The sequence below is a fragment of the Myxocyprinus asiaticus genome, chromosome 4 (genome assembly GCF_019703515.2).
Source record: "Myxocyprinus asiaticus isolate MX2 ecotype Aquarium Trade chromosome 4, UBuf_Myxa_2, whole genome shotgun sequence".
Taxonomy (NCBI): Eukaryota; Metazoa; Chordata; class Actinopteri; order Cypriniformes; family Catostomidae; genus Myxocyprinus; species Myxocyprinus asiaticus.
The window spans coordinates 33,348,496-33,475,591 of record NC_059347.1 but is presented as its reverse complement, the minus strand read 5'-3'; the positions used below and the strand labels follow the sequence as shown (position 1 = coordinate 33,475,591).

The 127,096-nt window shown below is 38.5% G+C and overlaps 6 protein-coding genes across 23 annotated transcripts; 5 read left to right on the top strand and 1 right to left on the bottom strand.

Annotated features, from left to right (window-relative positions):
* Positions 1–6,181: 6,181 nt before the first annotated feature.
* Positions 6,182–21,633, top strand: slc8a2a (solute carrier family 8 member 2a). Of its 8 annotated transcripts, none has more exons than XM_051682108.1 (12): positions 6,395–6,475; positions 6,972–7,109; positions 11,656–11,883; positions 12,467–12,727; positions 13,411–13,851; positions 14,835–15,184; positions 17,843–17,946; positions 18,471–18,488; positions 18,832–18,944; positions 19,638–19,737; positions 20,153–20,422; positions 20,516–21,633. In XM_051682108.1, exons 1-12 carry the CDS (start codon positions 6,410–6,412, stop codon positions 20,890–20,892), a joined length of 2,466 nt encoding a protein of 821 aa, XP_051538068.1. In that variant the 5' UTR covers positions 6,395–6,409; the 3' UTR covers positions 20,893–21,633. The 8 variants fall into 8 exon arrangements, with proteins under 8 accessions (XP_051538039.1, XP_051538068.1, XP_051538087.1 ...); XM_051682127.1 differs by lacking the exon at positions 18,471–18,488 and adding an exon at positions 18,301–18,316 and having other exon boundaries at positions 17,843–17,948; positions 18,847–18,944; XM_051682137.1 differs by lacking the exon at positions 18,471–18,488 and adding an exon at positions 18,301–18,316 and having other exon boundaries at positions 17,843–17,966; positions 18,847–18,944; positions 20,156–20,422.
* A 2,687-nt stretch (positions 21,634–24,320) lies between these two features.
* Positions 24,321–28,446, top strand: srsf7a (serine and arginine rich splicing factor 7a). Of its 8 annotated transcripts, none has more exons than XM_051682219.1 (8): positions 24,321–24,468; positions 26,272–26,501; positions 26,870–27,049; positions 27,163–27,231; positions 27,320–27,358; positions 27,536–27,649; positions 27,767–27,859; positions 27,943–28,445. In XM_051682219.1, the coding sequence occupies exons 2-8, from the start codon at positions 26,284–26,286 to the stop codon at positions 27,992–27,994; spliced, it is 765 nt and encodes a 254-aa protein (XP_051538179.1). In that variant the 5' UTR covers positions 24,321–24,468; positions 26,272–26,283; the 3' UTR covers positions 27,995–28,445. The 8 variants fall into 8 exon arrangements, with proteins under 8 accessions (XP_051538179.1, XP_051538158.1, XP_051538186.1 ...); XM_051682198.1 differs by having other exon boundaries at positions 24,327–24,468; positions 26,277–26,501; XM_051682226.1 differs by lacking the exon at positions 24,321–24,468 and adding an exon at positions 25,097–25,237 and having other exon boundaries at positions 26,277–26,501.
* Positions 28,447–33,591: 5,145 nt separating this feature from the next.
* LOC127431628 (heterogeneous nuclear ribonucleoprotein L-like) lies at positions 33,592–52,767 on the top strand. 4 transcript variants are annotated; one of them, XM_051682165.1, is made up of 14 exons: positions 33,592–33,722; positions 36,837–36,955; positions 38,461–38,698; positions 38,897–38,984; positions 39,232–39,326; positions 41,056–41,128; positions 49,029–49,064; positions 49,354–49,422; positions 49,862–50,133; positions 50,364–50,485; positions 51,615–51,816; positions 51,919–51,976; positions 52,145–52,240; positions 52,421–52,767. In XM_051682165.1, the coding sequence occupies exons 1-14, from the start codon at positions 33,639–33,641 to the stop codon at positions 52,477–52,479; spliced, it is 1,611 nt and encodes a 536-aa protein (XP_051538125.1). In that variant the 5' UTR covers positions 33,592–33,638; the 3' UTR covers positions 52,480–52,767. The 4 variants fall into 4 exon arrangements, with proteins under 4 accessions (XP_051538125.1, XP_051538117.1, XP_051538133.1 ...); XM_051682157.1 differs by having other exon boundaries at positions 51,919–51,979; positions 52,136–52,240; XM_051682173.1 differs by lacking the exon at positions 49,029–49,064.
* Positions 52,768–71,804: 19,037 nt separating this feature from the next.
* crx (cone-rod homeobox) lies at positions 71,805–76,957 on the top strand. The gene is made up of 3 exons (XM_051682236.1): positions 71,805–72,335; positions 72,701–72,852; positions 74,363–76,957. Exons 1-3 carry the CDS (start codon positions 72,239–72,241, stop codon positions 74,957–74,959), a joined length of 846 nt encoding a protein of 281 aa, XP_051538196.1. The 5' UTR covers positions 71,805–72,238; the 3' UTR covers positions 74,960–76,957.
* Positions 76,958–83,177: 6,220 nt separating this feature from the next.
* Positions 83,178–87,012, bottom strand: LOC127431728 (histone H3.3A). The gene is made up of 4 exons (XM_051682265.1): positions 86,883–87,012; positions 85,826–85,969; positions 84,813–84,966; positions 83,178–84,585 (listed from the first exon to the last, which is right to left on the bottom strand). Exons 2-4 carry the CDS (start codon positions 85,951–85,953, stop codon positions 84,457–84,459), a joined length of 411 nt encoding a protein of 136 aa, XP_051538225.1. The 5' UTR covers positions 85,954–85,969; positions 86,883–87,012; the 3' UTR covers positions 83,178–84,456.
* Positions 87,013–100,669: 13,657 nt separating this feature from the next.
* On the top strand, positions 100,670–122,226 carry LOC127431656 (gap junction delta-2 protein-like). Its single transcript, XM_051682190.1, has 2 exons — positions 100,670–101,605; positions 120,202–122,226. Exons 1-2 carry the CDS (start codon positions 101,535–101,537, stop codon positions 121,028–121,030), a joined length of 900 nt encoding a protein of 299 aa, XP_051538150.1. The 5' UTR covers positions 100,670–101,534; the 3' UTR covers positions 121,031–122,226.
* Positions 122,227–127,096: the final 4,870 nt, after the last annotated feature.

The following is a 127,096-nucleotide window of genomic DNA, read 5'->3' as shown; positions in this document are numbered from 1 at the left end:
AATCTCAGCTCTGTAGGTCCATACAATGTAAGTAAATGTGTGCCAAAATTTTTAAGTTCCAAAATCAACATAAGGGCAACATATAAGTACTCCAGACAACTCTGGTGGTTAAATCCATATCTTCTGAAGTGATATGATAGGTGTGGGTGAGAAACAGATCAATATTTAAGTCCTTTTTCCTTCACTTTCTCCTTCTGTTTTTGGTGATTCACATTCTTCATGCATATTGCCCCCTACTGGGCAGGGAGGAGAATTTATGATCAAATATTACTTAAATATTGATCTGTTTCTCACCCACACCTATCATATCATGTATGAGCACATGGGTTTAACAACTGGAGTCATATGGATTACTTTTATGCTCCCTTTATGTGGATTTAATCGAGATCCTACATCACAAGTTAAAGGAACTAAGTTCACAAAAAAATGAAAATTCTCTCATCATTCACTCACCCTCATGCCATCCCAGATGTGTATGACTTTCTTTCTTCAGCAGAACACAAACGAAGATTTTTAGAAGAATATTTCAGCTAGGTTGGTCCATACAATGCAAGTGAATGATTGCCAGAACTTTGAAGCTCCAATAAGCACATAAATGCAGCATAAAAGTAATCCATACGACTCCAGTGGTTTAATTCATATCTTCAGAAGCGATATGATAGATGTGGGTGAGAACCAGATAAATATTTAATTCCTTTTTTTACTATCAATCTCCACTTTCACTTCGTGTACATTCTTCATGTACATCACAACCTACAGGTCAAAGGTGGAGATTTATAATAAAAAAGGACTTAAATGTTGATCAGTTTCTCACCCACACCTATAATATTGCTTCTGAAGACATGGATGTAACCACTGGATTACTTGTATGCTGCCTTTATGTGCTTTTTTGGAGCTTTAAAATTTTGGTCACCATTCACTTGCATTGAATTGACCTACAGAGCTGACATATTCTTCTAAAAAGCATTGTTTGTGTTCAGCAGAAGAAAGAAAGTCATACATATCTGGGATGGCATGAAGGTGAGTAAATGATGAGAGAGTTTTAATTCCTGAGTGAAATACTGCTTTAAAATTCTTGAATCTGTGTTGAAAATCAGATATATTTGTCCTCATCATGTATCAAATTATTTACAGGCTTAATGTAAACTCATATTTATGTGCAATACACAGTTTAGTATATATACACTACCATTCAAAAGTTTGGGGTCACTTGCCTGAAATGTTTCTCATGATTTTAAAAACCTTTTGATCTGAAGGCGTATGCTTAAATGTTTGAAATTAGTTTTGCAATCAAAAATATAATTGTGCCACCATATGAATTTATTTAATTACAAAACTAAAATTTTATAAAAAAATAAAAAAAAGTTTTTGAAATGAATGACTTGGACCGAATAATTAAGAAAAGCAGCCACTAAGTGCCCAGCATAGATGAGAACTCCTTCAATACTGTTTAAAAAGCATCCCAGGGTGATACCTCAAGAAGTTGGTTGAGAAAATGTCAAGAGTAAATTTCTGCAAAATCTAGGCAAAGTGTAGCCACTTTGAAGATGCTAAAATATAACACAGTTTTGATTTATTTTGGATTTTTTACTTTTTTTTTTGTCACAGCATAATTCCCAAAGTTCCATTTATGTTATTCCATAGTTTTGATGACTTTACTATTATTCTAAAATGTGAAAAAAAATAAAAATAAAGAATGAGTAAGTGATCTTAAACTTTTGAATGGTAGTGTATATATTGTCTTATTGTGTATTCTATGTATACTTTATTTTCTATGCAGCTTTTATATTTATCCTATTTTTATTTTATTTTTTTAATTATATTTTATTATTATCTCTGTCTTGTTGTTGTATTGCACGGTCTGTGCACTGGAAGCTTCTGTCACCAAGACATGTGTAAGTCACCAAGACATGTGTAAGCATACTTTGCAATAAAGCTGATTCTGATTCTGATATTTTGAGTTACTGGTTTGTGTGGTATTAAATCTATATACTTACGTTAATGATTTAACCAGTTTACTAAAACTGTTCATGATACTTCTTTCACTTTTGCCTAACCATCCTCCCAGTACCCTCATTTTCTTCTCACACTCTCACATTTCCTTGAACGTAACCTCTCTCTCTATCTCTCTCTGTCTCCCTTTGTCACTTTCTCTCTCTGGTGGTGGTAATCTTAACCACTAAAAGGTGCTAACTCCTATTAAACTGTCAGAGCTCTGTGTGTAAGCCAATCCGGCCAATCACTTATCAGCAGCACTGACAGACTGAAACAGTGTCATCGTGGTAACCAGAGACATTTCAGCTTCAGCACACACGCAAATATACGCACACATATCTGCATGATATATGCACACATACTCACACAGACACATGCAAAGACAGGTACACACACAAAAAACACATATGCACATTTTAACAAACCTACACAGACACACATATTAAGATACACAACATCACCTAATGTTTACAAAGACGGACATGCACATTCATACACACACGTGTGTGTTGTAGGCCCAAGTTTGATGGGCAGGTTATTTTTGGACAGTGGTGTAGAGTAGCACAGTAAAGATGAAGTCCAGGTAACCATAGCACAGCTTAGAAAGTGAAATATGACCACACTGTTCAGTCCAGCATGTCACTCTCAATCTCTACTACACACACACACACACACACACACACACACTGATGACAAGAAAAGATGATCAAGGAAAATGAGAGAGAGAGAATTTAACATGAAAAATATGTAAATTTATTCTGTGAGAGCTTGTAGAAAATTAAGGGCATTTGGAATGTTTTTATTCATAAATCATTGGATTTAAAATGAAATCATGCTATGTATTTATGACTCTCTTTAATTTTCATGTGCTACCACTGCCAGTCAAAATGTAGTATTAGTCTCATGGATCCTTTAGTTTGGTCTCCCTGTGCCCAGTGCAGGCCAGTCATGATTAATGAATTACTGATTAGACCTGTGGTTTAGAGTGGGACTGAGATGATCACACATACACTCACTCATTGTTCCTCATGTATACATACCTGCATACTAGGGGTGTGAATCTTTAGGTTGAAAGCGAATCGATTCGATTCATGATTCACAGGTTTTTGATTCGATTCAAGAACAATTTTTGCAAATTCAAAACAATTCAATTAGATTCACAATGAAATTAGATTCGATTAACAATTCAATTCTGCATTTTAAAAAAATGCATAATAGTATTCTTTAAATACTTCCCCTAATGTGTCTTAAGCAAGAAAAAGAAAGGCAAACTACTTAAGATTGTTTATTCCACCAAAAGTAACTTGAAAGAAAACACATTAAATACATGTACTATACATACAAGCTACTTGGAATACAATAATAGTACAAGAGTACATTGTACCAATAAAATATTTCAGAGCTGAACATAGCTAGAAAAGTATTCCATATTCCATATTTAAATATAAAAAGTATTTTTATTAATTTGCATTACTTTTCCAGGCCTTGAAATCACATAAAAATAATTCCTTGATATTTCCAAGTTTTCTATGTCTGTGGGGACCCTGAATCAGTAAACTAATCCAAATTTTACATTATATTATATATTAACATCATCCAACTACATTCAGTTTCAAAGAAAAGAGAAAAGCAATCATATAGATGACTTCAATTTAAATGTTTTCTGCACACCAAGTCCCCAACAAAACAATGATATCAGTAAATGGCACTATTTTATCTTATAGAAAATAACGGCTTAATAAGTTTCCTCACAAATAAATCACTTTATTTCAGTAGTGACCCAGTGTCAGAAATTAACTTTTACATTTATGGTCAATATTTGCCCACTGTATTTGATTTTCAGGGGCATTTTTTACCTTTATGAGGGATTAACTTTTTCTAACAATTTAAAACATAAACTGTGTCTTATCTGTTTATGTCTAAATGTCAATTTAATCAATTCATTAATAGGCTACAAATTCTTAAGTCTGAGAATATATTACCTCTTACCCAAAAAAAGTTACATCAACATCAACTATATCAGAGGTTACGAATAAAAAACAGAAGATACGAGGGTATTTTTTGCTTCCACATTTTACATTATGGGAGCATTTTTATAATTTTTAATGCTTTTTTTGCTTCAAGCTCCCCTTAATTTGAGACCATGTAGTGGCCATGCTGCGAGGTGTGTTTGACTCGCTACAAGAGCACTATTGCGACCTGTCATTTGCTCATAGTGGCCATCCGGAGGAGATATCAGACATATGGTGTTTGAAATACTTGGAAATCTGCCTAGAAAAAGTTTCAGTGAGAGTTACGGATGGAACGGAGAACAGGCGCGATCCCGTGAAGGGTGATAGAAGAGTGCAGCGTGCATTTGTGGGGAGAGGAAGAGCTGTGAGGGTGTGCACTCCGGAATGCTCTAGATACTGAAGCTCCGCATGTCTCATTTAAATCGCACATGTAACTAGTTTAATATTTATATATTTTAAAATATTGCTTACTGATTTGCTGAATCACGAATCATTCAATTTTTAACAGTTTAAATTGATTATTTAACAATACTAACGATTCTCGATTCAAAAATCATATTTCAAGATCGATGCATATGAATCGGCAGGATTACTAATCGATGCATCGAGAAAACTAGTGAATCGTTACACCGCTCCTGCATACAGACACTGTAGCTAACAGTGCAACTGATTTAAATAATATCACAAGAGTAGGAGTGCTGTTGTACTGAATATCAGCACGACTGTGATTACCTGCAGCAATCTGCAGTCATGTGCCTATACAACTGCCAGTGTGATATTGCTTTATACAACAGTTCTATAGACAAGACATCAATATCAGTTAATATATATTTTAGACACATTATGACCAATTATTTAATCTACTTGCTCCGCTCACGAAAATAAAGTTCTGTGCAAAATTCTTTGGCACATTAGATGTTTCACAAAAATATTTGTCTTAAGACATTTATTTTTTTATCTTCTATTTAGTGTTTCAATTGGAAATATCAGTTTAGATTTCCAAACATTCCTTTAGCAAATAGAATAGAATAGAATAGAAGCAGTACAAGGAGTCCTACAACAGATGGTATGGCCCCCACAGAGCCCATATCTCAACATCAATAAGGCAGTCTGGGATTACATATAGAGACAGAAGCAATTGAGACAGCCTAAATAGATTGAAGAACTGTGGAAAATTCTCCAAGATGCTTGGAACAACCTATCTGCCTACAACCTTGAAAATATGTGCGCAAGTATACCTAGGAGAATTGCTGCTGTTTTAAAGGCATTGTGTGGTCACACCAAATAATGTTTTATATATATATATATATATATATATATATATATATATATATATATATATATATATATATATATACTGCACTTTGTATGTTAATGGTTAATTAAATAATTTTAACTAAATACAAATTATTCATGGCATTATTTTTGAAAACATCCTCACTATACAACATTCTTCACAACTGCATAAAACTTTTGTACAGTACTGTAGTTTCAAATCAATCCATAGTAGGTTCAAGCATTGTGTGTCATTGTATTAATGCCGAAACAGACTATATGCAAGTACGTGGATGCATACATCTCAGTTCATAACACAATATACTGTAAGTACATGTTGCATTATCAACGTTGCCACATGGATTGCTATAGCAGACATAAGTGTGAACTGTCTGCTTCTACGATGAGTTTTCATTTTCAAGTCAACTACTGTCATGACGGAACAACAGTTTGAAGAGAATATTGCTGGGCAAGTAAGGTAAAGTGAATATATTTACAACGACTTACCTAAATAATAACACATCCAGTTTAATACCACAGACTTTTGAAGGTAACTCTATCGACCCCTCAAGTGCTGAGGTTTGTTACCGTCACAGTAACACAAGAATGCACATTATCTACTGTATTTTCAACCGGACCGCGCTTTTGCAATGCGTTGGCCAAGCGCTTGCATCTGCACACGCATACTGTACTTACGCAAAGAAAGTTTCTGGCCTAACGCAAATACTGGCAGCCTGTCTGGAAATAATATACTCATTCATCACATGTAAATATAATGACAATATATAGATTTGATAAAAGTTTGTATGAAATAACTCCACCCTCTTTTTTTCTTTCTCTGTCAATCTCTGTCAATCACAGAAGGAGAGCCACTTTGTTCGCCATATCCCTTCCTGGTCATGGCTCCTCCTCCACTCCTCCAACTTCTCCTCCTCCTTTCTGCACAGGTGTGTGTGGGTGACAGTGTTCATAGGAACAGCAACAGTAGCGCAGATGAACCCAAGAGATTCTGTTTTGAGAAAGTCCAATGTCAACCGGGGATTCTACTTCCTGTCTGGCTGCCACATGACACCTCATTGGCGGTGCAGGCCATAAGAGCAGTGATTTACTTCTCATCTCTTCTCTACATGTTTCTGGGTGTGTCCATCATTGCCGACCGCTTCATGGCTGCCATCGAGGTCATCACCTCACAGGTGCGACGGCAACACTGAAAAATTTAATTGTGAATCCACTCCCACCTCTCTCTTGCACATTGCATAAATAATAAACTACCATTTGGTAACATGGTTAAAGCTCAATATATCCTGTACGTATGCATGCAGTAGTATAGAGCTTGGTGGTATGATGATATATACGATGTGTCATGGTAAAATTGTGTCAAGTGATAGAGATTTTGCTCTCTGCTTTATGTTATTTACACGTGAGTGCTGCGAAGTAACATGCAAAAATACAAAGTGGGTTATGTGCCAAAAACAAGTTAGGATGAGGAAGAACTTGTTATTAAGGGGTGAAACGCAGAGCGGTCACAGGACTGTGTATATCGAATAGTTTACAATGGCTTTATTGTGAAATATACCATTACATATAAATAAATATAAATATAAATTACTTATAGCACGATATATAATATAATATTTTGGTCATACTGCCCAACCAATATAATGGTATGTAAATATATGTGTCCTAAAGGAGAAAGAGGTGACTGTGACAGGTACAAATGGAGAGAAAACAGTAATGACAGTTAGAATCTGGAATGAGACTGTCTCCAACCTCACACTCATGGCCTTGGGTTCATCAGCCCCTGAGATTCTGCTGTCTGTAATAGAGGTACAAACACACACACAACATATCACAACAAATCATTACTGTCATATAACTCACATTGCTCAGAGGTTATCATGTGAGAACAGAGGTCAATGCCTAGTTTCATTTCACAAATAAAAAAATAATTTTTTCACAAACATTTAGAAAGAAAAGTTTTCTATTTCAGGTTAATTATTAAATGACTGGCACACACACAAACACACACTCTGATCATTTTACAGTATTGACTTCAACTCCAATTCATCCATGTAAAGACATCATTTAGCTCAATGATGTTTGTGGGAGCTAGTTCCCCTCTGGCTAAGCAACAAGAATATAATGGCAATATTAATTATTTATGGGCAGTGCAACTAAGTAAGTGTTAAGGGCCAGTGTTTCAACAAAGATTTTGTATGAGCTGTAAGATTAATGACTAATGTCTTTGAAGTCCATCCTGGATTAACTGCAGAAGTTCACATAGGTGATTTGTCCTTTGTTAGTTGGCCGATGAAGGCTTTTTTGTTGGCAAATAATTGAAAGTCTATTTATTCCATTTTAAGAGTGTAGTCCATCATTAGACCAAGGTGATGCAGGCAGAGATCAGTTAGGTGCATCGTAGTTCAACCAGCAGGTCATTTCGGTGAGGTCTATCATAAGTCCAATGTTCAGGCAGTGGCATATGAAGTATCCCATGTCTTGTCCATCATACTAGACTGAAGTGATGTCTGGCTGGCACCGACTGCGTTTAGTCATCATCACTCAGAGACACATAGCAGTGGAGTCCGACACCAAGAAGGAATGGAGCTGGATTTGGCCGGCTCTGGTAAGACAGGGAGACAAATAGAATAATATTAGTGTAGATGCCATTCAATTTTTTGCAGAGTTATAGAGCATGATAAATGTTTCTGGTTATTGTATACTGTTGTCACAGTATGCAATAGACTGGCATGTCTTAAGGTCAATATTAGGTCAAAAATGGCAAAAAAGAAACTAACTTTCTCTAGAAACTCGTCAGTCAATCATTGTTTTGAGGAATGAAGGCTATACAATGCATGAAATTGCCAAAAACAGAAGATTTCATACAAAGGTGTACACTAAAGTCTTCAAAGACAAAGGACAACTGGCTCTAACAAGGACAGAAAGAGATGTGGAAGGCCAGATGTACAAATAAACAAGAGGATAAGTACATCAGAGTCTCTAGTTTGAGAACTAGATGTCTCACATGTCCTCAGCTGACAGCTTCATTGAATTCTACCTGCTCAACACCAGTTTCATGTACAACAGTAAAGAGAAGACTCAGGGGTGCAGGACTTATGGGAAGAATTGCAAAGAAAAACAATTTTGAAACAGAAAAACAAAAAGAAAAGGTTAGAGGTGGCAAAGAAACACAGACATTGGACAACAGACAATTGGAAAAGAGTGTTATGGATCTTAACCCCACTGAACTTTTGTGGGATCAACTAGACTGTAAGATGCGTGAGAAGTGCCCGACAAGACAGCGACATCTATGGCAAATGTTACAGGAAGCATGGGGTGAAATGTCACCTGAGTATCTGGACAAACTGACAGCTAGAATGCCAAGGATCTGCAAAGCTGTCATTGCTGCATGTGGAGGATGTTTTGATGAGAACTCTTTGAAGTAGCTTAAGAAATTTCTTTCAAATTGTAATAGTAATTTTTCACGTTATTAATGTCCTGACTATACATTGTGATCAGTTGAATGCCACTTTGGTGAATAAAAGTACCAATTTCTTTCCATAAGAACAAAATCTGTGCATTATTCTAAACTTTTGGCAGCCAGAGTAGTTAAGAAAATTTTAAAATTAATACGAAATTTAACAGGTAGCCAATGTAACGATAAAATGGAGCTAATATGATCATATTTCTTGGTTCTAGTCAGCACTCTGGCTGCTGCATTTTGAACAAATTGAAGTTTATTTATTGAACTTGCTGGACATCCTCCCAGTAATGCATTTCAATAATCTAGTCTTAAGGTCATGAACGCATGAATTAATTTTTCTGCATCAGCAACAGAGAGCATGTGTCGCAACTTAGCAATATTTCTGAGGTGGAAGAATGCTGTTCTATAAACATTGGAAATTTGATATTTAAAGGACAGATTGGTATCAAATATAACACCTAAGACGATGTAACAGTACATCCATCGAGAGACAAATTATATTTTAGCTGCTTATTTCTAGATGTTTTTGGTCCAATAATTAGTACCTCTGTTTTGTCTTAATTGAATAGAAGGACATTTATGGCCATCCAATATTTGATTTCATTTATACACTCTGCTAATTAGGAGAATTGTGAAATTTCGTTGGGTTTTGAAGAAATATAAAGTTGGGTATTGTCGGCATAACAGTGGAAACTTATTCCATTATTCCAGATAATATCTCCCAGGGGAAGCATATATAAGGAGAAAAGCAGAGGCCCTAAAACTGATCCCTGTGGCACTCCATACTTAACTTTTGTTTGATTTGACAATTCCTCGTTTACACAGACAAAGTAGTAGCGGTCTGCTAAATAGGACCTAAACCATGCTAATGCAAGTCCACAAATGCCAGCATAATTCTCTAGCCTATTCAAGAGAATGTCATGATCTATGTTGTCGATGACAGCACTAAGATCTAAAAGCACTAGAAGAGAAATGCAGCTGCGATCAGATGATAAGATCAAGTCATTTGTAACTCTGATAAGTGCAGTCTCTGTACTATGATGGGGCTTAAAATTGTTCTTATATACTATTTCTCTGTAGAAAGGACATAGTTGGGAGGACACTAACTTTTCTAGTGTTTTCGACATACGGGAGATTTGAAATCGGTCTATAATCAGCCAATTTCCCAGGATCAAGCTGTGGCTTCTTAATAAGTGGTTTGATAACTGCCATTTTAAAGTTTCTTGTGACATGTCCTAAGGATAGCGAGGAGTTAATAACATTAAGAAGAGGTTCTGAGATTACAGGGAATATCTCTTTTAAGAGCTTAGTTGGTATTGGATCTAACATACATGTTGAGGCTTTTGATGTTTGGATAAGTTTTGTTAGCTCTTCATGACCTATGACAGCGAAGAATTGAAGTTGCTCGTGAGCAAAATTATGAGACACTGTTTTCTGTAGTACTGTGACAGATCATTGCATAATTCCAATTTTATTTAAATTTTATAAGTAAAGAAATTCATGAAGTCATTACTATTGTGCTGCGTCGGAATATCTGGTTCTTTATTCCTTTATTCCTAACCAATTTAGCCACAGTACTGAATAAACACCTAGGATTGTTGTGGTTATTTTTTATGAGTTTGCTAAAATATGCTGACCTGGCAGCTTTTAGTGCCTGTCTGTAGCTACAGACACTATCCTTCCATGCACCACGAAGTTTCCTTCATGTAGTGCATTTTTATTACGCTTTTGAAAGGAAATGGGTTTTATATTGATGTGTTTAAAAACAGCTGCTTTTAACAAATTTCTGTATTATTTTGTATTTGCTCTGTTGTTCATTAAAGGAATATTCCAAATTCAACAAATTAAGCTCAATCTACAGCATTTGTGGCATAATGTTGGTTACCACAAAAATCTTTATCTATAGTGAGGCACAAGTGAATGTAGCCAATTTTTAGAAGGTTTAAAGGCAGAAATGTGAAGCTTATAATTTTTTAAAAGCACTTACATTAATTCTTCTGTTAAAACTCATGTATTATTTGAGCTGTAAAGTTGTTTGAATCGTAATTTTTACAGTCATTTAGGGTTTTATGGTTTGTTGACATTACATTACCAAGTTGTTAAATTGTCTATAACTTTATACAGAAAAGGTGCCAAAATAATGTTTACACGCATATTGTTTATGTCTTATGGCTATACTATTTTTTACATTCAAAGTATTTTAACATTCAAAAATTGGCTCCCATTCACTCCCATTGTAAGTGCCCCACTGTAACCCAGATTTTTGCCTTTTTTAAAGAAAAGGAGGGGCAAGTCAAAATTAATTTTTGTGGTAATCAATATTATGCCACAAATGCTGTGGATTGAGCTTAACTTGTATTGAACCTGGAATATTCCTTTAAGAGCTTATCATGTAATAGAGCTGTTCAGTCATGACGTCAATTTGTGGGGGAACCAGGAAGGCTAATTTGCCATGGGTTCCCTCCAGAATTTCCTATGGGTTTTTATAATGGCAGGATTTATGAGTAAAATAAGGTCTGTACGTGGACTTTTTGTTCTACAACAAAAATTAAACACTTTCATTACACACTTTCACTTTCTCAAACGTGAATTCTGAAGCCACCATTTGTGTTTTTAAAAATGTATGCTGCTTTAATGCGGCTTTAAAATTCAAGTTCGGGGTATGACTGTTTAATTTATTTACGTATCTTCAAGTAAAGTTTACCACAGACCTTACTTTAGTCATAAATCCAAAACTGCCATTATAAAAACCCATAGGAAAATCCAGAGGGAACCCATTGCGGGTTCAGTGGGTTCAGCCTGAACAGCTCTTATTTGTCTCAAGTAATTACAAGTAATTAATGCTTAATATGTACACATACTAGTATTGTTCTCTGGCCTGTGTTGCAGGTGTGTGGACATGGTTTTGAGTCAGGAGAATTGGGCCCCGGCACTATAGTGGGCAGCGCTGCATTTAACATGTTTGTGATAATCGGAGTGTGTGTGTGGGTGATACCTGACGGAGAGGTGAGGAAGATCAAACACCTGAGGGTCTTCTTCGTTACTGCATTCTGGAGCATCTTTGCCTACATCTGGCTCTACCTCATCCTGGCAGTCATCAGCCCTGGCATCGTACAGGTATGTATGTAAGCACATGAGTTACTTAAAAAAAAAAAAAAAAATGTAATGTAACTCCACGAGAGCTATAAATTCATATACTTGAGCTGGAAAAAAATGGCAAAGTGTAGCATTACTATTTTTTTAATATATATATATATATATATATATATATATATATATATATATATATATATAATTATCAACCCATTCTAACTGATTGCTTTCATTCTTGCAATTTTGAAATCATCTTCTATGTTAACCAGCTAACATTATCAAATCAGCACAATTTGACAACAATTTTCTATACATCTAATATATATATATATATATATATATATATATATATATATATATATATATATATATATTGAATTTGCATGGCATAAAAACACATGTACATTGTCAATGAATGTAGTAAGACAAAGTTACAGTGCAGCACTGGCCTGTTAGGAGTGACAGTACTATGGTCAGTGGGCCATCCTTATTGTTGAGCTAAGGGTGTGTGTAACATGTGTGTTTCTGTTAATCTGTGTATGCAAATGTCTTGCCAGATTTAATTAACCTCTCTTTGTGTTTGGGTGTGTGTGTGCGTGCTAATTAGGTCTGGGAGGCTCTGGTCACTCTCTTCTTCTTCCCTGTGTGTGTACTCATGGCGTGGATTGCTGACCGCCGCCTGCTCTTTTACAAGTACTTGCACAGATGTTACCGTGCTGACAAACGTCATGGTATCATTGTGGAGATGGAGGGTGAGCTAGCACACAGAGGCATTGATACCATCATGGAGGAAAAGTATAAAAACAGCACAACTGGCACCGTTGTCAATATGGAGAAAAATAAAGAGCCTGAACAGGACCGAGAGGAGGTGAGGGGGAACAAGAGAGATAAAGAGAGACAGACAGACAGAGAGAGAGAGAGAGAGAGAGAGAGAGAGAGAGAGAGAGAGAGAGAGAGAGAGAGAAAAGTTATTGTGAATAACTTCATGCAAAGTTTCTTGGAGTGATGGAATAGTGAAAGATCTGGGCATTGCTCAAGGGTTACATTCAATCCTCTAATAAAATAAAATGTCCCTGTAATAAAAGACTTGCATAAAAGCATTCACTATATAACAAATACCCCAACCTAAATACACCGTACCATACAGCAACTACATATTTAGTCAAAAATTATGACTGAAATCGGATCTCTTACACTGTGAGACTCAACAATGTGCAGATGCAGAGATAATAGAGTGTGAAAATTGTAGAATTTATTTTATTTTATTTTTTTTCAGTTTCACTTTTGGCAAGATACTATGTTTTGTTCATGTGTTTCCGACAATGTGCAGCCACAAACTTTTTCTTTATGTTTGCTTTCTTTAAACTACTGTATGTGTCATTTTATTGTTTTATTATATTTCATTAAGTTTCATTTATTTTTTTTTTTTTTTTGAAGGTTAAGGCTTTAGTTCTTTGAAAAGCATTATTTTAACAGTATACATTTTGAATATTTGAAAACTGAACAGAACTTTTGATTTTTAAATGTTGCTAAGAGTCTCTGTGTTTGTAGGTGATCCGTATGCTGAAAGACCTCAGAGAGAAGCATCCGGACAAAGACCTGGACCAGCTGATTGAATTGGCAAACTATGCCACCATGCAGAAACAGCACAAGAGCCGGGCCTTTTACCGGGTGCAGGCAACACGCATGATGATCGGTGCTGGTAATGTACTGAAGAAACATGCTGCAGCCGAACAGGCAAAGAGGGCAGCCGCAGATTCAAGTGCTGATCTAGCCACCTGTGCTCACATCGCTTTTGAGCAGGCACAGTACCAGTGCAGAGAGAACTGCGGGAGTGTCAGTCTGTGGGTCTGCCTGCAGGGGGGAACAGGCACCAGAACCTTCCATGTCAATTACAGGACAGAGAACGGCTCAGCTAATGCTGGGGCAGATTATGATTATTGTGAGGGAACGATCGTGTTTCAGCCTGGAGAGACACGCAAAGAAATAAAGGTGAGAGTAGTGATGTATGATCCATCAGCAGAATGTTCTTTTGAATTGCACCTTTTCAATAAATAAGTCAAAGCAGTTCGTAGACTGAACTGATTCAAACTTTTGAATTGATGGCTGAATAAATCAATAGCTGACGCCAATGTCATTGTGTTTGGTCATATTTGACTCAAACTGACTTAAATTATTTTTTCATGAGGTGATCCCAAGAGCTGGCCTGGTGTTGTGAAGGTTTGAGGTCTAATAAGAAAAATATTTTTTGTACACAATAGATTTAACTCCTCAACCTTTGCCTCTGGGTTTAATCAAATTGAGTGTTTTGAGTCTTTCTAAGTAACAGATTTCAAAGATAAGGTTATCATTTTGGTTATTGTTTAGCATGTTGTTAGGCCAATTAAGTTGTAAAGTGGTATTGTGTTCCATTTACCTTTAACCTTTATTCATCTCAAACTGTGAAAACAAATAATTTTAGATTGTAGGATAATTAGTGTATACACTGTAGTTTTAATCTGATTGTCAGGAAATTAGCTAAATCAAGGCTACTGTAAATAATTTTCTCATGTTGCTAAAGATAAAGATCATGAATAACATTGTTGTGAAAGTTAAATACCTGTGTTTGCTCAACATTCTGTAATGAAAGCAGTATGTGGGAGCTCGTATTCATATTTTTATTGACTGAAACATTCCACACATTTCTGTATAAATAATTCCACAGAACACTACATGAATCAAAACATTTGCAATTAACACACAAATCGATAAAACATAATCCATTTTAAACCGTGATAAACAGAACACGTCACTTAAATAACTACTGAACTAAATAACATGACTGATGAACAATCATATTAAAAAAGAAATGATTTGGTAAAATGACTCATGAATGAACTTCCCAACACAAATACAAAGAGGAGCAAGTGAAAACACTCAAATGAGTGTTTGTGTTGAATTTGACAGTAGTTTTAAGATGCATGTGTGTTCTATAGGTGGGCATTATTGATGATGATGTGTTTGAGGAAGATGAACACTTCTTTGTGCGTCTCTCAAACCTGCGAGAGGGAGAGGCCGGGACTAACACTGATGGTGCCCGACTGGTTGAACCCTTCGTAACCACAGTAACCATTCTGGACGATGACCATGCGGGAATGTTCTCATTCGCTCAACGGGAGCTTTGCGTGGGTGAATGCTCAGGTGTGGTGGAGGTGCCGGTGAACCGGACCTCAGGTGTGCGCGGGACTGTCATGATTCCCTTTCACACGGAGGACGGTTCTGCACGACAGGGTGTTGACTATGAACATACACAAGGAGAGCTGGAGTTTACCAATGAGCAGACTAGGTAAAAGCCATCAAGGCCAATATTCAACTTTATTTTAATTTAACACACAAAATGCTTTCTGGAAAATCAAAGTTATGTAGGTACTGGGTGAATAGACAATGCAAATGCACACTCACATAAAAAAAAAAAACAAAACAAAAAAAAAAACATTAAACCAGAACTGTGTGTATATGCTCTTTAATGCAGGAGGTGGGTTTTATTGATTGTGGAGGATCTTGCTAAGTATCTCAATAAGCAGTCAGGTATTAGCACTTAAAACTCCTAATTATGGGCCATTACAGAGCATTACCAATCATTATAATACATTACCAACATATTTTTGCACTTATGGTGCATTATAAGGTTTTATAAATTTACATATATTTGCCATGCAATGCATCTACTATCTTAGATTAATGGCTGTTTTCCAAAAAGCACAGTAAGTAGTCTGAAATACATACTATATTGATCTGTAATTTTGTAATCATCATAATCAATTTAAACCCATAAAAGCCTACCTACAAACATCCATTGTCACCTCTATGCCCTCATTTTTAATTTGCACGACTAGAGGTCTCTCTCACCCCAGTACTAATTATTATTTGTTGCAGGTATCTCTAATTAGATGGGTATCAGTAATACTGTTTGGTCTGTCTAGTCTAGTTTTACCAGACCCTGAAAAGATAGGTATGTGTACCACAGTATTTCCGAGCAGTCCCTGTACTCTCATAAATGAGTCTGTTTAGCAACCATTTTGGTTCTATAGTTGTAACTTCAGAGAACCTTTGTAGGCAGAGTCCTATGGAGCAGGGATCAATAAAGTACTGATTTGTCATTTAGCTGACTGTTTAAACCAAAACTTCTCACAGTTCACTTGTTACAGAAGCACTCCTCCTGAAGCAAACTTAGATTAAGTCCTGCAATGGTAACAGTTTTTGGATCACCACTTGCTGGGTTTAAAGTATAGTCCATGACATTTTCACAACATAGTCACAATGTCCTGTATGAATATGTATAAGAGGAATGGATAATATCCAAAAGTTAGCATGGTAACATAAAGGCAGGTATTGTGAATCAAGCTGGAAAGCCGAATTAAATTTAAATGAATATTTCTAAAATATGAAAATGAACTAATTTAATAACTAATAATAAAAATACTTTTTCTTTGGCAGGCACACATTCACATAGATACACATAAATAATTTTATCAGAAATTGCCCAATTGTCTTTATGTTTTGTTTGACCAAAAAGATAGTATGGAAGCCCTGAACCACAAGGTGGGAAAAAAAAAATTACATTGAAAAAAAAAAAAAATTGTGTCTCAGTTCCTTCCTAAAGTACTGATTTGTCTTAAAAAAAATTCTCTCTTCAAAAAACTTTTTTTTCACTCTTAAAAAAAAATTGAATTGAATTGAATCAAAACATTATAGCAATCACAAGGAGGTTACCCCATGTGACTCTACCCTCCCTAGCAACTGGGCCAATTTGGTTGCTTAGGAGACCTGGCTGGAGTCACTCAGCACGCCCTGGGATTTGAACTAGCAAACTCCAGGGGTGGTAGCCAGCTTCGTAACCACTGAGCTACCCAGGCCCCCATAATCTTATGCTTTTAATGCTTTCTCTGTTGCTACATAGCTGAATAATACATTCATTATTTATTTAAGGGTTTACAAACCTTAATCAAGACAAAATCAGGTGACATTTGTTTGATATGGCATTCGTTGTCGTTCATCTGGAAGATGTACCCCTAACACTTCAAAAGGACAGACATAATAATAATTTCCCCATGTTTCCCGTTTTCCTCAATACATTCCTTCCCTTCCACCATGTAACACTGAGCAAACGGCATAGATGGTTTAAAAAGACCAACAATTTCAAGCAACTCCAGTTGTAACACGACAACGAATGCCATATCAAACATATGTAACCTGATTTTGTCTTGATTAAGGTTTGCAAACCCTTAAATAAATAATAAATGTATTATTCAGCTATATAGCAACAGAGAAAAAAATTTAAGACTTAGGCTCAGGAAGGAACTGAGAAACTATTTTTTTATTTGTTTTTTTCACCTTCATTTATTTTTTTCCACCTTGCGGTTCAGGGCTTCCGTAAAATAGAAAGCAATCTATTTCATCTGATTATCACTTGGGTTACAACTGGTTTGTGTTTAGATTACAGACTAATGCAAAAATAGAGCATTTAGCAGAGGATGTGATTTTTTTATTTTTTATTTAACAAATTCACATTACGATCTTTCATATTTTAATAACAATTAGAATCATTGTTTGACAGGATTTTATTCATTAAATTCAGTTAGCATGTGTTTGTAAAATCTAAAGAGGTTAGAATCTGTGCTGTCTAGTGCACAATGAACATTACACACAGCGGACAATAAGATGAATGACACACACAAACACTATACAAGCAACCAATTAGAGCAATCTTTAGTCTGCATTAGCTAATGGAGCATTGATCTGAAGAGGGGAGTATGTACACAACTGAAAACTCATATGTGATCATCTGTGTCTATGCTTGTGGGTTAATTATTTATGCATCGTGTGTTAAGTATTCATAAAGACCTAATCTGATGTGATTTAAATGCTGAGATCTCCTTTAATATTTCAGAGGTAAAACCAAGAGGAAATTATTATTTGTCATTTGCTCTGTGTGTGTCTGCAGTGAGACACTACAGGTGCGCATTATTAACATGCAAGAATATGAGAAGCGAGAACATTTCTACATTGTCCTTGAAGAACCCAAATGGCTCAAGAGAGGCATTTCAGGTGTGTGTGAGTGTGAGTGTGTGTGTGTGTGTGTGTGTGTGTGTGTGACAACCAGAGACAGAAAGAGATGTCTATTCTTATTCATCTCAAATGTTATTTTATTAATTTTAAATTCTGTGTGTGGGGGAGGTTTCTGTGAATACATTTGCTTGGGCTTTGAGAGCCTTCTCAGACACACATTTGTATGACCAGTGTCCAGTTTCAGATCAATAACAACAGTAAAACAGAGGGACAAACTAGACAAATGCGTCACTCACAGTAACAAAATCCACCTTTTGCACACACTTTAGCCTTACGTTTGTGTGTGTGTACGTAATATGAGCCCATGTGTGTGAACGAAAGTGAATGTTAAAGAGAGAATTAACACCAGGTTCATTAGTGAGATAATTAGCTACTCTGGGCCTTTTTCTAACAATTAACCAAGCACTGTTTTAGAATAATGCAGATAACACAGACACTGCTTGCTCTTATTGACAGTAACAAAACTGTGTTGACTGATTGTTGATTTTACTTGCATGCTGCAGATCTGCTGTTAAACCAAGGTAAGGTGATCTTGCAAATCAGATCGCATCTTCAATTTTATTTTATATTTATTCTGAATATTGCAATTGCACTTTTTACCATGCACACCAGTACACAACCTGTATATGTACTGTATTGTACTTTATTGTATATTTAATACGTAATGCTGTATGGATATATTGTAGATCGCACTATATGCAATGTTATAACATGAATAACTGATTGATATGGCATGTTAACAGTTTCTACGTTATTCTGCTGTGTATTTTGCTCTCTTTGTCTTTCTACACAACAATAAAGAATTGTCACACATCACATCTAAACATTCAATATGTATCCTTACTCACTCTCTCTTTTTCCTAGCCACCCCTGGTCCAGAAGTGGAGGAGGCCAGACATATAGCAGAGAAAGGAAAGCCCATTCTGGGAGAACACAGCAGGCTAGAAGTCATTATAGAGGAGAGTATAGCCTTCAAGGTACATACACTGATTAAATGTATTTATACCAAACAAACAAACACATGAAACGTAGTGCCCAATTTAATACATTACATACAGGCAGAAATGATTTTAGCTGTGATTCCTTCCCTCTCATGTAGGTCCGACAGGGAATGGCCTCTAATGGAGTGTTAGATGCGGTATAGTAGGCCCCTCGCCTCAGTGTGCAGTGTGTGTTGGGATTGCCCTAACCCTAAACTTTTAAACATACTCTGGATTATGTTTAATCGCATCTACAGTATTTGCATGAAGATTTATGATTTGATTTAATTAAAACTATTACTTATGGTAGTTTACCACTTATTACAGTCTTTGTTGTCATGTAAAATATAATGAACTATCATTCCTGTTATTTCCACATTTCTTTTAATCTGTTTGTTCTCTAATTGAATGCTTGAACACAGATTAACTCTAGCCCTATTTATACCTTATCATATGACTTTCCATTGAAACTCTAATGCTAGTTTCAATCTGGCTGCAAAAACATTCTTTTGTATGCACATTAATCAGGAATTCTATCAATATTACTGATCATGATTTTGATTTAAGCCTTTTTTTAATTTGTACTTTTTGTCTATAAAGAGCACTAAATATTTGATCGAGTCTGATTGATAAATGGATATGTTTATCCTATAAGAATCACTTGGCAACACTTTGGTATGCATATTTTAGAATACAGTAGACCGTCTGTTGAAGGATACGAATCTTGCTGAGGTAATTGGCACACACTCCTGGAGAGAGCAGTTCATCGAAGCAGTAACAGTCAGTGCAGGTAGAATGAAAACATTTGAGTTTATATGTGAATGTATACATTTTTCAGTATGTCTTAGTATTTGTTATGCCCCCCTTTTGCTTTAATGACAGCATGAAATTGAGCTGGAAAAATCTGACGATGCATGTCATCCCTGCATGATTTGCCTATTTGATTAGGGACCTAGAAATAATGCAGAATTGTAAATATTTATTATTAATATCATGTCATAACATTTCTTTGTTTTAAATGGTTCAAAATCCTAAAACTTTGTTTATTAAAATTAGATGCTGAATCCCTGATTATCAGTGTGAAATTAATTATGTTGTGTGTGTATGTGTATGTGTACATAATACATTTTTAAGTAAGAGATTCTCATAGATTATGGTGACAGTGTTTTATTGTTACCTTCCTGTCTTTCTCTCCTTCCTCTCAGGAGAAGGTGACGAGGGAGGTGGGGAGCCTCAGCGACCATCTTGCTGTGATTATTTCATGCATGTGCTTACAGTGTTCTGGAAGATTCTGTTTGCGTTTGTTCCACCCACGGAGTACTGGAATGGCTGGGCCTGCTTCGTTGTGTCCATTATGGTCATTGGGCTACTAACCGCCATCATTGGAGACTTGGCATCTCATTTTGGATGCACGGTGGGCCTCCGTGACACTGTCACTGCAGTAGTGTTTGTTGCCTTAGGAACTTCCATACCAGGTGAGTGTGTCATTGTTTGTGTATTATTATTATTATGTGTAACAAAGGCCTTTTACCAATCAAGCATCTCTCAACTCCCCTTCTTCCTTTCAGATACATTTGCAAGTAAGGTTGCTGCCGTACAGGATCAGTATGCAGATGCTTCAGTTGGAAACGTAACTGGTAGCAACGGCGTTAATGTCTTCCTGGGGATTGGCGTGGCCTGGTCCATTTCAGCCATCTACTGGGAGGTCAAAGGTCAGGTTTTTCATGTAGATCCTGGTTCACTTGCGTTCTCCGTCACACTCTTCACCATCTTCGCCTTCATCAACATTGGTGTGCTTATGCTACGGCGACGGCCATCGGTGGGCGGAGAGCTGGGTGGCCCCAAAATGATAAAGGTTCTGACTTCAATGTTGTTCATCGGTTTGTGGCTTCTCTACATCACATTCTCCAGCCTAGAGGCCTACTGTCACATCACCGGCTTCTGAGGACAGAGAAAGAGAGAAAGACTCAATAAACATAAACTGACACTAATGGCATACAGAAGATAATTTAAGGTTAAGTTATGTGAGAATGGAGCTGTCTAATTATGGTGGTATTGACTGTATTTTCCATGGTAATATGTCCAAAGACATGTGTGCACTTTCTGTATACACAAACATACCTAAAAAGAGAGAGTGAATGAGTGAGTGAGAAAAAGGGTGAGTGAAACTGAAAGATAGCAAGATTGTATGTTTCCAACATTTGAAAATAGCAATAATGACTGCAATTCTGTCAAGGGTGTCTCCAATTCTTGTTTGGCTTTGATTTCAAAGACATTCAAATTATGAATATGAACACTGATTTTTGACACTACCAGACCTTCACTGTCACGAAGGACGTGAACACATGGATCATATTTGTAGCACTTTTTCCAGAACTGTGAAATCATTTTATATCCTCACTCAATGACTGATAACTGATGTACTTGTGAAGTCATCTGAAGATGCTAGGCCTCTCTCTGAGAGAGAAGGCACTCTTGACTCTCCACAGGAGTGACCAAAGAACTCTTTTACAAATGAGACTGAACTAGTTTTGCTAGTTTCACTGAAGATTTTGAGACACAACACTGATTATAAGACATTATGGGACCTATCTTGCACAATTGATCAAAGCAATAATGTGTTAATTGATAATCATTATCATAATTCACATTAATAATATATTATTTATTCAAATGTGGTTATGCAGTATTAGTCACTTTATGAAATTCATTCAGATGTATGAGAAATATCTCAGTATTTAAATGTATTTAAAATCCTTAACAAGTGAAATTTTTTTGTAGTTCTTACAATGCTCTTGGTGTTCTGAGAGGAACTTTCTAAAATTCAAAATGGAATTAATGCACAGATTGTTTTGGTAAAAATCTTTAGTTAATCTAGAGTTATGGGGGACTCTAACAAAAGCCATCAAGAACATGGGTCATATTTTACCTGAAACTTTATTATATTTTATCCAGGGTCCTAGTTTCCAGGGGGGGATGCTGGAAACCCTAATACTAAAATAATACTCTTACAATCACAATCATTTATATCTTGTACAAAAAAATAATATGACATCATACAATTCAATTTTTATCAATGTTCCAAAGGTCCTAGAAAGAAAGTTATAGATATCAGTCCAAAAAATTTTCGAGTATACACACTGAAAGAAAAGGTGCATTACCGATTCCTTAGTCAAATTAAATCGTTCAAATAACTGCTTAACGGGGTAAATTCTGTGTAGTATTTTAAACTATACTTCTTTAACTTTGTTTATAAAGAATTTATTTGTTATTGTCCAGACTTTTTTCCAATTAATATTCTCAAATATAGATGACCAAAATACTGTTGAACACGGCACATAATTCCTTTTAAACACCTTCCTAATATATTTATTACTACACTTGTCTTTAACAACATTGATATCACCAATAAAGATTGTATCACTATGTATTGAGTTGTTGGTCTACATTAAAAGTAGAATATCCAGAATTCCATAACAATGATACAACTTTACTTGGGACTGCATCAAAGACGATGGCATACACTTTTGGGTTTACAGGAATCTTGAACTTTGAGGAATTCTGAATATTAATAATTATGAATTAAGGTATTCCATTTATTTATTTCAAGATACAGTCTTTAAGAGGGAAGAGTATAGACTTGTTCTTATTCATCTTTAACCCAGAAACCTCAGAAAACTCATTTATACACCTAATGGCTTTCTCCACTTTGCCAAACACTGAGACTCCTTAAAACATTGCTTGCTTAATATGAGTCGCTATTAGTTGTGTAACTAATCAAAAAAGAAAAGGCGATATCGGGCACCCTTGCCTTATCCCACGGTCCATGTCAAATCTCTGACAGGTACCATGTGACTATTGTACTGAACTATTACATCTGTTATAAAGTGTTTTAATAGCTTTCTGAAAAAAACTTCCAAAATAAAAAAAAAATCAATGACCTTAAAAATAAAAGAATGTTGGTATGGTATCCAACCATGGTATCAAATGCTTTATAAATATTTATCAATTATATTCACAATATATTAAGTATACTCATTACAGTTCAATAAATCACTATTACATTTCCAGTAACCTCTGTTGAACCTACTCGATTGACTACTTGAATTATTAATCTTAATTTTTATGCCTTTGAGGTCAGTTAAAACTGATGGTTCCATAATAACAGATTCAACATTATCTTTCTTATATTCTGAAATAAGCCAGAAATCAATACATGATTGCAGAGGTTTGTTCCCATTGCTCCATGTATACATAAATAATTGTGGGTTTTTATATCTCCAAATGTCTATAATGTCCAATCGTAAACATGCATTTCTTAGTTCACTTACACAATTTTCAGATTCAGGGGGGCATCTATCCCATTTTTCATCTAAAACCATGTTGAAGTAACCACCCCAAATTACTTTAGCAGAGGTAAATTTAGAATGTAATTGATTGATATTGTTTTCATTGTCTTGAAAAGGTATCCCACTGGTTCTTTTATTGTTGATGGCATATATATTTGAGGATGAATTTAACTTGATTTATCTCAATTAGAAGAATGATAGAACGACCTTGATTATCTGTTTTTTGACTTAATATCTGACCAGAAAACCTATCCCTTAAAACAGCGACACCTGCTTTTCTACTTGAAGCACCACAAGAAAACCAAATATCAGAACCCCATTGATTTTTCCAAAAAGGCACATCTTCTTTGCAGGCATGGGTTTCTTGAATAAAACAAAAATTGGCTTCTTTCCTTTTGCAGAATAAAAACAATGCTTTTCTCTTTATCATGTCCCGTAATTAACAGAAAAGATTTAAATTGACATTGAAACTCTTCACTGGAGTTTGAGTAACACAGCGCTTTACAAATGCGTTTAAGTCTCCATTCCTAATAAACAAAAACGTCACACTACAAGAGGCAGGAGAGAAACAAAACGTGTGTAAACACCCTCTGCAGCCAAAACCAACGTTTCATAATAAGCGCAGCAAGAAGACTTTATCTCATTAGGTGATCTCTATTTAACCTGAAAATCAAACCCCTTCTCAAGTAGAGTGAGTAGATTAAGTTTTGAGTTCTTTACCCTCTATAATTGCCTTGTTTCCAAAAAGAAATCTCTCTCTCTCTCTCTCTCTCTCTCTCTCTCTCTCTCTCTCTCTCTCTCTCTCTCTCTCTCTCTCTCTCTCTCTCTCTATGTATATGTATATGTATATGTATATATACATATATATATATATATTAGATATTAAAATTGTTGTACTTACATTTATACATGAACTCGAACTCTCCCGCCATCTAGCTTTAAAATGAAGTCGCGAGGACTCGCAACCCTGGGTCACGTGATCACAAACGGTAAAATTACTTCCTTGAAGTGAACATCACTTCGCTAATGGCCTTGTGGAAGGGCCCTTCGTGGAAGGCTTGAATTGCTCACTTTCGTTTGGAACACCTCTTCGTGTGGTGTCCCCTTCCCGCAGTGCCCTTCAAGGGCGCAAAAACGCCGTTTAGAATTCACCCAAGGTCGTCCTAAGACATGTAAGTTACTTGTTTCTATGGCAACACTTATAATGCCAAAACGGCGTTGTATTTGAGAGCAGGAAAATGCAAAATGAAAAAAAAAAAATGCTCCAGGCATCAGTGGCATAATAAAATGGCATATCAAACAGAAATATATGTTCACTGTCTTCAACTGTTGAAGCCGCTGCCTTGTTGGTTCTATTTACATGACGTCACGACCATCAAGTCGTAGCGTTTATTGAATTCCGAGTTTACAACTTGTACTTACCAATTCAACGAATACGTGAACGCTTTTAACAAGTCAGAAACTCGTAATTATGGACGTGGACGCATAATAACATATCCTCATATGGGTTTGCAACAACGTGAGGGTGATTAATTGAAAACAGAATTTTCAGTTTGTGTGACCTATCCCTTTAAACACATTCTGTAACGCAGCAGTGACAATGCAAAAAACGTAATGATCCTAAAATAGGCTTAATTTTCCTTGCGTAAAATGTATTTATGTATTATTTTTTAATTTATTATGGGAGTGACATATAATATAACCTGGACTTGTTTTCGTGAGATTCACCTCAACATTACTGCACACAGCACCAGCAGCATCCCATGTTTGGAACACCGGTAGAAAACGCGCCTTTAGTTGGAGTTACATCTGCAAGAGCCAATCATCTTCAGGAGTTAAAGCCCCCGCCCCTTCACGAAAGTGAGAGAAGAAAACGACGAGACCGCGCTCGCTCAACCGGTGACGCTTCCGGGACAAGAGACGCGTGAGAGAAGCGAGTTTGTAAGAGCTCTTTTTATAGTTGAATATATTCAGACGCAGCAAATAGAACTCAATTACTGCGGTTTTAGCGAATCTGATTTTGATTGTATATATGAGTTGTTTTCTCATGTCGGTCAAGATTTGAGTGAAGCGCCTTTAATCAACCGGAAGAAGAAGGCGTCCACGCGCCCTTGCACGGAACCGAGGACGTCGAGTCACATAGTCCGCGTGCAGGAGACGGTGTTGTTTATCTGATATTATTTATATGTTTTTGCTCTTCACATGTGTTCATAAGTCTTCTACGGGAGCTCGTGTTGTTAACGGTTGTACCAGCCGCCGGGTCTTCGTTTCGGTAGGTGAATCGTTTGAACCAAAAACGTGTTGAACAAAGAGCGGCCTTCTACTCTGGCGCACTTGGTAATGGCGCTAATCTTGTTTACTGGCTAACATACAAAACCCTTGCTACATATCACATGTATTATTGTTATTATAAGCCCTGTCTTCCGTGGATCTGACGGTTTGAGTCATACTCGTTCAATTATTGTTGATAAACATGATTGAGCAATCCATCATGGCCGTGGTTCAGTTGTTTCAGCGACTGATGTTACGGATAGGAAAACGAAACCACACAGCACACGTTTGGGGCAAATATTTAAGTTTACACCGACTAGTAATGTTGATTTAATAGTCTTACGTCCTTAGCTTTTACCTATTTGTATGTGTCCGCGTGATCGGGGGAAATCTGTTTTGCGCTGCTGCTTTTTTGGTTTGATTTTTGCGCATACAGGGCTGCATGACAAACTCCAAGACTAATTCAGTTACCGCAGTGGTGATTAATGAAGATGCAGTCTAGATACTGGAATAGTTAGATTTTGAGACCTTTTTTCTTAATCACACTTTTTTTTTAAGCTAAATAGATGCTGGGCAGTCAGGTTCTTGTAATGTGACTCAAAAGTAGCCATTTTTTAACTATAGTGGAGGCAATACATTGTACAAATGTGTAGCCTCTTGGAGAACACAACTAAAATCTATTGTTTCTGTACATTTTTCCACAGTACAGGTGCAAGATGTCATACTCATCCCGAAGTTCCTCTCGCGCCTCTGACTGTAAGGTCTATGTCGGAGATCTTGGCAACGGTGCAGCCAAAGGTGAACTTGAACGAGCCTTCAGTTACTACGGACCACTGAGGAGTGTATGGGTCGCCCGAAACCCACCAGGTTTCGCCTTCGTAGAGTATGAGGACGCCAGAGATGCAGAGGATGCCGTAAAGGGGATGGACGGAAAGTGAGTCAACTTGAGTTCTACCTGCGTACATTTCCCATGATGCTACTGCAGCACATTTAACCCCCTGACCTCTTCAGGGAGCAGGGGTGAGTGTTGGCGGTTTATCACTGATCTCTTTCCGCTCACAAAGGCCCCAACTTTATATGGCATTTTCCTGGATTCAGGTTAAATACGTCTGTTATTGAGCTCAGTTAGTGGTTTTTCTTTAGCTTAATCTTAACTTTGCCTGTGTCTAGGCAACTGGCCCTGAGAAATATCAGGACTAACATGAGCGGTCTTGGTTGCATTAACAGCTGGGTCACAATATGGGCACATCTCTTTGGTTTAATGGAGGGGAATCATTAAACTTGTGGTCTATAATATTCCAGGGTGCTTTGTGGAGCCCGCATCAGAGTTGAGCTGTCTACTGGTATGTCCAGAAAGTCCCGTTTTGGCCGTCCCAACCGCAGGCAGTTTGACCCCAATGACCGGTGTTACCAGTGCGGAGAGAATGGCCATTATGCCTATGACTGCTATCGCTTCAGCAAGAGGCGTAGCCGACGCAGCAGGTAAATGTCAATGTATCAACTTTTTTTTTCTTCTTCATCCTCTTGTGACTTGACCCCTGTGATGTATGGTTGGTTGTTTGTTTGATTTTGTGCTGTTTTTTATTTTTTTCCAGGTCAGCATCTCGCTCTCGGTCCAGATCTCGTGGCCGGCGTTACCGCTCTCGTAGCCGTAGCAATGAGAGGTAAGACCTTACACTGCTCCAGTTGTGTTTGAAAGGGTTTTACAGTGTACATGCACTGGTCTTGATTTCATGCTTTTCTCTTTAACAGGAAGTACCGTTCACCTTCATACTCAAAACGCAGAAGCAGGTAAGTTGTGCTATCAGCCCTGTTTACCTTCTCGAAGCAAATTTAAGTACTACATTGGTTTTACTCTGCACTTTTGCAGAAGCAATCTTTCTATTGGATGAGTCCCTGTGCCAGTTTTGTAAGTGGTCATTTTTTGTGGTCTCTGGGTAGCTGCTTAAACTAACAATTGTGTTCTAGGTCAGCCTCCCCAGCCCGCTCCAGAACTCCTGTGCGGCGCTCCCGTTCACCTGTACACAGGTCAAAAAGCCCAGTCCGAAGATCCAGATCCCGAACACCTGTCCGTAGAGACAGGTACAACACGTGAATTTTACCTATTCACTTTTATTACCAGGGCTTCACACAACTCATGAGTTTCTATTGTTTTAAATGCCATCTCATTTTTAATCTTATTCTGTGTTTCTTTCCAAGTCGATCTCGCTCCCGTTCACGCTCTGCTTCTAGACAACGGGAACGTAGTGCATCCAGATCTCGCTCTCGTTCAGTCAGTCACAAGAAAGACAGGTTAATGCCTGAAATTTGCTACTGTATGTTCATGTAGTTCTTGACAATGTATAGATGCTGACAGTCCTCTGTGTGTCTTTTAGTCATTCCAGGTCTGCCAGCCCAAGGAGAAGTCCAACACCAGATGCTGACTGATGTGAATACTGATGCTTCACTCCCATTCCCCACCTTTGCCTCAGGGCTAAAATTTATTTTATTTCCCCCATGATTTCAGTCCTTGTTCTACTGTAGCTTCCAAGCTCTTTTCTTTTTTTTTTTTTTTTTTTTTCTCCCCTCCATTTCATTGAGAGTTCCTGCATCACTATCATCTCAAGAAAGCTTGTTTATGATTTTCTTGTCACTTTTTTTTTTTTATTAATTATCAGACTCCTAAAACATTTTAAGCTCCATTGTTTTATTTCAGTGTTGAGCCAATGTCCTGTGGTCAGTGAATTGTAGGTAAGGTGGTGAATGAGCTGTGTTGTGATTAGTCAGTGTATTATATGAGCTGAAGTGTATGCTGTGATTTTGTTTGGTGTAGAATGGTTTTTTTTTTTTTTTTTTTTTTTTTTCATTGAAAATGGCAATGGTCTTTTTAATAAAGTTAAGCTTTACAGATTCAACTGTTTCATTGTGTGTTGTTGCTGACCTGAGGTTTCCTTGAATTAACTTTTTTTTCTGTTAGGAATGTCATGTGTAAATGTTGTCTATCCATTCAAATGTAAAACGGACAGCAAACTAGTTTACATCATGGATTAAGAGTTTTGTACAATTTTTAGTCAGTGAGCTGTGATTGCACTTCAGAGTAATGTCTCCCCTGCATAACATTTGTATAGGATATAATTCCCACACTGTAAAAAATTGTGATTTTAACGGTAAGACTACAAATGCCACAGAAAACAAAAACATTGATTTAATGAGTATAACAAAAATATACAGTAAAAAATATATTCAGACAATACAGTAGTTTTTACAATAAAAAGTTAATATTTTTTAGATGTGAAGTATGATTTTCTTATCTGTATAATGGTAAACATTTACATAGTTTAACAAAAGAGTACATGCACTTTACAGTAAATTATTAATTACAGTTAAACAATCTGACATTCCCACAATTCCCTGCTTGACCCATCATATTATATTTTATGGGAATAGTTATGTTTCCTATTTTTAATATCAGTTACATTAGGGTGTTCTGTGTAACCCACAGTATATTTGATGTAGTTTAATGTTTATTGCATTATTTTAATTCCACATGTTACCTTGATGGTGTTTGTGTGAGTGCAGCTGAGCACTCTATATGTTTATTGGTCTTTGCTCCTGGAAGAGCCACTATTGGTGAATTTCATGTCATCATGTGCTCTTCTGTAATTTTTACGGTGATTAACAACTTTTAAAGTAAAAACAGATTTTTACAGTTTCAGAAAGTTAATATCAAGTTGTTGTTTTTTTTTTTTTTACAGTGCCAGCGTGGTCATGTAAATCACAACAGTTTTAAACTAAAATGTACAGGTTCTGTAAAGTTGTTTACATTTTTACTGTATTTTTTACATAATTATTCTGGCAACCACAGCTGCCAGTTTTATTTATTTTTTTTTTTTTTTACAGTGTAGGCTTTCTTGTGCGTACAGCTACTTTCAGTGCTTCGTGAGGGTTATTAGTGATTTTGATTTGATCAAAGCCAAACGTATTTAATCCCATTCTGAAAAAAAGCCTGTTAACTAAGTCACCTTCCCATGCACAGAGAGATCTAGATAAATAGAAATTCTAAGATACATTTTCTGAAAATGTTCTAAAGAATGAAAACGAATCATTTTTTTTTTTTTTTTTTTTTTTTCACAACATAACAGAAAACAGGAAAGAAGTACATTTAAATTGTTCCGGAGTGAACATTTATTTTTAAATGTTGGAAACCTGTTAACTTCTTTCTGATGCATTTTTTTTTTTTTTTTCATGAAACCACGTCTAAATGGTTTATCCAGGGATAAAAGCTACTCCACTTTCAGCTGAATTCACCTTTTCTGAAGCCAATTTGTCCAAATTGTTTGGTGAAATTTTATACATTTTGCTTTTTAAAATCACTTGAAAGGGTTCATTTAAGATGAAACACTTAATAAAAGCCATAAATTTAACAAAAAGCTTTATACAACAAACAAAATCAACAGAAATTATACATTTGGAACACCTGCTATGACTTTCTTACCTTTTTCACCGCTCATGAGTTTGCATCCCTGTTTATCACAATGTTCAGAATTACACCACTTTCTGTTGCCCAATAAATGAGGCTTCTCACTTTTTAGTTGAACATGATAAGTGTGCTTTGATTCTGATGGAAACTGCTGCTTCACACATACACTATATTTCCAAAAGTATTCGCTCATCTGCCTTTAGACGCATATGAACTTAAGTGACATCCCATTCTTAATCCATAGGGTTTAATATGACGTCGGCCCACCCTTTGCAGCTATAACAGCTTCAACTCTTCTGGGAAGGCTTTCCACAAGGTTTAGGAGTGTGTTTATGGGAATTTTTCACCATTCTTCCAGAAGCGCATTTGTGAGGTCAGACACTGATGTTGGACGAGAAGGCCTGGCTCGCAGTCTTCGCTCTAATTCATCCCAAAGGTGCTCTATCGGGTTGAGGTCAGGACTCTATGCAGGCCAGTCAAGTTCTTCCACACCAAACTCGCTCATCCATGTCTTTATGGACCTTGCTTTGTGCGCTGGTGCGGTCATGTTGGAACAGGAAGGGGCCATCCCCAAACTGTTCCCACAAAGTTGGGAGCATGGAATTGTCCAAAATCTCTTGGTATGCTGAAGCATTCAGAGTTCCTTTTCACTGGAACTAAGGGGCCAAGCCCAGCTCCTGAAAAACAACCCCACACCATAATCCCCCCTCCACCAAACTTCACAGTTGGCACAATGCAGTCAGACAAGTACCGTTCTCCTGGCAACCGCCAAACCCAGACTCGTCCATCAGATTGCCAGATGGAGAAGCGTGATTCGTCACTCCAGAGAACGCGTCTCCACTGCTCTAGAGTCCAGTGGCGGCGTGCTTTACACCACTGCATCCGACGCTTTGCATTGCACTTGGTGATGTATGGCTTGGATGCAGCTGCTCGGCCATGGAAACCCATTCCATGAAGCTCTCTACGCACTGTTCTTGAGCTAATCTGAAGGCCACATGAACTTTGGAGGTCTGTAGCGACTGACTCTGCAGAAAGTTGGCGACCTCTGCGCACTATGCGCCTCAGCATCCGCTGACCCCGCTCTGTCATTTTACGTGGCCTACCACTTAGTGGCTGAGTTGCTGTCGTTCCAAATCGCTTCCACTTTGTTATAATACCACTGACAGTTGACTGTGGAATATTTAGTAGCGAGGAAATTTCACAACTGGACTTGTTGCACAGGTGGCATCCTATCACAGTACCACGCTGGAATTCACTGAGCTCCTGAGAGCGGCCCATTCTTTCACAAATGTTTGTAGAAGCAGTCTGCATGCCTAGGTGCTTCATTTTATACACCTGAATTCAATTATTTGGATGGGTGAGCGAATACTTTTGGCAATATAGTGTATCTTTGACTAACAGCATGTTGTGAATGTAGTTTTCTGTGAGATGCTGAAGACCTTTTTGACAAATATATATAATTACTACATCTACATGAAATTAACTTTACCTCAATATTTTCGTTCTGAGAATTTATTTATTTATTTATTTATTTTTGTTCTGGTTCAGAAGTTCTGCAGCCTACTTTCCAAAGGGTTACCGGTTAGAACAAAATAAAAGAACGGTTAATAACGTTCTTTTAAAAATGACAGTACTCTGCACTAAGGTGTGGGTGAAATACCAATTGCAGTGTTGCCAGATCTTGCAAGAGAAACAAGCAACCTGATCTGGAATAACAAGCACAAAATAAGCCACTTGCCTCAACAAAAATATGAAATTTATTTTTTTCCTGTGTGGTTGATTTATCAGCATAGAAAGCATAACAAACATTTGATTAACAGTAAAGTATTATTTTATTTACAGATCTGCTTCTGAGTCAAAACCTAGCAGCATCAAATCTGTATTAATACATCATATCAACAATAATTCAGTGCAGACTTGGAAACAACTGAGTACTAAGTACTTTTTTACCTCTAGTAATGTTTTCCTTGTACCTGGATTAGCTGTGCATGCATATGAAGTAATAACTATACATAGTTGTTAAAAAGGTCTAGCAATATTATTGCATAGCCTACATTTAAAATTACATTCGGGGCTACAGTCAAAACATTCGGGATTGAAGCCCTGGAAAAATGACCTGGTGACGCCGATGGTTAGTCCTAAACAAGCCCAAGCATTGTGTGCATGCATGCAGCAGAGAGAAATTTTGACTAGTAATTGATTTTAGATGGCCAGATGTATATTTGACATATTTTCTGGGATATATTTAATATTAAGAATATATTTGTTTTAAAAATACATTATTTTATTTAGGCTACTGTATACTTTGCTAGTTATATGATTTATGCTGATAATTCTCCCACATGGGAAAATTTGTAAATTATTTTTACTAATTCTGAGGCAAGTCCCATATTTTGAGCAAGTTTCTGTTTCTGTTCAGTTTCTGCTCTGAACGAACCAAAATGAAAACCATTTAGTTTTTAGTCCTTGGTAAACAGTATGATGCCCTGAAAGTATAGTGAAAATTAGTAAAAGGACAGTTCTAGAATAACCCTATGTGACATCACATTTTATTCCTTTATTTAGCCAAAGCCATAACTTTTTTATTGTCATGTATAGGGTCTACACAGTACAGTTCCAAGTACAATGAAATACTTACTTGGGTGCTTCTTGCAAAACTGAGACAACATTTATGTGCAAAGAAAGCAAGACAAACAGGGAATGACAGACAGCAAATTTACATAAGCTTACACAATAAAAATGCATAGAGAATGTGTAGTGCATATACATATAGTGGAGCAGGGCTAGCCAACCTCGCCCCTGGAGAATATGTAGTGTAATTTATATGTAAAATGAGTACACATAGTATATGCACCCATATATTAATGTGTAATGTAAATATGTATATAAGTGTGTAATAATAATCATAAATAGCAGCAGTATGTTGAGATAGCAGCAATGTTATTAAAAAACATGAAATTTAAATAGTTTTATCACATTTTGTTATTCAGAGTTTTGCTAAATATTTTGTTAAGTTGATGTTTACTGCATTGTTTTAATGTCATGTGATGTGTGTTACCCTGATGGTGTTTCATCTGTGTGTTGACTACGTAACACTGCACTGTCTACATCTGTTTATTGTTTATGTAAAGGTCTACTTATGTGAACTTCATGCCATCATATGGCCACTTTATTTCACCACCTGTATTATTATGGTGGACGCCTGTCTATTATAACCCCAAAACACAGACTTAAGTAGCTCAAGTAGGCTAGTATACTACAAAATATCAGTTAATGATAGTCTAAAATGTCATCCCGTAATGGCAGACACGCTGCCGCCGTATTTTTGCGATGAATTTCTGCCAACCACAGCTGCCAGTTTTGACCGTAAATTTAACCGGATTTTAACAGTGCAGGAATAATGAGATAGTTGTGTTTTGAAACAGGATTTTTGCCACCAGGTGCATTCGAATGCGACTATGATGCCCCAAAATACTTTCTAGGTAAGCAGCTCACCAAGTTTTGAGATACTGCCGTTCTCATGAAACATTCCTTTTCCTCTTGCCTTTCGCCCTCTTCCGGGTTGCCGTAGCTGTAGCGCGTTCCATTTTAGAATGTATCATTCGAGACAACATGGCTGCTGCGGCTGGTCATTATTACGGCGACGGAGGCAGAGCAACAAAAAGACAGAAAACAGATAGCGACGGAATGGCCACGGTAAGCTTATTACATTTATTTTATAGCATTTCGCATGCTTGTGGGGCTAGGTGTGTAAATCGTGTTTTACCGCTAAAGACGTGATGCTATCAGGCTAGCTTGTTAGCCAAAGCTCTACTCAGACTGTTCAGTTATGAGGAATAATTATTTGATTGTGGAGGATATGGTACTCTATTATGCAGTTATATTCGATGTTATATTGTAGTTATCTATAGGACGTCATATGTCCTTCGATAATCCGATACAGGCTGAAAGTTGTTCTCCGTATCCATTATAATCAATGGTCATTCATTGTTCAGTGAGTCAGATCAGGCTCTAAAGCATGCAGACTGTTTTTACAGACAAATAGTCTATTAATTTAGCAGAATGGCAAATGTTGTCTGATTAAAGAAAGAAAAGAAGAAGAAAAAAACGGGAGAAGTTCAAAACACGAGAATGTATTCAGCTTGCCCTTGATTGCAAAGGGTCTCATCCTTTGTCTACGCTGAATGCGATGTTGATTAGACCCATTACACCAGCAGTCTGATTGATCTCATATTTGCTACAGACTCCTGATTTTTCATAATAGTTTAGCAGATTGATAAATATTAGATGAGTTTCTGCTTTGTCATTTTACAGGGTCAGTGAAATACAGTTAGCATCTTACCAGAATGACTAATTATGATCAAGTGCAATTGGCATTAAGGTAGGATGTAAAATGGCTGAAAAATTAGGTAAGAATAGTTCAAAAAGGTACAAAATGGCAGAAAGGCAAAAAAAAAAAAAAAAAAAAAATGTATTTACACTGATACTCCACCTGGTCATCTAATGGTTAGACTGAGACCTGGAGAGGCCTTCAAGCCACTGTGTCTCGCACCCACTTTGAAATTTGGTGGAGGATTGGTGGTGATCTGGGGGTGCTTCAGCAAGGCTGGAATCGGGCAGATTCGTTTTTGTGAAGGATGCATGAATCAAGCCACGTACAAGGTTATCCTGGAAGAAAACTTGCTTCCTTCTCTGACAATGTTCCCCAAATCTGAGGAATGGTATTTCCAGCAGGACAATGCTCCATGCCACACAGCCAGTTCAAAAAAGGTGTGGATGTAGGAGCACTGGATCAAGTTCCTGTCAGGCCAGCCCAATCTGCAGACCTGAACCCCTTTGAAAACCTCTGAATTGTGATCAAGAGGAAGATGGATGGCCACAGGCCATCAAACAATGCCGAGCTGCTTGAATTTTTGTGCCAGGAGTGACAAAGTCACCCAACAGCAATGTGAAAGACTGGTAGAGAGCATGCCAAGATGCATTAAAGCTGTGATTGAAAATCAGGGTTATTCCACCAAATATTGATTTCTGAACTCATCCAAAGTTAAAACATTAGTATTGTGTTGTTTAAAAATGAACTTGTTTTATTTGCATTTTAGGGGTCTGAAAACACAGCATCTTTTTTGTTATTTTGACCAGTTGTCATTTTCTGCAAATAAATGCTCTAAATGACAATATTTTTATTTGGGAGAAATGTTGTCTGTACTTTATAGAATAAACAAAAATGTCCATTTTACTCAAACACATACCTATAAATAGTAAATCCAAAGAAACTGATAATTTTGCAGTGGTCTCTTAATTTTTTCCAGAGCTGTATGTGTGTGTGTGTGTGTGTGTGTGTATATATATATATATACATATATATATATATATATATTATTAGACACTGGCAGCCAAAAATGTGGAATAATGTACAGATTTTGCTGTTTCGGAAGGAAATTGGTACTTTAATTCACCAAAGTGGCATTCAACTGACCACAAAGTATAGTCAGGACATTACTGCTGTAAAAAACAGCACCATCACTATTTGAAAAAAGTCATTTTTGATCAAATCTAGACAGGCCCCATTTTCAGCAGCCATCACTCCAACACCTTATCTTATCCTTGAGTAATATTGCTAAATTGGTACTAGAAAATCATTTGCCATTATATCAAACACAGTTGAAAGCTATTTGGTTCGTTAAATGAAGCTTAACATTGTCTTTGTGTTTGTTTTTGAGTTGCCACAGTATGCAATAGACTGGCATGTCTTAAGGTCAATATTAGGTCAAAAATGTCAAAAAAAGAAACAGCTTTCTCTAGAAACTCATCAGTCAATCATTGTTTTGAGGAATGAAGGCTATACAGTGCATGAAATTGCCAAATTTCATACAAAGATGTACACTACAGTCTTCAAAGACAAAGGATAACTGGCTCTAACAAGGACAGAAAGAGATGTGGAAGGCCAGATGTACAAATAAACAAGAGGATAAGTACATCAGAGTCTCTAGTTTGAGAAATAGATGCCTCACATGTCCTCAGCTGACAGCTTCATTGAATTCTACCCGCTCAACATCAGTTTCATTTACAACAGTAAAGAGAAGACTCAGGGGTGCAGGCCTTATGGGAAGAATTACAAAGAAAAAGCCACTTTTGAAACAGAAAAAGAAAAGGTTAGAGTGGGCAAAGAAACTCAGACATTGGACAACAGATATTTGGGATAGAGTGTTACGGATCTTAACCGCATTGAGCTTTAGTGGGGTCAGCTAGACCGTAAGGTGCATGTGAAGTACCCGACAAGACAGCCACATCTATGGCCAGTGCTACAGGAAGTGTGGGGTGAAATGTCACCTGAGTATCTGGACAAACTGACAGCTAGAATGTCAAGGATCTGCAAAGCTGTCATTGCTGCATGTGGAGGATGACTCTTTGAAGCAGTTTAAGAAGTTCTGAACTTTTTTTTTTTTTTTTTCAAATTGTAATAGTAATTTTTCACGTTATTACTGTCCTGACTATGCATTGTGATCAGTTGAATGCCACTTTGGTGAATAAAAGTACCAATTTATTTCCATAAGAGCAAAATCCGTACATTATTCCGAACTTTTCACTGCCAGTGTATATATACACACACACATATATGTATGTATGTGCACTTAGTATTATTATAGTCGTACACACAATATGATAAAGACAAGTATGTAATAAATTGTTGATCTGGCACCATATGTGTTATTGTACTAATTGTATTGTCTTTGGCTTTAACATTCATGAGGAATCTTGTTTTATACCATGGGTTGACCTAAACTCTCACCCTTCCCTTTGAATATGCAGGAGGGTTACGATGACCCGCACAAGACCTTGCCCTCGCTTGTGGTGCATGTAAGGGGGCTCAGTGACGGCATTACCGAGGCTGACCTGGTGGAAGCACTACAGGAGTTTGGCACCATAAGGTAACGTCCACCCTGTGGATGAAAATAAATTTTAAAAGTTGTAAAAAAAAAAAAAAAAAAAAAGTGTATTCATTGAAATGTAATAAATTCATAGACATCATAGTTGTCTGACTGTCTGCTTTGAGTGGGAACATGAGGATCACTAATCTGCCAACTTGAATTGCATTCGTCTGGATTATCCTTTCTGACTTTCGCCCTGTGGTTTTAATTCAACAATATACGGCGGCGGAATTGTTCCGACTGCGTTTTCACCTCTGCGAGCCTTCCTTTGCTCTGCACTTGCATCAGGTCATCGCTTATCAACCACGACGCAAATGCATACATCGGGAGTCTAGATGAAGTTACAAAAATGATTTTTCAAGTGCAATATCGACCTGCTGGTCTTCCAATCGTTGTCCCTCAAAGAAATATTCACGGGCTGTGGACCACAGCGTGCTAGCCAGATTAGCCGGCACAAACACTGGTAAAAAATGATCTTACTTTTGGATTGTGGAACATTCGATCGCTGTCCAATAAAGGCCCTATTGTGTATGATTTGCTCTTGGACCGTAAGTTTGATCTTCTCTGTCTGACTGAGACTTGGCAACAAAGTAATGACTTCTCTCAACTTAATCATTATGCACCCCCAGGCTATGTGTACACCTGCAAGCCTCGGGCCGCGGTGGGGGTTTAGCAATGTTATTTAATGAGAAGTGGAAAGTTTTAGATTATTCTGGCACAGATATTACTTCATTCACAAATATTCACAGCGGTGTGCAATATTTGAGCGCTACTCACGAACAACATCTCAGATGTAGATGCTCAATAGTTTGGTTCACATTTATGCATTTAGAACGGCACCGGAGGTGCATTTTTACTAGAATTTGAATAAGAAGCGAATTAAACTACTGTGAACTTTCCTACAAACAGACACATACAGGACTTCCTGGAGAGTTCAGAATGTCCAAATAAAAGTGTGAGGGTTTTAAAAGTTAAAGGTGTCATGGAGAGACTCACAGAGGCAGAGATATGAACTCCGTAGCAGGGTTTATTGAACAGATGATGTAAACATTGTGAGTAAATCCAGTTGAGCAGAGTGGCAAACAGCAGGCGAGTAATATCCAGACAGGGTATAGACACGATGAACGGATAACTCACAACAGTCTTATGATGTTTAAGTTTCCAGTATGTATTTCACAAACTAGTTAACTTTCCGAGACACAGCTCAATTCCACCCTGTCTGCAGAGCCACCGTCAGCTCGGAGTGAGCTCTGTAAACAATGGAGTCAGAGCGCGCTCTGCTGGACAAACTATGATATTACACCAATTCTAAAGCATTGTTTTCTGCATTATATGTTCTGAAAAAGTTTTCATATCGGTAAAATATACGCGGATACCGATATATCGGTGAAAGGCTAATATCGGCCGACCGATATATCGGTCGGGCACTATTAATGGCTGTTATATTGCTGTACTTTGAGGTCTTACTGAGTGTGTGTGTGTGTGTGTTCCTTCCTGTCTTTCAGTTATGTTGTGTTGATGCCGAAGAAGCGGCAGGCACTGGTGGAGTTTGAGGACAGTAGTGGTTCCAGTAATGCAGTGACATATGCTAACAGTAATCAAATCTACATCTCTGGCCGGCCATCATACATCAATTATTCTACCAGTCAGAAAATCTCTCGGCCTAGCGACTCAGATGACACACGGAGCGTCAACAATGTACTGCTCCTCACCATCATGAACCCTATCTACTCCATTACCACGGTAATTTGTTCCAATATTGTTCACCATGGTGGTATATTGTGATGGCTCTATATGCCATTTTAATGAACCTCAGGAGTGTTGTCATGGTAATGCATGATTTCTTCTAATAGCTTGCTATTAGACATTTTATATGCATGGACCTTAAACAAGACAAAAGTACTGTGATGTTGTTGATACATTGTCATTTCTTGTCTGTAGGATGTTCTCTACACCATTTGTAACAACTGCGGCCCTGTTCAAAGGATTGTGATCTTTAGGAAAAATGGAGTTCAAGCCATGGTTGAATATCCTTTAGCAAAATTACTTCAATCTTCTCTTAATCTGGTTTTATGATTTCTACACCATGTTTGGGGCTTATCTGAATGGATTAAACCCAGTCAAAGTGTAGATTACATATGTTTGCATATTCTAATAAATAAAATTCCTCTTATTCTGAAATTGCATCTCTGATCTCTGTTAGTCAGCCTGTGTAGCGATAAAGACAAACCCCCATTGTATCTTAGAAATGTTGTTCTCCTTGACCAAAGTTACATTTGACTCAGTTCAGAGTGCACAGAGAGCCAAAGCCTCTCTCAACGGAGCGGATATCTACTCGGGCTGCTGCACCCTTAAAATCGAGTATGCCAAGGTTAGTGCCCCACGACATTACATATGTCACACTGCATTTACTGAACAGTGCCTTCATTAGGCTTGAAGTCAATATGGCAAACTTATGAAGATGTTCATTTGTCAATGATTGATGACCTCAGGAAATTTGATTTGTGAATGATTGTAATTCATCCCTTGAGTTTGCTGAATAGAAATGGAGCTGATGCAAATCACAGCCAAAAATGAAAATTCTGTCTTGTTTTACTCACCACGTCGGTCCAAACACGTATGACTTTCTTGCATAGAACACAAAAGGAGAATATTTAACAGAATGTCCAAGCTGCTCTGTCCCTGGTCACTATTCATTTTCATGATCATAATTTACCATACATCAATCAGCCACAACATTAAAACTACCTGCCTAATATCGTGCCGCCAAAACAGCTCTGACTTATCGAGGCATGGACTCCACAAGACCTCTGAAGGTGTCCTATGGTATCTGGCACCAAGATGTTTGCTGAAGATCCTTTAAGTCCTGTAAGTTGTGAGGTGGGGCCTCCATGGATTGGACTTGTTGGTCCAGCACATCCCATAAATGCTCAATCGGCTTGAGATCTGGGGAATTTGGAGGTCAAGTCAACACCTTGAACACTTTGTCATGTTCCTCAAACCATTCCTGAACAATTTTTGCGGTGTGGCAGAGCGCATTATCCTGCTGAAAGAGGACACTGCCATCAGGGAATACCGTTGCCATGAAGGGGTGTACATGGTCTGCAACAATTTAGGTAGGTGGTACTTGTCAAAGTAACATCCACATGAATGCCAGGACCCACGGTTTCCCAGCAGAACATTGCCCAGAGCATCACACTGCCTCCGTCGACCTGCTTTCTTCCCATGGTGCATCCTGCTGCCCTTTCTTCCCCAGGTAAACAAGCACACGCACCCGGCCGTCCATATGATCTAAAAGAAAACGTGCTTCATCAGACCAGGCCACCTTCTTCCATTGCTCCATGGTCCAGTTCTGACATTCACATGCCCATTGTAGGCACTTTTGGCAGTGGACAAGGGTCAGCATGGGCACTCTGACCGGTCTGCGGCTACGCAGCCCCATACGCAGCAAGCTGCGATGTACTATGTGTTCTGGCACCTTTCTATCATGGCCAGCATTAAGTTTTTCAGCAGTTTGTGCTACAGTAGCTCTTCTGTGGGATCTAACCAGACAGGCTAGCTTTTGCTCCCCACGCACATCAATGAGCCTTGGGTGCCCATGACCCTGTCGCCGTTTCACCGGTTGTCCTTTCTTGGGCCACTTTTGGTAGGTAGTAACCACTGCATACTGGAAACACCCCACAAGACCTGCCGTTTCGGAGATGCTCTGACCCAGTCGTCTAGCCATCACAATTTGGCCCTGGTCAAAGTTGCTCAGATCCTTACGCTTGCCATTTTTCCTGCTTCCAACACATGAAATTCAAGAACCAACTGTTCACTTGCTGCCTAATATATCCCACCCCTTGACAGGTGCCATTGTAACAAGAAAACAAATGTTATTCACTTCACTTGTCAGTGGTTTTATTGTTGCGGCTGATCAGTGTACAATAAAAGTGAATGATTGTTAGGGACAGAGCAGCTTGGGCATTCTTGAACTACATGAGGGTAAATTATTTCATTTTTGAGTGAACTATTAAAGTGGGATATTAAGTGTCTTTTGGGAGTACATATTAACCTCCTACAAACTGATTCCTAATGAAATCTTACTCTTTAATGTATAGCCAACCCGTCTCAACGTCTTCAAAAATGATCAGGATACTTGGGACTACACCAACCCCAATCTGAATGGACAAGGTACTGTAATTCTCATGCACTGTCTGCTCTCTATGATTTACGGGGATGGGGGTGTGGACAGGCCTCCTTTAGTGATGCCCTTGGGGAATTTTGAAGTAACCACAGTACCAGGTCATTTCCCAAGGAAGTCACTTCAGTGATGCTGCTTCATTCTTGCTTTCTTCTCTTTGGATAATAATACATATTTTCTAAGTTATAGTTGCAAATAGATACGTTCTAACATGAACGCATTAAAAAACAACAAAAAACGTGCGTCTTTAAAAAAACCTTACACATCCGTTTATTTAAAGCAAAGACATGCACCTGAGCAGGAATGATGATCAAACGCATGCGCACATGCACATAGTGACAAACATACACTGGTCTGTTGTGCATGTCACCTGTCTCATGGTAGAGCACAAGTAATTCTCTCATATTAACACTGAACCTGACAAGCAGGCACCCCTTTCACCTGTACTCTCATGAAACATGACACTGCATCCAGCATATACTTCATGATGGAGATTTTATTTTTGTTTTGCAGATGACCTTATTCAGAGTAGTTCTATCAGGAAGACTTGCAGACTTGAGTGAAATTCAAGATGACATTTATTTGATGAATATAAAACAGAAAATGTAATGTCTCTCTTTGGCGTAAGCCTCATCTGGCAGTCTGACGAAGTTGTACTCAGAACAGTCATATCCTGCCGGAGATGGGAGGCAGGGGCGAGGAGCCTACCCCCGTGCAGGACGGGACTCGACTGGTGGTGGTGGAGGTTGCCATGTTAGCACAACTGAAACAGCAGTGTGATAATGTGAGCAGACTTGTAAAGCAATGGCTTACGTGTGATTGGCTAGGAGTTACCTAGCTAATGGTGCGATGATGTACAGCTGCTAGTCTTCCCGCTAGAACTACGCTGCGCTTACATTTCCATATTAAATTTTTTACGGGAATGAAATGAGAATTTGAAGGATATACTTGTTCTACAATGGCATGTATTGTTTAAAGGTCCTAGATCACATCTAATTCTCACAACTCTTAATTTTCTGGAGTTCAGCTGAAATTTTTTGGGAAGATGTTTCCTTCAATGTTTTGCCAGCTAAACGATTAACATCAATTTAAACAACACAATGAATAGCCTGTAAGTTTACCCCTCACAGACTTGTTTTTATTCCTGTAAAAATTCTAACATGGCACTACTCTGAATAAGGTCTATAGGGCAAGTACATTAAAGCACAGTCTGGGACTCTCTGGGCTATTGAAGAAACAGGATCTCTCAGGAGGCAACTTGGGGTAGTTTTTACCCAGATTGTCACATTACAGTATGTGTACTGTTTGTAGATTTTGCCTTTAGAATGTTCGCCAGTGTTCTTGGTCCAATGGTTCATATAATTTTCCTCAAGGAAAATCAAGTTCTCTCAGGGTAAAAATGCTGATATTAGAAGAGCTAAATTTCTTTGTCCATACAAACATACTCGTTATGCCACAGATGGCATGCACTCATAGATCTGTATTTCTACTCTGAGATGTGATACATTTGAGTTCTTGCACTTTAACTAGCTGCTAAACACATTGTACATTCTCAGTATTCTCAGTACTGTGCAAGACACATTGCAGTTACTGTCCAATCACAGCACTTCAACAGGCCACGTGGAACAATGAAACGGAACAATAATGAACTCGCAACAACTTAAATGCTACAAAGATGACAATTTCACTTGTCATACGGATAGAAACATCTCGACACTCAAGATATCTTTCCACTCAGCTAAGATCTCCATTCTCTGCAAAGGTGGCTGCCATCTCACTGAATTAATGTCACATTTTGGGGGGTTGAGTCTAAGCATGTTGGATAATACATTACAGCCAATCACTGAAGATCTTCCCACATCAACACCAACCAATCAAGCAACAAACACATCATGAAGCAGTACAGATACACAGAATGAGAGAAGAATTGTACAGATATTTTCATCACATTCCCTGCCTAATGTCGTCATGTTTCTTGGGTGTTTGGGCTACTTTGCTTTGCTTTTCTCCTATTTCCTGAGAATGTCATGAGAACATGCCCAGCTGACATAACAATGACAACACACCAATCCAAGATTGCTACAACACAAGTGCCATGATCAGAGATCACCATGACAACATGCCAAGCTGACATTGCCCCGACAACACACCATGCCAAGATTTTTGCAACACACCAAATGTATCGTTTGATATTTAAGCAGAGATCGTCATGACAACATGGCATTACTATCACAACACAAGTCAAGATTGCTCCTACACAAAGTGGCCGATAACGCGTGCAATGAGTAGTGAATTTCATGACTTTATACCAGACAGATTTTAATACAACAACACAACAAGTTGAGATTGTCACTGCTCACCCATCCAAGATTGCCATGACGACACCAATCAGACACTGTCTATACATAATGAACAAAGATGACCTCGACTGCACATATCCAAAACCGCATGATCACAGGCCACATTGCTTTGATATCAACGAGAGTTTGTCGTGAACATATCCTGTGCTGCCTTGCTAACAATAGTGAAATGCACCCAACAAGACACTATGGGCGACATTACTGGCAATACACCGCCTTAACACATGGAAAGGACCACAACAGTAACCATGGGAACACACCCATTGATCACACAGTTCTCCCTCCCCAAGCCCTATCTCTTTGTGGACTGAAGTGCTTTCTCTCTTTCATTTCTCCATCCCTCCTTCTCCTCTTCCTCTCTGTTATGAATCTGTTTAATTCATTGAGCGCGGCTGACCGTGTTCTGATCCCTGTGTTACGCCCCCTGTGTGACGCAGGTGTGGATTAGTCTGACTGCTGGTGTGGCATCTCTCTCTCTACTAAACTCGACACGCCATCTGCTGTCTGCTATCCACCTTTGCTACGGTAAGCACCAGTGTGCCTGGAACACACCAAAACCCCATGTAGTGGACTGGGAGGAATATCCTAAAAAAACAGGAAAATGAATAAAATGGAATCTTCTGGGAAAAGGGCGTCTGGTAGAGAATATCTCACGGTTAAGCACTTCCACCCTGGTCCCCTAGTGCATTTTGTTTTGTGAAACCGACAGTTATGTGGAGATAGCGCATGGCTCATTCAAACTGCTCATCCAATAAAATTGTTTCATTCCTGACTGATTCAGCCAGCACATTGACGGTAAGGTATATTATGCCCTTTTGGCATGGAATGAAGAACATTGTCTTGTTGAAAATAACTCTGTTGTGGCCTTTTAAGGCTAAATGAAGAACCTTGTCTTTTTTAGTAGTGTAGTGGATGTACGTAGCTACCATTTATTTCCTTTCAGACTCTTTGAGGCTGGGTAATGTGACATAAGGAACAAATATTTTATGTTGTTTTAATGCATCATTAATTTTTTGATGACTGGTCAACACTGAATCTTTTTTTTAAATGTTTTTTATTTTTTAGAATATCTCTAGAAAGATGAAACACCTCATTAATTGTCAGCCTTGTTTATCTTCTGTTTGTTTAGCTTTTCTTCTTTAAAGCCAACACAAAATCAAAACCTTATTTGCTTTTTTTCTCCCCAATTTGGAATGCCCAATTCCCACTACTTAGTAAGTCCTCGTGGTGGCGCGGTTACTCACCTCAATTCGGGTGGTGGAGGACAAGTCTCCATTGCCTCTGCTTCTAAGACAGTCAATCCGTGCATCTTATCACATGGCTCGCTGTGCATGACACCGTGGACACTCGCAGCATGTGGAGGCTCATGCTACTCTCCGCGATCCATGCACAGATTTCCGCGCACCCCATTGAGAGTGAGAACCACTAATCACGAACACAATGAGGTTACCCCATGTGACTCTACCCTCCCTAGCAACCTGGCCAATTTGGTTGCTTAGGATACCTGGCTGGAGTCACTCAGCATGCCCTGGATTCGAACTCGTGACTCAAGGGGTGGTAGTCAGCGTCAATACTCGCTAAGCTACCCAGCGAGTATTTACCTTATTTAATTTTTTAATGCATGTTCCTGGCCTTATGCTGCATTCACATGCTAATAAAACTATCCTACTTCCCACTTCTGAAGTCATAATTATGAGCATGTCACTTTCAAGTGCTTTGTTCTTTTGAAATATTGAGGATGCCAGGTTTTCATTTTTTGACACCGTAATATATGCCATCAAGGTGGCTGCTGATGATGGATTTTTTGTCAAATATATGCAATTTTTTCTTCTGTGTATAAATGTACAATAAGCATCAAATAGTTACTCGTATACGTAAATGTATTTGACTGAAATGACCAGTGATAGGTAGCTGCATTTCTAAAGATAAATAAAACCCTCATTCACTATTGAAACTGTATTCTCCTCTATTTTAAATGTTGACGTCTTTTCACAACTCTGAAAATTGTCTCCAAGATCCCTAGTCGTAGTTATGTCTTGATGGGGCGTTCATGTACAACTTCCGAGTAGGAAACTCGTATTTTACGATAATTCCGATGGCACGTGAAGGTAGCGTTATTGTCCCTGATTCAACTGATCAAATTAATTTAAATAAATAGATAATGTTTTCTTAATCTTTTATCCGAAATGTAATAACTAGATCTGCTTCTGAAATTACTTTCCTTTTCGGCTGATTTCATGAATCACTCATACTTTTTCAACCCTATCCCTCTAACCACTTGGCTCCATTCTGATATGTATCCAGTCTATTACCGATTATTAAAACCAAGTCCACCCTACAGTTTTCCACATTAAATGTTGTGTTTCTCAGACAAATGTCAGATTACGAAAGTAAAATGGGTTGTGAACAGTGTTTTGTGTTGACTGACTTATCTCATTCCTATAATCTTCTTTCTATTTTTATTTTCTCCCCTTTTTCTCCCCAATTTGGAATGCCCAATTCCCAATACACTCTAGGTCCTCGTGGTGGCGTAGTGACTCGCCTCAATCCGGGTGGCGGAGGACGAATCTCAGTTGCCTCCGTGTCTGAGACCGTCAATCCGCGCATCTTATCACGTGGTTTGTTGAGCGCGTTACCGCGGAGACACAGCATGTGTGGAGGCTTCACACTATTCTCCGCGGCATCCACGCACAACTCGCCACACGCCCCACCGAGAGCAAACCACATTATAGTGACCATGTGGAGGTTACCCCATGTGACTCTACTCTCCCTAGCAACCGGGCCCAACAATTTGGTTGCTTAGGAAGTTGCTTATTCTATTTGAATAATGTTATTAGGAAATAAACTGGACAAAAAATATAATAGACTCATATAAATAGGTTCCTCAACTTTTTTTAAAAGGGGAGAAAAAATATTTTTGTTGTTTACATCAACACAATAATGTGCATGCCCTTCTAATTGAAAACCATGAACAAATTTATGCAAGATAAAACAAAATGTGACCAGGACACATTAAACACAGGAAATGTTTTTTAATATGGTAGGTTGCCACTTGATGTCCAATGTAAAATCTGGGTCCCGTAGCAAAACCATTTGAGAACCACTGGTCTAAACTATTCTCAGGATTATGTATTGTTATACATTACTGGTCATTCATGTTATGTTTAGATGCATTGAATTGAAAGTATTAAAAAATGGGGTTAGTTTCTGTAATAAGTGCTAAGTGCTAAAGCAAAAATTAAACCGCTGGTCATTCATCACTGCTGCAGTTCGAATCGAGCTACAGTAGGTTTGATTTGCATAATCGAGCTGCAACTTCGTTTTTGCATAATCGAATATTATAGGTAATACATCAGCTGAGGAAGTGTTAAATAAACACCACATGCGTCACCTCTGTCTGAGGCCTATTGTGGTTTTGTTAACATGTATAAACTTCACAAAACTCTGGTTTCTTTAGGACTGAAATATTTGCATTACATTTTAATCAGACAAATTGTTTTATTCTGAATTAAACCAAACTTGTAAAGTTCCTGTAAACGTACTGACTGATTCAATCATTCTGTGACACTGCAAAGGTGACTCGAAGTCTATTGTACAGGTGCATCTCAGTAAATTAGAATGTCGTGGAAAAGTTCATTTATTTCAGTAATTCAACTCAAATTGTGAAACTCGTGTATTAAATAAATTCAATGCACACAGACTGAAGTAGTTTAAGTCTTTGGTTCTTTTAATTGTGATGATTTTGGCTCACATTTAACAAAAACCCACCAATTCACTATTTCAAAAAATTAGAATATGGTGACATGCCAATCAGCTAATCAACTCAAAACACCTGCAAAGGTTTCCTGAGCCTTCAAAATGGTCTGTCAGTTTGGTTCACTAGGCTACACAATCATGGGGAAGACTGCTGATCTGACAGTTGTCCAGAAGACAATCATTGACACCCTTCACAAGCAGGGTAAGCCACAAACATTCATTGCCAAAGAAGCTGGCTGTTCACAGAGTGCTGTATCCAAGCATGTTAACAGAAAGTTGAGTGGAAGGAAAAAGTGTGGAAGAAAAAGATGCACAACCAACCGAGAGAACCGCAGCCTTATGAGGATTGTCAAGCAAAATCGATTCAAGAATTTGGGTGAACTTCACAAGGAATGGACTGAGGCTGGGGTCAAGGCATCAAGAGCCACCACACACAGACGTGTCAAGGAATTTGGCTACAGTTGTCGTATTCCTCTTGTTAAGCCACTCCTGAACCACAGACAACGTCAGAGGCGTCTTACCTGGGCTAAGGAGAAGAAGAACTGGACTGTTGCCCAATGTTCCAAAGTCCTCTTTTCAGATGAGAGCAAGTTTTGTATTTCATTTGGAAACCAAGGTCCTAGAGTCTGGAGGAAGGGTGGAGAAGTTCATAGCCCAAGTTGCTTGAAGTCCAGTGTTAAGTTTCCACAGTCTGTGATGATTTGGGGTGCAATGTCATCTGCTGGTGTTGGTCCATTGTGTTTTTTGAAAACCAAAGTCACTGCACCCGTTTACCAAGAAATTTTGGAGCACTTCATGCTTCCTTCTGCTGACCAGCTTTTTAAAGATGCTGATTTCATTTTCCAGCAGGATTTGGCACCTGCCCACACTGCCAAAAGCACCAAAAGTTGGTTAAATGACCATGGTGTTGGTGTGCTTGACTGGCCAACAAACTCACCAGACCTGAACCCCATAGAGAATCTATGGGGTATTGTCAAGAGGAAAATGAGAAACAAGAGACCAAAAAATGCAGATGAGCTGAAGGCCACTGTCAAAGAAACCTGGGCTTCCATACCACCTCAGCAGTGCCACAAACTGATCACCTCCATGCCACGCCGAATTGAGGCAGTAATTAAAGCAAAAGGAGCCCCTACCAAGTATTGAGTACATATACAGTAAATGAACATACTTTCCAGAAGGCCAACAATTCACTAAAAATGTTTTTTTTTATTGGTCTTATGATGTATTTTAATTTTCTGAGATAGTGAATTGGTGGGTTTTTGTTAAATGCGAGCCAAAATCATCACAATTAAAAGAACCAAAGACTTAAACTACTTCAGTCTGTGTGCATTGAATTTATTTAATACACGAGTTTCACAATTTGAGTTGAATTACTGAAATAAATGAACTTTTCCACGACATTCTAATTTATTGAGATGCACCTGTATATCCCAACTGCCCTGCATTTTTTTTGGTTCTGCGATGGTGGTTTGTATTATGACTGGGGTGATATGGGCATCATTTTATTGGAGAATGTATAAACCAGACAAAATTTGTATAAAATTCACCACTGAATGAATTGTCAAGTCAGGTTTTTTTTTTTTTTTTTTTTTAAAAGCAGCTTTAAAAATAAATAAATAGTGCTTTAATGCCCCCAGTGAGCAAGCCAAAGGCAAGAAAAACAAGCTCCCATGGATGTTTAGATGTAGAGGGGCAAAACCTTAGGAGGAAATTTATTAGCTTTTTCCTTGTTGCATATGTACATCTGATTTTGTGTGTATACCTGTCTGTGCAGATACCGATGCAGACGGCAATTGGAACAATTTACAAGGTGTGTGTTTGGTTGTGCGTGTGTGTTCGTTGTGTAGATATAAAGTCAGTGTGTATGAAAGACACTGACAATGGATAATGTATATGAAGCCGTTTCTTTTTGTTGGAATTTTGTCTGATATATCATTCGAATCTCCATTATTACTTACTGTAGGATTGCAGTCACTTAATGGTATTAACACCCAATGCCCACTGCATGCCAATCACAGAACTGCACAGCCCTCCCTCTGTGTTTGCGCTTGGTTTTCACTGCAGTTGTGTCACTGTATTGTTTGTTCTCTCTCTTTCAGACCCCAATGCTAACCCAAACAAGCGGCAGAGGCAGCCAGCACTGTTGGGTGATCATCCACCAGAATATGGTTAGTTTGATACATATGCAAAAAATATGGCCCAACTAGAACATTGAACGTTTTTACAGCTTATGATGGCTTCCAACATAAAAGAGCAGATCAGTTTGTCCTCTGAATGGTTTTCTGATGTGCAATTTTAAATATATATCATTTTTATTTTTTGGAATATTAAAACAACACTGCTGTGCAATCCTGAAACACTAACTACATATTTTGTCAAAACTTGAGTCATGACCAAAGTCGGGTTTCTTACACTATTGTCTGTCCTATGATAGAATATGGCTAAACTATGCTCAGATTAAATGAAAATGGAGTGTGAAAATGACATGAATTACACAATTTTGAATTAATTTTTTTTCTTCTGTTTCAGGTAGAGTTACTATGCTTTGTAATTGTTTGTGGTGTACAGTTGATTCTCAAACATTCATACCTATCTCTCTCTTCCTAGCTGGTCCGCAGGGTGGCTACAGTCACTATGATGACACCTATGGACCACCTCCTCCACCCCCACATTACGAGGGCAGGCGCATGGGGCCCCCAGTGGGGCGTGGCCGCGGCGCCCCTCGGTATAGTGGAGCGCAGTATGGACATGGACCTCCTCCACCAGACTATAACGCTCATGCTGACTCTCCTGTGGTCATGGTGTACGGTCTTGAGCCCACCAAGATCAATGCAGACAGAGTGTTTAACTTATTCTGTCTCTACGGCAATGTAGAAAGGGTGAGTGGGTGCTGGTGTTTTATAAGTTGTAAACCCCAAATGAAGAAACATTTAGGTCACACAGAGTTTTCAAAGCTTTCAACCATTAATCTATCAAGTGAACCATATATTTAGAAGGCTCACTCTGCACAAGTACAATCTTTTTGGATTAATGAATGATTTGTAGGTGACGCTTTTGTTTCATGTGTGTGGTTGTGTGGCTTATTTTGTTAATTTCGGTGTGTGTTCAGGTGAAGTTTATGAAGAGTAAACCCGGTGCTGCAATGGTAGAGATGGGAGACTGTTACGCCGTGGATCGAGCCATTTCACACCTCAACAACAACATGCTGTTTGGGCAAAAACTTAATGTTTGGTGTGTACAAAGGAGTATTTTTGAGCACGCAAGACAAAAGTTAAATCTCCATTCACTTAAAATTTGTCTATGCTAGTCCAAATATTTTTTTGCCTTTTTCAGATGTCATTTTGCATTTATTATTCATTAGTCAGTAAATAACGGGCCAGACCACAGAGTTGGCTTCTTCCCAGACCAGATTCCACACTATATGATTCTACTGTTAATTATTTCATTAAAACTCTTCTCAGTTCAGGGCAAGTAAAATTTATGGTGCTTTTACGTCATGTTGGAACCATAATTATGAGATGGATGTTCTACTCTGAATTGTTTACGTCCCCGAGAAGTTATTTGTTTCTATAGCAACACTCATATTGCCGAAAAAGCTTTGTTGTTGATAAAAGTAAAATATTTATCATTACATTAATTCACTTCTATATGCTCTTGCAAAGTGTTTAAGAACAAAAAAAGCTCTCCAGGAAACAATGGCATGAAAAAAAATGGCATATCAAACAGAAATTTGTTCACTCTTTCTGTTAACTGTTGAGGCCGCTACGGCTCAACAGAGCCCACACAAACGCTAGGGTATTGATACAGACTTCTCGATTCGATTCCAATTCAATATCTGTTCAAATGGCTATACTGCATATTCAGTTATTATTTCCATTTTGCTTGCATATGAAAGAAATTCTCTCCCAGCTAATGCTGTTAATTATTCAGGGGACCTTCTACCTAGGTATATTTCAAAAATATAAATTTTACTCACATATATTTTAGTCACATAGCGTGAAATTTGGGCTCATATGCAAGTGTTTTACTTGCGTTGTAGAGAGTTGTGCATAGAGTAAAACATCGATCTTGGGAGTTAAAGAGATTTAACATTTGAGATCGTTCAAATGAAGATTGAGATGCATTGGAAAATCAATATTTGTACCCAGTCCTAGAGGCTGCTGCCTCATTGTTTGTTTTACATGACATCACAACTGTCAAGTCAGAGCTTTCAAAGAATTCAAGGTTTACAAATTTGTTTTTACAATTCGGAATCTCGTAATTCCGACATGACATGAATGCTCCATTAATCTACATTATTCTGGCTATCCATGTGTATTACGACTGTTTATTGTCGGTTTGTCTGTCTGCTGGTCTGCAGTGTATCCAAGCAACAAGCCATAATGCCAGGCCAGTCATACCATTTGGAAGATGGCAGTTGTAGTTTTAAGGATTTCCATGGCAACCGAAACAACCGTTTCAGCACTGCTGAGCAGGCAGCCAAGAACCGCATCCAGCAACCCAGCAATGTACTTCACTTCTTCAACAGTCAACCAGACAGCTCTGTTGAAGCTTTCAGTCAGGTCAGATATCACTATTTGTCCTTATTTTCCATAGTCTTATTCTTTGATTGTCTGTGTGTGAACGCCAGATTTTAATGGTCTTTTCTGCTTCTTTATCTTCAGATTTGCGATGAATTGGGAATCAAGAGCCCAACCAGTGTCAAGCTGTTCACTGGCAAGAGTGAGTTACTAATGAGTTTAATCAATTTAGTCAATACTGTCAAATATATTGTGTGAATTACAGTAAAGTGTTGAGGTGGTTCATGTTTGATTGTGTAAATACATGTGTGTGTGTGTGTGTGTGTGTGTGTGTGTGTGCGCGCGTGCTCTTGTGTTGGTGGGACCACAGGTGAGAGAAGTGCATCTGGTCTGTTGGAGTGGGAAACCGTTAATGACACTATGGAGGCTCTTGCCTTGATGAACCACTACCAGATGAAGAATCCTAGTAAGTACTACCCACACAAACAGTGGACCTTACATGAGCTTTCTTCCATGAGGCTGGTACAAGAACAGCCAGGTTTAACACTACTTCACTATGATCCCAGTAATAAGTCTGATATTCTTATGAATCACTAAGTACAAGCTTATTTCAGAGCTAACTCGCTTTTTTCTTATTTTTCCTCAGGTGGGCCTTACCCATACACTCTTAAATTGTGTTTCTCAACTGCACAACATGCAAACTGAACCCATAACTACACATGACCACCAGACTTTGACTCTTGGTGACCTTTTTAACCCCATGTTGAAGCTCATTACCATAGCATTTCTTAATTCTTGACCCCAGAGGGAAATAAATAAAATGGTTAAGATTATCTTTATTTCCATAAGACATTTTGTACCATTGTTTCATTTTAAATGTAGGCTTTTTTTTAATTATTATTAATACTTTTTTGTATTTTCAGTTGTCTGTCTTGTATAACACAGTACATTTGTTGAAAAAAAAAAAAACATTAAACGAGACATTAATGTGAACTGTTCGTATCTTGTGCATGCATGTTGGCTCATTCACTTCTGCACTCTAACAACTGGATTACAGGCCTACCATTGAAACATTAGACTCTGCAACCAGAGAATTAATCAAAATTCAAACCAAACGTTAACACAATCCAGCAGATAAATACACTGATAAAACTAGGGTTATATCTTGACTGTCACTGTACAAGTGAAGAGCATTCAAATTTGTATTACCATGTGTGTGTCCACGGCATTTAAATTTGTGACTTGCAGTTATTAGGAGTTGTGGTGACATGCAATAAAATGCCACCAAACCAAGGATGCATGCCAGAGCCATCTGAAATTTAAAACAATCATCACGCTGGGATTGTATATATCTATGACTGATAAAAACAATTTGCTTTACATTAGGGTCTTTCCTAAATTTTTTATTTGAAGTACCCCTTGACATTTTAAGTAATGCTAACCTTTCAATAACATCTTCATGATATTTGGAAATAATTAAAAGAATATTGTGGGTTCAATACAAGTTAAGCTCAATCAACAGCATGTGTGGCATGACGTTGATTACCACAAAAATTCATTTTGATAAATAAAAGCAAAAATCTGTTTAACAGTGAGATACGATGGAAGTGAATGAGGGCCAATCTGTAAACTTAAATGATCACTGTTTCAAAAGTATAGCCACAAAACGTAAACAATATGTGTGCTAACTAGATTTTAGTGTGGTATAATCGTTTACTAACCTTATTAAATGCAATTTTACAACATCGTTGCCATGGCGAGTTAACACCGTAAACCCAAAACAACAGTAAATATGATGATTTAAACTACAGCTCAAATAATACACAAGTTTAAACAGAGGAATTAATATAAGTGCTTTTATAAAATAAGTTTCACATTTCTGCCTTAAAACCCTCCAAAAATGGCACCCATTTACTTACTCAATGTAACCTTATGAAATAAATGAACTATTTTCACTGAACATCTTGCCATTGCAGTTTCTAGGCAGAATCATGATTTCAAGCTCGAGTACACTTGCACTAGTACAGTGCTTGATGCATGCACAGAGTGTTAGATGGCGCTAGACAATGCAAATGAGTTTAAAATCAAGATTGCCAAGGAGACTGCTGAAGTCAAGATTTAGTGGAAATTGAGTTATACTGAATTTTGGTCTGTTCTCAACCAAAATCGATTAGATCGCTTCAGAAGAAATGGATTAAACCACTTGAGTCTTATGGATTACTTAATAGTCAAATACTCACAGAAGAAAATGTGGTCAGCAGTCCATGAAATATTTAAAAGTTTAATTAATGCAATAATAATATTTTTTTTACCTTAAGTATTTCAGAAGTGTGCTTTACTCTCTCAAAGGGATAGTTCACCCAAAATTTTTTACCAAGAAACAATTAAAAAAAGAACAATACAAAATGGAAAGTGAAACTAAACAGGCACCACATGTGACTTTCAGATGTAAAAGTGAAAGTGGAGATTTAAGAGTAAAAAAGGACAAGTTTTTTTTATCTGTTTCTCACTCACACCTATTATATATCTTCTGAAGATATGGATTTAAACACTGGAGTCTTATTGGTCACTTTTATGTTTCCTTTATGTGATTTTTGGACCTTGAAAAGCCTGATCATCCATTTACATTATAAGGCCCTACAGAGCTGAGATATTCTTCTAAATATCTTCATTTGTGTTCTGCTGAAGAAAGAAAGGCATACACATCAGGGATGGCATGGTCAAGTAAATGATGAGAGAATTTTAATTTTGGGGTGAACAATCCCTTTATGGTTGAGAGAACACCACAATAACACAGTCTAGATTGGTTTACAATAACATAGTATTAGATCTATTATGTTCAGTAATCTGAATTAAGGCAGACATAATGTGCGCAATAACAGCAGTGTATATGTGTAAACAGGTTGCAAGAATACTATATATAGACTAGATATATTATGAGCATGGATCAGAAGCAGCCCTGGAAGTGCACATTTTGCTGGTAAAATACCATGATGCATTGATCATGCAGCTGCAGTAGGTGGTTGAGAAGTCCCTGGTACACAGCTAATGACTATGTGGTGTGTAATCCAGAGGAGGGCATCACAAGTGGGGAGCTGGCCAGGTACCGCTGCAATCGGTTAAAGCGCTCCAGACGAGGCAGATCCTCAAAGTACTCCCAGTCAAAGAGATATGCAGACAGGAATGTAAAGTGATTGTATGACCTATGAAAGAGAGCGAGAGAGAGAGAGAGAGAGAGAGAGAAAGAACCACAACAAAACAAACACAAAAGACAGAATGTGCATGAATGCACATAAAACAAGCGTATATCTAACTGCAGGTGTTGAGCCTGGTGTGGTCTTTGAGCAAATGACTGTAGTAAAGAACCTCAGGCACTGGAAGCTTCCTCTTCACAATAGCACCTTTTCCCTCAAAGTCAACCGTGAACATCACCTAAACAGATATTGTAATTATAGCTTGTCTAATAATAACCTGCGCTTGTGTATTTTTAATAAAAAATTGTGTAGATCTAGCCTCCAGAATATACCCCTGGCTGTAGTGCTGGTGAGTATACAGTGCATTCAGAAAGTATTCAGACCCCTTCATTTAAAAAAAAACAAATTTATGTTGCAGCCTTATGCTAAAATGCTTTAAATATTTTTTTCCTACATCAGTCTACAATCCATACCCCATAATGACAAAGCAAAAACCAGATTTTTGATAACTTTTCAAATTTCATTAAAAAGAAAATACTGAAATATCACATTGACATAAGTATTCAGACCCTTACTCAGCACTTAGTTGAAGCACCTTTGGCAGCGATTACAGCCTCAAGTCTTTTTTGGGTATGATGCAACAAGCTTTGCACACCTGGATTTGGGGATTTTTAGCCATTCTTCTCTGCAGATCCTCTCAAGTTCTGTCAGGTTAGATGGGGACCGTTGGCGGACAGCCATTTTCAGGTCTCTCCAGAGATGTTGGATCGGGTTCAAATCTGGGCTCTGGCTGGGCCACTCAAGACACAGAGTTGTCCCTAAGCCACTCTTTGTGATTAAATTATTTATTTTTTTTTTTATTGATTCACACATCAAACAAAGAAAAGCAAAACATATATACACAAAATGAACATTTAACCACCACTACCTCCCCCTCCCAATCCCCAACCCCACCTCGACTCTCAACAAACACCCCTGTGGTCACACGAGCACATACACAAAATATATATATATAATAATCACTCACATTAATAACTACACCTCTTTCTCCACTGCCCCACCCGAGAGGAAATTTGCCCCATTTCCCAACAAACAAATCCAAATTCCCCAGTCTTTTAGATGACCCTTCTTCGAAAGCCGCCAGCCTCCCCATCTCCGAGCACCACTCCTGAAATGGGGACACTCCAGCCAACTTCCATCCCCTTAAATCAATTTGTCTGGCGATCATAACACTGGTTAGGAACCAATTTTTTTTATGTGTTTATTCCCTATATTGATGACAGCCCCATTGCCTAAAATACAGAGTCTGGGGCACAATGATATTGAGTGCCCAATAAGTCACACATAAAACTCTGAACCTTCAACCAAAACTCCTGGATCTTAACACACCACCAAAAAACATGGGTTGTGTCTCCATCTTCTGATTGACATTGCCAGCAGGTGGGTGTGTCTTTAAGACCAAGCCTAGACAATCTAGCGGGGGTCCAATAGAATCGATGGAAAATCTTGAATTGCATAAGGCGAACCCTTGCATCGCTAGATGCAGACTTGATGTTTTTTAGAATCCTAGCCCACACTCCCTCCTCCAATACCATGTTTAAATCTTTCTCCCATAATCTCTAGACAGAAGTTAAACTCCGTCCCCCAGACTCTGAATTAGCAGGGAGTAATACACTGATGCCTCATGACCTTTTCCAAAAGCAGTAATCACCACTCCCAGAGTATCTGCCGCTTTAGGGGGGTGTATGCTACTCCCAAAAATAGTACAAAGCAGATGGCGCAGCTGTAATTCCCAAAATGTTGAACCAAATTTTCAAATTGGTTCTCAACACTCCACTCTCATATAGGTCACTGAGTGTATTTTTATTTTTTTTCTCCCAATTTGGAATGCCCAGTTCCCAATGTGCTTTTAAGTCCTCGTGGTTGTGTAGTGATTCGCCTCAGTCTGGGTGGCAGAGGATGAATCCCAGCTGCATCTGCATCTGAGACCATTGTTGGGCCTCATGTATTCAGATAGAAGACAAAGGCAGGCCTAACACAAGTCGTAAAACCTAACTCAGCCCCCACATTCCATGTCGTAAATCTTACTGATAAAAATCGTGCCAAAATCAAACAAAGGGAGTCCAAAACAGACTACAAATCCATGAAGCCTTGCTCACTAAAGGATCGAACTCTCAACTCCTATTGGATGAGGCACACAACAGAACGTCCCTCAAACATGACATCATCAGGAGTTAAAATACCTCTGAAATGCTTCCAGAATTCGCTTCCAGTGACTTTGTTTGCAGCGTGTGGACGCAGCTCTTCGCTGATCTCCGGTGCAACCTCGTGGCACAAGGAAGTAACGTCCGACTTGAAACTGTGGCCTTACAATCTCCATCTCGCTGGACGAGTTGAGATTACTCTGTGTTCAACCGAACACTCTAACGGATCCAAAGGAGACCGCTGAGCAATCCGCATTTTCATCCGTTTGCCTACAGAAGTGAAGAGATTAAAGATTTCTCTTCCATCTTCAATCAAGTCGACATTTCTGAGTTCTCCACCAGCCCGCCGAGAATCAACAGCTGTGCCCGCCGACAGAGCGAGGAAATGACCTCCCGTCATCACCCGAGCCTCAAGGAACCGGGTCAGAGTTAAAGGACGGAGGAAAACACATTCTACCTGTGTCCTCATGCGATTCAAGTAAGAAGTTTACGTCTGGGCAGAGATAAAATATTATAGTGTGTTATTCTTGTGTTTCAAGGTTTTTTGCTTGTACAGTTTATGGACCGCCATGTCTGCTCATTATTAATACTCAGGGTATTAATTATCACATATTTGTTTTGCTGTATTGTGGTCCAACCAAACTGGATTGTTGTGCAATTTCACCATCGCGGGTGAGACAGCAACTGAGTTCATCCATTAAAGAGTCAAAAAACGCGGGACTGTTTACGAGCCGTCAACCGCATCTCTGAGTGATAAACTGAGAGCTGATTTCTCTCCCACTATCGCGGAATCGGCTTTAGGGCCGTCACTTAATCATCTCTCTCTCTCTCGTACTAACACCTCCCCACACACACACACACACCTTATGTGTTATAGGATTATATTTATTTCCATATCTAATCATATCACTGTTTAGTTGTAAGTCGGAAGTTTATTGACTGCATAGTATTCATTATTAATTGATATTACTGCATAAATAAACTTTGTTTATATTACAAAGAGAAGTGTTTTGGTTTGTTTTGCATACGCCTGTGTCATGCTGACGGGATGTCAGTGCTAGGATTCAAACCTTCATTCATTGTTTTTTTCCCGAAAATCGATATTCTTCGGATGTCGATTTTCCTAAGAAAACAATCTAATATTGAGACTGTTTTACTATCTGGTTATTAGTCCCTAATTCCAGGGTGGTGCCCCATCAATGTTAATCCTTATTAATATTCTATTGATTTTTGATAATTGATAATTATCTTTGATTGTTGAATCTGAATGATCAATAAGCTAGTGTTAATTTTAATTAATGTTTCATCGATGTTAACAATTAATGATTATCTTTGATAATTGTTGATTTAAAGGATTTAAAAAAGCTAACATTGGTTCTCATCAATGTTCTATTGATTTTAATAATTAATAATTATCTTTGATAATTATTAATTATTGCTAATAACCAAACTTGCTCCTAAACGTAGCACACTACATTTACTGGAGCCCCATATGAGGTTTTAATGAGTTAGATTCAATTGATTAATTAAAATATTAATTAATAACTATTAATTATTTCTGATAGTAACACTGATCTAAACAACCAGTAAAGCCCTACACCATCAACCCATGCATGTGTTGCCATGGAGACATGGCACATGTGGAGGCTTCATGCCATCCACCACAGCAACCATGCTCAACTCACCATGTGCCCCACCAACAACTAGCCACATTATAGCAACCATAAGGAGTTTACCCCATGTGACTCTACCCTAACTAGCAACCAGGCCAATTTGGATGCTTAGGAGACCTGGCTGGAGTCACTCAGCTTGCCCTGGGATTTGAACTAATGAGCTAGCAATCTCCAGGTGTGGTAGCCAGTGTATTTTACCACTGAGCTACCCAGGCCCCCTGGTCACTAAGTGTATTAACCTCCCTCACAATCCACTCTGACCAGCAGAAAGGGGACTTATTAATACATAATTTTGGGTTCAGCCATATGCTCGAGGCAACATTTAAATAAATGTAGGAATTAAACACTCTGGACACTTCTGTCCATACCGAGTGCAAATGCGAGATAACGGGGTGTAACTTAACTTCTCCAAGTAGTTTGATAGAAAGGCTTTGCAATGGTGAAATAGGGGCAAGAACTTCCTGTTCAATACAAAACCAGGGAGGCTCTCTCTCAGGTGGAAGTGACCAATGAGCCAAATGTCTGAGACCGACTGCATAATAATAAAACAAAATCTTGGGTAGGTCTAGCCCACCTTTGTCAATTGGCCTATGCAACTTACTGAAATGTAATCTGGGATGTTTACCATTCTAAATGAAGGACTTCACTATGCTATCAAATTGCTTGAAATAAGAGAGGTGGACATCTATAGGGAGAGACTGTAGCAGATAGTTGAATTTTGGAATACAATTCATTTTAATAACATTAACCTTCCCAATCATAAATAAATGTAATGAAGCCCATCTGCCCACATTGCTCGAAAACCTTTTTATTAAAGGGTCAAAATTAACTCTAACTAAATCACACAAATTTGCTGGGAATAAAATACCCAAATACTTAATGCCCTGTTTGGGCCACTGGGAGGCACCTGGCTGAAAAGCCGTTAGTGGGCAGTACTCTGTCAGAGACAAAGCTTCGGATTTAGACCAATTGATGGCAGCGACCGGAGTCTGATCATTCACCACTGACCACATGATATTGATGAAACGCCTAATGTTATCAGAAGAGCTATGGCCCGAATAAACCCCACCTGTTCTATATGTATAAGAGATGTCATAACTTAATCGGTTAGCCAAAATTTTTGACAATATTTTAACATCTAGCTGGATCAGGGAAATTGGAAGGTAACTCTTACACTCACTTGGATCTTTGTCCTTTTTAAGAATCAGACTGATCCAGGCTTGCGTCATGGTTGGCGGAAGCTTTCCATTCTTTAATGATTCTGTATAAACTTCTAGCAAAAGTGGAGCCAGTTCTGTAGCATAAGATCTAAAAAACTCAGCGGGAAAGCAGTCTGGCCCTGGAGCCTTGCCTGTAGGCAAGGCCTTAATTACCTCGCCAAACTCCTCCAAGGTTATCCGAGAATCAAGAGAATTTCCGGCTCAGCCGTCAGTTTAGGAAGTTCTAATGGTTCCACAAAGTTTCTAATATCCTCATTATTAGACAAAGACGTGGAACTATAGAGATCAAGATAGAATGATTTAAAAGCATTATTAATATCAATGGCTGAGGTAAATATTTCACCACCAGCAGATTTCACTGAGGGAATGGTAGAAAAAGACTCTCTCTTTTTTATATATCTAGCCAGAGTTTTCCTGCCTTGTCCCCCGACTCAAAGTATGACTGTCTTGCCCTGAATAGCCAAAACTCCACCTTCTGTGACAAAATAGTATTATATCTGTATTTCAACTGGGTCAATTCCCTGAGGCCATCAGACGACATTCGGCGCTTCAGCTCTGCCTCTGCCCTTCTAATATTCCCTTCCAACTCCATGAGTTCTCGTGCTTTGGATTTTTTGGTGAATGAGGCATACTGTATGATCCGGCCCCTAAGAACTGCCTTAAGTGCCTCCCAAGCCACACCCACAGAGGATACTGAGGACCAGTTGGTCTCCATATAAACATTGATTTCAGCCTTTAACATTTGTTGGAATTCAAGATTTTTCAAAAGGTATACATTAAAGCACCAACTATATGATTTCCTTTTCTCCATATGTGGCAACACCTCTAAACTCACCAGGACGTGATCTGAGACTAAAATGTTTCCAATTGAGCAATCAACAACAGATGAAATGAGGGACTTGGATATAAAAAAATAAAAAATCTATTCTATAATAAATCTTACGGACGGATGAAAAAAATGTATAGTCCTTAACAGATGGGTTCAAAAGTCTCCAAATATCTGTAAGACTTATCTGTAAGAAGATTTTTACACATCCTGTGAAGCGTCAGTGTTGCTCTAGGGGGCTTACACACTTTTGCTTTACTATGATCAAGGACTGAGTCCATCAAAAGATTAAAGTCTCCTCCCAATATTATATTATGAGGGGTGCCAGCGGCTTGCAACATCCCTTCAAGATCTATAAAAATGCCCTGATCATCAACATTAGGTGCGTAAATATTAGCCAAAATAAGACTTTGGCCCTGAATTTCAGCTAAAACAATAATGACTCTTCCTAATTTATCGTTAATCTGTTTGAGACATTTGAATTGTAGATGCTTACTTATCAGTGTAATGACTCCCCTGCTCTTACTTGAGAAAACATGTCCACCCCATATCTTCCCAAATTTTTCAGCTTCCTGCGGGGAAAGATGCGTTTCTTGAAGAAACACTATAGCATATTTCTTATGCTTAAGAAGAGAAATAACCTTCCTTCTTTTTATGGGGTACCCCAACCAATCCACTCATATTAACTACTTGAGCACTTAAGTGTCTTTTAATGTCTCCAGAGCCCGAGGATTTAGAATTCTTTGACATATTGTCCTCCTAGAACAGTTATGGAACAGAGTGTATCGAATCTCAACGGTTTATGACATTAATAGTGTTAAAACTAGCAAAGTGCGCAGAGCTCACCGTTCAAATGTCCGAACCTCGCATAGCGTCACGTGACCCCCTCCTAAGCCACTCTTGCATTGTCTTGGCTGTGTGCTTAGGGTCTTTGTCCTGTTGGAAGGTAAACCTTTGGCCCAGTCTGAGGTCCTGAGTGCTCTGAACCAGGTTTTCATTAAGGATATCTCTGTATTTTGCTGCATTCAGCTTTCCATCAAACCTGACCAGTACCCCAGTCCCTACTGCTGAAAAACACCCCCAGAGCATGATACTACCACCACCATGCTTCACCATTGGGATGGTATTGTGCAGGTGATGAGCAGTGCCTGGTTTCCTCCAGACATGATGTTTGGAATTGAGGCCAAACAGTTCAGTCTTCATTTCTTCAGACCAGAGAATCTTGTTTCTCATAGTCTGAGAGTCCTTTAGGTGCTTTTTTGCATGTCTTGCACTGAGGAGAGGCTTCCATCTGGTCACTCTGCCATAAAGCCCAGATTGGTGAAGTGTTGCAGTGATGGTTGTCCTTCTGCAAGTTTCTCCCATCTCCACACATGATCTCTGGAGCTCAGCTAGAGTGACCATCGGGTTCTTGGTCACCTTTCTTACCAAGGTCCTTCTCCCCCGATGACTCAGTTTGGCCAGGCGGCCAGCTGTACGAAGAGACCTGGTTGTTCCAAACTTCTTCCATTTAAGAATTATGGAGGCCACTGTGCTCTTGTGAACCTTAGGTATAGTGTCACCCATGTTAGGTAAAGTGTCACTCATGTGGAAATCACTGTCTGTAGAGAAACACAAGGACATTCCTGACTATGACAAAGAGATATCAGTAATACTATGGTTGCTTGTTAGCATGTTAAATGGTTTATCTCTGAGCCTTCAAGAACTTAATTATATCACTTGACTGGCTGAGTTTTGATAGAACAGAGGGCTGCCAACTCTCACATATTGAGCATGAGACTCACGCAATTGACACTGTTCTCAAGCTCTCACGCCACACATAGCTTTTCTCACGCAGCGATAACGTCACGGAGCAAAGAGGACACTGACAGCGCACGGACAGACAAGACAAAAGTTGGCAGCCCTGGGGAATGTAACTGTAAATGTGTAGTGACAATGTAGTTTCAGTAGATGGTACTGGTGTGGAGATGATAACACACATCCACATCAGTTGGCAGCCTCTGCTCTAACAGTTCAAATGTGTGCTATTACATGAGTTAATGTAAGGCTCTTTTGCTTTGAGTAGGACATTTGTTAGTGTTTAAAGTTTTTATATATGCCAAAGGATGTTTCAGTCTCTCCTTTCTCTGTAGTACGCATATAGCCATTCACATTTATGGTATGCTGCCCACAGGTTCACCATTACAGGAAAAGAGAAAGGCTATTATATGCAGATAATGATTTATGAAAACAAACTGACACTCACACCCACATATATTCTCACATACACTCACCTTTTCTCAGGTAGATCCTGAGTGCCAAATCCATTAGATTTAACCTTCAGCCTGTACACCACTGAACCACTGATGATGGGCACTGGGGCAAACCAGCCAAACTGACACATATCACTTCCACAGGGTACTACACACACAAGCAAACCCTTCAGCATCAATAAATGTGTTTATATTGACAAGCACTGAGCAGTCACTGAAACACATACACACCGCTGTCTGATAGTGGGGCAGTTTTGAGTTCCACTTCCAGTCTCATTGGTATGAGGCGAGTGGGGTGTGTGAACTCCTGGCCCATCAACAAACACTCCAGCATGGCTATCCCTGAAGACTCCTACAGACACACACACTGAGCAATGTGTGTACGGTGCACTCATTAGAAATAAATAATGTATGTATAGAAGTGGATTTTGCTACCTTAGAACCACACAGCAGGTCTAATCTGATGTAATACGGAAATCACATGAATTTCTGTGAAACATTACAAAAAAACTAGTTTATATCAAGATTCACGATTCAGTGTGTCTGGGCTCACATTTTTCTGTGCATCCACAGGCTGGTCGGTTAAAGTTTCCATTATGGCTTGTACACAGGGGTCCAGATCCTGCACCTCTGTGGCCTGTTATGCCATGATACTGGAACCCACAGACTGGTTATACTAATTTTACAAATTCTCTTTCAGTCAACCACCAGGAAACTTTGTTCAGTAAACTTCTACTCGCTGATGTAAACTTGCTGAGTTTGTGCTAAATCTTAACCTCTGATTAGCCGATACACTATTTAAACAGAAGAACAGTTAATAACGAGATATCCTTAAATAACAGTCACTGTCTCTATTTGATATATCCTTGAAACCTCTCATCAAGGCCAAGGGAAATACAGTGGCACAGGTTTTGTGTTTACATCCTCCAACCCGCCAAGAAGATTCCCCCACTTCACATGCACGTGCAAAATAATCTCTGGCTGTGATCTAATCTATATAAATATGGGGTACAATGGGGCTAAAGGCACCCCTTAAGGAAATGTGGCTTTTTTTCTGGTCACAAAATGTATCAAGGTCAAAAAATGTATTTATTTTTTATTGAATATTGATAGAGCAACATAATTTGTGTGAAAAGAAATAACACTGGAAGGTTGTTTTGATTAAAATTCAGTTAAAAAAAGAAAGAAAAAAAAGTGGTGAGAGAGCCTTTTACCCCACACCTGGGGTAAAAGGCCAACCGGGGGGTTTAAAGTGATATCGTGTAGATCCCGGGGCAATAGTTATAGTACAAAATTTGTCAACTAATGCAAATAATTTTGAGACACCAAGATGCTTTTTGAGTAACAAATTAAGATCTTACTCAAAATAACTTCACAAAAAGTCAACCATTTCCTGTTAATTTCAAACACATTTGGTATTTTTTTACATCTTAAGTATTCTATATACAAACTAATCTCTATTATGATTGGATGTGTCAATGTGAGCCCACTTTGAACATTTTTCATAACAAATCTATTCTCCCCAATTAAAAAAACAAAAAAACAATCTGTTTTATAGGGGCCTTTAGCCCCTGGAACAGGGGGGCTTTTTACCCTAAATACTCTCCTTACATTTATTGGACAGTTATTGAAAAATGTTTGAATGATCATAAACAAAACTGAAAATGATTAATAAGTATTTTGTCTCAAAATAAATGTGTTAATTTCTGGGATATTCATTAGCCTCATAAGTTTACAACATTTTAAATGTTTTTTAAAAATTAGATACAATTGGCCAAAAATCAACCTTTAGACTCCACACGCAAAGATCTCATGGAACAGGAAAATTGTCCAGTGTAGAGTGACAAACAGGTGTTTAGGAAATTCCTGTGGCAGTTTTTGTTGCTATTTAGTGTTTTGGGAGAAAATAAAATCAATGGAGCCTTTTACCCTGCGGAGCCTTTAGCCCCATTGTACCCTATGGTTTATTAGCAACTTCTGAGTTTTTCCAAAGCTGTCCAAAAAGTAAAGAAAAGAAAAAAAAAAAAAGGTTTAGTTATAATGAATCCAGTTAGAAAGCAGACAATAACATGTTTTCTCATGTCAATTCTGCTAAACACTTATATTTAATGATTAAATTTATTTAATATTTGCTGTAACACTCTGGAAAAAAAACATCTAACACTACTGTCTGTTATAATAGAAGTCATTTTAGCCGTCCATTGTGCAGAATTTGTTAAGGTTCACTACAAAATTCATTGCGCATTTTCACTCTGCTACTCTTTGAAAGGGTATCCAACAGATTTTGGGGTGGAGGTTTTATTATAGAGATACTGATGCTAAGAAACTACTACCACTCACACATTTCAAACCTGACCGCACAGCTTTTAAATGCACTGAACAATAGTGAATGTGGTGAAACTGGGTTGTGTAACGGAGGGCACCCTCTACTGGAATTAAGGCACAAACAGTATAACACGACTCCCCTAAAGAACTTTGAATTTGATAGGTTCAGTCAATACCTAATGACAGTAAAATTGGAGTTTGTAAAACAAACAAACACGTATTTAACGTTTACATCTTGCTTTTATTTTCCCAATTATTGGTGCACTCAGTCTTTTGTCCTCATTAAAAAAGTTGTACTCCTTAAGAAATGAATTGTAATTTTGAAACACACACACACACACACACACACACACACACACACACACACACACACACACATATATATATATATATATATATATATATATATATATATATATATAAATATAATTACCACTCACATGAGAGTCATATCAGTAACCTTATAAAAGCTGTTTAAATCTACATGGAGATGGTCCCCTCATGGGAGCTGCCATGCTGTGATCACATGACCAGCCGAATACTACTCGCTTAATCAGAGTAACCACCCTGCTATTGGACATTTTCACTCATAGAATAAATTAATTAGGCTGACTGTGAATAGTGAATTTCTACAATGGCATTGGGCACTGAAAACTTTTCAGTTTGAATGATGCTGCATCCTTGCCCCTAGGTGTCAGTGTAAGTCAAAGACGACATGCATAAAAAAATGACTTAATGCACCTTTAAATGCTCTCTATAATGAGAATGCCCTTTCCCTCAATAACACTTGCTACAGACAAGCAAAAGCAAGTATCACATCATGGTTATGCCAGGCTGTGATGTAAATTAAAAGCTTTTGGCCATTAAAAAAAAATAAAAAAATAAAGGACAAGCCCTTCTATATACAGTGTATCCTGCCCCAAGTTTTTGTTTCAATAGGAAATACGTCAGCACAGACAGAAAATTTGTCATACCATTTCATGGGGTTCATCTGGCAACATTATATATTTTTGCAACTTTGTTTAACGGAACAGTTTGGGATAGTAACCCAGTGTGTGTAGACACAGAGAAAGGCACATTGTGGAAGAAGAATCACCAGTAGGAGGTAAGATTAAAGGGGTAGTTCTCCCAAAAATTAAAATTTTCTCATGATGTACTCACCCTCCTGGCATCCCTGATGTGTATGACTTTCTTTCTTCTGCAAAACACAAATGAAGATTTTTAGAAGAATATCTCAGCTTTGTAGGTCCATACAATGCAAGTGAATGTGTGCCAAAATTTGAAGCTCCAAAATCCACTAAATGGGAGCATAAAAGTAACCCATACGACTCAAGTGATTCAATCCATGTGTTCAGACAGGATATGATGTGCATGAGAAACAGATCAATATTTAATAGATCAAATTCATTTTTTAACATAAATTCTTCTCCCTGCCCAGTAGGAGGTGATATGCACAAAGAATGTGAATCACCAAAAGTGAAAGTGAAGGAAAAGGGACTAAATATTTATCTGTTTCTCACCCACACCTATCATATTGCTTCAGAAGATATGGATTTAACCACCAGAGTCGTCTGGTGTACTTTTATGTACATTTTATTTTGGAGTTTAAAAATTTGGCACCCATTCAATTGCATTGTATGGACCTACAGATAATGAGATATTCTTCTAAAAATCTTTGTTTGTGTTCTGCAGAAGAAAGAAACTCATACACATCTGGAATGGCATGAGGGTGAGTAAATGATGAGAGAATTTTCATTTTTGGGTGAACTTGACTACCCCTTCACAGTCCTGTAAACTGGCTTCACCCCAATATGGGAGATGATGCACATGTACACAATAATGATATCTACAAGAATTGCCAGCAAATAAAAAATAAAAAGAAGTTAAAACACATATATTTTGTATTCATGTTTGATTTGTGTATCCTTGTCATGCCTTTACATGAAGATATCAATTATATAAAGATAGCCTTTTAATAGATATATTAATTTTATTAGAATGAGATATTAATTCACAAAAATATATTATTTCCACAATTAACAACCACCACAATGAAATCGAATGGAATTATAACAGGGTGAAATCTTGGACACTGGAAAATGAGGAACACCAAAGCTCTGAAAACAGTAAATTGCGAAAGTCGAAAGTACCAAAAAATGTACCATATTACCATAATTTACCTACTTACAAACTCCAGTACCTGCTATAAAACTCCTTGCCATAGGCTTGCCAAAACAAACAGGCAAACAGTGAGATACAAACATCAGTGACCTGTACCTGCTTTAACTAATTGTTTCCATGTCCCTTGAAATTTTAGATTGATTTGTATACATTGCAATAACTTGATGAATAAATTAATATAGAAATATGGAGCTTTCACATCTTTTATTTTGAGTAGGCCTATATGTGCTTAAATTGTGTATATTTTGGAAATGTAAACATTTGTTTGTCATATCATTTAAGTATCTTTGAACTACTCTCAGTTGAATAGAGAGAGTATCTAAGCAAGAGGGCCGGATAAGATGTCAATCGGTTATTGGGACCCTTTCAGGCATACAGCCCCACTGACATTAAAACTCTTTTAATCTGTGACCCAAAGTCTGTCCACACTGGGACACATTGTCTTCATATAGCATATAAATTGATCACAACCCCATAGAAACACATTTACACTCTGCATTACAAATTGTCCACAAGTTGTTTTAAATAGCTGGATGATAAACTGATTACAGTGAAATGGTTTGAGAAAAGTTGTAGTAGTCTGAGGAAGAGCCTCTGGTTCTTATACACATTTACCACATATTTAAGGTTTGTGACGACATTCGTGTCTGATTGTGTACAGTCTTTGGACTAATATATGTATGCTTCACTTACATTGTTCAGAGAGTATGTGTGTGTCCGACGTGTGCGTTTCTTTGGGGATTAGAATTGTGTGAGTGATTGGTGCTGACAGCGGTCTGTGTATTACTGGCTGGCCTGCAGATTAAGCCTCTCCTTTTTAGACTGCCTAATCTGGATTAACTGATGCAGTGTGCCTGCAATGATGTGGCCCACTACCCTTCTCTCTCCCTCCCTCTATCTCTCTCTCTCTCCTTCTCTTTTTCTTTCTCTATCTGTTACCTGAGTCACCCTTCTTTACCCCAACCCATCTTCAAATTTTTCCATCCTCTGTAATTCTCTATTGACGTAGCAACATTTAGTTTATTGCATCTATATTAACTATCCACTCATATCTAATGCTTGTTGCAGTGCCACTATGTTGGATGTGTATTTCTGTGCTGATGTGTTTTGGAGTGTGTGTGTGTGTTTGTGTGTGTGTGTGTGTGTTCTTGTGGATTATAGTTTAGTCCACTTCCATAATTGCTCTTGTGCCTGCGTAGTTGGTTGTCGCCAGATGGATGGACCCCACCCCCACTGCATCATCCTCCACAAAAACTTCCCCTTCTGCAAACACACCAGCTCAGACCCTAACACATAAACACACAAACATCCCACATGGACACAAACAAAAACAAAATATCATTTGCTTTTATTTTCTTTTAAAATAAAACAACAACTTGCACTTTGGTTTAATAATCGATGAGCACAGTGTAAAATAATTACAAGAAAAAAGGTCAGAATAACTGATTATTAGTTTGTCACATCGTAAATAGTTATTTTGGGAAGATATTGTCGATCTTCTGTCAATAATTCCATGTTCAAATGTAGAAACTAGTTGGTGGGTACTGACTAATAAATGAAAAATGAAATGATTAATGAAATACTGCTTTAAAATTGTGTAAAGCTAATTTGGCTGCTTTGATAGGCTATTTAAATGTTTTACTAATACATGTTTCACTTTCTCCAATTTCAATATTAACATTTCATGCTTTGTTGTAAAGCTCCTTTACAATTTACTACATTTCCTACCATTTTTTAAAAAAAAATTTTTTTACATAGAGCCTTTATTGCAGAGGTTTAATGTGCTGTATAGTAAACCTAAACAGGTTTGAAAATAGAATTATATGAACAAACAAATATAGCAAAATAATTCTGGTTTCAAACAAGAAAGGGTAAACTTTAATTTCTTCCTTCTATTAAGATTTGACCCCCTCCACTGAGCCATATATTTCCATTATATTTTACTCTTTAAAATTAACATTATTTGTTATGTGGTAAAGCAGGCAGTTTAATAGAATCCCAAACAACATATATAGCTAGTCATATCTTGCTGTTGATGATCTTCACCTGCCTCAACCTTCCAATGAGTTTGTCAGCATGTCTAATGACAACGTGTCCCCTTCACCCTCATTATTTTAAATGAACAAATTCAGTGGAAAAACAAGAGTTTTAACTGAAGTCTCTCATGCTGGCATGTTGGTCAATGTATATAACTGTCTTTGGGCAAGACAAATAAATTCTGTATTATTTGTACATATATGTTTAAAATAAATAATGTAATATTTCAGCCATATACAGAAAAGCCTAACATTATAATTTGGGGAATCTGAAGCATTTTTGCCACCCTTTATCCCTTGGAGTTGGCTGTGGAGTAGACTACTTAGGGATGACATCCACCTCAGTCACAGCCATATAACTCTGTCTGCACTGTCTCTGCTTTAAGTCAACCTGTCGCATTCAGTTCATCTTGAGTACCATTTGACACTTTTCTCTCACCTCACTCATTCTTTCTCACACTCTATTTTTCTGTGTCACTAATATAACATAACATAACATATACACTTAAACACAACACATTTCACACTTTCAAATAAAACATGATGTGGTCTCTTTCTAATTAAGAATACATTAAACAGCTCTACTACAGAAAAGAGGGTTGAGATCTTGCTTCAGAACTGGTCAGCTATCCATCTATTTAGATGTTCTTCTTCTGCTTTCATCAGGGCTTCCATCATTGGTCAAGATAATATTCCTGTCTGTCCTTTATCCACACATCTCTTCTGTCTGTTCTGGTTTAAATGTCTTATTCCTTTTAGGATCCTGTGATGTTTTTTTCCCCATGGACAAATTACACATTCTGTCCATCAAACTCTGCTCTTGTGGTCTGAGGAAAAATCTCTCATTCCTCTCTTTATCCAGGGTTAAGAGACTTTTCACATAAAGCATATTAAGATAATTCACCAGAGTGTGTGTCTGTGTGTGCGTTTAGATCTAGATAAAAAATTATGTGTAAAGAGAAACTCGAAATTTTACAAACCATCATGATGTGAAACATCATGTCAAAACGTGTCAGACCATACATTTACTGATAATTATGCTGTTTTGTGTTCAGACAAGAAAGTGTGATAAAAAATATACATTTTAAATTGTTCTTTTAATTTTAAATGTAATCTTTAAATAATTTAGGCTATTTATCGCAATCAGTAAACGCATAAAACTATTTGGCAATCCCACTAAATGAAATGCTGCTATTATGCAAAACTGTTAAAAGACGACATGCACATAACGGGTATTTTTAAACTTTTACGTTTTAGATTTAGTATCCCTTTTAGAAAAACAGACATATTCGATCAAAATAAACCAACGAATTAATAATCCCAGAAGCGAATAAATCAATCCCAGATTGTTGATGTTGACTTCTTATTTGTGAGATTTAAATTACGGTTGAGTACAAAAATTAAAAGTTCAAAACGTTTTCATCTGTGTCTATAAAGAGGGAAATATATCAAGCCAATAAACGAAATAAAAAAAATAAAAACAATAAAAAATAAAAAAAACATTCAGTCAAAGATTTAGGTGGAACAACTATAGCTGGTACACAATTCGTTAGGGAAAGTAGCCTAATATAATTATGGTTGTATCCAAATGAAAATGTTCTGCGGAATGGTTGCTAAAATGTGAAAAAACCTTTTCAGAACCAAAAATGCATGAACATTCAAATATTGAATTAATTAACTCTTCTATAGATAGTATGCCTGTAGATCTGCGCTATTTCGACATCTCAACAGTTTCAATTTGTTATTTGTGTTCGATTTATTATTGTGTGTCAGCCTATGTTTTCCCATTTAAAATGTGACATTTCAGTAGTATTTGTATTTTAACTAAATATTTGAAAATCGAATTGTATGTCTCGTAGTTATAACCAGACCAAATAACCTCCAACAGTCATAAATTATTGATTTAATATTTTTTGTTTTCCGCGATATAAAAGAAGGTATATTTCTTTATTTCTCTGTTGTCACACCACGTGTTAAGATACAAGTCAAAAGTGGTGAAAGAGAGAGAGAGAGAGAGAGAGAGAGAGAGAGAGAGTGAGAGAGAGAGAGAGAGAGAGAGAGGGAGGGGGGGGTGCTCCTTGATTAGCTGCTCAATCTCTTATTGCTCATAGTGTCCGGCTCCTGTCCGGTCTCATACGGACACGCGCCTTAACCAACGGCAAAAACCCAGGGTCTAAAACATATGTGTATAGCCTAAAATTTACTTTTACCTATACCTCACATTTAAAAGAGAACGATATCCAGTGCGGCGTGAACGACCTTTTGAAACTTGGACAAGAGTGAAAACTTATTCAAGACACTGAAAAGAGGGCAAGCATCTACAGGTGTCTGAGCTTGAGGAGCCTCGAGACTGACGGAGGACCGCACGCGCCAGGCGCGAGCAAAAAGAAGCGGCCCTCAGGAGCAAAGCGCGACCCCCGGCCCGTAATAGCGTCACAGTGAAGAAAAAAGAGAGTGAGAGAGAGAGAGGGGGGAGAGAGAGAGAGAGAGAGAGGAAGGGAGGGAGAGAGAGAGCAATAGATAGAGTGTGCGAGAGACTCGGCCGTCCCAAGAATGATGTCCTACATAAAGCAGCCCCATTATGGTGTGAACGGGTTAACACTGTCCGCCTCAGGAATGGACCTGCTCCACACTGCCGTCGGCTACCCAGGTCAGTTCATTCTGATTAATAATTTGTTATTTCTGCAAGGCATTTTATTAATTTTGTTGCTCATTAAATCTATCTATCTATCTATCTATCTATCTACATAATCAGTAATTGTTGAAGTAATTTTAGCAATGGGAGCTGTCCATTGTGCTGAATTCAGACATTCTTTCTATATCTCGTCACTTCTAACATCAACATTATAATGGACTGTTTCAACTCACATTAAATTAATAAAATAAAATTATTCAAACACATTTCAAAAACACAGCTTTATCTGTTACAGCAAATAACTATACATTTCTTCCTTTAACTGGAAAAACTGAAGTTGTTTCTAACCAACTGTGTGGTGTTCATGTTTTTACGTATAGCCACTCCGAGGAAGCAGCGTCGAGAGCGCACTACATTCACACGCACCCAGCTGGACATTCTGGAAGCTCTGTTCACCAAAACACGCTACCCAGACATATTCATGAGAGAAGAGGTGGCTCTGAAAATCAACCTCCCAGAGTCCAGAGTTCAGGTGAGCCCATGTGACACAGTTGAGATCTAAGCACACTTGGCCTCTGATGCAGTAGTAACATATGTGGCGCTAACAGTACGCTAAAATGCATTTATCCCAGAATCCAGCTTACTTGCAATGATGCAAGGTAAACCATGAATATGCAACTAAATATGCAAAGTGTTGGATTGAGGTTGAACCATTTCAAACTAATAAATTATTGAGAATTAGCTACTAATTGGATTATTAAATTGCTTTGGCTCATTTTTTGAAACAGCCATACGATTTTCTAAACTGTAAGTGCAATTGTCTCAACTGTTTTATGGGATATCACAACTCTTTTGCATGTCTGCAAAATGTAGTAACTCACCCAAAACATTTAATTCATGCTTCAAAACCTAGTTATTTTGTCAGTAAATTGGCCAATGGCACCAAATTGTTTATTTTTTTTTTGTTATTGTGTGAGCTGTACTGTTCAAAATGTTTAGATGTTTTTTCACCATGTCAGTCAACCCTGGAAATATCGGTTATACACAAATTTCATTTTTGTTCTACTTTTTTGTTGACACTGACTGCTTACTGTACTATACAAGAATGTCAGTTTTGTCTAGCTGAATACTATTGTGTATCACACTGAGCTTTTTAGATACCAATTTCAACAGTAGGTAAAAGTTTACTGGGAAAAGTCAATACTGTACAATACTGTAGTACGCAGAAAAAGGATATGCACATATGTATACAGTACATTTATTTTTGTAGCAATGTGTTACATGTAAACAGAAAATTCACATTTGCATGTCCATTTTTACACATTTCTTACATGTAAAGTCATATATAGTGAACAGAAAATTGCCACAAAATGACATCCATGCAAAAAACAAACAGAAACACAACAATGAAAAAAACGGTGGTAGTTCTATAAAAAAATAAACTGTACCTCCTCACAGTTCGTAACACTACAAGTTCTCAGCTTCTTGGTGGACATCCTATTGGTCTTGTTGGTCTGGCCAGAGATTTAGCAGACATTACAAACATTCCATGCCATAGATATTTATGGAATATACATGTATGTCTGACAGATATTGATAATTGAATGGATCATTTTGCATGTGATGGCTCACACGATGAAAGAATGTTTAGAAGTTGTGAAGAGCATGACACTGATTTCACTGAGAATCAACTCATCAGTTTTGATCAGCAAGCCATGTGCATTTAATTATTGTGCAAATTGAAGACAATTGTACTTAAATTGTAAAACATGTGCAATTTTCTTAAATGAATAAGAATTTCAAATCTTGTGTGAACAAGAAACAAACTGTTCAGAGATTTGAACTTATTGTTTTGTAAAAAATAATTCTCATTCGAGAATTGAGCCAAAAATCACAACAGCTCAGTGTGTGTGAGGTAGATTGTTGGTGCACTGAATATATAACATGAGTTCTTTTTAAAAGAAGAGAGAAATGGGCTGAAACATTTATTTCATTTTTACCCCTCTCTTATTTCTCTCTGTCTTTCCCATTCTATCCCTCAGGTGTGGTTTAAAAACCGACGTGCTAAATGCCGCCAACAGCAACAGCAGACCAGCGGTCAGCCCAAGCCCCGTCCCCCCAAAAAGAAGTCCTCCCCAGCACCTGAGCTGACCTCTGACCCTGTTGCCAGCTCCTCAGTGGCAGCTGCCCCTGCCCCAGCCATGCCCTCTAGTGTCAGTGCCGGCACCGCACCGGTTTCGGTGTGGAGTCCCACCTCTCTATCCCCCCTTCCTGATCCATTGTGTGGCTCTGGCACACCCTGCGTGCAGCGCCCAGCTCCCTATCCCATGAGTTACGGTCAGCCCTCCGCTTACAACCAGGGCTACAGCTCTTCTCCATACTTCAGTGGCCTGGATTGCAGCCCATACCTCTCTCCCATGACCACTCAGTTGTCGGCCACTGGGGGTGCTCTGTCTCCCCTCACTGTGCCCTCCATGGGTGGCTCGCTCAGCCAGTCACCCTCCCTCACCTCCCAAGGATATTGCTCCACCTCACTGGGTTTCAGTTCCATAGACTGCCTGGACTACAAGGACCAGCAGGCCTGGAAACTCAACTTCAGCACTGTTGACTGCCTCGACCATAAATTCCAGGTGCTGTAGAAGAGAGATTGAGGAAGTGAAGAACAAGAGCAAGAGGAAAGTAGAGATTGGAGAAGAGTGTGGAGAGAAAGAAGAATAAATGTAACAGAGCTATTACTTGACATGCCAGAGACATTTTGATGATGAGCAGGACTGAATCAGCAGGATTTTTAGAGAAGTAAAGGGGTGCCCATTCTGGAAAAGGTGAAGGCTGTTCCTCTGTAATACAGATCTGCTCTGTGAGACACACACACACACACACACACACACACACACACACATGCTCTCTCTCAAACACAGTCTAACAGCTACTCTTTTTCACAACACATTACAAGTATATATGCACTAACACACACACAGGCATCTTTAGCTTACTACACACAAGTAATCACACAAAGAGACACAGGCATGCATGTATTTGGTGGGGAACTTCTTGGTTTTTCTGCAGTTACAAATTGCTCTCTGTTGGACAAAGTTGTTCTTTCTACCAATTTTTTTATTTTTTTTATTTATTTTTTATTTTTTTTCATAAGTTTGGTTTGGTTTTTCTGTACTGGAGAGGCATTAGGAGTTCCTGTGTTGTGCTTTTAGCTTGCTGTTATTTATGTATTGTTAAATTATGTTAACTTATAACAAATAATGTCATTTTCTGTTAGTTTGAGTTAAACATTACTAATTAAACTTCATTTACAGTAATGGCATTATGTGCTGTTGATATATATTTTCTGTTTGGGTGATTCTGTGTTGAAAAATGTTGGTGTTCTCTGCTGTCGTTTTGTTGCTTTGGCTGAATATATTCAGATGGGAACAAACATTTTAAATTTTACTCTCAGTATAACTGCAGAATTAAACATGGCTTTGTTTAATGATATATGTGAGAGTTGTCTAACTCTGCTTCACACATTATGAAAAATGATATAAGTACAATTGTCATGAATAAATACATGAAATACATGGCTGGCAACACTGATCCACATCAGAGTAAGGGACAAAATTTATGTGAATTGCAATGTCCCTCACACAGAACGAGCATTGTAATAAATACATTTACTACATTCCCATAAGGTAATTGGATTGTAACTCTTAAGATGTAGAATTAAAATCTGACAAACACACAGGTGGCCCATAAGGTGAAGGCATCTGGGGGTCCAGAAGGTTGTTGCGATGGTGTCGTCTGGTAATCGTGTTGCTGTGATGGTGTGGTGTGGGTGGCCCCACCCATGCAGCCGGGTGTGTGGGGTTATTTTAGCCAATGACCCAGAGAGCACCTCAATCTCCTTACTGTTGCCAGAACACTGCCATAAAGCAATTAAACAGGATTACTGAACCTCTCTCTCTCTCTCTCTCTCTCTCTCTCTCTCTCTCTCTCTCTCTCTCTCTCTCCTCTCCCTCCTCTTCATCTTCTCCTGTTGATTATATTTCCTTGTCTTTCTCTGCTTTGACTCCATCACTTTTCTTTCACTATTCTGTATTTGTTTCTTTTCAGTTCTATGTGCCACTCCCCACAGTTAGAATTAGAATAAAAACCAGAATCATTATTAGGATTAGGCTATACATGTATTTTTACAGCAACATGTTCACTTACTGAAGACTTGTTAATAAAATAGTTTTAGAACAGATACAATTTTACATTTGAACTAGTTTGAAATTCTTCACCCACCATCACACAAAAACATGTAATCAAAATGTTTTGCACTACCACCAGACTTAACCGACAAGCAGACAAATTAAACTCACAACCAAAGGAACATCTAGTATTCATAGCACTTTTACTCCATCAGCAGGTCAATTTCAACCAAATGTTTTCTCATGTATGGTTTGGAATCAAATCTGAATACCTTGTATAGATCATTATTTTTCTCTACATACTGTACATTTCTCATAACTGTCCCTGTATGAAGACAGTGGAGACAGTGGAACTCTGTCTCTCCTCAGTGCCATCTTTCATGCCCTCTGTCACTCATTCTCTTTCCATCCACCCCTCTCCAGAGTGCTTCATAATCCCACTCTGACCTGAATAAAGCCACATGCACAGGAACAGGAGTGTGTGTGTAAATATTTATATATGGTATGGGTAACAGTACAAACACAGTGGTCCTTAAAAAGTATTTGGACACTAATGGCTGAAAATCATTGTATCAGATACATAATGTCAAACCAAGTGGCATCTTCAAACAAATAATGCTACACCTTTTCTTAAAACTACTTTATGTTTCTATATAGGCCGTTTTTTTTTTTACTGCCTCCACACAACTGATCTTAAGTTGATTTTAGTGGAGGTATGAAGTCGGTTCCCCTCAAGTTCACACAAGTGTTCTAGCAGAGTAACCACAGGTGTAGCTCATCAAATACATACATCACCTACCTACATTCCTATCTGTCTGTATGCCTGTCTTACTCAATCCACTCTCTTTTCCTCTCACCCTCCCCCCTACTTCATTTCTTCAGTGGACACACCAAATGAGTAAATGTCCAATCTGCTTTTTTCCATAGAACGAAAGTGAATGGTGATCAAGACTGTCACACAAGATTTTCAAGGAAAGATTTTCAGTGAATAACAACAAAGTTTTTTGTCTGTTCCTCAAAGAAAGCTACTGTAGGACTTCAAAAGATTGGAATATAGCACACAAGTTACATAGACGATTTTTAAGGTGATTTTATTATAATTTTTTATCTTTTTTGGAAATGAAAGCACATTTCCACATTCATTGCAGAGAAGAGAGCAGCTTGGACATTCTGCTAAGCTTCTGTCTTCTACAGAAGAAAAAAAATCATTCAGGTTTGGAACCATACCTTAAAGGAATAGTTCACCCAAAAATGAAAATTCTCTCATCATTTACTCACCCTCATGCCATTCCAGATGTGTATGACTTTCTTTCTTCTGCAGAACACAAATTATGATTTTAAAAAGAATATTTATGCTCTGTAGGTCCATACAATACAAGTGAATGGGTGCCAACATTTTGACAATCGAAAAAGCATATAAAGGCATCATAAAAGTAATCCATAAGACTCCAGTGTTTTAATCCATATCTTCTGAAGTGATTTGATAGGTGTGGTGAGAAACAGATCAATATTTAAGTCCTTTTCTTGCTAGAAGTTCTTCTCCTTGCCCAGTAGGAGGCGATATGCATGAAGAATGTGAATCACCAAAAGCACAAGAAGAAGAATGTGAAAGTGATCTGTTTCTCACCCACACCCATCATATCACTTCAGAAGATATTGATTTAACCACTGGAGTCTTATGGATTACTTTTATGCAGACTTATGTGATTTTTGGAGCTTCAAAATTTTGGCACCCATTCACTTGCATTGTATGGACAAATGAGCTGAGAAATTCTTCTAAAAATCCTCATTTGTGTTCAGCAGAAGACAGAAAGTCACATCTGGGATGGCATGAGGGTGAGTAAATGAGGAATTTTAATTTTTGGGTGAACTATTCTTTTAAAGGTGAAGAGAATGCTTCTGCCCAAAAAAACCTAGTGACAGGAGTTATCAGACAGAAAGAAACATTAAATAGGGCTATTTGTTGAAGACATTTTACATTACAAGTGCTGCTAGAACTCATATTTTAACAAAATGTATAATTTACTTGAAATACACTATTTTCTTACTGATGTACTAGAGAATAAAATATCACACAAATTCGGAAGTCTTAAAGGACAGAAAGTGCTGTCTTGTCTTTTTCTCTGTGACTGTTCTCTACTGGAAAGAAATAGCTCCCTCTGCTGGTGTTAGACATTGTAGTTGGCGTCAGGTCCCACAAATTAAGTTCAACCTTAATTTGTACCAGTGACTCATGAGGAAAGTCCTTGAAATTAACAACATATCACAAACACATGAACAACCACTGCTCCTCCTCATGACAAAATCAGATGCTGGCGCTCAAAATATTCCTTGACAGAACAAGAAGAGAAAGGGGGCAAAGCAACTAAACTTATAATTTTAAAATGTAGTTTTTAACTTATCTATGAGTATTGTGTGCTTGGAAACCTTTTTCCTGTAGTTCTTTCATGTTTTCATTTAGTTGTGAAACTATATATACCTGTTCTTTATGTGTGGAGTATACAAAAGGATCTAAAAAAAATAAATATACAGGTGCAGCTCAATAAATTAGAATGTCGTGGAAAAGTTCATTTCAGTAATTCAACTCAAATTGTGAAACTCATGTATTAAATAAATTCAATGCACACAGACTGAAGTAGTTTAAGTCTTTGGTTCTTTTAATTGTGATGATTTTGGCTCACATTTAACAAAAACCCACCAATTCACTATCTCAACAAATTAGAATACATCATAAGACCAATAAAAAAAATTTAGTGAATTGTTGGCCTTCTGGAAAGTATGTTCATTTACTGTATACGTACTCAATACTTGGTAGGGGCTCCTTTTGCTTTAATTACTGCCTCAATTCGGCGTGGCATGGAGGTGATCAGTTTGTGGCACTGCCGAGGCGGTATGGAAGCCCAGGTTTCTTTGACAGTGGCCTTCAGCTCATCTGCATTTTTTGGTCTCTTGTTTCTCATTTTCCTCTTGACAATACCCCATAGATTCTCTATGGGGTTCAGGTCTGGTGAGTTTGCTGGCCAGTCAAGCACACCAACACCATGGTCATTTAAACAACTTTTGGTGCTTTTGGCAGTGTGGGCAGGTGCCAAATCCTGTTGGAAAATGAAATCAGCATCTTTAAAAAGCTGGTCAGCAGAAGGAAGCATGAAGTGCTCCAAAATTTCTTGGTAAACGGGTGCAGTGACTTTGGTTTTCAAAAAACACAATGGACCAACACCAGCAGATGACATTGCACCCCAAATCATCACAGACTGTGGAAACTTAACACTGGACTTCAAGCAACTTGGGCTATGAGCTTCTCCACCCTTCCTCCAGACTCTAGGACCTTGGTTTCCAAATGAAATACAAAACTTGCTCTTATCTGAAAAGAGGACTTTGGACCACTGGGCAACAGTCCAGTTCTTCTTCTCCTTAGCCCAGGTAAGACACCTCTGATGTTGTCTGTGGTTCAGGAGTGGCTTAACAAGAGGAATACGACAACTGTAGCCAAATTCCTTGACATGTCTGTGTGTGGTGGCTCTTGATGCCTTGACCCCAGCCTCAGTCCATTCCTTGTGAAGTTCACCCAAATTCTTGAATCGATTTTGCTTGACAATCCTCATAAGGCTGCGGTTCTCTCGGTTGGTTGTGCATCTTTTTCTTCCACACTTTTTCCTTCCACTCAACTTTCTGTTAACATGCTTGGATACAGCACTCTGTGAACAGCCAGCTTCTTTGGCAATGAATGTTTGTGGCTTACCCTCCTCGTGAAGGGTGTCAATTATTGTCTTCTGGACAACTGTCAGATCAGCAGTCTTCCCCATGATTTTGTAGCCTAGTGAACCAAACTGAGAGACCATTTTGAAGGCTCAGGAAACCTTTGCAGGTGTTTTGAGTTGATTAGCTGATTGGCATGTCACCATATTCTAATTTGTTGAGATAGTGAATTGGTGGGTTTTTGTTAAATGTGAGCCAAAATCATCACAATTAAAAGAACCAAAGACTTAAACTACTTCAGTCTGTGTGCATTGAATTTATTTAATACACGAGTTTCACAATTTGAGTTGAATTACTGAAATAAATGAACTTTTCCACGACATTCTAATTTATTGAGATGCACCTGTATGTGCATGCTGCTGTCATATAAATTAGACTCCATCAGTTTAAAATTCTTTATGTATTCTTCTCAATTTAGATTTCTTTGTTTCTTTTGAACATTTCTGTCATTCCACTGCATTGCAACCAAACACAAACACTTCACATTAGCATGGACTCACCTAAAAGGCCACAGCTCAGACCACAAAACACTTTTATATTACTTTAAGGTCAAATATGTAATTTTTCCAATCTTACAATATTTTCTCCTATCCTAATTCAATGCAAAAAATAAATAAAAAAATAATAAAATAAAAGTAAACCTTGACTCCCTATAAAGAGTTAAACACTATGCTAAAAAACATTTCCTCACCAAAGGAAATTTTTCCCTGCAAAAAAAAAAAAAAAAAAAAAAAACAAACAAAAAAAAAAGAACATTCTCTTGTTAAAGAAACAAGATATAGACACTGCTCAACAGCTGTTGAATGAGGGATCCTGGCAGACCCTGATACACCAAAAAAGACTAGAAAGCTAGTGTGAAAATTACTTCATAATAATAATTGCATTTATTTATCATGTTATACATTTGCACATATACAGTGAAACTCTTTTTTTTCACATATCCCAGCTAAGCTGGGGTCAGAGTGCAGGGTCAGCCATATTACAGCACCCCTGGAGCAGATAGGGTCAAGGGCCTTGCTCAAGGGCCCAACAGTGGCATCTTGGTGGTGCTGGGGCTTGAATCCCTGACTTTCTGATCAGTAACCCAGAGCCTTAACCACTGAGCCACCACTGCCCCCTTCAGCAGGTGGGGCTATAAATTAAGTATTAAAATTAAGTCTAGAAAAATCAATATGAACATAGTGCTATATGCTCTACATTTTGAAACCTACATATTAGGTTTTCATGGCAAATAAGCATGGTCCAACTTTGGCTGTGGAACATTTTAGAAGTCTAATGTGTTTGCGGCTTGAGCTACAAAACTCCAAGCCATACTTCTATTTGTTCAAATATGTTTGTCTGTTTATTTGGTAACACTTTATAAAAGTTCCATATGTTAACTTTAGTTAACATGAACTAACAATGAACAATGCTTTTACGGCATTTATTAATCTTGGTTAATGTTACAGTTTTTCACAATTGATTTTACGCATTTCTCTAAACTCAGGTCACTGCTCTCAATGCAGCTAACACAGCCATCTGAACTCTTTGCTATTGTCCTAAACAGATTGTGCATTTTTCTTGATTTTCTCATTTTCTTGAAACACTACATACAAATTTCTCTGATCTAAAATTCATGCTTTCAAAACAGTTAACACAAACAACTATATTAAAGTCATACCCTCAAATGCACGTTAGGTTGTCAAACCCCTTTATATTGATATCTGCTGTGTTAGTAATGCACACAGCAAAGAAAATGCAATTTGCTACATTTTTCACACAACTGTCATGACTTTGCTATCTATAAAAGGGTCAAATATGAAAATTCAGAGCAAACAAACAATGAAGAAGAAGAAGAAGAAGAAGAGGAAGAACAACATGAAGGAGAGGTGCAAAATGAGAAGAGGTAGAGTGGGTAAAGGAAGAGAAAATAGGAGGAAGAAGAGATGAGAAAAGGGGGAGGTATTCTCAACTCTTTCAGGGGTGAGCACTGCATTGAAAGAGTTGAGGAAAGATCAAATGGAGATGGTGTAATGATGGTGAGCAGAGAGAAAGAGGACAGCAGGGTGGAAGAGTAAAGAAGACACAGAAGAAGCTCAAATGATCTGATAGTTCCTCTAATTTATCATATTACTGTATGAATCATGGTCTCTCTGAGACACACAAAACTACAGTGACTTCAATCTCAACAAAAAAGAAGAGGGAGAAATGCCATTCCTCTGCATGCCAGTCAATCAGTGTCCACAATTACTGTACCATCTGTGCTTATAGTGCAGCCTTAGGTCCATACAAATTAGCAAGACTGCTATGTTTTTGTTTGTTTGTTGTTTTTTTGTTTGTTTGTTTTTTTACAGTAAACTTCATCATCCTTCCAGAGGAAGAGCAGGAACAAGAAATTTAGAGGCATTTTAGGAAAACAGATTTAAAAAAAAAAAAGGTAGAGATAAATATGTTATTTCAATCATAGAGTTGTGTGTCTATAGCTGAAAATGTTATGAATTCAATAGAGAACACATCTATAGTTTTGATGTTAGTATTTAGTTTTAATAAATGCATTATCAGGAAAGAATATGTTGTTTCAGTATGCAGTGAAATTGAATTGTTTTGCAAAACTGAGTGTCAGTTTCGACCGCTGTGTGAATTGTTTTGAGAGCACTGATTATAGTTTGGAGAAATTTATAAAATCGACTGAGAAAAACTGTAATTTAAACATACACTAATACATTTTTAAAATCAAAAGTTGTATAAGTTAACATCAGGTAGTGCAGTATAAACTAAATTGAACAATTCTATTTTTATTAACTAACATTAATAAATGCTGTAAAAAAATATTTTGTACATGGTTTGTTCATGATACCTAGTGCATTAACTAATGATAACAAATGGAACCTTGTTATGAAGTGTTAATGTATATTTACGACACATACAAGAAAACTATTTGTGTAACATCTATTTATTACCACCAGAATATGAGAAGTTTGGAAAATACAAAGATCAGCTTATTTAAATTTCTGAATAAGAAAATAAAAAAGCACAACATGAGGTTATATTGTGTATCATGAGGCGAGGGAAAGTTCTGCCCAAACAAAGTGAAAGACTCGGTACTACAAACTAAACATAAGGAATATTTTTGCTACACTTTGTGACTCTAATGCTTATCTTTAAATTGACAAAACTGGAAGAGAGGAAATGCTAGACAGAAAAAGAGAGGGAGAAAGAAACAGCAGAGTAGGATGTTAGTTGAACAGTGAGGCTGAATGAGAGGCTGGTTTAGAGCTGCCTGAAGTTATAACAGGAGAACCAGGATCGGCTTTCACTACAATATATATATATATATATATATATATATATATATATATACATATACATATATATATATAAGACAAATTCTAACTGATTCAGTGGATTACCTTTTTTTTTCTCTAACAGTGGTAAGAATAATTGATGTATGCATTGTAAAAAAAAGAAAAGACACCATATCAACAATAATAGTAATCATCAATATTACAAGTAACAACTTTTAACCAATAGATGCTGGTTTGCAGTTGAATACAATTCTGCTTTGATGATCACATCACCCACAGACACTCACACAGAGAACAAGTCCAACCCCACACTCACCTCCACTATGAAGGGACAGATGGGGACAAATAAGGTTAAGAGAGGAATGAGGAAGGACTTGTATGGGCTGGATGGAACTAGGGGTACAGGAAGGAAGAGACAAATGTATGCAATGTGGGGTTTTAAGGTTGGACAGGTTTCAGTAAAGGTGGACTGAGGCAGTTTTAGTAGCACCCTGCTGTGGAAGTTTCCGCTCCCCTTAAGCAGACTGACCCCAGATACCACCCTGTTCTTCTTTCTCAACAGTGAAGTATGTGTGCGGGGGAAGACTCTTTCTCATTACACACATTTTGAATGTGTGGCCCCGAGTTGGGCATGGGTGGACCTCGTTTACACTCCCAATCTGAATTTGTGAGAGTAAGTGTGTGTCTGTGTAAGTGGATGTGAATATGTGTGTGTATGTGGGTGTGTGTGATCAGCAGCACCTGTTACATGCACATATAGGTACCCTACGTGTCATTTAGACAGCACTAGCAGACTGAGACACAGTTACTCCCCATCACTGATACTCTAAACTCTACCAAGAAAAGCAGGAGGAGAACAAATGGAGAGACGGAAAGAAATAAAGAGGGCAATAGAAAGAAGGGGAGCATTTAAGCACGCTCTCCACGGATGCGACGTGCCAGCTGGATGTCTTTGGGCATGATGGTGACACGCTTGGCGTGGATGGCACACAGGTTAGTGTCTTCAAACAGACCAACCAGGTATGCCTCACTGGCCTCCTGCAAAGATACACACAAACACACAAAACTGGTCAGTGTATTACATATTTCTACATGTTAGAAAATAAATAACACATGAGAAAGAAAACAAATCTTTAAACAGGACCAACAAACATACATTCATACAAAAAAGTTTTTAAAAGAATTTAACAAATATGGAATAGATCAATAGAACAAATGAGCCCATATAACAAATATTTATGTAAGATACATGCACACACACACACCTGCAGTGCACCAATGGCAGCGCTCTGGAAACGCAGGTCAGTTTTGAAGTCCTGGGCAATCTCACGAACCAGACGCTGGAATGGCAGCTTACGGATCAGCAGCTCAGTGGATTTCTGATACCGACGAATCTCACGCAAAGCCACAGTACCGGGCCTGTAGACCACACAAAGATAGAAACGAGGCTAAATTCAGTGGTCATCACAGTAATATAACTCTTTAGGGATGTCCTGATACCGATACTGGTATCAGAATCGGGTCCGATACTGCGCTCAAGTACCGGCACACGTAAAAATAATCAGATACCAAAAAAGTCCGGGAAGGGCTCATATTTTAAGTTGCGTTACAAGCCGTTCACACATTGGCAAAGAAAGGGCAAATATTACATGAAAATTTGCACCTTTAAATAGTAGCCTTTTACGGTTTAATAATCACTGTGATTCACGTAAAGACCTGCTGGAAATCTGCCGTCATTGAGCTCCTTGGTCTAACAACACAGAAACACTTCAAAATAAAAGCTCTGCAAAAATAAAAGCTCAATTTAAATGAAAAAAGTATGACAGAAATAGATCACTACTGTATAGTTATGTAATATTCACTGTTATACTACTACTACTAATAATAATAAATCAATAGTAACTATTATATTTAAGCAATATCTCACATCTGTGATGCTCTGTTATGCAGCACATTATTTGACAAAAATAATAGAATTTCATGTTAAAAATTAATTGTTATACTTTCATTTGATTAAATTTGTAATTAATTAATTTAAACACAATTTTGATGATAAAATTGAAATAAACTGCTGATATTGAGTTCAGAAAAAAAAAGGTATCAGACTCGGTCTCGGCAAGTACTAAAAAAGTATTTGTACTCAAAAAAATCGTATCGGGACATCCCTATAACACTTTGTTTGTTGAGTCTATGTGCAATTGTAAGCCTGACATCAGGCACATGTATGCATCTGTAAAACTAACAAGTTTGGTTTGGTGTGTCTATGTAGGAATGTCACCTGTAGCGATGAGGCTTCTTGACTCCTCCAGTAGAGGGTGCGCTCTTGCGGGCAGCTTTGGTCGCCAGCTGCTTACGGGGAGCTTTCCCTCCAGTGGACTTACGAGCAGTCTGCTTAGTACGGGCCATTGCTAGTCAATATCACCTAAAAGGAACAAGGAAAATAACAACAATGTTAGAATCCAGTTGCCAGAAGGTAAATCATTGGTGGATTTATGACATGTAAGCCAGGAATGTAAAACACCCTAAATACTTCACACCTAAATTAACATCCTCCATAGTACTTTCTCTTAATTATTTAATACCAAGTATTGAGTCTTGAACACAAACAGACTGAACTATAAATGAGATCAATCTCTACTAAAAATAGTCTCTCCTTTTACACTTGTTTTGGTATTTGACTCCCTGTCCCATATGCTATTTCAGGCCACTACCTCCGGTACGTCAGATTATACCGAATAAATAAAAGCAACCACTCAAAATAGACTGAGACAGCCTTTAAACCAATCGCAGGAGACCGTAAAGAACAATAAAACAATAGCCAGTAGCATTTGAGGAGACCGAAAATCTAGCCAATCACAGACTACTCTGCCAGTTGTGGGGGCAGATCAGCGCGTTTAAGCCCCGCCCTAAACCGCAAGATTATGGCTGCAATTTGAACAGCAACTGGAGAGAGTCCGTGCACTGAGGCACAGGGGAGGACGCGAACTTTTAAATAAAATTCAAAATCTACTGCATGCACCGCAACAAACATAACACGATACTGTAACAGGCATCCTTGGTTAACTAAATAACCGCTTAGAAGGAATATTTGCCGCGAATTTACGCCGTTTCACCGAAGTAACTATCCACACTTGAGAGTGGGACGGGTTTCACTGTGTCCTCCGACACGCAAAGGAGAGCCTATTTTTCTCGCGTCTCGCCATCGGCTTTCTCATTTTCAGACGATGAGATTTTAACGTTTTAATGCTTAAAATAAAAATTATTCAGCAAGAAAGTTTCATAAAGCTGTGGAAAAGTATATCAGAGAGGAGACGTTGATTCATTGGGGCACTTACCTCAGGTGAATGTGTTTTAATTCGCGCAGTGAAATATGTGCTCGGCTTGTATGGCAGTGTCAGTATTTACTATCTCTCACACAATGGGAATGGGCGGCTAGAGCCAAAATGGCCGCTATGTCAATCATTTTCTCCCAGAATGCACCTCAATAAAATTGTAAACATAAAGCAGCACAATTTTAAAGTCCCTTTTCATTACTACTGTGGTCCGTTTTATTTTAGTCAAACGTAAAAAAATCGATTCATTTTGACTATTTTTTTTTTACTACATCAAATCCTTTGTTTTTGTGATTGTTTCATGGAGAGAGGTTGATGGGTTCATCCACCGCTAATCATATTAATCTGGTTTAGTCAAGAAACTGACCGTATCTGACCTAATTTTAGTAGTTTTTAAGTTATTATTATTAATAATGCAGGTAACGCTTTACTATAAGGTTTAATTTGTTAACTGCATTAGTCAGTATGAACTAACGATGAACAATACAGCATTTATTAATCTTGGTTAATGTTCATTTCAACATATACTAATACATTTTAAATGTAAAGTTGTATATGTTAACGTTAATTAATGCATTATGAACTAACAATAGACAATTGTATTTTTATAAACTAACATTAACCAAGATTAATATTTGCTGTAAAAATATATTGTTCATTGTTAGTTCGTGATACCTAATGCATTAACTATTGTTAACAAAGGGAACCTTAAAACATGCTAAACACCACTCTTTTATTCAAACTTTACACACATTCTCCATTCATTTATTTTACTTTACTCTCATTCCGTCTAAGCTTTTGGCTGTTCTCTCTTAAATGGACAGAAAATAGCTTTAATTTACACATTGACCCCTATACCAGGTATTTTCTGGTCTTTGATTAAATTCTATGGGTACAGAATTGCTTTGTGGCCCAACTGATGCCATAAGGATTTTTATGATGTATTGAATATTTTTGTTGCAAAGTCTGCTAATTTAAAGTAATCACCAAGGTAATATTATCGAGCTTGATAACAAAAAGTGTTTTGTTGAAATCGTGAGATTGATTTGCAATAGTCTTGGACACATCAGTAAAAGTTTGTTTAACATTGAAAAGTAAAGTAAAACAATGCAACATATGCCCTTGATTTCCAGTAAAATTAATTTATTGTAACGAAAATGTTATGCAAAATACAGTTATTATTCATGGGACACGTACATACAAAAATACACTTATTATATATATATATATATATATATATATATAATACAAAATATCAGAGAGGCAGTAAAAATCTGAACTACTGGCTCAATTGTGCCAGCAGTAAAAAAAAAAACGTTGTAATTAAATTACGTTGAACCCCATGCAGAGTTTCTGTTATTTCAGGCTGACATTCAGAATCATCCTCCAACCATGCAGAAACTCTTATCTTAACCAAAGGCTACATTCTCTCTCTCTCTCTCTCTCTCTCTCTCTCTCACTCATGCTATCTTTAAGGCTTCACTGACATTTCAGGAAGGATGTCCTGTTTTCTAATCAACAAAACACATGTTTATATATTTTTTTTAGATGTGCCTCATAATAGTTACATATGTGGAGCAGTATTCAGTTCCACATTCAGGCCACAGAATCTGTCATATAATTGAGTGTGTTGAGTGTTTGTCTCAAGGGTTCTGTTTTGAAAGCTTATAGTAAAACATCAGGGAGTCTCAGATGCTAAAAGTAGTTTGAAGTATTTAATGTTACACAGTCTCTAATTCATGTAGAAACTGGGTAATGCATCAGAAACATTTAAAGATTAGCAAAGTGGTCTTTGAAATAATGAATGGATGATCAACTGTCAAATCTCCTCAAATACTTTGTGTTTTATCTAACAAGATCCAGTTTAAATATTTAAGATCCAGCTATGGCTTCAGCAGGTCAGCAATATGATTAACTCCTGATGGAAGTAAAACCAGTGGTGCCTAAGTATTTGTTTTTTGTTTTTATAATCAACATTTTAAACCCATAAGTTGTAGGCCAAATGCAAGTAATAATTTACAAATGCAAGTGATCTGAAAGAATGTGTTAGGTATAGCTGTTTCACAGCCTCATTAATGTTTACTATATTTCCCCAAAACTAGATTCTAGAATCACATCTATACATATATCTGAATTTAACTTACAATTTTTTAAATTTATTTTTATGCTGAGGTTTTCTCTGTATAAATGTGTTAGAATAGATTAATCACAGACAAGATGAGATAGATGCCCCTCTAAGATTTTTCAAGCATAATGACTTGGATAGAATGGTAATACAGATTCTTATACAGCTATTCATTTGCAGTATTAAACATAACACTTCCTTGTACCCTTCCTTTGGGAATAAATACAGCTTGTTCAATGCTTCTTCCTGGTGCCAGCTGCAGTGCCTTTTTTAAACAACAGATAGCACTATCTCCCTAACAATGTCAAGCAATCAGTAAAATGTAAGGAGTTGGGTGGACTCATTCATAATAACTTCAATGCAGCTGGCAAGCCAGCTATAAGGGAACAAATTTATCATATGTCTCATTTCTAAAATGTATCTCAGCAAGCAGCCTTCCCTGACATACATAAAAAGAAGATTTTTTTATAACATATTTTTTCATAGCAGGATAATGTATGTTTAACATTAATAAACAAATAACTAAATAAAGCATATTTATTACCTAAACAGATGCTCATGAGTTGCGAGTGTACTGGTACTTGTTTGAAACACAGAACCAGTATTGCATATTGCAAACTTAAAATTAAAGCAATGGCAATATATATTTGTAATTAATTAAAAACGTACATACATTTAACTTAATTTTATACAAACAAACAGGCTATGCAATTGTAAGGTTTCATGCTTTAAAATGTAAACAAAATGTTTCTGCCCAACAGTCTTCATATACACCATTAGCATGCTATAACATTTGCAGCTTTATTTCACAAATAAAAGAAATAACAATCTTGCCCAATCCCCCACCCACACTCATTGCCTGTGTGCTCCGAAAGGTCAGCCAGGTATCACAGCAAGGTGAGACTCAGTGTGAAACCAGTTACAGCCCATATGTCCTCACTTCCACACAGAGCACATTTTTTCCCTCCCCCCACCAGATTCTGGACCAGGTTTCTTCCATCATCTCTAATGTGCAGTAGGCCACTTAAGATCATTCATTACAGCTTGTGAGGTGTTTTCTTAAACAACTGTAAGCACTCAGCCACATGCTAAATGTCTTTGGAAACAGACATGATAGTAAGACTTGTTATCAGGCAACAAGACTCTTCTCCTGAGCTACTACTGAAGATGGACTCTGGTGTGATATAAAGGACATGATGAATTACATTCAACAGAAGTCTTTCTGAATTAGAAATAAAAAAACATTTGAAAAAGTGTTTAAAAGTAAGAAAAAGAATGTGCAAATTTGGTGACATAAAACAAACAAACCAAACAAAAAAGTAGTTGCATAATCTTTATTCAAAACATTAAATAGCGGTAACACATTACAATAAGGTTCCATTCATCAACATTAGTTAATGCATTAGGTATCATAAACAAACAATTAACAATATACATTTTACATCATTAATTATTATTTGTTAATGTTAATTAATAAAAAATACAATTATTCATTGTTAGTTCATGTTAGTTCATATTGCGTTAATGTATACAACTTTTGATTAAAAAAATGTATAATTATAGGTTGAAATTAACATTAACTTAGATTAATAAATGCTGTAAAAGTAGGGTACAATGGGGCTAAAGGCCCCTTTGATTTGATTTTCTCCCAAAACACTAAATAAAATGTTGTGTATATATTTCGCTTTTGAAAATCCCTGAAATCATGTTAGTTATGAAATTATGTTAATTATATTAATTTATTTTGAGACAAATGTCATTTTCAATTTTGTTCAAGGTGATTATATCAAAACAATTTCAATAACTGTCCAGTAAGTTAAAGGATTGTATTTGGGGTAAAAAGCCCTCTTGTTGCAGAGGGAAAAATGCCCCCATAAAACACATTGTTTTTCTTCAGTGGGGCAAATAGCTTGCTTTGTTATGAAGAATGTTCAAAGTTGGCTCACATTGACTAATCCAATAACTATGGAAATAAATTTGTTCATAAAATACTTGAGATGTTGTTAAATATCAAATGTGATTGAAATGAAGCATTATTTTAATTTTTTACTCAAAAAACTTCTTGATGTATCAAAAGTATTTGCATAAGTTGACAAATTGTGCCCTGTAACTACTGCCCCGGAATCAACACGATATCACCATAAACCCTCTGGTGGCTTTTACCCCAATTGAGGGAGCCTTTTACCACAGGTGTGGGGTAGCCGCCTTTAAAAAAATAAATAAAAAATTGTTTTATTCAAGACAACCTTCTGTTGTTATTTATTTTCACACAGATTATGTTGCTCCATCAATATTCAATAAAAATAAATACCTCGTTGTTCATTGTTAGTTCATGTTAACTAATGTTGTCACCTAGTGTTTACAAATGGAACCTTATTTAAAGTGTTACCCAAATAGCAATAGCAGTGCTTTCATAGTTTAGGCAAAATCATCCTTCTCTGATGCATTATTGCTTAAAAACGTTGGCCTGAATGTTAAGGTTTGGGTTAGCAGAAAGAAGAAGATAAAAACACATACACAAAAAAATTAAATTAGAAAATAAAAGAAGCATCACTTCTGTTTCTTTCTTAAGAGAAGATTCAGATTCAGTCCTAGTTGACATTTTCATGTCCCTCGCAGCTATGTAATTACATAAGAACTTCCATTCCTCATATAACTGCTACATTGCATTTACTTGTGGAATTTGTCTTTTGCTCTAAAGTACACTTCATTAATTGCAGTACAGGAACAAAATGACATAGTTGAACTGCTAATCCATTATTTTATGCATCCATGTGTTCATATTCCCCTTAAAATGATGGCACAATTAAATTTCAGGTAGTAACATCATGGAAAGGATCAAGACCACAAACACAAAAGTTTGATGCCAAGAGATGAGATCTTGCTCCTCGTGCCCTTGAGCCAAGCACTTTGCTCCATGTTATTCCAGAGGGGACTGCCCCTGCAATTAGTGAACTGTAAGAAGCTTTGGATTAAAAGCATCAGCTAAATGGCAAAGCAAAGTAACAAAACCCTCAGCAGCATTCATGCTTGTTTCTATCTTTCCCAACAGCACTTATATCTCAAAAACACAAAGCTTTGTTCTTAGTCTTAGAGCTAAACCCTGGGGTTGCAGAGGCTTTCATGGAGTTGTAAATTACATGCGGCCACATACACTAAAGTTTGATTGTTTGGTTTGCTGGGTCCAGTAGACACAAACTACCATTAACAGTTTTTGGACAAATGATTTCTTCATGATGGGATATCTGAGATTTCAGTGCGATATGGTACATCATAAGCACACACAAGCACAAGCAGCTCTTGTGTAAGATGAATGTAAAAAGTGCATATTATTTTAGAAATGTCCAAATGAATTCCCTGTATTTCCTTTACATGCAAACACCTTCTATGTCTTGGATTGACAATGAGGCTCATGACTTGTGAGCCCATGTGAAAGAACCTATAAACCTTGACTTTCCATGATTATGTGTGTGTGGCAAAAGCACATATAATATGCTGTAAGAACAACAACTAGTCACTGTGATGTATTTTTCCAAAATTAAACTGGAATATGAAAAGATGATATGCAATTAATATTAATTAAACTTCAATAATAGTAATATTCTATGGTTGCGCACAGAGAATAGAAACCGGTAGAGTACTTCATAATTTGCTCTATGCTAAATTAATTTTGTTAGTAGAATTTCAATGTTCTACTCTGCCAGAACAGTGATATTCCTTCTGACATCCTCAAATGATAAAACTGATATTCTTCATAAAAAAAATAAAAAAAAACCCCATATAAAATGCTATAAAATCTGAAAATCTTCCCTGGCTGTGCAATTTTTGCACGTGGGTCCACTCCCTTCCAACCCCTTTTCTGCTACTGGCCTGATTTGTTACCCCAGCAGAGTAAACTGGCTCTATATTTAACTTCACATGACTGTAACCTCTGTAGCAGGCTATAGGTGAATCTTATTTGTAGTTAGCACTAAAGTGAATGCGAGGGTGAGTGGTGTGTAGATTAACAGATGCTAACTCAGCATACAGCCTAACTGATCCTCTGTTTAGCTTGTATGTTTCTGTGACCCTCAGAAAATCCCTATATGTGATTTAACTAGTACAATGGCAATAAGAGAACAAGCACAGTCTAAACAAGTAGCCAAACAAGTACATTTAGAAATGTGTGTGCTGTAGCATTTGTGAATGTGAAATAAAATTCCATATTTTGAGGAAAATAAAAGAGTACAGGTCCCTTTATTTCATTCTAATTCAGTACCTAACCAATTCGTTTCAAATTAAATTTATATCTGAATTACATTATCTTAGATAGGTTTGTTAAGTTTGTTAAGGGAAACTTTGATGTTGGCTTGACAATGCCTTAAAGACAGACGGACGGATGGATGGATATATAGGTTGATAGATTAATAAACTTGCTTTCGTCTGATTTGTAGAAGAATATTTCAGCTCTGTAGGTCCTCACAATGCAAATTACAAGTGACCAAAACTTTGAAGCTCCAAAAAGCATTTAAAGACAGCATAAAAGTAATCCATATTACTCCAGTGGTTTAATCCATTTCTTCTGAGGCGATAGGTGTGGGTGAGAAAAGATCAATTTCTAACTCCTTTTTCACTGTACATCATACCATTGCAGTCTCTAGGCACGATCATAATTTCAAGCTCGATTACATTTCCTAATGGCTGATGCATGCTTCATGGGCCTAGGAAATGTAATCAACCTTAAAATAAGGATCACCAAAAAGACTGCTGATATCAAGAGTCTTATGGATTACCTTTACACTGCTTTATGTCCTTTTTGGAGCTTTAAAGTTTTGGTCAGCATTCACTAGCATTGTATGGAATATTTTTCTAAAAATCTGGGATGGCAAGAGGGTTTGTAAATGATGAGAACATTTTCATTTTTAGGGTGAACTATCCCTTTAAAGTTAATTAAAAGCCTTGTGTGTGTACAAAGAGGTGACCGTGCTTTTGCCATAGCTGGCCCTAAGCTCTAAGAGTTTGCCTTGTCATACTAAAATTGCCTCTTCGCTGCCTTTTAAAACTATTCTCAAAACTCATCTGTTCTCTTTGGCATTTAATCAAGCTTAGAGTTTTGCTTATGCTGTCTCGTGTATTGTTGGGGTTTATGATTTAATTATAAACTTTACGTTAAGGTTATATACGTTAACACATGCATATGTAACATGTATTACATTCCAAATTAGGTTTCAAGAAATAACAAGAAATATTTTTCATGCATCTGTTAATCTTGGAATTCTTGGTTTATGTTCATTTATACAATCAATATTGTTCATTGTTAGTTCATGTTAATTCTTAATGATGTTACATTACTAACTTTTAATATTAGTATGTAGAAATTGTCATATACCATGATTAAAAATGAATTTTTTCAATGTTAATTTTTTCATGTTAATTAATTGTGTAATGTTAATGTATACACACAACACAACCTTATTGTAACAAGTTACCGATACATTTAATAAGAATGAATCAAACAATACTTCCATGGATAGATTTCCTAAATGTAAATATTATCATGCACTTTCTCAGCTATTCCCAAACTAACTTTTCTACACTAAATAGTAAAAAACTTCCCTGTTTGTTTTCTTTCTCTGACTCTTGTTGTCTTCACTGGTGACTGAAATCTCAGTACAAAAGGAAGGATTTATTTATTTGTTGCAAATATCACTCCATGTTGCTATAATTCGCTATCATTATAGGGCTTAACTGAACTGGTCTGTGAGTGGATTGGCACATGGGGGGCCAGGCTTCTGTCATGAACCACCACTGTGACGAACGCAACTTTCAAGCGTGTCTGATTGACAAGTAAAACGCAACCTTTTATTTCATCTTTGTTGTTAGCATGTTAACATGATTTTTCCCACACTTCAGTCTATTGGTGTGTGTGTGTGTGTGTGTGTGTGTGTGTGTCTATCGCTGATTATTTTAAAGGAATATTCTGGGTTCAATAAAAGCTAAGCTCAATCAACAGTATAATGTACTAAATTTGTATTTATTTTTTACTTATTCCTCCTTTTCTTAAAAAAAAAAAAAAAAAAAAAAAACTAATATCTGGATTTCAGTGAGGCAAATTTTTGGAGGGTTTAAAGGCAGAAATATGAAGATCATTTTATAAAAGCACTTATATTAATTCTTCTGTTAAAACTCTTGTATTGTTTGATCCGTAAAGTTGAATGATGCAAAAAGTACTGTTGTTTTCAGAGGGCTCTGTAAGTGTTTTTGCTGCAATATTTGAAGCCTTCTGAGCAGTAAATTTGGAGCATCCCTGGAAATTCCCAACAGATGAGTGGCCTCTATTTCTGTTTTTAAGGTGACCTAAAAACAGAAAGAACACAGTGTAATCTATGTGAAAGTGATACATTTGATGACAATTTACATAATCTGAAATGATTGAGTCATAATAAAAGATTTTTTAAGGCATTTATTTTATTTGTACAGTGTGCAGATCTTTAGCTTATTTGTCTAAGACACCTAAGTTTTTACAAAGCAGGTGTGGTTAAAGTGGTTAAAGCTCAGAGCTTATCATGGGAAGGTCCCTTGTTTAAACTCTATAAGGAACGACAATCACTATTATACCTTTGAACAATGCGCTTAACCCAAGATTGTTCTAGTTGGATTGTGTACATCATACTCTAAGTTGCTCTGGATCAGGTGTGGAGCCAGCAGTTTTTCACAGGGGTGGCCGGGCAGGGTCCAGCGAACAGTGATCAGAGAAAATTAGAGAAAAAACAATTAAAATACACATTTGTTTAAAAAAATGTGTGTATGTATGTGCGCAAGTGTAAGGGTCTGTAGAAGAAATGCAAAACTGGACACATATGAATATCACATGTATAGTGTTGCTGAATTGGCATGTTTGTATCTATGAGCAGGCATGAGTTCATAGTGAATACCCCCATGGTCATCCATGTGCATGTAATTTGATTGTGTGTATGAAAAAGAGAAAAGGCTGTTCTAGGTCACAGACGACACACCTGTGTCTCTTGCCTTCGAGCTCACACATCGACTGAAACCTGACAACCTATAATTCCCGAAACTGTATTTCCTTCACTTTACGAACAACAGTCCCAACAGTATGCCCTGCCCTCCTCCATCTAACACACAATGTATAAAGTGTTCATGCATATGTACATTATAAGAGTAAAAGCACCTGACAGAGCCAGTCAGTGTGTCCTTACCCACAAAACCCCTCTGATAATGACATCGCTGCTCTGTGATTAACTATTTCATTTCAGAGTCACTCAGGCAGGGAGAGCAAGAGTGCGAGAAAGGTTAATGGCTGCTTGGCTGTGTGGAGAGTGAACTCCTCTCCTCTCTCTGTATAGTACATGACTAATGTAATTATATACACAATGTTACCATGACACTGACACACACACACACACACACACACACACACACTCAGGCCTGCACGCTTCGTGTAACTACACCAGTCATCACACAAACACAATGCAGCTTCAGAGCACAAGGTGCTTTATGAAAATGACTGTACATCAAGCAATATCTTTTGAATCTGTCTATGTCACTTTCCCTTATTCTCTATCTTCATATTCACACCCTTAGTCTATGAGCAGTGGCGAATTCTCAGGGCCAGCAAAGCCTTCTCTGCTGGCCTAACATGCCAAATAAATAAATAATTTTCCTCAATCACCTTTTTGCCTATGTATTTTTAATCACTATCCACTCTTAATTAATCTACAAACAAATAGAGAAAAACGAGGGTTAGTCTCGCAATATACAATTTATACAAAATATACAATATATTTATTTGGTCATAATATGCATAACTATATACTATTTATTAAAAACAGGCTTACATAAAAGAACAGGCTTTTGTGTTGGTAAAGAATAAAACAATATATACATTTTCAGTCCAATGTTATATAACAAAGAAAGATAAGCTGCTATTCTTCTTTTAAATGGCTTACTCCAAGTAATACTGGATTTAGAGGGTGACAAAGCAGCAGACCCAAAAGGGCAACTATGGCAAATATACCAGGGCACTACATATAAGGCACTTGAAGACCCTTAAGAGCATGTGACTTCAAAATACATTGAAATGTCTCAAAAACAGTAGAAAATAATCAGATGGCTTCCAGACTCACTGGATGGTATCACTGTCAGATTCAGCAGTGGCATAGGAATAATTATTTTATAATGTCTCAGAAAGCAGTGATAAAGGAGCACTCAGTAACTTCAAAAGGACCTGTTTAAGGACCTTATTTTTATTACTTAAACAGTAGCAAAAGGATGGCAAAATACTATCAGGCTGTAATGATACTATAGAGAGGAGATTAGGTATGAACCCAGATGCGGGAGCATTATTCAAAGAGTGCAGGACAACTGGGTAAACATTATTAATGTCTTTACTGTCACTTTTGATCAATTTAATGCATCCTTGCAGAATAGAAGTATTAATTTCTTTAATTTCTTTCCCCAAAAAAATAAATAAATAAATACTTACTAACCCCAAACTTTTGAACGGTAGTGCATAATGTTACAAAAGATTTCTATTTCAGATAAATGCTGTTGTTTTGAACTTTCTATTCATCAAAGAATCCTGAAAAAAATGTTTTACACAACTGTTTTCTACATTAATAATAATCAGAAATGTTTCTTGAGCATCAAATCGGCATATCAGAATGATTTCTGAAGGATCATGTGACACTGAAGACTGGAGTAATGATGCTGAAAATTCATCTTTGATCACAGGAAAAAATGACATTTTACTCTTGTATAATTATTATTTTAAATTGTAATAATATTTCACAATATTACTGTTTTTACTGTATTTTGGATCAAATCAATGCAGGCTTGGTGAGCAGAAGAGACTTTTGAAATTTTGAACAGTAGTGTACATCCAACAGAATAATTCTAGCATTAATTAATTATAATTTTATTTATTTATCACACATTTGCACATATACAGTGAAATTCTTTTTTTCACATATCCCAGCCAAGCTGGGGTCAGAGTGCAGGGTCAGCCCCTGGAGCAGATAGGATCAAAAGCCTTGCTCAAGGTTCCAACAGTAACATCATGGCAGTGCTGGGGCTTGAACCCCCAACCTTTTGATCAGTAACCCAGATCCTTAACCGCTAAACCACCACTAAACCCTAAAATTACCTTTTTACTTCTTACGGGGGGTCCCTAATGCCTTATGGGGGGTCCCGGATCCCCCCAGCCCCCCCTCAATTCGAACACTGCATCTAATGTCAGATTGTCAGATTCATCAGCCAATCAGATTGATTTATTTGTTCTTGGTGGGTGTGATCTTTAGGATATGTCCCGGTCGAGGCCTTCTAGCTGGGCTTGAGTGATGCAATCACGCTTTAAGTGATGTACATAATTTGAAAGCGAAGAACGGAAGATCAAGCTGTCTGACGAGTCGGTTGTCACTGCCACATCACCACTGAGAAAGAGATCCTGATGGATTTAAAAACATGAGATGTTCTGCATGACCGTGTGATTGCATAATTTATTAAACATGAAAGGAGGGCTGATTTTCACCTCAAGCAAATTGTGTTAAAAGTGCTTTTTGCAGTGTTATAGCAACATCAAGAGTTTTCTAAGTGTAAATTAGGCTGCTGGAGCATTCAGTGTCGGATCAAGTTTTGAAAAGAAGTGCTGCCAGGAGTGGGGAATGAAATGCATTTATGGTCGGAGATATCAAGTAGGAATATCCCACATCCAACTTGAATGGAACGCAGCATAACCATGTACCCTGACGAAACAAAATTTATTGCAAGCAACATTTAAATATTATTAGATAGATTTTTCCAGGTATTATAGGTCTCCTTAGTAGATTCATATGAAAAAATATGATTTTTGAATGTCTGTTCGGGAGACTTCACAAAAAAGTCATGCTGCAGTTAAAATAAGGCTTGCTTGAGCATTAAGTGTCGTTTCAAGTTCTGGCTTTCGTGCGTGGACATGTTTTTAAAATGTCAATTGGTATTATTAGTTAGCTGCGACATAATGTATGATGCCCAAAGGCATAGGATGTCTTATTCATTGTGAAACTGTGTTTTCTTAATGGCATGAATCACAATGAAGGCCTAGACTTTAAATGCACAGCTGCCACTGTCTATGAGTCACATGGCAGAGGTAAAGTGAGGGAACGTGCGTGAGGAGGGGAGAGGGGAAATCAACCTGAAATGTTAATCATATAAATGCAGCACTCATCATGTGGCAGCGATGGATGGTGAGAGGAATGAAGATAAAGAGAGAGAAAGATGGGGTACATAAGAAAATGAACAGAATGCAATATGAGTGCATGACAGGGAGGAAGAAAAAGGATGCAGAACAGAAGTGAAGAATAGGTGTGATATTAAGCTGACCACAGCAAGAGAAAGAGAGACAGGGAGAGATGGGAGAGGTATAGTGCAGAATCACTATTCCCCAATAATCCTCTTGACAACAACAAAACCTGAGAAAGAAATTTGAAAAAGAGGGATCAGAAAGTGTAGATGTGTTATTATTAAATGTATATTCTGGGTTCAATGCAAAATAAGCTCAGTCGTCAGTATTTGTGGCACAATGTTGTTTACCACAAAAATGTTTAGAATCATTAATCATATTCTTAAAAAAAGAAAAATCAAATACAGTGAGGCACTTAAGATGGAAGTGGATGAGGCTAATTTTTGGAGGGTTTGAAGCAGGCCTATCTCCAGCTCTAAGGTTTAAGGTGGGCCATAGGACCCTCTGGGTGGGCTAGACTATAGGAGCAGTGGGTGGGGGTGTGGCTGCCAAGGTGGGCCAGGCTCATGATTGACAAGCTCTGGAGCTGGGCCTGGTTTGAAGGCAGAAATGTGACGGTTATAAGAAAAAAAAGCAACAAAAAAAAAAGCACGTACATTACTTTGGAGCTTTAAAGTTGTTTAAATTTTTGTTTTTACAGTCATTTTAGGGTGTTCATCATCATGGGAAGTTGTAATATTGGATATAACTTAACACAGAAAAGGTTATTGAGCGATTTTATGACACTAAAATCAACTTAACATGCATGCTGTTTACTTCTTGTGGAAATGCTTTTGAAACAGTATTTTAATGTTTACGGATTGGCCCTGTTCACATCCAGAGTAACCCAGATCTTTTCTTTTTTTAAAGAAAAGGAGGAATTTGTCGAAATGTAACACCTTACCCTACCCAAAGTGTAAACATTACCTTGATATTAATGTTAAATGCCCTGATGTTTAATATGGAAAAAAGCCGGGTTCTGAACGCATGTTCATAAAGCATGTGTGATTGATTTATACAGTATATAAGTCATTTTCATATGAATAAAGTCGTATGACTTAGTGTGAATTTGTCTTATGAGACAATGTTGCCTAATTCCCCAACTGTGTGGTCTAGTCTTTCCAAATGAATTAAAATGTAGCAAGAACAAATTCCTGTACCTGAAACATACAGGTGAATTAAAGTAATTCTGAATGCACAAGGGAAAATCAGTTTCACTCCTGCAGCACATACATCTTAAACTGCAGAGCAAGTGAAACAGTCAGCATACAGAGGAGGAAGAGAGAAAGAAAAAATGAGGGGAGAGCAGGTCTGGAATGGAGGGAGGGTGGCATGCTTATGGCATGTGACAGAGGAAAATAGATAGAAAAAGGAGGAGCAGAGGGAAAGGTATCATCATCAGCAACAGCAGCAGTGCAGCACAAAGACGTAAGGAACGGGGGAAGGTGTAGAGAGAGTGAGCAAGCGGAGAAGAAAGGCTGAGGTTTGAGGGGATTGAGCCCTTTGCCGCAGACATGACTACGGGCTCATCTTTCAACTGGACGTAACCTTGACGATCCTTATCTGCCGCTGCTGCCGCCACACACTGGAGCACAGCCGAGTGTGTGTATGTGTGAGGGTGCACTCAGGCGTTGCTATGAGATTCAAAGAGCTGCATCATCTGTTACGGCATATGTTTCTGCATGTGCGTTACTTTAGCTCAACTAATGGGACAAGAAAAACTGCATTGACCAGCGAGCGAGTGAGTGTATGTGTGTGAGAGCATAATAGGAGTGTGTATGCTGAAGTAAGGCAGAAAGTGTTAGATATGTGTGTGTGTGTAAGAGTGTTTATGTCAACCTGTAGGGTTTTAAGAAGACAAGCATATGGTAGGATGCAAGAGTAGGCAAAGCGTTCTTAACCCTGAGAGAAAGAGAGAGATAAAACAGTGAAGGAGAGAAGGGGAAAGAGGTGATACAGACAGCGTGTATTTGTGTGTGTGTAAGAGAGAGATGCAGTATGGTTGAAGTCTCTGTGCCTCAGCATCATCAGATTTTTTGCTGCAGATGCTACACTAGCTCATCTCTGCTCTAGAGCGCTACCCTGACACACACACACGCGCACACACACCCACCCACGCGCACACAGACACACACATCGGTGGCTTTGAGAGGGAGCCCAACGAATCTGATCAAAGGTCAATAGAGGGACACTGGAAGAGTTGCCAAGGGCAGAGGTTGTGACTCCTCAGGCTGAAGGTCAGAAGCAGAGTGAGACCCATAAGCGAGGCATCATGGGCGAGTGGACTATATTGGAAAGATTGCTGGAGGCTGCGGTTCAGCAGCACTCTACTATGATCGGCAGGTAAGAGCTAAAGTGCTGCACGCACACACACACACACACACACATGCAGTATGTACCATATATGTGACACAAAAGGGGCGTTCTTGTGTTTAGGGGCTGGGGGGTGGTGGGAAGTGGACATTAAGATATTATAGAAAAATAAAACTTATTTGGAATTGTTATTTACATATAATTTGTTTGCATTCAAGCAGTTTTGGTTGTTGGTAAAGGTTAGTTTTACAGAAGGCATCACACAATAACAACCCTGAGAAAATTTTGAATAATCAATAGTATGCATTATAGGCTTTAAAGACTCAGGCTAAGAGTTCTGGTATTAATAGAGAGATTAGAAATATAACTGCTGTATATAAATGCTGTGAATAATAATAAAAACAGGATATTTACAAGGTAGGGGAAGAATGTCACACTCCTATGAACACACAAACACACACCCACTCTGTAATGTGTCAAGAAGGTATGCTGAGATTGGGAGCTTAAAATATGTGCATTTGTGTAAATGTGTGTGTGTGGGTCAGGTTTTACAAACATTATGGGGACAAAATGCCAGTGTCACCACAAGAAAAATGACTTATTAAACATAATAATGTCTTAATGAAAATGTAAAACTGCAGAAAGTTTTCTGTAAGGTTTAGGATTAGGGATGGGAGTAGGGTTAGGGCATAGAAAATATCAGTGTGTGTGCAGTTTTTTAGTGTGTGTGTGTGTGTGTGTATGTGTGTGTCAGACATGAGTAAGCGCCACTCTCTGCTGTGCTCATTAACCTTAACTGCAGGTAGCCCCAAATCAAGGGCACGTCCTTCTCCTGTGGTTGTGTGTATGTGCATTTGTGACAGAGGGTCTGTAAGAGTATGAACAGAGAAATATATGTTTTTCTAAACAGGGACAACATATTGGCTATAAGGATGTAAAGGCTCTCAAGAGGACCTTTTTCAGGTGAGGACCCCTTAGTGGTTAGAGAGATGGAACAGGACCCCCATTATATAATGTGCATTCATAAAGTATTCAGACCCCTTCATTTTTCCACATTTTGTTATGTTGCAGCCTTATGCTAAAATGCTTTAAATAAAAAAAATTCACATCATTCTACACTCCATACCCCATAATGACATAGCAAAAACAGATTTTTTATAACTTTGCAAATTTATTAAAAAGAAAAAACTGAAATATCACATTGACAGAAGTATTCAGACCCTTTGCTATGACACTTGAAATTTAGCTCGGGTGCATCCCATTTCTCTGGATCATCTTTGAGATGTTTCTACACTTTGATTGGAGTCCACCTGAGGCAAATTAAACTGATTGGACATGATTTTGAAAGGCACACACCTGTCTATGTAAGGTCTCATAGCTGAAAATGCATATCAGAGCAAAAACCAAGCCATGAGGTCAAAGGAACTGCCTGCAGAGCTCAGAGACAGGACTGTGTTGAGGCACAGATCTGGGGAAGGCTACAAAAAAAATAAATAATAATAATTATAATAATAATAATAATAATAATAATTTGGCTGCATTGAAGGTTCCCAAGAGCACAGTGGCCTCCATAATTCTTAAATGGAAGAAGATTGGAACAACTAGGACTCTTCCTAGAGCTGGCCACCTGGCCAAACTGAGCAATTGGGGGAGAAGGGCCTTGGTAAGAGAGGTGACCAAGAACCCGATGGTCACTCTGGTGAGCTCCAGAGATCATGTGTGGAGATGGGAGAAACTTGTAGAAGGACAACCATCACTGCAACACTTCCCCGATTTGGGCTTTATAGCAGAGTGGCCAGACGGAAGCCTCTCCTCAGTACAAGACATATGAAAGCCTGCTTGGAATTTGCAAAAAAGCACCTAAAGGACTCTCAGACTGTGAGAAACAAGATTCTCTGGTCTGATGAACCAAAGATTGAATAGTTTGGCATTAATTCCAAGTGTCATGTCTGGAGCAAACCAGGCACCGCTCATCACCTGCGCAATACCATACCAACAGTGAAGCATGGTGATGGTAGCATCATGCTGTGGGGTATTTTTCAGTAGCAGGGACTGGGGGACTGGTCAGGGTTGAAGGAAAGCTGAACGCAGCAAAATACAGAGATATCTATAATGAGAATCTGGTCCAGAGCGCTCAGGACCTCAGACTGGGCTGAAGGTAGACCTTCCAACAGGACAATGACCCTAAGCACACAGCCAAGACAATGCAAGAGTGGCTTAGGGACAACTCTGTGAATGTCCTCGAGTGGCCCAGCCAGAGCCCAGACTTGAACCCAATCCAACATCTCTGGAGAGACTTGAAAATGGCTCTCCACCAATGGTCCCCATCCAACCTGACAGAGCTTGAGATGATCTGAAGAGAAGAATAGCAGAAAATCTCCAAATCCAGGTGTGCAAAGCTTGTTGTATCATACCCAAAAAGACTTGAGGCTGTAACTGCTGCCAAAGGTGCTTCAACTTAGTACTGAGTTAAGGGTTTGAATATTTATGTCAATGTGATATTTCAGTTATTCCTTTTTTTTAATTTGCAAAGTTATCAAAAATCTGGTTTTTGCTTTGTCATTATGTGGTATGGAGTGTAAATGATGTGAAAAAAATGTTGGGCCTCATGTATTCAGATAGAAGACAAAGGCAGGCCTAACACAGTCGTAAAACCTAACTCAGACCCCCACATAAGTCATAAATCTTACTGATAAAAACCGTGCCAAAATCAAACAAAGGGAGTCCAAAACAGACTACAAATCCATGAAGCCTTGCTCACTAAAGGATCGAACTCTCAACTCCTATTGGATGAGGCACACAACAGAACATCCCTCAACCATGACAACATCAGGAGTAGAAATACCTCTGAAATGCTTCCGGGATTTGCTTCCAGCAACTTTGCTCACCTTGTGTAGACGCAGCTCATCGCTGCTCTCAGGTGCAGCCTCGTGGTACAAGGAAGTAATGTCCGACTTGAAACTGTGGCCATACAATCTCCATCTCGCTGGACGAGTTGAGATTACTCTGTGTTCCACCGAACACTCTAACGGATCCGAAGGAGACTGCCGAGCAATCCGCATCTTCATCCGTTTGCCTGCAGAAGTGAAGAGAGAAAAGATTTCTCTTCCATCTTCAATCAAGTCGACGTTGCTGATTTCTCCGCCAGCCTGCCGAGAATCAGCAGCCGTACCGCCTGCCGACAGAGCGAGGAAACGGCCTCCCGTCATCACCCGAGCCTCGAGGAACCGAGTCTGAGTTAAAGGATGGATGAACACACATTCTGCATCCTCATGCGATTCAAGTAAGAGGTTTACGTCTGGGCAGAGAGAGAATATTATAGTGTGTTATTCTTGTGTATCAAGGTTATTGCTTGTACAGTTTACGGACCGCCATGTCCGCTCATTATTAATACTCAGGGTATTAATTATCATGAATTTGATTTGCTGTATTGTAGTCCAACCACAATGGACTGTTGTGCATTTCCGCCATCGCAGATGAGACCAGCAAACTGAGTTTATCCATTAAAGAATCAAAGGCCGCGGGACGGTTTACGAGCCGTCCACCGCGTCTCTGAGTGATAAACTAACAGCTGCTTTCTCTCCCATGATCGCGAAATCAGCTTTGGGGCCGTCACTTAATTCTCTCTCATACTAACACACACACACACACACACACACACACACACACACTCATGTGTTATAGGATTATTTTGATTTCCATATCTAATCATATCACTGTTTAGTTTGTAGTTGTAAGTCGGAAGTTTATTGACTGCATTGTATTAATTATTAATTGATATTTCTGAATAAATAAACTTTGTTATATTACAAAGAGAAGTGTTTTGGTTTGTTTAGCATACACCTGTGTCATGCTGACGGGATGTCAGTGCTCGGATTCAAGCTTTCATTCATTGTTTTTTTCCCGAAAATCGATATTCTTTGGATGTCGATTTCCTAAGAAAACAATCTAATATTGAGACTGTTATACTATCTGGTTATTAGTCCCTGATTCCAGGGTGGTGCCCCGTCAATGTTAATCCTTATTAATATTCCATTAATTTTTGATAATTGATAATTATCTTTGACGATTGTTGATTTTGAAGGATCAATAAGCTAGTGTTAATTTTAATTCATGTATCATAGATGTTAATGATTGGTGATTATCTTTGATAATTGTTGATTTAAAGGATTAAAAAAAGCTAACATTGATTCTCATTAATGTTCTATTGATTTTAATAATTAATAATTATCTTTGATAATTATTAATTATTGCTAATAACCAAACCCGCTCCTAAACATAGTGCACTACATTTACTGGAGCCCCATATGAGGTTTTAATGAGTTAGATTCAATTAATTCAATCATGAGAGGGTTTGGTTTCTATAATTATAGTAGAAGACAATAATGTAGTGAATTCAGATAAAAAAAACACCATTTGGTCCCGGAGGCCATTAAATGAGAATATACCCCAAAGATTTTTCAGTTCCAAACCTTAACAACAGTGCTTCAAATAATAATAATAAAAAAAAAAAAAACTCAAAAAACAAATTCCTGTTGACATTTAAGATGGCTCTTAAAAACAACAGCTAGTCCACCATGGCCAGTAGTCCTAGGTGAACTAAAATATTTACAGTCCACTTGGCTTAGTTCTATCAATGCTGAATGATCTTCAATTTTCAACCAAGTCTCAGTCATTAATAAAATATCCAGACCATAAGATATAAAAAAAAATTGTTGAGTATGTAAGTCTTGTTTGATAAAGACCGCACATTGATCAGGGCGGACTATACTAGATTTTGTGAAAGTTCAGTACGCGGCACTAGTTTCACCTCCTTCAGGTAAAGCATTTTAGTATAAGGCTACAACATAAAAAATTTGAAAAAAAGGGGTCTGAATACTTTATGAATGCACTGTATATTTGATAAAAATGAGAGGTGCATTGTTGCAAGTGTGCCCTATAATTACATAAAGATATATTTACTTTTTGATGCTTACATAGCCATTAAAATAATCATCAATTATGTTTACATTTTTTAGTATCTTTTATTTTTACTTGATAAAATTTTTGAGCATCTTTATTTTACTTGATAAAAATGAAAGGGATAATTAAACATTTAGCTGAGTTTTTGCTTCTTAACTTCAGCTTTGGTTGAAGTTACCAATATTGCATTTTTTTTAAACACACATTTAAAAAAAAAAAAATAAATAAATAATATAAAAAAATAAATATATATATATATATATATATATATATATATATATATATATATATATATATATATTTTTTTTTTTTTTTTTTTTTAGAAATTTTCTTTGAGTTCAAACAATAGTTGGCAAACCCCCTGCAGTACCGCCACTGACCCTCTAAGGGTCACAGACCCCCTGCTGAAGAACCCTGCTTTACGTCATGATTCTTTCAAATGAACATCAAACCTGCAAAAGAATACTATTTTCACCAGTATTCACCAAAAATGTATTTATTAATTTATTAATGTGAGGTAATCAGCATGTTCCTCTCGCTGTTCCTTTGAGGTATGATCAAGCACTTGAGGTCGATATCATAGCGACAGACTGAATAAATGAATGAATGAAAGAGCAGATGAATAAAGTGTCTACAATCATGAATCAGCTGCTACAGCCCCTGCTCCCTTAGAACACACATAAAAACAAACACAGAGCAGCTCTGAGAATTTCTCAGCCACTTTTGGTGCCAGTCTTTTTTTAGCACTGACATACTGTACACACCCTCCATTCAGAGTCTAAATGATGTCAAACAGCTTAATCTATCTTTTTCACCCAACTGATTATAACAAAAAGACAATAAAACACTACTCAGCTACATGTTTGTGTGTGCAAACTGATAGCTTTCTGTTTGCCTTCTAAAATGTTATTTTGAGTGGTCACAACACTGCAGTTTTTACTGTTGTCAATTTTCTTTCTGAACAGAGCAACATATGGATTAGCACAATTTGCAGTTGTACACATCCTCTTCTATTTCATCACAAGAACACTTTTTGCAGTATGAAGTCAAAGGCAATGATCATGCTGAAATCTAATAGTCTTTTACAGAATCATCAAATAGTCTCATCATCAGCCTTTATCTTTCATAATCTCTTCTGCACGTGTGTGGACATACACACACCTTGTGTAAATGCAGAGTTTTAAACAGCACTAAACACGTGCGAGAGAAAAAATGTCCTCATTTATCATTCAATAAATCAAGAAAGCAAGTGAGAGAGAGAGAGAGAGAGAGAGAGAGAAACATTACGTCTTGAAATAGATGGGTGGTACCCAATAAAATCCTGCTCTTCCTCTGGGCACATTCATCTCCTGTGACTGCCCCAGTACTCCAACCTTAATCATTAGCTCCTACACCCACACTTACAAACACAAACGTCCCACAACATTGGTTAAAATAAGGCTCTAAAAGTTTTTGGATTTTTATGTATCCGAAAGAACAAGGAAAGTTTACTCATACTAATAGCATTTTCAGAGGTTTTCAGCTCACTTTCGCTGTCTGTCTCTCTATTTCTCTCAAAACACACACCCAGATTATCAGACTCACAGACACACTCACTCTTCAAATCGTCCTGGTTACTTGTGTAACCACGGTTCCCTGATGGAGGGAACGAGATGTTGTGTCGATGTAGTGACACTAGGGGTCACTCTTGGGAGCCCGAGACACCTCTGGTCTTTGATAAAAGGCCAATAAAAATTGGCAAGTGGTATTTGCATACCACTCCCCCGGACATACGGGTATAAAAGGAGCTGGTATGCAACCACTCATTCAGGTTTTATGCTGAGGAGCCGAGACAAGGTCCCGGCCATTTCAGCGGGTAGTTCAATGTTGTGGCAGGAGGGACACAACGTCTCGTTCCCTCCATCAGGGAACGGAGGTTACGCAAGTAACCAGGACTTTCCCTATCTGTCACTCACTCGACGTTGTGTCGATGTAGTGACACTAGGGGTCCCTATACAAAAATGCCACAACTTGCTGAACTGTGTTATGTGAACTGGCTGTGTGTGACGGGCAGACCACTGTGTGCCTCGTAGCCAGAGCACCAGGCCGACACGTAACCTCCCCCAACACAGTTATGAGTGTCGAACGGCCCTTTTGGGGACAAGTCAACTACCCAAAAGATAGAGACGGGCTAGCCCAGTCATGGCCTCTTATCCCCTTTTTTTCTCACTCCCTAAAAAAAGGGGGATTAACTGACTGGGCCCACCAGGTCTAGTCAGGGGGGTGTCCCTCCCAAGGGGAAGACACTGCGGAGAGAGGGGGGTGTATTTAAGTGGAAATACGTCACATGGTCTTGCCGAGCTATGTCGGAAGTATGCCATGTGGGGGAGTCCCAAGTTAGGTCCTGCCCTATGGGGGAGGAGTTACTACAAGCATGGTGACTGGGGCAGAGGCGTCTCTGCCCAAGGAAGACGCAGTTTGCCAACAGGGAAACGAATTAGCGGAAGATATACATCGCTTGGGGTTACCTAGGGGGAACCACTACATGCGGAGCACCTACCCCAGTACAGGGCTTAGTTAGCACATGTACTGAGCCAGCAGCGAGTCTCTCCGCAAACTCGTCTGCCACAGGGCTCGGAGGAAATCAACCAGGGAACACAGTTTGTGAACACTACTGGGAGTTAACGGCGCACGTCTTCAGCTCAGGGGAAGTGAAAGGCACTATGCACAAGCAATACACCCGGCTGGCTGTCCTGGACTTACCTGCTTGTGCGTGCCACTACATGGGACGAAACTGTTTCCACCCAGAGATTGTAGAACCTCGCAAAGGTGATGGGTGTTGCCCAGCCCGCTGCTCTGCAAATGTCTGTTAGAGAGGCGCCCCTGGTCAAGGCCCAGGAGGCCGCTACACCCCTGGTAGAATGGGCCCGTAGCCCTACTGGGGGCGGCACGTCCTGGACGTGATATGCCATAGTTATGGTGTCAATGAGCCAGTGGGTGATTCTCTGCTTGGAGACAGCGCTTCCTTTCCACTGTCCACCAAAGCAGACAAAGAGCTGCTCAGAGACTCTAAAACTCTGTGTGCGATCCAAATAGATGCGTAAAGCGAGCACCGGACACAGCAACGTCAGGGCTGGGTCTGCCTCCTCCTGGGGCAGCGCTTGCAGGTTCACAACCTGATCCCTAAAAGGGGTGGTGGGAACCTTGGGCACATAGCCCGGTCGGGGTCTCAGGATCACGTGAGAGTAGCACGGACCGAACTCCAGGCACGTTTCGCTGACAGAGAACGCTTGCAGATCTCCTACCCTCTTGATGGAAGTGAGCGCAGTCAGGAGGGCAGTCTTCAAGGAGAGTGCCTTAAGCTCAGCTGACTGCAAAGGCTCAAAGGGGGCTCTCTGTAGACCCTGAAGAACTACCGAGAGGTCCCATGAGGGAACGAGGAAGGAATTCAACCTCCTGGTGCCTCTAAGGAATCTGATGATCAGGTCGTGCTTCTCTAAGGACTTACCATCCACTGTGTCATAGTGTGCCGCTATAGAGGCTACATACACCTTCAAGGTGTAAGGGGACAGCCGCCCTTCCAACCTCTTCTGCAGGATGGAAAGCACCAAACCGACTGTGCATCTCTGGGGGTCTTTGCGTCAGGAAGAACACCAATTAGCGAACAGACGCCACTTAAAGGCATACAGGTGCCTCGTAGAGGGGGCCCTAGCCTGAGTGATCGTGTCTGCCACCGTGGGTGGTAGACCGCTTAGGTTTTCCACGTCCCGTCCAGGGGCCAGACAAGGAGATTCCAGAGGTCTGGTCGTGGGTGCCAGATGGTGCCCCATCCCTGAGAAAGAAGCTCCTTCCTCAGGGGAATTTGCCGGGGGGGGGGGGCTGTCGCGTGGAGCGTGAGGTCCGAGAACCACGTCTGGGTGGGCCAGTAGGGTGCTACCAGGACGACCTGCTCCCCATCCTCCCTGACCTTGCACAGGGTCTGTGCAAGTAGGCTCACTGGGGGAAATGCATATTTGCATAGTCTAGGGGGCCAGGGGGCCAGCTGTGTGCCAGCGCGTCTATACCGAGAGGTGCCTCGGTCAGGGCGTACCAGAGGGGAGGCGAACAGGTCTACCTGTGCCTGTCCGAATCGACTCCAGATAAGCTGGACCACCTGAGGGTGGAGTTTCCACTCTCCCTTGAGGGTAACCTGCTGTGACAGCACGTCCGCTGCAGTGTTGAGGCCGCCCGGGATATGAGTGGCTCGTAGTGACTTGAGGTGCTGCTGACTCCAGAGGAGGAGATGGCGGGCAAGTTGTGACATACAACGGGAGCACAGACTGTCTTGATGGTTGACATATGCTACCGTTGCCGTGTTGTCTGTTCGAACTAACACGTGCATGCCCTGGATCAACGGCCAGAACCTCCGCAGGGCAAGCAGAATTGCCAGCAACTCGAGGCAGTTGATGTGCCAACGCAGCCGCGGGCCTGTCCATAAGCCGGCAGCTGCGTGCCCATTGCAAACAGCACCCCAGCCCATTTTGGAGGTGTCTGTCGTAACCACAATGCACCTGGAGACCTACTCTAGGGGAACGCCTGCCTGTAGAAACGTGAGGTCGGTCCAAGGGCTGAAGAGGCGGTGACAGATCGGCATGATGGCCACGCGATGTGTCCCGCGGCACCATGCCCATCTCGGGACTCAAGTCCCAAGCCAGTGCTGAAGCGGTCTCATATGCATCAACCCGAGCGGAGTGGCCACCGCTGAGGATGCCATATGCCCCAGGAGCCTCTGAAAGATTTTCAGTGGACCCGCTGTTTTCTGTTTGAACGCCTTCAAACAGGTCAGCACCGACCATGCGCGCCGGGGCCGGGCCGAAGGGGCGGGCTGCAGTGGAGCTGGTGCAGTTACCACAAGGGGACGCCCTTGGCGACGAGCAGGCGGGGTGCGGGATCTTGATCCACGCCGGGGCAGGATGTGCCGGATAGCCTCCGTCTGCTGCTTCACCATCGAGAACTGCTGGGCAAAGTCCTCGATGGTGTTGCCGAATACGCCAACCTGGGAAATGGGGGCAGCAAGGAACCGTGCCTTGTCGGCCTCACACATTTCGACCAGGTTGAGCCAAAGGTGGCGCTTCTGGACCACTAAGTTGGACATCGCCCGCCCGAGAGACCGCACCGTGACCTTCGTCACCCGGAGAGCGAGGTCGGTTGCCGAGCGCAGCTCCTGCATCAAATCTGGGGCAGAACTACCCTCGTGCAGTTCCTTTAATGCCTTGGCTTGGTGGACTTGCAGGATAGCCATGGTGTGCAGGGCGGAGGCGGCTTGTCCAGCGGCACTGTAGGCTTGAACGACGTGAACCTACAGGCCTTGGACGGGAGCTTTGGGCGTCCGTGCCAGGTGGCAGCGTTCTGCGAGCATAGATGCACCGTGAGCACCTTATCCACTGGAGGAATGGCCAAATAGCCCCTGGCCGCCCTGCCATCAAGGGTAGTGAGGGTGGGGGAGCTGAAAGATCGGGACTGGGCAGTAAAAGGTGCCTCCCATGATCTTGTCAGCTCCTCATGCACTTCCGGGAAGAAAGGGACTGGAGTGGGGCGTGGCTGCTTTGAGCGGCGCCGCAAGCCCAGGAACCAATCGTCAAGCTCAGGGGAGAGTGGAGGGTTCCACTCTAGCCCAACGCTCGCAGCCGCCCAGGAAAGCATGTCCGTCATTTCCACATCAGCCTGTGACTGGGCAACCGCACACGAGGGGGGGAGCCCAGCTGAGGCTTCAGTGTCTGACTGGACGAGCCCGCTCTCCGATGCTCATCAGCTTCGCGGGAACTGAACAAGAGGTCGAACTCCCATGAGACGAGCCGGCGGACTCATCCGGAAGCCCGATCGGGGCAGACAAGCGTGCTGGGGAATGGGAGGTCCGTGGGGGGATACCCAGCGGAGGTGGTCCCATTGGGGTCCCCAAATCGCCTCCAGTGCTAGCCGCGCTGGCCTCATCCCCGTAGGTAGAAGGACCGAGGTGGGGAGCCACTGGGGTGGCTTGCTTTTCTTACGAAAGCAAGCCACGACCGCAACGTTGCCATGGTCATGTTCTCGCAATGAGTACATAATACATCCACGAACGCTGTCTCCGTGTGGGTCACGCCCAGACACGAAAGACAGCGATCGTGACCGTCAGAAGTTGAGAGGTAACGACCGCAATCAGGAATAACACACAATCGGAAAGGCATCTTTAAAAAGAGTTTAAAGATCTATGTGTGCCGCTCTTTTAGAAAAATATACTCTTTTAGAAAAATATACTCTCTTTTTCTGCCGAAGCGCCCAGGGGCATTCTCTGCAGTGCACCAGTGCAGAGGAGGGAGAAGCCGCTGAAATGTGCCGTCAGATCCAGCAGAGGTGAATGAACAGTCAGCTCAGTAAACATCGAACTTTCGGCTCTGAAGAGAAAATCTGAATGAGTGGTTGCATACCAGCTCCTTTTATACCCGTATGTCCGGGGGAGTGGTATGCAAATACCACTAGCCAATTTTCATTGGCCTTTTATCAAAGACCAGAGGTGTCTCGGGCTCCCAAGAGTGACCCCTAGCATCACTACATCGACACAACGTCGAGTGAGTGACAGATAGGGAAATACAATGTTCCTGGTAGAAAGCATTTTCTAAAACAAAAATATATTTAGAGCTGATAATCTGTGTGTCCCAGTGCTCTATTACCTCTCCACAGACAGAACTATTAGCACCTCATATGTAATGCTTTATGTGAGTTAATCGAATACCTGCATTTCATGCTTTCTGAGAGCCAAAAAACTAAAAACTAAAAACTCACTAGCCATATATCTAATCCTCACACAAACATTTTTGCATTTTACAAAAAGCATTAAAACATTTTAGTATGTTCATAGCTGTTTTCCTTGTGGGGAAGGTTGACTGGTCTCTCCAAAGTACATGACAACAATAAAGTATGACGTAACAGTATGCCAATTGAGCTGAATGAATAATAATAAAAATAAAAAAATATCTTACTAAAGAAAACAGAACAGTGAGTACTAATTTAACAATAAATATTTACATTAGAAATTTGGTCCCCACAATGTAGACAAAACCTGTTCCACACACGCTGCACAATCCACATAATTATTCAGACATTAAGGTGCTTTATTGGCATGACGAATATTTGTACATTTGTATTGCTACAGTGTTTACAGCTGAGCTGCAGTGCAAAACAAAGACAGTATGTATAAAAAAGACGCAATGTATACTTGGCAAATAAAGTAAAAAGTACTTTCTCTTTTGCTTGTCTGAGTGTCGATAAATTAATGAATAAAAGGCTTTCCACTTCAAATAAGAGACAGCTAGCAATGCCTTATATTTTGATTAAAAAAGAGAAAAAGACAAGAAATTTATGAAATGAAATCACAAATTCCTGAAAGACAGAACCAAATGAACTGATCATGAGACAGAAAATTAGGTGGAACATTAGCTGTGCGCTTGGACCATGACTTCAGAGAGACAATTTGGACAGAGAGAGAGAGAGAGAGATAAGAAGAGTAAAAATTCCAGTGACTGTTGTTTTTCCTGATCACATATCTTTCCCTGTGTCCTTTCCTGCACATGCTCAGATTGTGACTGTGTATGAGAGGCAGGAAAGATCAGGTTTTGCTATCTTTCTGGGGACCAAATGTCCCTCCTAAGTGGTCCCCCAAGAAAATGGCTTAATCAAGGATCTAAGTAATGTTTAAATTAAATCTAGAACTGCAAAAGGTTTCTGTGAAGGTTTAGAGGTAACAATAGAAAATAAAATGTGCTCCATATTAAAACAATAGAAGACAATGGAAAGATAAGTTTAATTAAGCTGCTTAATAGCTCTGTCTGCAGAGAGGCATTGGGGCACTGGACACACAATGCAGGCCAGCTGTATGTAATGGGATGAGATTGTCAACTAAGCTCAGCAAAAAAAAAAAAAAAAAAAAAAAGAAACGTCCCTTTTTCAGGACACTGTATTTTAAAGATAATTTTGTAAAAATCCAAATAACTTTACAGATCTTTATTGTAAAGGGTTTAAACAATGTTTTCCATGCATGTTCAATGAACCATAAACAATTAATGATTGAAAGGGCAATAAATTGCAATGTCTGTACTGTGAGACGCCTAAGACAGTGCTACAGGGAGACAGGAAGGACAGCTGATCGTCCTCGCAATGGTAGACCACGTGTAACAACACCTGCACAGGATCGGTACATCCGAAAATCACACTTGAGGGACAGGTACAGGATGGCAAAAACAACTGCCCGAGTTACACAAGGAATGCACAATCCCTCCATCTGTGCTCAGACTGTCCACAACAGGCTGAGAGAGGCTGGACTGAGGGCTTGTAGGCCTGTTGTAAGGCAGGTCCTTACCAGACATCACCGGCAACAATGTCGCCTATGGGCACAAACCCACTTTTGCTGGACTAGATAGGACTGGCAAAAAGTGCTCTTCACTGATGAGTCGTGGTTTTGTCTCACCAGGGGTGATGGTCGGACTCGTGTTTATCGTCGAAGGAATGAGCGTTACACCGAGGCCTGTACTCTGGAGCAGGATCGATTTGGAGGTGGAGGGTCCGTCATGGTCTGGTGCAGTGTGTCACAGCATCATCGGACTGAGCTTGTTGTCATTGCAGGCAATCTCAATGCTGTGCGTTACAGGGAAGACATCCTCCTCCCTCATGTGGTACCCTTCCCGCAGGCTCATCCTGACATGACCCTCCAGCCATACTGCTCGTTCTGTGCTTGATTTCCTGCAAGACAGGAATGTCAGTGTTCTGCCATGGCCAGCAAAGAGCCCGGATCTCCATCCCATTGAGCACGTCTGGGACCTGTTGGATCGGAGGATCCATTTCCCCCAGAAATGTCCGGGAACTTGCAAGTGCCTTGGTGGAAGAGTTAGGTAACATCTCACAGCAAGAACTGGCAAATCTGGTGCAGTCCATGAGGAGGAAATGCACTGCAGTACTTAATGCAGCTGGTGGCCACACCAGATACTGACTGTTACTTTTAATTTTAACCCCCCCCCCCCACACACACACACACACACATACATTATTCCATTTCTGTTAGTAACATGTCTGTGAAACTTGTTCAGTTTATGTCTTGTTAAGTTTGCTGAAAATAAGTTGTGTTTGTATGAGTTCTATATATATTTGTGTTTTTAGAAAATGGTCTCTTACCAGGGACTTTGTTTTGTTTGAAGGGTGAGTGTGTGTTTTGCTGTGGAGAAAGAGAGAAGATGGAGAGGGAGATGGAGAAAGTGAGCTGAAAATCTCTGCAAAGCTCGGAAGTTTGTGAATAATTGACAAGTTGTGAAGAGGATGCTGTTATAGTACACTTTCCTTGTTCTTTCTTATACAACCTTTAAACAAGTCTTATTTTTTCCAAGAAATAAACTCCTATCAGTAGCTACCATAAATAAAATCAGTTTTATCAGGTTCGCCACATGGGGACTGATAGGTTGAGAATAATCCTCGCTATATCTTTGTAACGCCCCTGTTACTGACACATTTGCTCACAGAATAAATTAACAGTGGCTAAATGTATATAGTGCATTTCTACAATGGCATCGCTAAACAAAGTTTTAGCATGATGTTGCATTCACGCCACTAGATGTAGAAGACAGTTTACGCTTATGTCTGCTATAGCATTTTTTGTGGTGAGAATGCAACGCATACTTGTGTGGTGGGTGAGCAATATGAATCGTGGCCTGACACATTTCAGAACACTGCAAAGCACAAAATCTTGCTAGAAACATCTGCATTTGCGTACTTATATAGAATATGTTTTGGGCCTTTAGAAACAACAAAGGCACAGAAAGCTCTGCAGTCATATCTAAACATAGAATCAGTGTACCGTATATATTTCCAGCTGCTTGATCACATACACACGCACACACAGAGACCAAGTCCCACCATCACACTGTATAAATTACACTGCTGCAAACTGACACGCTACATGCAATATGTGAGGTGCATTTCTGCATTCACACACACACATTGGATCAGGTGTTGTAAAACAAGTCCTTCATTTGGCTTTGGTTTTAGTTCAAACATACATTGTGATTCTCTGTATATGCTCCCAGTCATCTCTCTCCATCTGTCTTGCTGCTCCTCTAGTCTACCTCTGCTCTTCCCATCTGTCTCCTCTTCCATTCTTCTGTTTCTCGTCATATTCACTCTTTTCATTTCGGCCTTTCACCTCTCTCTTTTCTTTCTTTATGTCTTTCTCATCACTCACCTTAAAAGAATAGTTTACCTAAAAATGCTGTCATCATTTACTCACCCTCATGTTGCTCCAGTCCCACATTACTATCTTTCTTCCGTGAAACACAAAATCAGATGTTTGGCTAAATGATAGGGACTAGCAGCTTCAGTCACCATTCACTTCCATTGCTACTTTTGCCATACAATGAAAGTGAATGATGACTGAGGCTGTAATTCTGTCTAACATATCCTTTTATGTTCTATGGAAAAAGGGTACAGATACGGGTTTGTAACAACATGAGGGTGAGTAAATTATGACCGAATTTTCTCTATCCTAGTCCCTATACCTATTTTGCATTATTCCCTATTTGTTTCCCCTCACTTTCCTTACAAGTAGGCTTGTTCCTTTCTGTGCCCTTGGTATGTCCACTTACTGTATTCATCTCTCATTTAATTCTATACTCTTTCCTCTCTGTCCCAATATTAAATCAATCATTCCTCTTTCCCTCCCTCTCTCGCTCTCTCTCTCTCTCTCTCTCTCTCTCTCTCATCTCTCTCTCTCTCTCTCTCTCTCTCTCTCTCTCTCTCTTTCTTGCATGTGCACTCTCTCTCCATCTCTCTGGTACAGTGGAGTGCTGAGTGGTTCACTATGTGGTTGCCATAGTAACGGCAGCAGGGAGTGGGGGATGTGCTGCTAATTTACAGACCCACCATGGCCCTTAGCCAATGATATGGAGCTAAACATCTAACGCTAATCTTTTCTTATGCAACGCTATTATAATATTAAGGATCCACCATTTTTCAACTGTACATCTGAGGAACATCTATCGTTGTTCTACTAAAGCGCTGTTGACTTTTATCAAGAGTCTCAACTGCCCTACTTAGCACAGTGCAAATATTTACCATGTCCATTAATTCAGAAAAACAGTGCTAATTGTCATAGACAGTGCTGAGCTAATAATTAGCCTCTCAGCCACTGATTCAAAGCAACAGCACAAATATAGCTTTTCAGCACTCTGTCACTGTTAGTCTCAATAGTCTTAGCACTTAGCATTAACTGCCAAACACGCTACTTCTTGGGAAAAAGGAGCAAGTTCGATTCATTCTGCCCATGACAATCCTAATAATGTATTAATGGCTGCTTGTGCCATTCTGATAAACCTCTTCTGGAATTCTCCACCAACTCAACTCCACTTTTATTCTCATAATTAATAATGTCCAGGTAAGGCAACTTGTGCTCAAGCTTCTCAATTGTGGATAGCAAGTCAAACCTGTTTGCCTTTATCACTATCAAAGATTTTAATGAGCCAACTTGTAAAATATTCAAATCAATTCAGTTTTATTTGCATAGCTCTAATACATGTGGTTCCACATCAGCTTTACAGAAAACATAGAAATATAGTGCTTACTAATCCCCCAGTGAGCTTGCCAAAGGCAACAGATTAAGCTGCCTGAAAAATCATTTTCATTTTACAAATTTTAAGAACATTTATGGATGATTCAGAACTTTTATAATTATTTTTAATTACATTACATTAAATTACTTACTATATTAAAATTGGCCAAGATAGAGATGAGAGTGAGAATTTGGGGAGAGATTATATTATTTATCACAAGTGTTTGTTTTGTGGAATAATTAATGGGATATAATTCAGTAGTGTGGGTGACCAGATCTGTTTTCTTTATTCACATTGCGAATAAATCATTTATATGCACATTGACGATCTGTTTGTCTGAACAGGTGGGAGTGTTCATGAAACCTGTTTGAAAACAATCGTTTTTTTTTTTTTTTTTTTTTGCAAATTCATTTGGTGACACTTGTGCTGCAGAAATTGCACACTTCAGCTTTAAGGTTCTAATTGAATCACAACAATGCAAAATATAGAATAGAATAATATATTTGTTATTTATCACCAAACAACATTCACGCAACTTTGTCATAGCATGACAGTTTGGTCCTATGTTAAGTTACAAGGACAGACACTGTGTAGAAATAAGTGCCTTGTTCAAGGGCACAATGGATATATTTTAAGGATCACCTCTTGTGGGTTTGAACATACAATCTTTTCGTTTCCATCCTCAATCACTAAGGCACACCACCCCAATATGCTTAAATAAGCTTGGACTGAGGGTAATATGAATCATTTAATGTTGAACAGAAAAAATATTCCTTTTTTACAGGGTTAGTAGATTAACAGGTTGGACAGGCCTAAATTAAGTATTGTATGATTATACAGTGAAGTCTTGTGCAATATTGAATGTAAAATAAGTGTACTATATATAGGCCTATATAGTATAATAACCCTAATGATTCATATGAATAAGATTTGCTCACAGCTCACACAATGGATGTGTGTTTGTGTGTTTCTGCATCAAGACCAGCCTGCAATGGATGACGTCATGGCTGGTTCTAGAGCAAGGTTATTAACACTGAGTGAAAGACAGTCTCTGCACAAGTGTGTGTGTAGGTGTGTGCTAGGATGATTTGTGTGCTTGGGCTGCATCTGTTGAGAGAGAAAGAGACGTGTGTCTGTGTGTGAGACAGAAGGGTGGAGATGTTTTGCTCTAAATGGCATGCTCACGTGTATCCCAGTCATGCAAGAATGGTTGAAAGTGTAGTAATTCTCATCAGAACACTCACAGCAGAATCAGTGCTCTGTTGTATGCATGTATGTGTGTTTGTCACATTAGTATGCTGCATGTGTAATTGTGGGATTCTCTCGGTGTGGTGGCTGTACTTTGATCACAAGTGTCTCCTCTGTTCTTATCTATCACAGTCATCAGGTGTGAGTGTGTGTGTGTGTGCGTGTGTGTGTGTGTGTGTGTGTGTGTGTGTTTGTGGTATAATTCAAGCCTCTTCTATTATTCACTGTGTTACTGAGCTAATGATATTTTCTATGCCCTCACACAAATCTTTCAGCATTTTTAGATTTTCATCACAACAATGTTTATTTAGCTGTTTTCCTCATGGGGACTGATGGCTAATCCGCACAATGCAGGTGATTTCAGGTTTTACTATCATTGATGCTTGATGCTCTGATGACCTTATTGCAGTATGCCCCAGATATCATCATCAGGCAGCATATGCCTGCACACACTCACACGTGATTGAATGTTAAAGATGTTCTTGAATGGCTTCCACAGATATTTCAAATCCTAACTTTTTTGCCCCACTAAATTCAGTAAATCATCAAATCAGTAGCTGGTAATTTAGAAATTATAAATACAATCTGCTTACCTCTGTTTCTTACAGTAATCACTGGCTATTTGCTGTGTGTTTTGCTGTGTATGTTAGATAAAGGAAATTAGAAAAGCAATTTAACACTGTGCCATTCTTCAGCCTGGTTCAAGATGAAAACTCAATGCTAATCCTTTTATCTCCTTTTTCCCCTTTTTCCTGCTTTCTTTCTTCAATCCTGTTTCTACCACTCCCTTTCTCTTCTCTATCTCTTCCTGTCTCTTTTCTCACTCCCTCAAAGGATCCTGCTGACAGTCGTGGTGATTTTCCGGATCCTGATCGTGGGTATAGTGGGAGAGAAGGTGTATGAGGATGAACAGATTATGTTTATATGTAACACGCTACAGCCGGGCTGCAACCAGGCCTGCTATGATAAAGCCTTCCCCATCTCTCATATCCGTTACTGGGTTTTCCAGATCATCCTGGTCTGCACACCCAGCCTCTGTTTTATCACTTACTCTGTGCACCAGTCTGCCAAGCACAAAGATCGCAGCTACACCCTCCTGCACGGCCCGTACATCGATCACGGACACGGACCAAGCCGCAAGCTCCGAAACATTAACGGTATACTAGTGCACCCAGAAAGTAAAGATGACCGTGATTGTCTGGATTTGAAAGATATTCCCAACATTCCACAGGGGGTCACATACTCCAAAAGTGCCAAGATACGTCAGCAGGAGGGCATCTCTCGTTTCTACGTCATACAGGTGGTGTTCCGGAACGTTCTGGAAATTGGCTTTCTCGCTGGCCAGTACTTCTTGTACGGATTCAACGTTCCCGCCATGTTTGAGTGTGACCGTTACCCCTGTGTGAAGGAGGTGGAATGCTATGTGTCGCGTCCCACAGAGAAGACAGTTTTCCTGGTGTTCATGTTTGCAGTTAGTGGGATCTGTGTGGTGTTGAATTTGGCTGAGCTTAACCACCTGGGTTGGCGGAAGATTAAGGCAGCGATTCGTGGCGTCCAGGCTCGCAGGAAGTCCATTTGTGAGATCCGGAAAAAGGATGTATCCCATTTGTCCTCTGTTCCCAACTTGGGCCGCACCCAGTCTAGCGAATCAGCTTATGTCTGACAGCGAATTGGGGAGGGACTTAGACGAGGTTGGGAGTGGCTGATGAGGCGATGGTCACGCCCTGTGCTGCAGACTTGACATTGCAATTTTTATGCATAGTTCAAACAGGGTGAGAGACTGATAGGGTAAAAAGACTATAGTTGAATGTTGCAGTAAGTAATATTTAAATTTGGCATTAAAAAGTTTGTGGATGGTAAAATTCTTAACTTTCAATCTAAGAATGTATTTATGTCTGCTGTTGTCTGACTAAAAATGGGAGCTTAAACTCTTTACATGAACACTTTACACTGCAAACAGACACAGACACACTCAGATATCCTTGAACCCCACAGAACAATAAAAGTCTTCCAGCAGAGAACGAGACAGTTAAGAAATACAATTGTTCTAAGCTGCTTGTTGTCAAAAGAAATGGAAAGATGAGAAGGATAAAGAGAAAAGGGACTGTTCAGCAAATGACTCTGAAGCATGTTAAAATATGACATCTTCTTCAGGGTCAAGGCTGAGACATCCCTCATGACAAAAGAGCAAAGAATAAAACTGTACCTCAGCACAGTCTCCTCTATGCCTCTCCCCCACATGCTTTCTTTCATTTAATTTCTCTCTTTCTTCTGTCTCTGTCTCTTTCTGCATAGTTTTATAGATATAGCTATTAAGTATAAAATGAAAGGAGAGAAAATGAACATTGAACTTCTGATAAGCCAAGCCCACATTTGCCAGAGGGCCATAAGAGGCTTCATTCTCACATAATAATCCACATTGACCACACTAATTCCCAAATTCCTCTTTCACCAGCCCACAAAGCATTACTGTACATATCTTATAACATCAATAATACAATGTCCATGTATTTCACACACTGAAGTGTAGCTTTTGCCATTATAAAAAAAAACAAAAAAACTTAATTGCCAAAAAGAAAAGAGAAAGAAAAAACAAAGATGTGTTAATAATTGTGTTTATTTGCATTTGTTCTGTAATGGACAAGACAAATAGTGATTTTATACTATGGGCATTTCCAGAAAAATGCATGTTATGGTGCATCATTAGAATGGCTAGATAGTGTTATGAGCTGTGTATAGAAAAAGACTGTTAATTTTTTTGCACCCAGTATTTTGGAGGTGTATTCTGAAGCATGTGGGCAGGAGATCTGTAGCTCAATGGGAATGGCAGAGAGAGTCTATACAGAGAAAGGCTCCATTGCAGCTATAATATGTATATATATATGTATATATGTATATATATATATATATATATATATATATATATATATATATATATATATATATATATATATATATAGTATATACCTGTATATATAAACATTATAAATAAATAAATATATGTGATAAAAAAAATAAATAAACTATTAAAGACAAAAATTAAATGGTGTAAAAACATTTCTTCAGATGCATCTCTGTGTGCTTGTAGGTAAATGTGCGTGTATATGGGTTGCATGTTTTTCCATCCATGTGGATCTGTAGCTCTAGGGTCTCTTTCCAGAATGCAATCATTGAAGGGAGGAACCCATGGCAGCACAAATCACAAACACTCACAAACCAACACACAGTATCTTTTACATAGGTATTCCAGGCATAAAAAATAAAAATTCTGTGTGTGTGTGTGTGTGTGAGTGTATTTTTCCTTGACCGAGGGAATGCATTTACACTAAAGAGGTTGACAATGTATGTGATCCACTAATTGGCCAAGGAAATGGATGATCTTCACTGAAACATAAGCAGTAAAGCAGTTGCTAAATTAAAACACTGGAAATGAAAATTAGTGCAGATAAGACTGCTAACTATTGTGGAATGAATCAGAGTTGTTAACTAAACATAGCACCAGTCTGTGCTGGTGGAGTCTGCCTCCACATTTATCGAATACAAATTACCCTGTTCTCAGTGTACTGCAACTATTTTTTATGCAAGATCAATGCTGAAAATGAAAACTAATTATTATAAATGTTATTATAAATGATAATCTTCAAAGTGTAATCTTAACAGTAATTATACATATAATTAATATTGAAAAATAAAAATGAATGTAATTAATTTATGCAAACTTGTTGTCTTGATTCACTTCAGTAAGTTTTACTAAATTGTATCAAGCTAAATAGAAGTCTCATTTATTAAAGGCAGATGCTGTTTGCACCCTGGTGCAAAAAATAGAATGCTATTTACACCCCAGTGCAAATACAGTAGAGGCAGATATTATTTGCACCCATATTTAAATACTAACATACAGTATAGGCATCACTGCAGTACATTTATTGTGTTTGTTTAGAGTCCCACAGACACACTAATTTAACCTCTACCCCTAAACCTAACCTTAACCGTACCTTAGAAAAAATAGGTTTTACTACAGTAACCATGATTTTACGTGGGAACGAGTGCGATCAACAGACCCCACCTTCGGATCTCTGCACTTATCGACATTCACTGTGACAAAACCACAGTGATGAAATCAATCTTTATATTCATTTTTATCTATCTGTGGTTCCACCAGACTATTGGGGTGCAAATAGCTGCGCTGTGTGGAAGATGCTATTTACACCGGGGTGCAAATAGTCACACCATTTATGAAAATAATCAGAGGCTGTGTCTCGTTTCGAAGGCTGCGTGCTAGGTAGAACGCGTCCTTTGAAGGCTGCAGTATACCGAGCGTCCTCCTTTAAACAAATCTCGTTTAAACGAGACGGCCTTCGTAGGACAAACGGAAATGGAATGTAACATGGTTGCTATGACAGCACGCCACTCTTTAACGAAGTCCCTTTGGAAGGGAATGCATGAGGTACATTTTAGGAGAGTTATAATGATGTAAAGAGAAAAGAAAATAGATTTTACAGGTGTACTTTTAGTCTAATACTTTATTTTAATTATATATTAATATAATTATACATATTATATACTCTGCACCCATCTACTGAGGTACCTCAACTTGGGAATTAACATTACTTGCGTTTGAACATCATATTTACGGGCAAAGTGGCGTTATTTTTTTTAGACATTTCCGTTGAAGCAAAGAATTGTGGGTTGTGAGTGCCCAGGAAGGATACACCTCATGCATCCTCCGAATTCCCGTGAAAGAAGGTTGCATTGAAGGCTGCATTCAAAGTGTCCTGCTGGCTTTTCTGAAACGAGACAGCCTCGATGACTGCAACTGAGAAATGTGACCTCCGGAGGACGCAGCCTTCCAAACGAGACACAGCCAGTGTTCCTTATACTGAGCCACATACTAAAGGCATTTAAGATCTATTAACTAAATCCTATCTGTGATCCAGAGAACAGTGGCAGTACAACACACTAACATGTTTAAGGACAAAGGCCCAGGTATACTTCGTTTTTGCGTGTTCCGGATCACCTCGCATGTGGTCGACCGCGTTGCCTTTGTGAGTATACTCTTCTGACCGCATGCCCATTACAACTTCTTTGTGATACTCTTTTAGTAGAGTCAATGGCCGGCGCATGCGCCGATGATGCCCACAGACGATGACCGCATCTGCGAGTCGAAAAAATCTGGCCGGCGCACAGTCGGGCATGGAAGAATTTAATTAAGTTCAGTGAATTACTAGGTCATAATTGGATGCTGACACGAAAATGGAACATCTAAATGTTTGATAAATGTTTTGAAAGTTTAATAAATGCTGTAATTAATCATTGTTCATTTCATGATACATAATCATTTAGTAATGTTTACAAATAGAAATATATTGTAAAGTGTTATAATTGATTTTATAAAAAACATTAAAAGTTAAATTTTTTAATGCCAAAACCAAAACAAATAAAAATCCCCCAGCTAAATAAAAAAATATTTAGAGAAAGATATTTAAAGTCTTGTCATGCATATTTAGTTTTATTTTATTTTATACCTTGAGGTTCATCTATAATGTTAGTAAAGTTTTTAACACAAAAAAAACAGTCATAATGTTGTAGTACATGACCTTTTTCTACCCTTTGTTTGGCCCTCTGTCTGAAACGCTCCATTTTAGCCATAGTACAGCTTTAAGACACGCCTACTGTTCTGATAAGCTAACATCATTGAAAAGCAGATGCCCTCCTGCCAGTACAAGTGTGGGACTGTATTTTACAAGAATGAAAACTTGCAAACGATTTACGAAATCTCCTAAAAGCACTCAGTCCAGGCAATCACTGATATGAACATCTGACATACAGTACAGTGGGCCTATGTCCCAATTTATGTAAAGCACACAATCAAACTACAACAGTTGTTTGACTGAAATAACAATAAAAAACTAAACAAAATCGTCACTCTGTTTCTCCCCATTACTTATCGGGCATACAAGATTTGGTGATAAAATCACGCTATTTAAACAACGAAAATAGTTGAACACAAGCTGCGAATGTGTTGGGTTAATAAATGTGTATCGGGCTGTAGGGAGAGTTATAAAAGGTGGTCAGCCCATGGATCCCTGGTTTAACCTCCTGGTTTCAATAAACATCCCGTGTCAGGAAAGAAGTGATGTTCGCTGGCTGGGGAATCTCTCTCTATAAATTTGCTGCTTAAATACGGGATAATGGGAGTCCCGAAGCGTTCATTTCGACCAAAATTTGGGATATCACGGCTAATATGAGACAGACGATAAAGCCAGCAGCTTTACTACTTCATTGATTTTCATTGCACTCCTCATACTTCTGGTATTTTTAAATAATTTATTCTCAAATCAATATTTCGTGAAAAATGTTATATTCCTTTGGTAAGTAACCATGTAATAAGCACGATCCACTCCCCTTTGGAGTCATGGTCATGGTTTAGTTTGCGATAAAAATGGCTGACTATACAATTTCTTACATTTCAGACAAATTTCAAACAAATTAGACTTACACTTGTTACTCACTGGCATTATTGTTGTGTCCAATATTGTTGCCACTGCTACATGTTTCAATACAAGTTTCTTCGCAAAGCCTGAACCCTTGGTTCTCAGAAGAATTCATCCATGAATCCAAAGAATACAAACATTTATTCCCTTTTTGATGCGTTCAGAAACTTCGTTTGAATTAGTCACTCATTCCTAACGTTGGGATCCTTTAAAAGGCTATGCAGAGTTACAGTTTTTCCACAACCAGAAACACAATAACATCTAGGGACCTAACTTTACTCTTTTTGCTGAAAAAAGCAAACTACAGTTACAATAGTACCACTTTCAGTGTTGCTGTATCCCAGCTGCTGTCTCTCTCAGTCAACTCACCGGCCGTGGCGATTACGCAAATAAGTCCTTTCTTCTACATCACAAGGGGAGCAATTTCAAAACAAGTGCAGGGTGGAAACAATAAATGCTCTTTTTGGGCTGGAGAGGATATTTTTTGTTCTGAAACTTACAGTATGTTTTTATAGCACAATGACCTCTATGTCAAAATATCAAGGAAAATCTGATTTCTCATGACATGACCCCTTTAAAATATATTAATCATTTAATAAATGTAATGAACAGCCATACATAAACTGTCAACACTGACATGAGTTGACACAAAAATTAATTTTGTATTGAACCATGTCCTTGCTGAAAGATTTATGCATTTGTGAGTTCCACGTTGTGCTGGGATTTCAATAATACCAGAAACATACAGGGCCGTAACCACAATAGACACTGAGGGGGACAAGTCCCCTCAAGTAACATGGTTATGGCCCTGGAAACATATGTAATTTACACTAAAGATATGGCCAAATTGATATTCTGATGATCTGTTGCAGTCCATTAAGCACTGCAGAGATTAGGCTACATAATGGTTAAACAAAGTTGAATTTTTAACATGCTTATTAGTTTAACACAGCTCATCAATGTTTTTTGAGATGACCAATCAAATCAATGAAGGTAGGACTCATTTATGTAATTGAAGTTAAGTGGGAATCAAGTGGAGCAGTGCGCCACCCCTCCCCTCCCCTCAAATGTTCAAGACATGGTTTTGGCCCTGGAAACATATATAATTTATACTAAAACAGTGATACTGCAATCACACTCTCCTGTATACACCAAATGACTCAGCATTAAAAATGAACTCCTAAAGAGAGAGTGAGAGCGCAAGGGAGGCCGAAAGAGAAAGACAAAGAGAAAGA

Excerpts from the sequence above, each read along its gene's own strand:
- crx (XM_051682236.1), top strand. The coding sequence starts at position 72,239 with ATGATGTCCTACATAAAGCAGCCCCATTATGGTGTGAACGGGTTAACA. Across the intron at positions 72,336-72,700 it reads CACTGCCGTCGGCTACCCAG|CCACTCCGAGGAAGCAGCGT; the intron begins GTCAGTTCATTC and ends TTTTACGTATAG. Across the intron at positions 72,853-74,362 it reads TCCCAGAGTCCAGAGTTCAG|GTGTGGTTTAAAAACCGACG; the intron begins GTGAGCCCATGT and ends TCTATCCCTCAG.
- LOC127431656 (XM_051682190.1), top strand. The coding sequence starts at position 101,535 with ATGGGCGAGTGGACTATATTGGAAAGATTGCTGGAGGCTGCGGTTCAG. Across the intron at positions 101,606-120,201 it reads CACTCTACTATGATCGGCAG|GATCCTGCTGACAGTCGTGG; the intron begins GTAAGAGCTAAA and ends ACTCCCTCAAAG.
- srsf7a (XM_051682197.1), top strand. The coding sequence starts at position 25,482 with ATGTTTTTGCTCTTCACATGTGTTCATAAGTCTTCTACGGGAGCTCGT. Across the intron at positions 27,232-27,319 it reads CGTAGCCGTAGCAATGAGAG|GAAGTACCGTTCACCTTCAT; the intron begins GTAAGACCTTAC and ends TCTCTTTAACAG. Across the intron at positions 27,359-27,535 it reads TACTCAAAACGCAGAAGCAG|GTCAGCCTCCCCAGCCCGCT; the intron begins GTAAGTTGTGCT and ends ATTGTGTTCTAG.
- LOC127431628 (XM_051682157.1), top strand. The coding sequence starts at position 33,639 with ATGGCTGCTGCGGCTGGTCATTATTACGGCGACGGAGGCAGAGCAACA. Across the intron at positions 33,723-36,836 it reads ATAGCGACGGAATGGCCACG|GAGGGTTACGATGACCCGCA; the intron begins GTAAGCTTATTA and ends TTGAATATGCAG. Across the intron at positions 38,699-38,896 it reads CTATCTACTCCATTACCACG|GATGTTCTCTACACCATTTG; the intron begins GTAATTTGTTCC and ends TCTTGTCTGTAG.
- LOC127431728 (XM_051682265.1), bottom strand. The coding sequence starts at position 85,953 with ATGGCCCGTACTAAGCAGACTGCTCGTAAGTCCACTGGAGGGAAAGCT. Across the intron at positions 84,967-85,825 it reads AAGAAGCCTCATCGCTACAG|GCCCGGTACTGTGGCTTTGC; the intron begins GTGACATTCCTA and ends TGTGGTCTACAG. Across the intron at positions 84,586-84,812 it reads CTGCCATTGGTGCACTGCAG|GAGGCCAGTGAGGCATACCT; the intron begins GTGTGTGTGTGT and ends GTATCTTTGCAG.
- slc8a2a (XM_051682079.1), top strand. The coding sequence starts at position 6,182 with ATGGCTCCTCCTCCACTCCTCCAACTTCTCCTCCTCCTTTCTGCACAG. Across the intron at positions 11,884-12,466 it reads TCAGCCCTGGCATCGTACAG|GTCTGGGAGGCTCTGGTCAC; the intron begins GTATGTATGTAA and ends CGTGCTAATTAG. Across the intron at positions 20,423-20,515 it reads CTTAGGAACTTCCATACCAG|ATACATTTGCAAGTAAGGTT; the intron begins GTGAGTGTGTCA and ends TCTTCCTTTCAG.